The sequence below is a fragment of the Cervus canadensis genome, chromosome X, assembly GCF_019320065.1.
Source record: "Cervus canadensis isolate Bull #8, Minnesota chromosome X, ASM1932006v1, whole genome shotgun sequence".
Taxonomy (NCBI): Eukaryota; Metazoa; Chordata; class Mammalia; order Artiodactyla; family Cervidae; genus Cervus; species Cervus canadensis.
In genome coordinates this window covers 94,588,699-94,732,877 of record NC_057419.1, presented here as the reverse complement: position 1 = coordinate 94,732,877, position 144,179 = coordinate 94,588,699, and the positions used below count along the sequence as shown (strand labels likewise).

The window sequence follows — 144,179 nt, the reverse complement described above, 5'->3', positions numbered from 1 at the left end:
GAAAAGAAGAAGTAAAACTCACCGTTTGCAGATGACATGATACTATACATAGAAAACACAAAAGAGACTATCAGAAAATTACTAGAGCTAATCAGTGAATATAGCAAAGTCATGGGATACAAGGTTAATACACAGAAATCACTTGCACTCCTATATACTAACAATGAAAACTCAGAGAAATTAAGGAATCAATCCCATTCACCATTGCAACAAAAAGAATTAAATATCTAGGAATAAATCTACCTAAGGAGATAAAAGACCTGTATATGGAAAACTATAAGACACCAATCAAAGAAATAAAAAACGACATAAACAGATGGAGAGATACTCCATGTTCCTGGGTAGGAAGAAACAATATTGTGAAAATGACTAAACTACCAAATGCAATCTGCAAATTCAATGTGAATCCTATCAAATTACCAATGGCATTTTTAACAGAACTAGAACAAAAAATTTCACAATTCATATGGAAACACAAAAGACACCGAATAGCCAAAGCAGTCTTGAGAAAGAAGAATGGAGCTGGACTTCAGGTTATACCACAAGGCTACAGTCATCAAGACAGTATGGTACTGGCACAAAAACAGAAATACATACCAATGGAACAAGATAGAGAACCCAGAGATAAACCCACACACCTATGGGTACCTGATTTTTGACAAAGGAGGTAAGAATATACAATGTGGCAAAGACAGCCTCTTCAATAAGTGGTGCTGGGAAAACTGTACAGCCACGTGCAAAAGAATGAAATTAGATCACTACCTAACACCATACACAAAGATAAATTCAAAATGGATTAAAGACCTAAATGTAAGACCAGAAACTATTAAAACTCTTACAGGAGAATATAGGCAGAACACTCAATGACAGAAATCAAAGCAAGATCTTCTATGACCTGCCTCCTAGAGTAATGGGAATAAAAACAAAAATAAACAAGTGGGACCTAATTAAACTTAAAAGCTTTTGCATAGCAAAGGAAACTACAAACAAGGTGAAAAGACAACCCTTAGAATGGGAGAAAATAATAGCAAATGAAACAACTGACAAAGGATTCATTTCCAAAATATACAAGCAGCTCATACAACTCAATGCCAGAAAAGCAAGCAACCCAATCAAAAAGTGGGAAAGGAACATGAAAAGACATTTCTCCCAAGAAGACAGACAGATGGCTAACAAGCACATGAAAAGATGCTCAACATCACTCATTATTAGAGAAATGCAAATCAAAACTACCATGAGATACCACCTCACATCAGTCAGAATGGCCACCATCAAAAAGTCTACAAACAATAAATGCTGGAGAGGGTGTGGAGAAAAGGGAACACTCTTGCATTGCTGGTAGGAATGTAAATTGATACAGCCACTATGGAAGACAGTATGGAGATTCCTTAAAAAGTTAGGAATAAAACCACCATATGACCCAGCAATCCCACTCTGAGGCATATAACCTGAGGAAACCAAAATTGAAAAAGACACATGTATCCCAATGTTCACTACAGCACTATTTACAATAGCTAGAACATGGAAACAACCTAGATGTCCATCAACAGATGAATGGATAAAGAAGCAGTGGTACATATATACAATGGAATAATACTCAGCCATAAAAAGGAATGCATTTGAACCAGTTCCAATGAGGTGGAGGAACCTAGAGCCTTTTATACAGAGTGAAGTAAGTCAGAAAGAGAAATATAAATACTGTATACTGACACATATATATGGAATCTAAAGCAATAGCACTAGTGAATTTATTCTCAGGGCAGCAATGGAGGAACAGACATAGAGAACAGATCTATGGACATGGGGGGAAGAGAGGAGGAAGAAGGGGAGATGTATGGAGAAAGTAACATAGAAATTTACAGTACCATATGTAAAATGCTTCTTGGGGTGTAAAATGTTTCTTCAGGTGTTTCTTGGGACTCCCTTCCAGACGAGTTGCTCTTAGGAATCTTTTCCTGTCTGTGTCTCCCTGAACTCCTGAAAGTTTCCAGTGTTTGTAAGAGATGGTATCATCTAGCATTTGATGAGTCTCTCTGGCAGACTGTAGACCTCGCAGGCAGAAACCTCTACCCAGACGTGGCTGGTCAGCTCTTGTCCCGAGGGGTGGTTGCCTTCTGCTGTCATTTATGGTCATTTATGGACCAACCGTTAATTGAACATTTCAGCCCTTTTCATCTACAGCACCTGAACCTGTCGAACTCTGTGATCGCTGTGTCTACCCTGCACAGTCTTCTGTCTCACTGCTCCAAGTTGCAGAATCTCAGCCTGGAAGGCCTCCAACTTTCAGATCCCATTGTCGATAATCTTGCTCTGAACACAAATTTACTGCAACTAAACCTTTCTGGGTGTTCTGGATTCTCTGAATCTGCCCTGAAGACTTTGCTGAGCAGCTGTTCCAGATTGGATGAACTGAACCTTTCTTGGTGCTATGATTTCACTGAAAAGCATGTACAGGTGGCTGTTGCACATGTGTCAGAGACCATCACCCAGCTAAATCTCAGAGGGTTCCAAAAGAATCTGCAGAAATCAGATGTCTCTACCTTAGCTGGAAGATGTCCCAATCTTGTCCACCTAGACTTAAGTGATAGTGTCATGCTGAAAAATGACTGCTTTCCAGAATTTTACCAACTCAACTACCTCCAACACCTATCACTCAGTTGGTGCTATGATGTAATACCTGAAACTTTACTTGAACTTGGAGAAATTACCACATCAAAAACACTACAAGTCTTTGGAATGGTGCCAGACTGTACCCTTCAACTGTTAAAGGAAGCCCTCCCTCATCTACAGATTAATTGCTCCCATTTCACCACCATCGCCAGGCCGACGATTGGCAACAAGAAGAACCAAGAGATATGGGGCATCAAATGACGACTGTCACTGGAGAAGCCCAGTTGTCTATGAAGCCTCTATCGCAAGATGGTGTCTCCTCTTTTCTTTGAACGGGGAAAGTAAGCAGGAAGCCCAACTGTGGAGAGCTCCGCTATTTTTATTCTTGGTTTTCTGCTGCCTTCCTTCTACAGATATATTAGAGAACCACTGGAGAGAGAAAACTATGAAGTGTTGCTTTCTAGAAATGACTATGAAAGCTTTTATCACTGCTATACCCTTAAGAGCCTAAGCTCTATGCTTCTTGAAATTTTAGGAAGAGTGAGCCTATAATTTCAAGATACCTTAAATAGCAAAATTTGAACCACATCTTCCAAGTGCCATTCTTCATAAATCTATTTAGAATCAAGCTTAAAAATCACCACCAGCAAATCATTTTCGTAGCCTATATGGCAACTGAACTTTCTTCTATTTAATTTTTCAGCACTGCTTTATTATAAGCACAGGTTGCAAAAAATAATAAGCTATTTGTATTGTAAGCTGAAAAGAATGAGAATCATAGAGTAGCTTTGCAGCAATCTCTTCTAAGGATAGCAAGAAAAACAGACATTTCAACTGTGCCTTTAGATTCACAATCAGGTTGATGGAAACAAACAGCCCCAGGTCATTCACCTTTAAACCTAAATAAAGAAACAAGCAATCGGCCAACCAGAGGCGTAGGATTGGTATAGAATTTAAAGACTCAAGAGACAGATTTCTATAACAGGTTAAGCTGGGGTATCCTCTAGTGCACATCAATGAAGTCTCCTTTCTGTACAGTTGGGAAGGTCCCCTGGAGGAGGAAACAGCAACCCACTCCAGTATTTTTGCCTAGAGAATCCCATGGACAGAGGAGCCTGGTGGGCTACAGTCCATGGGGTCGCAAAAACACTTAATACTTAAGTACTTAATACTTAAGGCAAGAACACTTAATACTAATATTATGTAAAATAGATAGCCAATGGGAATTTGCTGTATGACTCAGGGAACTCAAATAGGGGCTTTAACAGGCTGAAGGGTAGGATAGGGAGGGAGATGGGAGGGAGGCCTTGGAGGGAGGGAACATGGGTGTACCTATGGCTGATTCTTGTTGATGTATGACAGAAAACCACAAAATTCTGTAAAGCAATTACACTTCAATTAAAAATTTAAAAAAATTGTTGGGCACACATCCAAGAACAACTCCAGAGTTGAAGAAATCATGACTAGAGAATGTTAGAGAAATATCCAGTTTGTTATACTATATACTGGATCATTAGGGGGTTCTGGAACTTTCTGCCTCCATACTACACAGCACAATTATAGGTATTCAGTTTCTTCTTTGAAGTTCTCCTTTCCCATAGGGTCTTTACTACAATCACCTCTCCTTCCACAGGTGAGAGGTAATTGGGAGTACTGCTCTTAAGGGTAACCACACTTTTAAAGGCTGTTCTAGCCTAGAAAACCCAAAGGAATGAAGCTCTACTGAGATCACACAGCCACTCTGCAATCACTTCATAGCTTACTCTGCTTTTTGAAAAAGCTAGACTTGTTTCTGGAGAAGGCAATGGCACCCTACTCCAGTACTCTTGCCTGGAAAATCCCATGGACGGAGGAGCCTGGTAGGCTGCAGTCCATGGGGTCGAGAAGAGTCAGACACGACTGAGCAACTTCACTTTCACTTTTCACTTTCATGCATTGGAGAAGGAAATGGCAACCCACTCCAGTGTTCTTGCCTGGAGAATCCCAGGGACAGAGGAGCCTGGTGGGCTGCCATCTCTGGGGTTGCACAGCGTCGGACACGACTGACGCGACTTAGCAGCAGCAGCAGACTTGTTTCTAATTCTAATCCACGGCTACCTCATGAATGCAGAACACATTTAGTAAAATCTCTGGGCAAATACAAATACCCAAGTCAATGTGAAATTATGACCACATACAGAGAAAAGCTCAATTGTCACCCCAGAACCAGATGGAGGAGACAGGCTATAAACTAGGATCAAGGGAGCCGTGACAAGCTGACAGCAAAAGGAAGGAATAGTTCAGATCCACAGCCAAAGAATGGTCACAACCAGGCAAATATGCATGACAGCCAGTGAACCTGAAAACTAAGGTTATAAATCTGCCTTGGGAAGGAGGCCCACTTATTCTTCCTGCTCAAGATCCAAAGATTGGTTTCCTCAGTAATATTTTCAGGGTCTGTGATGTCACAATATGGCAAACCTGGAAGTTACTGACACTTCAGCCTTAACAAAGAGCCGACAGGCTTGTAAGAGGCTGCTTATGGAGTGAAGAGAAGCTCCAGTTCACAGTGCAGGGTGTGGGGGAACAGATCCACAGGCACAGCTTGTCTCAGGATGAAAGTCTTGCCGAGGAGCTTCTTAGTGGAGTTTGGAGGACAGCACAACCTGTAGAAAACAATCCTAGTATCAGTTTAATAAACCAAGGAGAAACTACAGGAATCTAATTCCTTATAATTTAAGCCCTTTCTCTGTGTTCCCACAGCCCCGTGTTTCTCTGTATAATAGCACTTATCATATTTAATGTAACTACCTGTTTGTTTTTTTTTTTAAACCATCTTCCTCACGGGAGTATATAATCTTTTTAAGGGTAGAAATGAGGCCAAAACTGCTTATTATTCATCTCTGTGTTCTTGGTGTGTGACACAAAGTAGGGGTTCAATGGTAAATGGAGCATCACATATTTTTGTATAATCTGCAAACACTAGGTAATTAATATATATTAGTGACTTACTCTATTGAAAATTTAGAACAAAAATTCACCTATAAGCTCATCATTCAGTGAAGAATAACTGCTGCTAACTTTTTAGGATATATCTTCCCAAGTATGTACATTTAAATTGGTGTCTTAAAGTGGAGTCACACTGTACATATTATACATATTGCTTTACCACAATTTCTTCAAGTAATAATGTATCATGAGCATATCTCCACTATATTATATGTAGTTACCTCTTATTTATTGGCTATATGGTATTTCATTAAATAAATGTAATGTAGCTTATTTATCTAATTCTTTGCCACTGGAAATATAAGTTGTTTCTAACCTTTTGCTATTTCAAAAAGTCTCTTCATCAACACTCTGACAGTAAAATTTTTGCATACATTTTTAGTTATGTAGTAGAACTGCTCAGTTGAAGAGTCTGTATGTTTTTAAGGCCCTAAGACATGTATGACTAAACAGTTGTTTAAAAATGTTGTATTAGACTTCCCTGGTGGTCCAGTGGTTAAGAATCTGCCTGTCAATGCAGGAGACATGGATTCTATCCCTGGTCTGGGAAAATTTCACAGGCTCTGAAGCAACTAAGCCCACGTGCCACAACTACTGAGCCTGCACAATGCAACTACAGAAGCCTGCACCCTAGAGCCTTGTGCTCTGCAACAAGAGAAGCCATCACAATGAGAAGCCCACACACCACAACTAGAGAGTAGCCCCTACTCGCTGCAACTAGAGAAAGCCTGCACAGCAATGAAGACAGCACAGCCAAAATCAATCAATAAATAAAAATTGTAAATGTTGTACTAATTTACACTCGAACCAACAAAGAAGAAGAGTTCTCGTTTCCCTAACACTCAGTAGTTTCAAGCACTGCCCTATCAAAATAAGGAAAAAGACAAGATATGCACTATCATTCCTACACAGGAACATCTTCTATCCAATATAATAAGGGGGAAAAAAGTATTTGAAGGAAAGAGACAAAACTGTTTTTATAAGGTGATCATATGACCAGCTACCAAGAATATGCAAGAGAATCAACTGGAAAATGTATAAAGCAAAGAAAAGAATAGGTAGCTTGACCCAAAATCTCCAATAACCAGTCAGCAAATATCATGAAAAAGGTCCCTTTCATAACAGCAAGAAAAACTTTACAGTATATTAATCTTAAGAAAAAAGACCTAAATTGGAAAAAATTTCAAAAATCACATAAGCCTACAGTAATTTAAGAGACAGGTCACATATCTGAACAGAAAAAACACTGTAAAAATTTCAATTCTCCTTAAATGAATTAATCACTTCAGTGTACTTCCAATCACAAGCCCAAGAATATTTTTGATAAGTTGATTCTAGAGCTCTGTTAGAAAATACATGAAAATGTTAACAGTATATATCCTTTAACCCAGAAATTCCACATCAGGAATTTATCTCTAATATATATATATTAGAGATATATATTTATTGGCTATATGGTATTTCATTAAATAAATGTAATGTAGCTTATTTATCTAATTCCTTGCCACTGGAAATATAAATTGTTTCTAACCTTTTGCTATTTCAAAAAGTCTCTTCATCAACACTCTGACAGTAAAATTTTTGCATACATTTTTAGTTATGTAGTAGAACTGCTCAGTTGAAGAGTCTGTATGTTTTTAAGGCCCTAAGGCATGTATGACTAAACAGTTGTTTAAAAAAAAAAATATATATATATATATGGCTGAGTAATATTCCATGGTGTATATGTAAGAATTCATTTGAACCAGTCCTAATGAGATGGATGAAGCTGGAGCCCATTATACAGAGTGAAGTAAGCCAGAAAGATAAAGAACATTACAGCATACTAACACATATATATGGAATTTAGAAAGGTGATAACGATAACCCTATATGCAAAACAGAAAAAGAGACACAGAAATACAGAACAGACTTTTGAACTCTGTGGGAGAAGGTGAGGGTGGGATATTTCAAAAGAACAGCATGTATACTATCTATGGTGAAACAGATCACCAGCCCAGGTGGGATGCATGAGACAAGTGCTCCGGCCTGGTGCACTGGGAAGACCCAGAGGAATCGGGTGGAGAGGGAGGTGGGAGGGGGGATCGGGATTGGGAATACATGTAAATCCATGGCTGATTCATATCAACGTATGACAAACCCACTGGAAAAAAAAATAATAATAATAAAAATAAAAAAATATATATATATATATCTCAAATATATATATATATATATCAAATATATATATATATATATATATCATCACATACACTTATTCATAACATATATACAGTCATTACACAAATACACAAAGATATATGTACAAGGACATTCACTAACATTATAATAATAAAGTAGAAACAACCTTAAAATTAATTAGCAACAGACAAGTTAAATGACATATTTATGGAAGTTAAAACTATATAGCCTATGCTAAAAAATCAAGTAGACCTATAAGTACTGATATAGATTCTACATCATTGTAGAACAATCTCCAAAGTCTCTTGTTAAGTGGCAAGCATGGTGCAGAACAGTGTTTTTCTAAAAAAATTTTAATTGAAATATAGCTAATTTACAATATTGTGTTAGTTTCAGGTGTACAGCAAAGTGATTCAGTTATACATATATATAATATATATAGATATATATATATTCTTTTTAAATTCTTTTCCATTATAGGCTATTACAAGATAATGAATATAGTTCCCTGTGCTATACAGTAGGTCATTGCTACTTACCTATTTTATATATGTGCATGCTGTGTGCTAAGTTGCTTCAGTTGCATCTGACTCTTTGGGACCGCATGGACTGTAGCCTGCCAGGCTCCTCTGTCCATGGGATTCTCCAGACAAGAATACTGGAGGGTATTGCCATTCCCTCCTCCAGGGGATCTTCTCAACCCAGGGATCGAACCCGCATCTCTTCATCTCCTGCATTGGCAAGCAGGATCCTTACCACTAGTGCCACTTGGGAAGACCCATTTTATATATAGTAGTGTATATATGTTAATTCCAAATTCCTAATTTATCTCCCCAAAGAGTTGACTCATTAGAAAAGACCCTGATGCTGGGAGGGATTGGGGGCAGGAGAAGAAGGGGACGACAGAGGATGAGATGGCTGGATGGCATCACCGATTCCATGGACATGAGTTTGAGTAAACTCCAGGAGTTGGTGATGGACAGGGAGGCCTGGCGTGCTGCGATTCATGGGGTCACAAAGAGTCGGACATGACTGAGAGACTGAACTGAACTGAACTGAACCACTGCTGACCCTTTTGGTAACCATAATTTTGTTTTCTATGTCTGTGAGTCTATTTCTGTTTTGCAAATAAGTTTGTTTACATCACCTTTTTAGATTCTGCATATAAGTGATTTCGTTGGATCATAGAAAAAGCAAGAGAATTCCAGAAAAACATCTACTTCTGCTTCATTGATTTATGCCAAAACTTTTGACTGTGTGAGTGTGAAAGTCGCTCAGTCATGCCTGACTCTTTGCAACCCCATGAACTAAACAGTCCATGGAATTCTCTAAGCCAGAATACTGGAGTGGGTAGCCTTTCCCTTTTCCAGCAGATCTTCCCAACCCAGGGATCAAACCCAGGTCTTCCACATTACAGACAGATTCTATACAAGCTGAGCCACAAGGAAAGCCCCCGAGTTTGACTGTGTAGATCACAACAAACTATGAAAATTCTTCAAGAGATGAGAATACCAGACCACCTGACCTGCCTCCTGAGAAACCTGTAAGCAGGTCAAGAAGCAACAGTTAAAACCAGACATGGAACAATTAACTGGTTCCAAATTGGGAAAAGGGAGTATGTCAAGGCTGTGTATTGTCACCCCGCTTATTTAACTTATATGCAGAGTACATCATGTGAAATGCTGGGCTGGATGAAGCACAAGCTGGAATCAGGATTGCTGGGAGAAATACCAACAACCTCAGATATGCAGATGACACCACCCTTATGGCAGAAAGCAAAGAACTAAAGAGACTCTTGATGAAAGTGAAAGAGGAGAGTGAAAAAGCTGGCTTAAAACTCAACATTCAGAAAACTAAGATCATGGCATCTGGTCCCATCATTTCATGGCAAATAGATGGAGAAACAATGGAAACAGTGACAGATTTTATTTTCTTGGGCTCCAAAATCACTGCAGATGGTGATTGCAGCCATGAAATTAAAAGACATTTGCTCCTTGGAAGAAAAGCCATGACCAACCTAAACAGCATATTAAAAAGCAGAGACATTACCTTGCCAACAAAGGTCTGACTAGTCAAAGCTATGGTTTTTCCAGTAGTCATGTATGGATGTGAGAGTTGGACTATAAAGAAAGCTGAGCAATGAAGATGCTTTTGAACTGTGGTGATGGAGAAGACTCTTGAGAGTCCCTTGGACTGCAAAGAGATCAAACCAGTCACTCCTAAAGGAAATCAATCCTGAATATTCATTGGAAGGACTGATGCTGAAGCTGAAATTCCAATACTTTGGCCACATGATGCGAAGAACTGACTCATTTGAAAAGACCCTGATGCTGGGAAAGACTGAAGGCAGAAGGAGAAGGGGACAACAGAGGATGAAATGGCTGGATGGCATCACCAACTCGATAGATATGAGTTACAGCAAGCTCCGGGAGTTGATGATGGACAGGAAAGCCTGGTGTGCTACAGTCCATAGGGTTGCAAAGAGTTGGACACAACTAAGCAGCTGAACTGACTGAAGTAAGGGATATCATATGGTATTTGTCCTTCTCTGCATGACTTACTTCACTTAATATGATAATCTCTAGGTCCTTTAGAACAGTGTTTATAGTCTGTTTCTACTTGTTTAAAAAAGAGATAAAGAAGGATGTGTACACACACACACACACACACACACACACACACATACACAGAATATCTCTGGTAGGCTACACAAGAAACTAGTAAGAGTAGTGACATCTGAAGCACTAGAAGCCAGGAATAAAAAAGACTCATTAACTGCATGCACAAGCATTTTTTTATACTATTTGAATTTTTCTACCACATGCATATACCATCTTTTCAAAATAATTTTTTTTGCCTTTTTGACACCATGTTGCTTGTTTTACGCAGTCTGACCATTAGCAGAATCCTAGCTTACTCTAAATCATTGCATTTTTAAAATGTTTTGCAAAATATTTTCATTCTATTCAAAAGTGAAACAACATGTAAAGATATATAGTGAAGTTTCTCCCCACCTCTGACTCCCATCCCTGTAGTTTTCCTCCACAGTAAGTAACTACTATTATCAGTTTCTTTTTGCTGCCCCACTCCAGCCATGTGACATGACATTTGGAATCTTAGTCCTCTGACCAGGACCAGGGATCAAAACTGTGCCTCTTGCTGTGGAAAGGCAGACCTCTTAACCACTAGAATGCCAGGGAAGTCCTTTTCATTTTAATTTTTTTTCAATTATCAGTTTCTTATAAAACTTATCAATTTCTCTATGCATATACAGCAAATACAAATCAATATTCTGTTCATCTTTTGCCCTTTTTTACAAAGATATTATGAATACCTTGCTATTTCCACTTAGTAACATATCTTATAACCAAAATCAGAAGCCACAAAAGAAAAAACATACTGGACATCATCATAATTAAATAATCGTGTGCTTCAAAGGATAATGTCAAGAAAGTGAACAGACAACCCACACAATAGTAGAGAATTTTTGCAAATCATGTATCTGATAAGGAACCTGTATCTATAATTTTAAAATAATTATTAAAACTCAATAATAAAAAGATGACCCAACTGAAAAATGGGCGGAGCATCTAAATAAACAGATCTCCAAAGAATATATACAAATGGCCAACAAACAGGAAAAAATGCTCAACACCATTAACCACAGGGAAATGCATGGTTAACATCATTAACCATGGGGAAATGCAACCAAAACCACAAGGAAATATCACTTCTCATCCACTGGGATGTATATAATAAAAAAGACAGACAGTAGAGTTGACAAGGATGTACAGAAAGTGAAACATTCACATACTGCTGGTGGGAATATAAGATGGGCTAGCTGCTTTGGAAATAGTCTGGCAGTTCCACAAAAGGTTAAAATAGGTATCATATGACCCAGCAATTCTACTACTAGGTATCTTCCCAAGAGAAATGAAAACATATGTCCTCACAAAAATTTGCACATGAATAGTCATGGCAATACTACTCATAATAGCCAAATGAGGAAACAACCTAAGTGCCCATCAACTCACGAGTGAATAAATAAAATGTGGTATATCTATAGAATGGAATATTATTCAGCCACAAAAAGGAACGAAGTACTGCTACATGCTACAACACAGATGAACCTTACAAATATCACACTAAGAGAAAGAAGTCAGATACAAAGGACTACATTTGCAAAGAACTTCACTTGTATGAACTGTGCAGGATAGGCAAATCCATAGAGACAAAGTAGATTAGTGATTACCTAGGGCCAGGAAGTTAGGAAAAAATGGGGTGACAGGTGAGAGCTGCAGATTTCTTTTGGAGTGATGAAAATGTTTGCAATTAGACAGTAGTGATGACTGTATAAGTCTGATAATGTACCAAACATCTTTGAATTGTATGTTTTAATTAAGGATGAATTTTGTGCTATGTGAATTATATGTCAATAAAGTTGTTAACAAAAAATAATATACCTTACAGATCTTTCCGTATCAGTAAACAGAAAACATCTTCATTCTTTTTTATAGCAGCATGGTATTCCATTGTATGGGATGTAGCATATTTAATTTAACTTAGTTCCTCACTGATGGGGCTTTTAGGCTATTTTATCCTTTGTTGTTACAATATTGCAATCAATCAATCAATGTATGTCAGTATATTTGTAGGACAAAGCCTCAGGAATGGAATTACTGTGTCAAAGGGTATACATACATTTATAATCTTAATCCATATTGCTAAATTTCCCTCCATAGAGATAGTGCTAATTTACACTCTGATTGGTAAATTTTTAGGATTTGTGTTTCCCCACAATATTGCCAACAGTGCATTATCAAATTTATGAAATTGCCAATCTAAGATATAAAAAAGGTATCTCAGGGTAGTTTTAACTTGCAATGCCATAAACACATTTGTTTTCTTTTTATATCATGCATTCATTTTCCTTTTAGGCTATTGTGTTTTTTATCTATTTCCAGGAGTTCATCATAAATTAAGGAAAAAAGCCTTTGTGATATGAACTGCAAATTTTTTCCAGTTTGTATGTTTTCTCCTCTCTTTGCTTTTGATGCTTTTTATCAAGCAAGTTATTGATTTTTTTAAACTGTTTTACTGCAATATAATTCAGATACCATAAAGCACAATCCTTTACTCAGTTCAGTTTTTAGTATATTCACAGGGTTATGCATCTATCACAAAAATAAATTTTGAAACATTTTCATTAACTCCGTAGCAGTCACTCCCCATTTCTCCTCAAACCCCCGATCCTCTGCCTTTGTTGTTCAGTCACTAAGTCGTGTCTGACTCTTTGTGACCCCATGAACTGTAGCCTACCAGGCTCCTCTCTCCACGGGATTTCCCAGGCAAGAATACTGGAGTGGGTTGCCATTTCCTTCTCTAGGGGATCTTCCTAACCAAGGGATCGAACCCAAGTCTCCTGCATTAGCAGACAGATTCTTTACTGCTAAGCCACCAGGGAAGCCCCACTCTAAGGCCTAGGCAACAACAAATCTACTTTCTGTCTCTAGAGATCTGCCTAGTCTGGACATTTCCTATAAATGAAATCATATACCATGTGACCTTCTGTGCCTGGCTTCTGGATACCAGTCCCTTATCAGGTAAATGATTTTTCAAATATTTTCTCCTATTCCGTTATTCTGTGGGTTCTTTTCACTTTCCTGATGGTACCATTTGTAGCACAAAAAGTTGTGTTTTTTTTTTTTTACCTTTGATGATGTTCAATTACACACACACACACACACACACACACACACACATTCTTGTAGCTGTTCCTTGGGTCTTTGATGTTATTTCTAAGAAGGCTTTGCCTAACCCAAGGTCAAAGAGATGTACTCCCATGTTTCAGGCTCTTACATTTAGTTCTTTAAATCCATTTTGAAATCATTTTTGTGTATTGTGTAACAAAGGAAATTATGTTTTATGTAGCCACACTTAACAACTTTTTATTTTACATGGCTTCTGAATTTTCATAGTTAGAGTTTCTACACTTCAAGATTATTTTTAAAAATTCCCTGATTTCCTAGGGTATATTTATGATTTCCTCCTTTTACACTTAAATCTTTAACTCTTCCATAATTTATCCTGGTCTGCAGCATGAGATATGGATCTAATCATTTTTTTTTTGCCTTGGCTCCACAGTTGTCAACCACCATCTAATCTATTAAGTAGTTCATTTGTTCCTCAGTGATTTGAGGTCCCATCTTCATAAACATATAGATAAACATTTTTAAACTGTATAATGAAAATAAAGGACAAGTGGAAGAGTATTCGAGAAAAGAGAAGGAAATAAGAGTGTGAAAATATATGGCTTCATGACTTTATTTTGGGTAGAAGAAGCTCTTTAACTATTTTCTTAATTTTTTCTTGTGGGTGATGGTATGTTAAAGTTTACTATAGCTTCTAGAATTAATATTAGCCATTTGCATTCTTCTCGAAAATCTTCCATTTCACCTAGGTTTTTCAAAGTATTAGGAGGGAGTTATACAAAGTACTTCTTTAAATTTTTAAAAATGTCTTCATACCTATAGTTATACTCTTTTTTTCTCATTTAAGACTATATTCCTGATTAGGTTTACTTATCTATTTCATTTTCTTCTTCCAATAATACCTTCTGGCTTATTTGTTGAAGTCTATAGGTTTTTTGTTTTGTAGTTCATTAATTTCTAGAATTTTAAAACGTTATTTATTTCTTCCTTTAGTTATTTTTAGCATCACTGTTCTTTTTCTAGCTCACTAACTTGAAAGCTCAATTTATTTCCTTTTAATTCGCACTTTCATCTAGGTATATCAGCTTTAATTTATCTATCTGTCCACTTATCTATTTATGCCACATCATACTTGTGTGGCATAAATGGGATCTTAGTTCCCCAACCAGGGACTGAAGCTGGGCCCTTGACAGTGAGAGCACACAGTCCTAATCACTGGACTGCCAAGGAATTCCCTCATTTGTACTTTATGCCTACCTATATTGTTTGAATATTACAAAGAAGTTATGTTACTTATGTAAAAAGAGAGAGAGAGATAGATTACAAGAAAAGAACATTTCAAAGATCAAAATAATTTACCAGGGTCAGAACTGGGAATAAAGCAGGAGGCATTCACTGTGGGTGCAAAATGTAAAAGGGTGCCCCAAACTCAGTAATCAAGACATATGATATCTTCATGCAATAATCTGGAAAATCAAATTGTAAAACTATGACCTGCAGACTGGCTGCCTGCTTTTATAAATAAAGTTTTATTGGAAGTACAGCCAGGACTAGAGTAAGACGAGTGAGGCACGGTTTAGCAAGTACAGGAATGTACTTAGTACTTCCTAAGTACTTAGTTAAAAAACTTAGTATTTTGTTCACAGATATTTTGGACTAATTTTAATTTTTTAAAATATTGCATTAAAAATGTTCTTGAGGATTTCCTGGTGGTCCAGTGGTTAAGAATCTGTCTGCCAATGAGGGAGACAAAAGTTCGATCCCTTGTCTGGGAAAATTCCACACACCTCGAGGCAGCTGGGCCTATGTGCCACAATTGCTGAGCCCTCATACCTAGAGCCCATGCTATGAGTTAAGAGAAGGCCCCTCCACAGCAACAAAGACCCAGTGCAGCCAAAAATAAATAAATACATAAATAATTTTTTAAATGTGTCTTGATTACTAAGCTTTGGGGTATCCTCTTAAATTTTATACCCAATGTGGGTTGCTTTACTTGCCTCATCCAAGATCCAAGCCCCATAACTAACGCTTGATGATAGTATAATGACTTTTTTATTTCTTTTCACTTCTCTATGCTTTCCAAATTCTGCACAATAAACATAACAATAAGGATTACTTTGATCATCAGGAAAAGATAATCTGAAAATGAAGTCAAGACTCACTCAATGATGTTCCTTGTGGTTTCACCATGGGGCTTGCAGGAAACAAAAACTAGAGTGTGGATGGCCCCACAGTTGCAAATGGCTTGAACCACCTAGTAGTCTGAAGGAGGAAACACGTTGCTATTAATATAATCAAACTATCATGGTCCAGGTTATCACAAACTCCCAACTGGTGAGCACATAGGACTGGTTAGGAATAAAGAGGAGAAGCAGGTTCAGAACCAGCCCACTGAGAGCAGCCTTAACAAGGTGTAGAAATGAGGAACCAAAGCTGGTGGACATCATGGAAACACCTAACTTGCTCTGTAGCAGGAAAGCTAGTCATCCTTACACAGTCCCACCCGGGCTGGGTTCACCACAGCAACAATCAACTGCCCATCTTCCTTTGACTTTAGTAGCTGTGGCAAAATCTTCTCTGCTTGACCAGGGTGGAATTCACAGTTGGTGGTGCCTGCAAAAGAGAGGCCCGCGTGCCATAACCAGGGCTTGTTAACAACCTAGAGGGGTGGGACAGGGAGGGAGGTGAGAGGGATGTTCAAGTGGGGGGGGGACATGGGCAAACCTATGGCTGATTCATGCTGATGTTTGGTAGAAACCAACACAATACTGTAAGGCAATTATCCTTCAAATAAAAATAAATAAATGAAAAAAAAGAACAAGCCCAGCAGTTGGGGGTGGGGAGCTTCAGCTTTATGGAAACGTGCAGAAGCCAGTGATCTTCCCTTTGGATCTAGCATATTTCTGCCTAACAATGAAAGAAATGCTTTGGACCTGCTTCATTTTTTCCAATGTACTTCCCTTGCAGTATCTCAGTGAGACTTTCACCTTGAGAGACTAGATGTATTATTTTACAACTCAGCAACTCACACAGTACTTAAGGACCTATACCAAGAAGAGAACCTTGACTATAACTCAAGTGCTCCTTCTGCTATATTGGAGGCTTTCACACAGAGCCTCAGGAACTGTCTGGAGGTTGAGGTAGAGGGGGAGAGAAAATCTTTTTTCTATGTTGCATTTGGCAGAAGATTTTGTTCAAAGAAAAGATCCTATTGCTAAAAATAGTTTGAAACCGAATGTATTATGTTATGATGCCTCCTAAGTCTAATGTCAAGAAGGCTCTTTTATATTAAAGCTTTGCCAAGTTCCCTTTCTATCAGCTAGGCTTATTCCTTTCTTTAGGCTTTTTCTGGATAGAAAAAAAGAATTATTCGGGATAATTAGGAGTTTGGGATAAATTCAGGTGGGATAAATTAACAGATACATACTACTATATGTAAAATAGGTAACCAACAAGGACCTATTGTTTAGGACAGGGAACTACACTTAATATTTTGTAACAACTTATAAGGGAAAATAATCTGAAAAAGAATATATCTTTATATATATATATATATACATATATATATATATACACATGAATAATTTTGCTGTACACCTGAAATTAACACAACACTATAAATCAACTATTAGGGAAGGAAATGGTACACCTGAAATTAACACAACACTATAAATCAACTATTAGGGAAGGAAATGGCAACCCACTCCAGTATTCTTGCCTGGAGAATTCCATGGACAGAGGAACCTGGCAGGCTGCAGCCCATTGGGTCGCAAAGAGTCGGACACGACTGAGCGACTTTCACTCACCTGACATAAATCAACTATACTTCAATTTAAAAAAGGGGGGGGAGATTAGTTATGGGGACCTCTTTTGGAAAACCATCAGGATCCAACTCTGACCACTCCAGAATACTTTCCCTTCCTCCCCACAGTTGTGGATACAGTGCATGCTCTTTCCCACACAACCTTTCCCATGGCAGAGGAACAACTCCCCAGAAGGTAAGCAGTGTACCTTTGAAGGCTGCTGTCCACCAGGCATCCTCTACCGCCTGCTCCACCAACTCAATCCCAAGGACCTAGTAGGTATACTGGGCCAGAGAGAGGCTGATCACACCTGAAGAAGTAGGAGAGAATAAGAGGAGGGTATTTTAGGGTATGAGACCCTAAAATGAGGGTTATGCCAATACCACTACCTACCTAAAATGAGGTTATGCCAATACCACTACCACAACCTCCCAGTCTACAAGGGCCCTGGGTGCAGGGTGGATGGTGTTAGGGAGATAAGCTGCATGCAGATTCTGCCCTGGGCTGCCACTTGTCGGTTCCACAGCAGATGTCAAGGAGGATGGTATTAGAGTTCACTCCACTCAGCTCGCCCACAGTTCAGTACAGCATCTCTGCACCAGCAGTGTTGACCTGGAAAAAGACATCCGGAGACATGCAGATCTTCAAGCCTAGGAGATCTTCAAAGATGCAGGGGTCCCCAAAGAGGAGCTGGTAGGGGGACTGCTGATGGCTGCAATGGGTCATTGTGCTACAAAAGAATAAAAGAAGACAGCCCTTTGGAATGGCAGGCCAACCTATCTCTGTGGTTGGCTGGAGGAGAAGCCCCCAGCATCTCAGCTAGGAGACAAAGCCTCCATGGCATGGCCCTGTGAGCTCTGCTGGTGTTCCCCTCTCAGGGGATGGAGTACATGCAGTCACTCAGCCATCAGTAGTTCTGCCTCACTAATCCACAACCCAGGATATAGCAAGCCATCAGCCTATGGCTTGCTGTGGGGCTGTCCCAGGTTTATCTATCCTGGAAGTAAAGTGATGTTAAGTCACAGACTGCTCCTGGCCCTTTGGTGAAAAACTCCTTTACAGCTTCCTTCTGAACACAGAGCTCCTCATGCCCAGAGCACAAAATCAGGAGTCAAGCAAAAACTCATCTCTCACAATGTTCTCTCCAAGCTCTATGGTAATCAGCCCTGCAGCAGTCAGACAAGAAGGTACATTTCTCAAATCCTATTATAAATAACACTTAACATAAAGCAATGATCTGTAGAACCAAAAAAATATTATTTTCACATTTCAGCAAAGCATTGCTTTGCTTATTAGGTTTTGACAAATCCTAAAGTGGCATAGACATGGCACTTTCTCTGGTTTGATCATCTTTAATAAGTCTCTAAAGAAACTGTGACACTTATTCTTGTTGTAACCAAGGAGCTAAACTAAGCTTTTGTTCCATCACAAAGCAACAATGACCTTTCAATTCGCTTCATACTTCTCTGCTTCAAATATCCCACCCACCCATCCAAATACCACCTCAGAAGACATGCATCCTAGGAGAAAGGAAAGAAAGGGCATGGAAGAGAATGACCATAATAACTAAATCCTTTCTTTGAGTCCCAAATATTTTAAAATTCTTGTATCACTACAGAGAGCCCTATCCATTAGCTTGACACAAGGACATATAACAATAAACAATGTTGGAGCTATAGAGTTAAAAGGCCAGGAATCAATGATGTAGGTTCAAGCCTTAGCCTTGCTATTCTGTTGTTGTTGTTAATCTCTTAAGTTGTGTCTGACTCTTTGCAACCCCATGGTCTGCAGCATGCCAGTCTTCCCTGTTCTTCACCATCTCCCAGAGCTTGCTCTAACTCATGTCCATTGATTTGATGATGCTATCCAACCATCTCATCCTCTGTCACCCCCTTCTCTTCCTGCCCTCAATCTTTCCCAGCATCAGGGTCTTTTCCAATGAGTCGGCTCTTGGCATTTATTTACTGGCCCTGTAACCTTGGGTACCTCTATGCCACCCTCTCCTTCTCTAGTCTACTTCACAAATTACTTGACATGATCACGTAAGTACAAGAATATTTTAATGTTGGAATGTTTGAAAGTTCTAAGTGTATTACAAATGTAAAAGTATTATGTGGATTATGAAATTCTGACCACATTCTGAAAAAAGAAAGTGAAAGTATTAGTCTCTCAGTCACATCTGACTCTTTATGACCCCATGGACTGTAGCCCTCCAGGCTCCTCTGTCCATGGAATTCTCCAGGCAAGAATATTGGAGTGCGTTGCCATTTCCTTCTCCAGGGGAGTTTCTAGACTTAGGGATCAAACCCAGGTCTCCTGCATTGCAGGTGGCTTCTTTACCATCTGAGCCACTGGAGAAGCTCTATATTCTAGTCTCTATTAAATTGCCTTTTTGAAGTTGGTAGAGCACCTAATAACTTCCGTGGGCAAAGTTCTTGTGAAAAACCTTAGGGAGTCCTTCTGTGATAACTAACTTGGTAATGGAGCCTGTCCCTTTAGTTTGATTATGCCAGCAGCATGGTTAAGAGAATCCTGGCCATCTCGTTCTCCTCATCATCCCTAACCCTTCTTTCTAATACATACAAACGTCCCATGGATGCTTTGTATCTGCTATTTACTCTGAAACCTCTCAACACCAACTACAGCATACTGATAGTAAGGATTACTATAGAAGCTGCCCCTTGTCATTCCTTGAGTCTCTGCGTTAATTCCTGGGAATGAAAAATGATGATGGCCATTGTGTGCCCTTGGCTGTTGGTGCGGACTATGAGCTCATGCCAGTACCCACCTTCATGAAACAGAAGGCAGGGCTCCAATGGGGACTGTCAAAGGAATACTTCATAGTACTGGAAGAAAACAGTATTATTAACACAGGCAAAACTAACAAAGTTTGACAGCTGATTACTCACGCTGAGTGACTGTTATGGGATAAAATACATTCCCCCCCACCCTTAATTCAAATGTTGAACCCTCAATACCTCAGAATGTGACTAGATTTGAAGATAAGGTCTTTAAAGAGGTGATTAAGTTAAAATGAGGCCATTAGGGTGGTTTCAGTAGGCAAGGCTGCCACCTGAGTGGGCCCACCACACCAGTGGGCCTGGAGGACAGTATTAACCCAAAGAGGATTATTCTTGAGCTTTAAAATCAAATGGAATTTTCCTGCTAGATTTCAAATTTGCTTGGGACCTGTGACCCCTTTCTTATTTCCAATTTGTTCCTTTTGGAATGGGAATGACTATCCTCTGTTTCCCATACTTGGGAAGCAGTTAACTTGTTCCATTTCACAGGTTCACAGCTAAAGAGAAATTCTGTCTTAGGATGAATTATGTGTGTATGCACTCACTCAGTCATGTCTAACTCTTTTCGACCACATGGACTGCCGCCTGCCAGGCTCCTCTGTCCATGGAATTTTCCAGGCAAGAAAACTGGACAGGGTTGCTATTTCTTACTCCAGGGGATCTTCCCGACCCAGGGATCAAATCCCCATCTCCTGCATTGCAGGCAGATTCTTTACCACTACGCCAGCTGGGAAGCCCAATGTGAGTGAGGGCTTCCTGGGCTGCACACGCATGCTCAGTTGCTCAGTTGTGTCTGACTCTTTGTGACCCCATGGACTATACTATAGCCTGCCAGGCTACTCTGTCTAGCCACCTGGGAAGCCCAGGATGACTTATACCTTGATTGGTATCTCTCATCCATACTTCATTTAGATAAGATTTAAGACTTAAGAATTGATGCTGGAATGGGTTAAGAATTTTGGGCTGCTGGGATGGGCATGATTGTATTTGCATATGAGAAGAACATGAATTTTGAGGGTCCAGAGGATAGAGTATTATGAGCTAAACTGTCTCCCTAGGATTCATACATTGAAGTCCTAACGCCGAGTACATCAGAATGTGACTATGTTTGGAAATAGGGCCTTTAAAGACGTAATTAAATTAAAATGAGGCAATTAGGGTGGGCCCTAATCCAATCTGACTGTTCTCTCAAGGAAATTTGGATACACAGAGACATTGGGGATGCACATGTGCACAGAGGAAAGACCACATAACACAGCAAAAGGCAGCCATCTGAAAGCCAAGGAAAGAGGCCTCCAAAGAAACCAAACCTGCTGACACACTGATCTTGGGACTTCCAGCCTCCAGAACTTTGAAAAAACAAGTTTATGTTGTTTAGGCCACCCAGTCTGTGCAGTATTTTGTTATGGCACCCCTAGCAAACTAATGCAGTGATATAAGAAATATGATTCCTAAAAAAAAAAAAAAAAAGAAATATGATTCCTGCCTATGACCTTACAGAGGGATCCTACCCATTGTAGCTCAAACTGTATGCTCCATGAAGACACAGAATTGTACCCTGAGTCTAGCATACAACGGGTGCTCAATAATTATTATTGAGAGAAGGTATGAAAGAACAGGAAAGGTATTTATATGTAGAATCTCAGCTTATTGTATGCATAATGTGGCATACAATAATATTCCATTTCTGTGAATTCCTCCTGGCAGCAATTCCTAATATACTAAGCTGCTATAATTCCATTTTTATTATAACCTCCTAATGTAAGCCCATTGTTTCTATATTTCTTCATGTAACCAGGTGCCAACTATACCATAGCTTAGTCAGATCCTTCATCTTGTCCTGGTAAACACAGGTCAAGAGCAATCCTGATTGAGTTGTTGAGATATCAAAAATCCTTAAAGCCAACCTTCAAACAAAAGCCAGTTGCTAAGACAACAGGACACATTATCTGATTTACTAGGTCCTCTTGTTTTCATAATACATGTGTTCAGGGTCCATCCTATTTTCAAACAAACCCAAAATTGTGCATGGAAGGGAGAGTTATACCAAAAGCCAGTACTGCCTGAAAGGGTAAAAATCAATTAAGGGTGCACTTGATCACTTTTGCTATAATTTCATATAAATGCAGCATAAGATGCTTAATTATACTGAACATATTTTCCCAAATTTTGAAGTTGGTGATTTAAAGAAAGACTGGTTCAGGGACTTCCCTGGTAGCCTCATGCACCTTTCAATTAAGGGGACATGGGTTCGATCCCTGGTCGGGGAACTAGTGTCCCACATGCCACATGGCAACTAAGCCCAAGCGCCACAACTACTGAGCCTGCATGATGCAATGAAGAGCCCACGAATTGCAACTAAGATCCAATGCAGTCAAAAAATATTTTTTTAAATTGTTAAAAAAATTAAAAGACTGGTTCAACTGTTGTTTACTTGCTGGTTGGAAATTAATGTTTTCTGGAGGCAAAATTCAAATGTCACTGAGGTCCTAGAAGGATGGAAACTGAAAAACTCAATCTGACCTAGAAGATAATGGGTAAGTAAATATGAAATACAGCTTCTCCACTGTATGAGCCAAGGCCTTGGTTTATTTATTTACAAAATAGAGGCTGAAACTCCTATTCTTACATGGGAATGCCAAGTTTCATATTACAATATACAGCTGACCCTTGAACAACATGGGTTTGAACTATGTGAGTCCACTTACATGTAGATTTTTTTCAATAAAGAAGTACTACACTATCTGTGGTTATTTTAATCTGGGGTTAGTTGAACTCGAGAAATAGAACCACAGATATGGGAAAACCAAGGCTATGGAGGGCTGACTATAAAGTTATAGGTGGATTTTCAACTGCAGAATGTCAGTGCCCAATCCCTGTATTGTTCAAGGATCAACTGCATAAATGCATCAAATCAACACACTGTACACCCTAAACTTAGGCAATGCTGCATGTCAATTATACCTCAATAATTTTTTTGAGAGTGAAAGGGCCTTCTGGTTAAAATAACAGACTATTCCTCTTAAAAATCCCACTAAAATGAAATAGAAAAATAAAAAACATAAACTTATTTAAACTCATTGCTCCACCAATTCTCCCTTCTTTCTCTCCTGCATCATTTTCATCCCTCACTACTGGATCATTCCCATCAATATATAAGCATGCCTTTCTTACTCTCCTACCTTTAAAAAGAAAAGTAACCTTTTCGACCCCACTTTCCCCGCCAGCCACTGTTCCATCTCTCTGCTCCTCTTTGTATCAAAACTCTCAAAAGAATTGTCTATACTCACTGCCTCCCATTCCTCACTTCCTGTTCACCCACCTGAATCAGGTCCCCACTATTCCACCAAAACAGCTTCTGTTGCAGTCACCAATGACCCCTATGGTATGCAGTTCAATTGTTAATTCGCAGTCCTCATCTTGACCCACCAGCAGCACTGACATGGCTGATGAGCCTCTCCTCCTCAGTTCACAGTCTTCAAGTGGCTTCTAGCATACCATACTCTCCTGGTTTCCTCCGACCTCACTGCCTGCTGCTTCTCAGTCACCTTTACTGGTTCATCTTCTCCTCTCAGGTATCTTAAAATGGGAGTGCCCCTGGGCTCAGTCCCTGTTCTTACTTCTACCTACACTCCCTTGAGGATGTCTTCCAGTCTCATGATTTTCAATAGCATCTACATGTTAACAACTCCAAGATTTCCAATTTTTGAACCTCATCCTAACAGATCCAACTACCTATTTAATATATCCACTCAGATGCCTAATAGGTATCTCAGTGCATTATATCCAAAATTGAACTACTAACCTCCCCCTGCTCAAATCTGCTCTGCCACAGCCTTTTCCAACTCAGTTGATAGTAACTCCATTGTTCCATTTTGTCCTCCCAAAAACCTAGAGCCATCTCTCACTCCTCTCTTTCTCTTATATCTTTCATTCAATCCATCAAGAAATCCTGAAGTTCTATCTTCAAGATATACCCACCTCCACTGCTGCTCCCACTGGTCTACATCTCTCTCAATGGATTACCACAGGGCCTCCAAACCTGCTTCTACCTTTCCCCACAATAATTCATACACAATACCACAGCCAGAGTGCTCCTGTTTAAAATCTAAATCAGGAAATTCCTCCTCCTCCAATCAAAACTTCAAATAGCTCAGAATAAAAGCCAAAGTCCCCACAATGACCTCTAAGGTACTACATGTTCTGGCCCATATTAATCATCTTACCTCATCTCCTGTTCCTCTTCTGGGTGTACTTTCAGTTCCTCCAGAAAGCATGCCACACTCCTACCCTAGGGCTTTTGCCATGGCTGTTCTCTTTGCCTAGAATGGTCTTCCCTCAGACCTCCACATGGCAGATAGCCTCATTTCCTTTAAGTCTTAATTCCAAAGCTTCCCAACCTTGGCATTATTGTCAATTCCTTGCATTGCAGGATGTTTTAACAGCATCCTTGGCCTCTACTAACTAGACAGATACCAGCAGCACTGTCCAACCTCCCCCCAGTGGTGACAGCCAAAAATTTCTCTAACAGTGCTAAATGTCTCCTGTGGAAAAAATAAAAGATGGTAAAGAATCTTCCTGCAACTTGGGAGACCCAGATTTGATCCCTCGGTCGGGAAGGTCCCCTGGAGAAGGAAAGGGCTACCCATTTTAGGCAACTAGCACACCCAGTTGAGAACTGCTTTATTCAAGTATCAGTATATATGTCAAGTATTCAGGCTTCTCAATGAAGCCTGCCTTGATCCCATTTAAAATTACAACCCACATTTCCCCCAAACCTATGAATTCTCATCCTCCTTATCCTGCTGTAGGTTTCCCACGGCATTTATCTTAGTCTGTCTGGACTGCTAAAACAAAATCACCATAAACTAAGTGACTTATAAAGAAAAAAAATTCTCAGTTCTGGAGACTGGGAAATCCAAACTCAAGATACTGGCAGATTAAGTGTCTGGTGACAGTTTCCTCACTGATGGCTGTCTTTTCACTATAACCTCACACGGCAGACGGGACAACCTAGTTCTGTGGGGCCTCTTTTATAAGGGCACAATTTCTTTCATGAGAGCTCCATTTTCATGATCTAAGTACCCCACAAAGGCCCCAACCTCCTAATACTATTACCCTGAGGGTTAGGATTCCAACATATAAAATTTGGAGGGACATAAACATTCAGACCACAGCTACACTTATCATTTTCTAATATACTATATAATTTACTTTATTATTTTTTAAAATATGTCTCCCCCTACTAAAATGTAAGTTTCACAAGGGAAGGGATATTTTCTTCATTATTATATCCTAAGCACACAAAATAGTGCCTGGCACTTAGTACTCAATGTACTTGTTGAATGAATAAATGAAAGAAAGAACAGAGATAATGGGAGAGAAGACAACAAGAGCAAACTAAATAAAGTTTTAAAAGAAGCAAAGCAGACTGTAGTGGCAACTGACTTAGCAAGATGAAGGAAGCTACATCTGGACTACCTACAAAGGGGGATCTGATGAAATATAAACCTTATCTGCTCCACACAAGCTGGAAAGGCTCAAACTTGAAGTTCAAGGTATTACAGGAGGCAGAGGTAGAATAAGGCATAGAGCTAAAAACAGGATTTAGTTGAAAGTCTGGACATAAAACTGGTAAATAACCTCATCCTACCAAAAACCTCTATCCTTCTATAGCAGGAGACTGGGGATTCTTTTTTCCTCAGGAGAAAATGAACACATAAAAGCTCTGAATTTGGAAATACCAGGCAGAGTGGTGGCAGAGCAATGGACACTGGAAAATTCAATACAAATTTTCTCAAGAAACTGAAAAGTCTCAGAGTAATGATCTCCCATAAGCACCAGCAGTGAAGCCAAGAATCAACAAACCCATTCAAGATGAATTGCCAATCAATTTTTAAGGCCTCATTTTTAAATATGAAGTCAGGCAAGTACCAACCAGCTATTTGATTAAAGCCTCCATTGCAAAAGACAGTGCCCCCCCCAAAAAAAAACAAGAAAAAATATTCCTAAAGGAAGCAGATAATTCAATGAACAGGGAAAAAAAGCAAAATACATATATTTATATATATGTGTATATATGGACATGAACTTGGGCAAACTCCAAGAGGTGGTGAGGGGCAGGGAAGCCTGGCATTCTTCCATGGAGTCACAAAGAGTCAGACATGACTTGGCAACTGAACAACAACAACAACTATATATATATATATATATATATATATATATATATATATATATATATACATGTATATACATATACATACATACATGTATATACATATATATACATACATACACACACATATATTACTAAAAAAAGAGAAGATGCTATACAAAATGAACAATGAGAGAACAAGAAAAGCTTTTTAAAATTAAAAGGTAGTAGAAAAAAATCAATAAAAATGTTGGCATTTATGTCAAGAAAATTTCATAAAAAGAACAAAAGGGGAAAGAGATGGCAAATAGAAGAGGAGTGAGTAGCAGACTACAGAATTAATTGGTGAAGTCCAAAGTCTAAACACAGGCAGTATAGAGAGAACATATAAAATGAGAGAAAGGAGATAATTTAAAAAATAATATATCACACCAGTCAGAATGCCCGTCATCAAAAAATCTACAAATAGTAAATGCTGGATAGAGTGTAGAGAAAAGGAAACCCTCCTACACCATTGGTAAGAACGTAAATTGGTGCAACCACTATGGAAAACAGTATGGAGATTCCTTAAAAAACTAAAAATAGAGTTTCTATATGATTCAGCAACCCTAATCTTGGGCACATATCTTGATAAAACTATAATTTGAAAATATACATGCACTCCAATGGGCATAGCAGCATTATTTACAATAGACAAGACATGGAAGCAATCTAAATGTTCATCAATAGATGAGTGGATAAAGATATAGTATATACATGTATACAATGTAATGCTACTCAGTCATTAAAAAAGAAGAATGAAATAATGCCATTTGCAGCAACAGGGATAAGCCTAGTTCAGTTCAGTCACTCAGTCACGTGTGACTCTTTGTGACCCCATGAACCACAGCACGCCAGGCCACCCTGTCCATCACCAACTCCCGGAGTTCACCCAAACCCATGTCCATTGAGCCAGTGATGCCATTCAACCATCTCATCCTCTGTCATCCTCTTCTCCTCCTGCCCTCAATCTTTTCCAGCATCAGGGTCTTTTCAAATGAATCAGCTCTTCGCATGAGGTGGCCCAAGTATTGGAGTGTCAGCTTCAACATCAGTCCTTCAAATGAACACCCAGGACTGATCTCCATTAGGATGGACTGGCTGGATCTCCTTGCAGTCCAAGGGACTCTCAAGAGTCTTCTCCAACACCACAGTTCAAAAGCATCAATTCTTCTGTGCTCAGCTTTCTTTATAGTCCAACTCTCACATCCATACATGACCACTGGAAAAACCATAGCCTTGAGCAGATGGACCTTTCTTGCCAAAGTGATGTCTCTGCTTTTTAATATGCTGTCTAGGTTGCTCATAACTTTCCTTCCAAAGAGTAAGCATCTTTTAATTTCATGGTTGCAATCACCATCTGCAGTGATTTTGGAGCCCCGAAAATAAAGTCAGCCACTGTTTCCCCATCTATTTGCCATGAAGTGATGGGACCGGATGCCATGATCTTAGTTTTCTGAATGTTGAGCTTTAAGCCAACTTTTTCACTCTCCTCTTTCACTTTCATCAAGAGGCCCTTTAGTTCTTCTTCGCGTTCTGCCATAAGGGTGGTGTCATCTGCATATCTGAGGTTATTGATATTTCTCCCGGCAATCTTGATTCCAGCCTGTGCTTCCTCCAGCCCAGCGTTTCTCATGATGTACTCTGCATATAAGTTAAATAAGCAGGGTGACAATATACAGCCTTGACATACTCCTTTTCCTATTTAGAACCAGTCTGTTGTTACACGTCCAGTTCTAACTATTGCTTCCTGACCTGCACACAGGTTTCTCAGGAGGCAGGTCAGGTGGTCTGGTATTCCTACCTCTTTCAGAATTTTCCACAGTTTATTGTGATCCACACAGTCGCAGGCTTTGGCATAGTCAATAAAGCAGAAATAGATGTTTTTCTGGAACTCTCATGCTTTTTCGATGATCTATCGGATGCTGGCAATTTGATCTCTGGTTCCTCTGCCTTTTCTAAAACCAGCGTGAACATCTGGAATTTCACGGTTCACGTATTGCTGAAGCCTGGCTTGGAGAATTTTAAGCATTCCTATACTAGCGTGTGAGATGAGTGCAATTGTGCGGTAGTTTGAGCATTCTTTGGCACTGCCTTTCTTTGAGATTGGAATGAAAACTGACCTTTTCCAGTCCTGTGGCCACTGCTGACTTTTCCAAACTTGCTGGCATATTGAGTACAGCATTTTCACAGCATCATTTTCCAGGATTTGAAATAGCTCAACTAGAATTCCATCACCTCCACTAGCTTTGTTCATAGTGATGCTTCCTAAGGCCTATTTGACTTCACATTCCAGGATAAGCCTAGAGATTACCATATTAAGTCAGACAGGAAAAAGATAAATATCATATGCTATCACTTATATGCAGAATCTCAAAAAATAACACAAACTAACTTATTTACAAAATAGAAAGACTCACAGATATAAAAACAAACTTATCTAAGGGGAAGCGTTCGGGGAGGGATAAATTAGGAGTTTGGAATTAACATATACACACTACTATATATAAAATAGATAAGTAACAAGGATCTGCTATACAGTACAGGGAACTATATTCAACATCTTATAATAATCTATAAAGGAAAAGAATATGATAAAGAATATACATGTATAACTGAATCAGTTAGCTGTATACCTGAAACTAACACAACACTGTAAATCAACTATACTTCAAAAAATAAAATAAAAATAGAGAATTCCCTGGCAGTCCAGTGGTTAGGACTTGGCGGTTTCACTGCAAAGGCCAGGGTTCAATCCCTGGTCAGGGAATTAAGATCCCATGAGCTGAGTGGCATGGACAAAAAATAAAAATAAAAAATATTTAAAGAAATAACACAGGAAAATTCCCTACATCTGAAAGTATTAGCTTCTAGGTTAACAAAGGCTACAAAGTGCCCACCACCATGGGTGAAAGAAGAGCCACATGGTCATGAAGTTTCAGGGATAAAGAGATTTCCTAAAAGCTTCTAGACAGAAAAAGAGGGGAGAGATTATCTACAAAGAAATATAACTTCAAGTAGCATTTAGATTTACACCACACTAGCAGTCAGATGCGGAGAAGGCAATGGCCTCCCACTCCAGTACTCTTGCCTGGAAAATCCCAGGGACGGGGGAGCCTGGCGGGCTGCTGTCTATGGGGTTGTACAGAGTCGGACACGACTGAAGCGACTTAGCAGCAGAAGCAGCAGCAGCAGCAGTCAGATGACAGTGAAACCAAGTCTTCAAATTTATAAAGGAAAATGATTCAAATCTAGAATTTAATATCTAGAAAAACTCTCAATCAAATGTCAGGAAAGAATGAAGACATTTATAGACATGCAAAGACTCTTATTCCTAGGCATCCTTCCTCAGGAAGCTAATGGAGGTTGTATTCCAGCCAAATGAGGATGTAAACCAGAAAAAGAGGATCTCAGAAACAGAGGGAAGGACAGGAGGAGAACAGCAAAAGGAGTCCCAAGGTAACAGTCAAGCAGAAGCCCTCAGGAGCCTAGCATGGATTCTCCAGAAAAAAGCTCTTCAGGGAAAAAAAACTAAACTCAAGTTTTTGACCATATGGATAATATTGATGAATGTTCAACAGAGCTCTTAGAGCACTCAGAAAAGATAAAAAGCAAAAGGTTCATAGAAAACTAAGCCAATGAGAAAATGATGTAATTAATCAAGTCAATGGAACCAAAAGTTTTAAAATTCATCACATTACATAAAACTAAGCAGCTATTAAAAAAAAAAATGAAGTACATTATTAAATGGAAAAAAACTGGGCATACACACTGAGGAAACCAGAACTGAAAGAGACACGTGTACCCCAATGTTCATCACAGCGCTGTTTACAATAGCTAGGACATGGAAGCAACCTAGATGTCCATCAGCAGATGAATGGATAAGAAAGCTGTGGTACATATACACAATGGAATATTACAATATTATACAATGGAATCAGCTACTAAAAAGAACGCATTTAAATCAGTTCTAATGAGGTGGATGAAACTGGAGCCTACTATACAGAGTGAAGTAAGTCAGGAAGAAAAACACCAATACAGTATACTAATGCATATATATGGAATTTAGGAAGATGGTAATGATGACCGTATATGTGAGACAGCAAAAGAGACACAGATGTAAAGAACAGACTTTTGGACTCTGTGGGAGAAGGCCAGGGTGGAATGATTTGAGAGAACAGCATTGAAACATGTATATTACCATATGTGAAATAGATCGCCACTCCAGGTTCAATGCATGAGACAGGGCGCTCAGGGCTGGTGCACTGGGATGACCCTGAGGGATGGGATGGGGAGGGAGGTGGGAGGGGGGTTCAGGATGGGGAACACATGTACACCCATGGCTGATTCATGTTAATGTGTGGCAAAAACCACTACAATATTGTAAAGTAATTAGCCTCCAATTAAAATAAATTAATTAATTTTTTAAAAAGATACAGAACCATGTTCACATTAAGCTACCTTTTAGCTAAGAAAGGGGGAGATACAAATATGTTTCCATTTTTCACAAATAAATAAAAGTGAATAATAATGTTACCCGTAGATGAAGGAAGGGAACTGAGTAGACGGGGCAGAGGTAAAAGCTAGAACTCTCTAAATACACTTTCATTTTGTAGATTTGACTTTGAAACCATGTAAATATCTTATAAAATTATTTTAAGAATTCAATCTAAAGGAAAAAGTAAAAAAAAAAAATCCATCCCTAAAATTTGAAAGCAAGCAGAATGAGGGGGAATAAAAAAAAAACATGTATCAAGTGTCAAGTTGGTGATGTAACTACAAAGAGATGAATTCCTTCACAGTCACAATAATTTGACAAAAAGAACTGGACAGAGATCTCGAACTCTTTTCAGTAACCATTTGTTAGTAATATTAGTACAACTGTTCTGAAATTGTGCATAAAGACTCATATAGAATAAACAGGTACAGCTGACCCTTGAACAATATGGGCTTGAACTGCATAGGTCCACTCATAGGAGGATTTTTTTCACTAAACCTGTACTACAGAACTATATGATGCGTGGCTGGTTGAATCCACAGATGAAGAATCACAGATAAGAGGTGGATTTTCAACTGTACTGCGGTTGGCACCCCTAACTGTGGCCTTGTTCAAGGGTCAATTATGCTAATGCTAATTATGCTGTAATTATGCTAATGTTGTCAGGACTAAAGTTTTTACTGTAAGAGATAGGAGATAAAAATATAATATCAAAGGATTTAAGTAAAAACTCTGTAATTTTTAATTTGATTTGGGTATATAGCTATAAATTCATGATATATTTTCTTTTAAAAAATATTTCCTAGCACTGTCCACCTAAAGAGGCTTTGAAATATGACCAACTTAGTATAAATATGCACCCACCTAGCACCCTGCCATTTCCCATTAAAAGAGACAAGGATCCCTTGAAGAAATGGCTGATTTCAGCTCCTAAACAGAAAATGGACTAGATGTGCTAGAAACATCCTATCATTCTAGAACTATCAGGGCCATCTAGGGTTCATAAGCAACCTAAAGAGGTTTCAATTGGCCAAAAATGGAATATTCTGAGTACCAAGAAAACTCTAGTAGCTGTAGTAGATTGAAATATATCAAGTATGCTAAAAAAATTTATGATTCATAATGGTACCAAAATAAACACATTTAACTGATCACCTTTTGAGGAAGGACAAAGAAACAAGGATTTATCCTGCCTTTCTTGTAAGAGTACCTTAGAGTAATCAAAGGATTGGTAGGGAAAAGTTATTTCTATAAGGATTTTCACTAATAAATGATAGATTTAGAATATCACTACACTGCAACCCCTTTCTAAAATAATGGATCTAGGCAATGATCACCAAAGACAGCTAAACCATTAGGTGAAAAGCTGACAGGGAACTTTTCAATGAGCGGATGAGACTGATGATACCTGAATCAACTGTTCAATCTTAACATCACCAAAAGACAGCCCATTAGACATTATGTATAAAAACATCCTTGCCAAAAATCAAACGTGATTCTGATAAACACTCTACATCTACCAGCTCATAGTAAATACAGGGGATAGAGGAAGAACACTCAATGATATCAAGAAGATTCAATCAGCAAAATCTAGAAAGTGAGAATCTCCACAGGAAAACCAACCAGTTTCTTCAAAAAGTAAACTGCAGGGACAAAGAAATTAATAGGGAAGGGTACTTATAAATTAAGAGGCTAAAGAGACATGTTAATCAAATGCAATGTGTATACCTTGTTTGAATCTTGGTTTGAACAAACCAACTGTAACAATCAAGCTTTTTGAGATAAGAAAGAAAGTGAAGTCACTCAGTCATGTCCAACTCTTTGCGACCCCATAGACTATAGCCTCCAGGCTCCTCCATCCATGGGATTTTCTAGGCAAGAATACTGGAGTGGGTTGCCATCTCCTTATCCAGGGGATCTTCCCGACCCAGGGATCAAACCCAGGTCTCCTGCACTGCAGGCGGACTCTTTACCATCTGAGCCACCAGGGAAGCCCCTTTTTTGAGATAAAATAGTGCCAAATCTGAACGTTTACTAGGTATTTGATGACATTAAGGGATAAATGCTTATTTTCAGGTGTGATAGGAGTATGAAATTATGTTTAAAAATTTAAGTCCTTTATGTTAAAACTCAAGCTGCAGTATTTGCATATTATATAATATAATGCCTAGAATTTGCCTCAAACAAATCCAAAGGGGTTAGTGGAAAGTGGGTGAGAGTACAGCGAAAACAAGTTGGGCCACGTGTTGGTAGTTACTGAAGCTTGGTAATGGGTATATGTGGTTTGTTATACCATTCTATACTTTAATATGTTTGTAATTTTCCATAATACAAAATGAAAGAAAAATATAGTACAATAAAGGAAACAAAATCTTACTATACCTACTTAGCTCAGGAGTGAATATTTATAGAGTCATAAGAATATAGGGGCTTCCCAGCTGGCTCAGTGGGTAAAGAATCTACAATGCAGGAGACAGAGCTTCAATCCCCAGATGGGGAAGATCTCCCAGAGGAGGGCATGGCAACCCACTCCAGTACTCTTTCATGGAGAATCCCATGGACAGAGGAGCCTGGTGGGCTACAGTCCATAGGTCGCAAAGAGTCAAACAAGAATGGAATGACTGAGAACACACACATGCATAACAAACAGACCCTAAATAATAGTGAGACCAATTTGGAGGCTATTGCAGCAGTCTGAGAGAAGATGGAAGCTTGGACTGGAGTGGCAATGATTATGATAGTGATAATGGTGATGGAAATAGAAAAAAGAGGGTGGAGTCAAGATATTTTTACAAAGAAAAACTGAACCCAATAAATAAATAACAAAACCAAACAACCCCCACCCCTGCCCCACAGCACCAAAAAAAAAAAAAAGGAAAGGAAAACTGAAAGGACTTGGAGATAATTAGATGCGGCTGAGGAGGAAGAGGTGGGATTAAGACAGAGGAATCTAGAGGAATACCCTACTTGCCTAGTGGTTAGGGCTCTGCACTTCCACTGCAGTGGAGCATGGGTTCGATCCTTAGCTGGGGAACTAAGATCCTGGAAGCTGCATGGCCCAGCCATAAAAAAGAGAAGTCAAAGATGATATATGTTTCTAGTACATGTTGCTACCATTTACTAAGGTGAGAAAAAAAGGGCACACTTGGAAAGGGAAGAGGATAAATTTAGTTTAGGGCAATGTTTCTCAACCAGAGGTGATTGTACTGCACAAAAGATATCTGGAGACATTTTTGGTTGTCACAACTGATTGATGGTCCCTAAGGGCAGAGGCCAGGGATGCTGCTAAACATCCTACAGTGCACCTAACAGCCCAAAACAATAAATAATTATTCAATTCAAAATGTCAATAGTGCAGAGGTTGAGAAATCTTGATGTGGGCCAATGCTGACTTGAAGAGCTCTGCAGGACAATGCTCAAGAGGGAGCTGGAATGAAAATATAAGTTTAGGAGTTGTCAATTTATAGGTGGTCATTCCAATTATCTATCCGTCTAGTCAAAGCTATGGTTTTTCCAGTAGTCATGTATGGATGTGAGAGTTGGACTATAAAGAAAGCTGAGCACCAAAGAATTGCTGCTTTTGAACTGTGGTGTTAGAGAAGACTCTTGAGGGTCCCTTGGACTGCAAGGAGATCCAACCAGTCCATCCTAAAGGAAATCAGTCCTGAATGTTCATTGGAAGGACTGATGCTGAAGCTGAAACTCCAATACTTTGGCCACCTGATGTGAAGAACGGACTCATTTGAAAAGACCCCAATGCTGGGAAAGATTGAAGGCAGGAGGAGAAGGGAATGAGAGGATGAGATGGTTGGATGGCATCACCGACTCAATGGACATGAGTTTGAGTAAAACCCAGGAGTTGGTGATGGACAGGGAAGCCTGTTGTGCTGCAGTCCATGGGGCTGCAAAGAGTCAGACACGACAGAGCAACTGAACTGACTGACTGATCCCAATCATCAGCTATAGGGGTGTGCAATCTCCCATGATTATATTCAAAAAGAAGGCCAAGGGCAGAGTCCTGGAGGACACCAACACTTATCATGGGAAAGAAAATGAGAAAAAGATCCCATGAGAAAGACTAAGAGATTTTGGCCAGTGAAACAGGAGGAAAACCATCAGAGAATGGTATCACAGAAACCAAACAAAAACAGTGTTCCCAAGGAGGAAAATAAGAATAAGAAGTGGTGCCAAAGGCAAAGAAAAGTTGAATAAGTTAGGGGCAGAAAGTTCCCATTAAACTTGGCAAAACAGAGGTCACTGATAACTTTGGAAAGATTGATTTCTAGGGATTATTGGGGGCAGAAGCAAGAACCATCAGATTTTTTTTAAAGAGATGAAATATACTGAGCATGCTTATGAACTGAAAGAAAACAGCTGACAGAGGTGGGGAAAAGGGGTAAATAAATAGGTAAAAGAGGGAATGTAATGAAGGAGCAAGGATCCTGGGGAGAGAGGAGATGAGTCCAAGATGGTGTTTCAAGAAGAACAGCCTTGGACAGGGAGAACGGACAGTATTTCAATGAGATAGGAGGAAAAAGGAGGGTAAGGTTTCAGCAAAATTGGTAGATGGTAGGGGAAGTAGCTAAGAGAGTTCTCATCTGGTGGTCTTAATTTTCCAGTGAAGAACCAGGCACAGCCATCTGTCAAAAGCAAAGGTAAACGTGATGGGATAGGAAATTCGAGGAGAGGTAAGAATTTAGAATAGTCACTGAATACAATGGGAGAAGATGCTGATAAGGGTCATGTAGGAAGATTTTTGGAGAATGATGCTATGATGAGAGCTATGTCCTGGCCAGGAAATCTTTGAGGTCAAGATGTATCCTATCAGAAGGAACCACCAAGTGTCAGAAAGCTGATGGATACTGGTAAGTATAAATAGGGAACAAGTATGTCAGTTGGGAGTCTTGTTTAGTCCTTGTAAGTAAGGCTTTTGCCTTTTTAAGTTCCAGGAGGGCAGGTACCATGTTTGAGTCATCCCTGGATCCCCAGCACCTACCACAGTACCTGACCCATAGTAGGTACTCAGTAAATAATGGGTACATGAAACAGAAGGATGTAAAAATGTCATGATGTAGATGTCTTATGCCCACTCCCATATCTCTCATTATATTTTTCAACCTTGTTCTGCTGAAAACACTAGCCTTCCCACTATTTCAGACATATGCTACCTGCTATCCTGTCCTCATCAGTACCTCTATGTTCTAAATTTTCCCCCTATTAAATTCCTTGGACATTTGACATTTGCAATAATGGATGCAGTTCTCTCTCCTCCTCTCCATCCTCTCTGAAATGAAACACTAGCAATGTTCTCTCTGACGTTAAGAGGTACACTTTCAGAACAGAACCCCTCCTCCCCTGCAGCACTAGAAGCGGCTCTATTATTAAAATGTCAGGGTTGCTGTAGTTAGACTGCAATGCCCTGGGTCATCTTCAACCAGCCTTTCTTTGTTCCTTATTACCTGTGCCACTTGATTGTGTTTCTCGGGGATGTTTTTCAGATAGTTAGACCATACACAGACTACGTCCCTGTCTATGGAAAGAAAAAAAAATTTGATTTACATGGTTTTCTTCCTAAAAGATAATGTAGAAGAATGTCTGGCAACTCAAATCCTCTCCTCCAAAGAGGCATATGCAGATGTGAAGAAGCAAAGTACCTAATTCATGCTCAAGGACATTTTTCAAAGGAAAAACCTGCTTCCTGGTCTGGCCATTAAAACACCTATTCTTAACAGAGCTAGTTCTCAATATTTTCTCTCCTGCCACAAATGCATGATATGACAATGTATGCTTTCTGTTCAGATTTTAAGAGGGAAATAAAATGTAATGGGTTTTGTTTTTCTGTTAGTGAATAACAGAACACTGACGTCATATACTCATTTAATTCAGTACACAGGGGGGAAAAAAGAAACCCAAGTGCCTGCCCTAATGAACTGTAGTTTAAGGCATATGGATATTAAACAGTGTGACTAATATAAAAAGATGTTTTTTTCAAGTGCATTTATTGAAAATGGGAAAATGGAAAGTTCAGGAATGGAATCTGGGAATGGATACTGGAATTAAGTCTCAGAAATATGACAGTGTGATTTCCCTCACAGAACTCACCTTCCCTACCAATTCTTTTAAGGTAGATTTATCACAGAAAGCTCTAATTTTCAGGGACTTAGGGATGTAAAATAGAAAGGGCATCTCTCTAATAAGCAGGAGACCGCTGTCAGTACAGAAAGTAACATAAAACGAAGACAATAATGATGACAATGATGACAACAGTGATGATAATGAGAGAGCAACAGTACCAGCATTAACATTGATGAAGTGCTTACTAGGTCTCAGGCATATGGTTTTTAGAGGAAGAAAGCTGGGGGCAGAGGTTGATTGCTAGCACTATAGTAGAATAATTATTCACCAAAAAGTATCCCCAATTAACCTTGTTTTTTTATGTCTTTTTTATTGAAGTATAGTTGATTTATAATTTTGTGTTATTTTCACATGTACAGCACAGTGATTCAGATATATACACATATACACACATACATATATATGTTCTTTTTCAGATTCTTTTCCTTTACAGGTTATTACAGAATATTCAGTATAGTCTAATATATAGCACAAGGACCTGTGCTATACAGTAGGTCCTTGTTAGTTATCTGTTTTATATATAGTAATGTGGTGTCTATGTTAATCCCAAACTCCTAATTTATCCTTTCCCCTCACTTTCCCCTTTGGTAACTGCAAATTTGTTTTGTGTTTGTGGATCTATTCCCGGTCTGCAAATAAGTTCATTTGTATTATTTTTTTTAGATTCCACATATAAGCAATATAATATTTTTCTTTATCTGTCTAGTTTACATCACTTAATACGATAACCTCTAGGTCCATCCATGTTGCTGCAAATGGGATTATTTCATTATTTTGTGGCTGAATAATATTCCATTGTGTATATATACACACCACATCTCCAATTAACCTTGTGATCGTGCTCTGAATTAGAGGCTTCCAATTCAACCTTCTCCTTTGGGCTTCCCTGGTAGCTCAGATGGTAAAGAATCCGCCTGCAATGCAGGAGACCCAGGTTCGATCCCTGGGTTGGGAAGATCCCTGGAGAAGGGAATGGCAATCCACTCCAGTATTCTTGCCTGGAGAATTCCATGGACAGAGGAACCTGGTGGGGCTACAGTCCATGGGGCATCAAAGGCTTCAAATTCAACCTTCTCCTTTAAATCCACCATATTTCCCACTCCTCTCCACTCCCACAGACACTGTTCTCTGCAACCTCCCCTTTCCTCTTAGTGTTTGGTTTGTTATTTCTACTAGGTACATGCTTCAGCTGACCTCTCCAAGTTCCCAGGTAGTACCCCACAGTTTTTGGATTGTCACAGAGAAGATAGACTTATTTCAGTAGCCATCAATGACAGGCTGGAGAAGGCAGAAGGACAGGATAGGGACAACAGGTCAATTAAAACCAAGCAGGACAACAATACAAAGAATGAAAGAGTATTCTCTGGATGAGAAAAAAATAAAAGATGCTTGATTGGGAGGTATGACTACATGAAAGTCCATGGCTGAGAAGATAAAAGCACTCCATAGACACTTTATAGAAGAAAAAGAGTCCCAATCTTTCCATAAAGCAGGAGGTGAAAAACTTTTTCCATAAAGGAAGTGTGCATGTGTGCTTAGTTTTGTCTAACTCTTTGTGACCCCTGGCCGTAGCCCACCAGGCTTCTTTGCCCATGGAATTTTTCAGGCAAAAAATACTGGAGTGGTTTGCCATTCCCTTCTCCAGGGGATTTTCCCAACCCAGGGATCAAACCCATGGCTCTGGCGTCTCCTGCAGTGGAAGACAGATTCTTCACCACTGAGCCATCTGGGAAACCCAATAAAGGGCCAGATAGTAAATAATTTTAGGCTTTGCAGGCCGTATGGTCCCTATCACAACTATTTAACTCTGCCATAGCAGTGCAAAGTAGCCACAGATAATCCATAAACGAGTGAGCTCAGCTGTGTTCCAATAAAACTTTATTTACAAAATCAATCAGCAGAGCAGATGTGGCTTTTGGGCCATAGTTTGTCAACCTCTGCCACAAATTAAATTCTGCCTCTCTGAAGCCTCATTATAAGTTTTCCAAAGTCTGAGATCTTTTTAAGGATGTAGCAATGTGTACTGGTTGAAAAAGTGGCTTTGCATCAGATCCACCTAAGTATAAACCTTAGATCTGGCACTTTCTAGATGTGTGTCCTTCAGCAAATCATTTAATCTCTTGGGTTTCCCTGGTGGTGCAGTGGTTAAGAATCTGCCTGCCAATGCAGGGAACATGGGTTTGATCCCTGGTCCAGGAAGATTCCACATGACATGGAGCAACTAAGCCCATGTGCCACAACTACTGAACCTTGCATGCCCTAATGCCCGTGCTCTGCCAACAAGAGAAGCCACCACAATGAGAAACCCACACAACACAACTAAAGAATAGACCCCTGCTTGTTACAACCAGAGAAAGCCTGTGTGCAGCAACAAAAACTCAGTGCAGCCAAAAATTAAAAATTTAAAATAGACAAAAGTAATAAAATCACTGAGACTCAAGTATTCATCTGTAAAATGATAGTGTCTACCCCTCAGTGTGACTGGAAATAGTAAAACAAGACAATGATGCATGTTATTCACTTAGCATAGAGCCTCGTCCCCAGCAAGTGCCCAGGTAAGTATTGGCTGATATTATTAGCTATTGAGGAGAGTTAGTAGATAAAGGATAGGCAAGTATGGACTTACAGAAGGTGTAATAGGATGCAGAAAACAACAGAGCCCCTTGGATCTGGGTCCAGTTGTTGTCATATTGACTCCATTAAGCCCTTGAAGATAAAATTATCTAGTCTCTGAAAAATTTTCTTCTGAGCTTCAAATTTCACCTGCAAAAGAACATAAGCAATGAAACAAACAACTTCAGCAGTATCAACTCAAAGAATAGAAAACAAACAGGATGAGAGAAAGTAGTCCCATGAATCCTTGGGTCATGGTCTCAGCAGATAAGGAACTCAGAATGATGGGACAGCCACAGATCTAACATGGTATTGGGAAAAGGTTAAGTGAGCTCTTGTGTAAACTCATCATTCTATCTGACCTTTCAGACTGAACATTCCAGCTATATGTTAGTGCTGTCCAGTAGACCTGCTGTGATAATGGAAATGTTCTCTATTGGTGTTATGTTCTCTATAATACGGCAGCCTACACTAGCTACAGGTGGCTACTGAGCCCTTGAAAAGTGACTCATGCAACTGAGGAACCAAATTTTTCATCTTATTTTATTTTAATAGCAGTTGGCTCTGCTATCATGTATGACAAGCATTCTTACTCCATACTATGCACAATACTCCAAACAAATCACAGGGCTCATGGGAAAATGGGGTTGCGCACTCACATTCCAAACTTTTATCAGTTACATTCACAGAAAATGTAGGAAACTAATAAAAACAACAGTTTTCTGCATGTTAAATGGTTAAGCAATGTATAAATGGGATGGCACGTTACCACAAAGACCTGAAACTTGCTTGTGGAAGTGGCTATCCACTTGTGAGTTACCATGAGATGGTGAAAAGAGGGTTATGTGGGTGGAACAGAAAGTTCTCACAAAAAAAAAAAAAAAAGAAAGAAAGTTCTCACAGCAGATGTGAATGGCTGTGGCTCATAACACACTCAGTGAACTGAGGGAGCCGGGAGATGTATGATATGTGTACATGTGTTCATTTTATGAATTTGTACCCAGCTCAGTTCAGCTGGGTATGGATACCCTTTTATCTTGTGTTTCTTATGGATGAAGTCATTCCTAAGCAAACATGAAATCTGCATTATGTTCAAATTGTTCCCTAATACCTCAATCTGTTGGAACAAATTTTCATTTTCAAAACAAGCTTTAGAGCAGAATTGACTGTATTTAAATTTAAATAGCCACATGTAGCTAGTGGCTACCATATTGGAAAGTGCAGCTATATATGAAGCAAGAACAGTTGCTACACACATACACACAGCTGTAAGTATCACACACAAAAAAGAAATCAAGGAAGAAAGGAAACAGGCATTTGGATATAAGGCTCTAGTGTTTGGAAGACATAACTGGCCTAAAGTGAAAATTTCAGATTCATTAGCATATTGCTTTTCTAAGGACCTGTTGGGGCATCCGGGTAGAGCTTTCCAGCTAAGCTTCCTACAAGTCCAGTACCTGATGGGATGGAGTAGTGAAGACTTGAGCTGGGTCCCTAACTTGAGCTGTTCTTCATAGCTCAGCCTCCAGAGTGGTGTCACAACATCAGCCAGCCTTGAATAAAATAAACCAGGTACCTAATTCAATATCTATAAATATGTACTGAGCCTCTTACTCCACAAAAGTACTTCCTGCCGCCAACTGCTCAGGCATTTTACTCGTCATTCAGAAGACCTAACTCTTAGACCCCCGGGGAGATAAGAGTCTGGGAGAAGAGCCCATTTTGGTGCTATCTGCTTAACAAAGCTGAACAGATGGGCAAACCTAATATAAGAAAAGTCCAGATTTATCAGGAGGTAATTAATCATATTACAAAAAGGCTTCACTGTTGGGTTCCTTTAAATAGCTCACCTCCCTAACGCTTTTAAAATATAATTTGATTTAGAAAACACAGTTGTTGCATAAAATGAGGTGTATTTGTATTTGCATGACTGCAATGGGACTATTCATTTCTAATCCATCTCATCTCCAAGTCCCTTGTTTTCAGCAGACCTATCCTGGACCTTTTTAGACACAGGATCACAGTTTAATATCCCCTTTCTGCCAAAAACACACGTAAAGGCAAGAATATTTTCTGCAGTCCCAGAGCATTTCCGCCAGCATTCCTTAGATGTTTTCAGTTTGTCCTGGGTATCCTACCTGAGGTGCCCTCTGAATCCTTGCAACACCACATTGCACATCAAGCCTACAGAATTTCAACAGGCCCAGAGATTCAGACTTGTTAAAGGGAAGGGCCTTACCTTTCCTGCCAGAAATCATCTAGTGGTCCAAGATGTCTTGGTTTCTTCTGACTTTCCTGTCCTCTTTGACGTTTCTTGGCCATCACCTGGGTGAAGTTTTCTTTACATGGTGAGCCCAGAAAGAGCTGTGACCAACCTGGAGGTTTTCTGGCATACCAGGGGAGCAGCCCTGGTTTGGAGAAGAGACCCATTCTGGAGAGGAAGCATCTTAGGCTGTGCACTGGGACTCTTAATACCTGAAAACCACAGAAACACTGAAATTCACCAGCAGGAAAGGTGGACAAACAGAAGTAGGGAAACAGAAGAACAACTTCAAAAGTCCTTCATTCATTTAGAAACCTTACCCAGCACCTAGCACAGTGCCTGGCACAGAGTCACTGCTTGGCTGAACTCAATTACTGCGCTCCAAGCACTGGCTATGGCTCCCAATATAAAAAGATGAGGAAAAGATAGTATCTGTCCTCCAGAAAAGGGTTCAACTCTCTGGACACACTTTTGTGGCCAGTCCCTCTCCATTCTACCCTCCTACTAAACAACCCATCAACCAACTAATATTTAGTAAGTACTGACTATGTGCCAGGCACTGTGCCACACTAGATACCAGAGGGGTTACAAAGGTCATAATCTATTGAGTAATTTAGGAGACCAAGCATGGACACAGGAAAAGACGAAATAATCCCCTATGCCTGGTTCCTGATGAGTGCTCAGGAAAGGTTTCTCACAGTAAGCAGAACATGCACTGGGTCTTAAAAGATGGCAGGGAGGTGAATCAGATATTTGAAGGACAGTGGCTCGATCAACCTGGCTAAAATGATAGTTCATTTTAGGGAACAGGGGAAATCAGGTTGAAAAGTTCCACCAAAGGGTTATTTGGAAGAACTTTAATGCCTGAGTAAAATGTGGACTTTATTGTGAAGGCGATTGTAACCTGATGGAGGCTTTACATAGAAAAATTAAGATGAAACACAGAGGTTAATAAAAAGCAAAGTCATGTTTGAGGCATGTGTTTGAAATGGTAAGGAAACATCCAAGTGGAAACATCTAACAAGTAAGTAGAGAAGCAGTACAATTCAGGAGAGAAGTCAGGGTGAGAGACTTGGTCAAGTGTCTACAAAGGAGCTAAAAAAGCTCCTTAAAAAGGAGCTTTTAGCAAAGATAAGAGCAAAATGACAAAACCTGGGAGAAAGGCACTATTTGGAAAGCAAGATGAGAGGCTGGTAACCCAGCTGAATCAGGGGATTACAGAGCTTGGTGGCCAAGGGAGATGACTTTTGGCAAGAGCATTGACCCATTCAGTAAGTCTGAGTCCAAAGAAAAACAGGAAATAAGGCAATGGGAAATGGTGCAGCAGGGACAAAATAGAGTTTGAGACCTTAGGAGTGCAGACCCTAGAGTCAGGAAGACCTGGGCAGTTCCCTGGCTCCACCACCTACTAGCTAAGTGGCCTTTGGCAGGTTAATCATTCTTTCTGATCTTCCTCTTTTTCATCTGCAAAATGCAAATAATAGTAGCACCTACCTTATAGAGTAGCTGCAAGAGTTAACAAAGGATAATTAATAAAAAGCACTTAGCAAAACATTAGAGATGATGTTTGTAAAATTCAGAACGCAGTGTCCAGTGCCTGGGAAAAACTCAGTACATGTTAATTACAACTGTCATGATGTTTAAACACAGTATGGGACTGAGTGGGGGTGGCAATATTAAAGGAAGGGAGCAGAGGAGGAAAGAATAGTGGGAATAACTATGAGTCAAAAACTGGAAGTGTTAGAACAGGTGAATGACCTCACTTTGAAAAGAGGTAGTAATCCCTTTTTCCCAACACAAGACTTGGTGTTGTTGCCTATTTATCTAATGGTGCGTGATCATTGATGTATAACTTTTTTGAACACCCAGGACACGTGAATGGACTCAGACACCTCACTGATCTGTCATGAAATAACTTTTTTGCCCTTGCCCTCTACCTTGGATTTCATGTTAAGTCATACTTCAATTTAGAATGAAATATATTTAAAGTTTAATTATGGAATAGGTTTATTAACAAAGATTCTTCCATGGCTCTATTACCACAAAATTAGTATGCATGATCACTAAGTAATTTAAAGGAAGCTGACATGAGTGCTATAATATTTAACCATATAACATTTTGTATGTTTACAAAGTACTAAAGAAAGTAACTGTCATAACATGGAAGCATTCTGGTGGGGGGGTGGTTAAATTTCTAACAGGATAAATGTAAGTTGGCCCAGAGTTCAGGTGTTAACATCAGTTCAGTTCAGTCCCTCAGCCGTGTCCAACTCTTTGTGACCTCATGGACTGCAGCACACCAGGCCTCCCTATCCATCACCAACTCCCTGAGTTTACTCAAACTCATGCCCATTGAGTCAGAGATGCCATCCAACCATCTCATCGCCTGTCATCCCCTTCTCTTCCCATCTTCAATCTTTCCCAGTATCAGGATCTTTTCCAATGAGTCAGTTCTTTGCATCAGGTGGCCTAAGTATTAGAGTTTCAGCTTCAACATCAGTCCTTCCAATGAACATTCAGGACTGATTTCCTTTAGGATGCACTGGTTGGATCTCCTTGCAGTCCAAGGGAATCTCAAGAGTCTTCTCTAACACCACAGTTCAAAAGCATCAATTCTTCAGCACTCAGTTTTCTTTATAGTCCAACTCTCACATCCATACATGACTACTAGGAATACCATAGCTTTGGGACAGACCTTTGTTGGCAAACTAATGTCTCTGCATTTTAATATGCTGTCTAGTTTGCTCATAACCTTTCTTCCAAGGAGCAAGTGTCTTTTTTTTTTTTTTTTTGCAAGTGTCTTTTAATTTCATGGCTGCAGCCACCATCTGGAATAATTTTGGAGCCCCCAAAATTAAAGTCTGTCACTGTTTCCATTCTCCCCCCATCTATTTGCCATGAAGTGACGGGACCAGATGCCATGATCTTAGTTTCCTGAATGTTGAGTTTTAAGCCAGCTTTTTCACTCTCCTCTTTCACTTCCATCAAGAGGCTCTTTAGTTCTTCATTTTCTGCCATAAGGGTGGTGTCATCTGCATATCTGAGGTTACTGACATTTCTCCCAGCAATCTTGATTCCAGCTTGTGTTCATCCCGCCCAGTGTTTCTCATGATGTACTCTGCAAAGAAGTTAAATAAGCATGGTGACAATATACAGCCTTGACATACTCCTTTCCCTACTTGGAACCAGTCTGTTGTTCCATGTCTAGTTCTAACTGTTGCTTCCTGATCTGCATACAGATTTCTCAAGAGGCAGGTAAGGTGCTCTGATATTCCCATCACTTGAAGAATGTTCCACAGTTTGTTCTGATCTACACAGTCAAAGGCTTTGGTGTAATCAATAAAGCAGAAGTAGATGTTTTTCTGGAACTCTCTTGCTTTTTTGATGATCCAGCAGATGTTGGCAATTTGATCTCTGGTTCCTCTGCCTTTTCTAAAACCACCTTGAACATCTGGAGGTTCACAGTTCACGTACTGTTGAAGCCTGGCTTGGAGAATTTTGAGCATTACTTTACTAGCGTGTGAGATGAGTGCAATTGTACAGTAGTTTGAGCATTCTTTAGCATTGCCTTTCTTTGGGATTGGAATGAAAAGTGACCTTTTCCAGTCCTGTGGCCACTGTTGACTTTTCCAAATTTGCTGGCATATTGAGTGCAGCACTTTCACAGCATCATCTTTTAGGATCTGAAATAGCCCAACTGGAATCCCATCACCTCCACTCGCTTTGTTCGTAGTGATGCTTCCTAAGGCACACTTGACTTCTCATTCCAGGATGTCTGGCTCTAGGTGAGTGATCACACCCTCGTGATTATCTGGGTCATTAAGACCTTTTTTGTGCAGTTCTTTTGTTTATTCTAGCCACCTCTTCTTAATATCTTCTGCTTCTCTTAGGTCCATACCATTTCTGTCCTTTATTGTGCTCAGTTTTGCATAGAATATTTATTATCTTGGTATCTCTAGTTTTCTTGAAGAGATCGCTAGCCTTTCCCATTCTGTTGTTTTCCTCTATTTCTTTGCACTGATCACTGAGGAAGGCTTTCTTATTTCTCCTTGCTATTCTTTGGAACTCTGCATTCAAATGGGTATCTCTTTCCTTTTCTCCACTGCCTTTCACTTCTCGTCTTTTCACAGCTATTTGTAAAGCCTCCTCAGACAGCCATTTTGCCTTCTTGCATTTTTTTTTCTTGGGGATGGTGTTGATCCCTGCCTCCTGTACAATGTCTTGAACCTCTGTCCATAGTTCTTCAGGCACTCTATCAGATCTAATCCCTTGAATCTATTTCTCACTTCCACTATATAATCATAAGAGATTTGATTTAGGTCATACCTGAATGGTCTAGTGGTTTTCCCTACTTTCTTTAATTTAAGAAAGAAATTTAAGTCTGAATTTGGCAATAAGGAGTTCACAATCTGAGCCACAGTCAACTCCTGTTCTTGTTTTTCCTGACTATATAGAGCTTCTCCATCTTTAGCTGCAAAGAATATAATCAATGTGATTTTGGTATTGACCATCTGGTGATAGCCATGTGTAGTCTTCTCTCATGTTGTTGGAAGAGGGTGTTTGCTATGACCAGTACGTTCTCTTGGCAAAACTCTATTAGCCTTTGCCCTGCTTCATTCTGTACTCCAAGCCCAAATTTGCCTGTTACCCCAGGTATTTCTTGACTTTCTACTTTTGCATTCCAGTCCCCTATAATGAAAAGGACATCTTTTATGGGTGTTCATTCTAGAAGGTCTTGTAGGTCTTCATAGAACCATTCAACTTCAGCTTCTTCAGCATTACTGGTCAAGGCATAGACTTGGATTACTGTGATATTGAATGGCTTGCCTTGGAAATGAACATACTCCAACCAATTCCAGGAAAAGGGCATGTGATTAAGAATATGGGCTTTTGGGTCATGTTCGGGACCCCAGCTCTGCGTCTCACTAGCTCTATGACTTTGGGTAAGTTACTTAAGTGCTATGAATCTCAGGGTCCCCATCTATAGAAAGAGAACTGGTAACACCTACCTTTCAGGGTTGTGGTAAGAATTAAATGACCTCATATATGGAAAGCACTCAGGACTGGGCCTAACACAGCAGGTGTTCAACATGTATCACCGTCCTGCCTCAGGCTCTGATTCAAAGTGTGTCACTTGACTTCTTTGTGCCTCAATGTGTCCAACCTGCAAACCTGGCAAGATGTAACAATGCATGTGAGTGCTGTGAGGGTAAAAACTATTATTGTTGTTGTTTAGTCGCTAAGTCGGGTCCAACTTTTTCCGACCCCATGAACTGTAGCCCGCCAGGCTCCTCTGTCCAAGGGATTTCCCAAGCAAGAATACTGGACTGGGTAGTCATTCCCTTCTCCAGGGAGCTTCCCAACGCAGGGATCAAATGTGGGTCTCCTGCATTGCAGGCAGATTCTTTACTGACTGAGTCACCTGGAAAGCTCAAAAACAATTATGTGGAAACTTAAAAAACAGCACACAGGGACTTCCCTGGTGGTTTAGGGCTTAAGAATCAGCCTTCCACTGTAGGGTACATGGGTTCAATCCCTGGTCAGGGAATTGAGATCCCACATGCCTCTGAGCAACTAAGCTGGCATGGAACAACTATAGAGCCTGCGTGTTCCAACTACTAAAACCCGTGCGCTCTGGAGCCTGCACACCTCAACTATTTGAGCCCGTGTGCCACAACTAGAGAATTGGTGCATTGCAACGAAAGATCCCACATGCCACAACTAAGACCTGATATAGCCTAATTAATTAATTAAAACACACACACACACAAACCTTCCTAACCTCAGTGCTTGCTGCAGTGTGATGAAACTTAAGGCTCACTCTGCACCACCTGTTAATATTATTAAATGTGTGACCTGTGAAAGACCTTTTTCCAAGGTGAGACACATGTGTGTACTTAATATAAGGAAAAGCAAAAGCCAGAGAGAGGAACTGAGTGAAGGTGCAGGAGACAAAGAATAAAGAATGCTTTGGAGGGGGCACTGAGGAGGCCCCACTACAGAGAAAGGGAGCGGTGCTCATCCAGGAAAGGGGCACTGTCCCTCCAGCTGGCAAGGAAGGAAGGAAGTCGCATGCCTTAGTGGGGTTGGCAGGGGAGCTGAGGTATTTGAAGAAAGCTATCTCTACCCCATAACATCTAGACTTTTGGGGAAAGTGTGGCCCCTTTCCCTCCTGACTGCCACAATGACTGTGCTCCATTTGCCTCGTACCCCTTGTCTTTCTAGATTTCCTTCTCCAAATGATCAGATATAGTCTGCAGTAGACCTCTACTATTTCAAGGTGCCAACCAGACATCTCTCCTGGTAAAGAACCTCTCATCATACTCAGTAATTTCTGTAGTGAAATACATGTTCAGATGCAGTACAGTAATACCAAAGTGAGTTATATCTGTTTCTTGATGACAGAGGGGGCATTTGTTCACAGAAAAGACTATTTTGTTTTTATAGTGTTTCCTGTTTTAAGTAAATGCTTGGGTTCAAAAAAAAAAAAAAAAAAGACTGTGACAATCTCTCTACTTCTGCCTCAGGAATTGATCAGAAAGGGCACCCAGGGTCCAAAGTTGCCAGGCATGAAGGTAAACTAAGTCTCCAGGACTGAATAGCGAACCAGCCTGAAATGCTCAGAGAGGTTCAAAGCAGAGACTGTGTGGTAGGTCTGATCCTCACACAGCCATGGATCTCCTCGGAGCAAATGTTCACTCGCGGAAAAAGATCCTGCTTACATTCTCCATTCACCTTTCTTTCAGTTGACCTGGTCCCAGACATACTTCCTGGCTAAACCAGATGGACAGACGGGTTTACTGCCGCATCCGTGACTGCAGCCCTCGTGCCGTCAGGCCCTTCCTTCCCCCACCAGACCCCCATTCAACAGCCCCACCATCCCTTTCCTCTTTGGGTAAGTTCTGCCCACCGAGTCTGTAAGAAGCCTAACAAGAAGAGACACTAGGAAAGGCTACTACTGAACTTTGGCCGGCTGCAGGGTCTGGGGAGCCGGGAACCCGGAGGTCAGAGGACAGACAGACGGACGCAGGGCAGGACGCGCCCAAGTGCAGCCAGCATGGGGTCGTCCCCTCCCACCCCGCCTACCTTCCCCCCTCCCCGCCCGGCGGGCAGTTTGGCGCAGTTTTCTGTACCGTAGGGAATATTCAAGTCGGGTTTTCGGACACTTCACGCACCCCTCTTACCTTCTGTAACCAATACAACCCGGAGGCGGTCAACGAAAAGACTAAGCTAAGGGCCCGGATCGCAGCCGCCGGGGAGAGTCACTTCCTGGTGCGCACGGCGCCGCGAGTTCCCGAAAGCAGGCGCGGCAGGTCGCGGAGTTTCTGCCCAGAACTAGCGGCCCAGCCCCGGGCAACCGGTCTCAGGACCCAGTCCCACGACTTTGCCCGGGGCACTTCCTCTGGAGACGTTCCGCCAAAGCACTACTAGCCCTACAGCCCGGCGCCTCCGCGCCCAAGTTCCCCCAACCCCGCCCCTCTGCGTGACCCTGCCCACTGCCTGCTCTCCTCACCCTCCCATTGGTGGACCTGAATAAACTTCCAAAATCGCTTAGGAATCCCCCTGTGGTGTAAACAGCCCTAAGCCTGTCCTGGGTGCTTGCCGTTTAACTCTTTCAACTGAAAGGACAGTTTTCTAGTGGTAGAGTCACAGGCATCAGATCCTTAATGGAATGGAAGACTGGGAGATGTAGAGTTTCCTCAAATCACAATGTTGATGGATGCACACGTGTGTGCTGTAAAAAAGTTACTTTAACAGAATAAAATTTACAACAAAGCGAATCTCATTTTATGACACTTGATTTGTATGCTTAATTGGGCTTAAATGAAAGCACTTTATAGTCAGCAGTTATTTATTTATTCAAAGCAAAATATGCCTATTATGTGTGAGGCAACATATTACCCTAGTGAGTACAGCAGTTAAACATGGACCAGCAACTCACGTAACAGCCATGCGACCCCCATGAACTGTAGCCCACCAGGCTCCTCTGTGCATGGAATTCTCCAGGCAAGAATACTGGACTGGGTAGCCCATTCCCTTCTCCAGGGGATGTTCCCGACCCAGGGATGGAACCCAAGTGTCCTGCATTGCAGGCGGATTCTTTACAGGCTGAGCCACCAGGGAAGTACACTGTCCACCAGACCAAGGTTCAAAGCACAGATCTGCCATTTATAAGCTGTGTGAATTTGAGCCAATTACATAATTGCTGAGTGCCTCAGTTTTCTCATCTGAAAAAAATGTCCATAATAATTGCACCTATCTCACTGGGTTGTGAGAAAGATTAACAAAGTTAATACATGCAAGATGCTAAGAACAGAGTAAGCACACACTCAATAAATGTTAGCTATTATCATTCAAAAATAATTGTATATACTGTGTGTGTATACACACACGTGCACACATGTGAATATATACCTTTTTTAAAAAGAGATCTTTATATGATGTACAAAATAAATAAGTTACAAGGATGTATTGGACAGCACAGGGAATTTTATATTTTTAATATATAAAAAATTTGAGTCTCTATGTTGTACACCTGAAACTAAGAGTATTGTAAATCAACTATACCCCAATGAAAAAAAATTTAATCCACTAAAAAAGAAAAGAAAAAAAGAGAGACTTTTGCTTTCCATTTCTAAAGACTTGAGCAGGTACTCACCTTGACTCAAATTGTGGCCTTCCTAACTGCTCTAATAGCTCTTGAGCAAAATGGGAGCTCAAACTGTTGCTTCAGGTTTCTAATTCTATGCTGAGCTAGTAAGTGAGACCAGGCCAGAGACTGCACCTTCAGGTCTCTTCTCTCTCCTTTTAATTCTCTCTTATTCAGAAAGTCAGCCCTACTCTTTTCCTCACCTCTTCTTCCCATTTCTTCTTCTGATGCACTCTGATCCTTTATCATTCCTCATCTTGGCATCCTTTGTTGTGCCTATCCCAGAGCCAGGTGCCCAATAGGAGCTCAATAAATATTTGATGAATTGAATTGAATCCCACCTCCTCTACTGAAAGGAAAAGTGCATCTTTGGTCACCCCCACCCCCACCTCCTCTGAGCATCCAAGCAAACTCATTTAAAGCAGGTCTGCTATTTGAGAAAGGAAAACCCTGAGGTGTGCAGAGAGAAAAGAGATTAAGGAAGCTATAATGTAATTATTTATCCATTAACACTTTTATATATGTTTAATATGATAAACCATGGTCTACTCTACAAGAGAAATCATTACATATGTAAGAGGGGAAAGAAATATCCCATATTATGGAAAAGGTTAGACTCTTCAACTGGCAAGTCAATAAATGAACATGTCATAGATGATAACACATATTGTTAAATTAAATAAGAGCTGAAACCAAAATAACCTTTGCTTAACTTTGTTATCAGCAAACCAAATCACTACAAAGTGAAGTCTCTAGAAAACTGTCAAATATTCTCATTTTGGACAAGGAAAGAATTTCTGAGGCTACGGAATTAGCTCTCAGAAATAACATGCATTAAAATCACTTGAAAAAAATAAAATCATTTGGCAGTGAGGTCTGGTTTGGTTCCATTAACCACGTTCTTTAGGTGTGCTTTCCTGGCCTCTTGGCCTGTGTTAGAGGCCACAAGGGATAGACACAGACTGCACCCTTGAGAGTATGTGACCTGATGGAAAGATAAGACGCACAAAGTCAGAATATACAACCATGGGTTTTGGTAATTCCAGGAAAGCAGCAGATCTTCTTTGTAGTCAAGGAAGGAAGAGAATGAGATGCATAGAACTTTAATCACTTGAGAGGAGGTGGGGGCTGCAGCATGAAAACAGGAATGAGCAATATGTATATTGTCCATATGTGTCCAAGGTCCAAGGCCCAGGAGGAGGCAGGCCGAGTTGGAAAAGATTATGGTGCCTTTTTTCCGTGCATCTTGCTGGATCTTAGATCCATTGGACTGCCAGGGAATTCCTCCTACTGTATTTTTATACATTTTGGCAAATCAAATATTTTTATTAAATAGAATAAAAAAAGAAGGGCCTGAAGTTGGAGTGCTGGGATGCAGGGTTTGATCTAGTTCCCTTAACAACAGGCAACTGGTGAAGAGTTTTTCATGAGATGTTCCTGGAAGGGAATTCTAGAAGCTGTGTCATCAAGATGGGAGGTGCTGAGTCTTTGTACCAAGGCAGGCTACACTGTATTCTGTAAGAGTGTTTTAACATGTGCACAGAAGCCCATGAGCAACTTATGCAGGGGATGATTGTAACACACGTAGGTTTCTGAGCCCTACTCCACACCTACAGAATCGAAATCCCAGGGTGGGTAGGGCTCAGGCCTATTGGGCTTTTAATAAGCACTCCAGTGATACCCATGAAAATTTGAGCCCACTACCAGGCAACAACTCAAAATTCCAGATGAATGAACTGAAGGTAAAAAAAAAAAAAATCAAATCATAAAAGCCCTAAAATATAGATGATTATACCTCTAAAATTTGGACATAGGAAAACTTTAGCAGTGCGAGAAACCACCATGTAGGTAGATTTTATGACACAAATCTGAAAAACTTATATATGACAAAAATTTAATTAACGAATTCAGTCATAAACAGAAAAATATATATGACTATGGCAAAAGAGCATTATTTTATTGCATAAAGAGCTACATAAACTGATAAGAAAAACCCAATGACCCCAACAGAGACCTTGGCAAAGGCACAGAGAGATAATTCACAGGGAAAGAAACATAAGTGGTCAAAAATTACTTTGTTCTACCTCTCTAATAATGACAGAACATGCCAACTACATCATGTAGATAATATTATTTTATCTATAAAATTAATGAAAAAAAAAGAACCAATGTTACTGAAAGTAGTCCATGGACAGTGAGGCAGATGCTCTCACACATTGCTGGTGGAATTGTAAATTGATACAAATTTCCTGGAAAGCAATTAGAATCCAGAGCTTTTAAAATTTTCATACTATTTGCCCCAGAAATTCCACCTCTAGACATCTATTTTAAGCAAGTAGAGATATGAACAAAGATACATGACCAGAGGGTCTCAAGGTTAAAAATAAAAAAACCATCTTCAAGGTCCAACATTAGAAGAATAGGGAATGGTTACATAAAATATGGTCTGTCCATAGACAATTACAGAGACACTAAAAATTATTCTTGTGGCATGGTGTTAGAAATCAGGATGCCCTTTAGGGTGCAGGGAGTGGCTGCCAGGGGGCATAAAGAGGCTTCTGAGGTGCAGATAGTATTTTATTTCTTCATCTGGGTGCTGGTTATAAAGATGTATTCACTTTGTGAAAATTCATTGTGATACTCTTGATATGTGTGCTTTTCTGTATGCATGTTATATGTCAAGAAAAAAATTACTTAAATTGTGTCTTTGAAAAGTCTATAATGGCATGAAAGTGTGTGTAGAAGGCAATCTTAAGTGAAAAGGGCAGGATAAAGACTCGTGCACACAGTATAATTTTAAATTTGTAAAGAAAAAAATGCATTGGAAGACAATGGTTGCTTCTAAAGAGTGGACTTGGGGTGACCATTTACAAAATTTTTTTCCATTTTTCCTTTTCTGTACTTTCCAATGTTTTCTACAATGAACAGTCATTACATTGATAATTAGGGGAGAAAACACCTAAAATATCAGAGAAAAAGTGAATTGATGAATCTTAGTGAAACTCCCATAGTATGTGAAACTGATTACTAGATTTCATCAGTTCACAGGGAAGTGGTTTAGACTCTGAGGGACTAACTTACACTAAGCAGATTTATAGGAGACATAGTGCCAGTGAGGAATATAGTTTCTAGAGACTAAAACATTCCTATCTCCTATATAAGGTTATACCTACCAGCCATGAATGTATCTGAGAAATCAAACTAACAATCATTTGTAGTTTGAATATATGGAGCTAAATGGTTTTGATGGAGCTCTTTGACTGGGTTATATGTAACACATTTATCAGATCAGTGTTTCTGTTACTTGATCAAAGATGGATAAACACTGACTCTCCAATGGTCTTTTCCCACCATCTCTAACTCGTTACCAGAATCTTCTGTCATTACATTATTAACTGCCTCCTAGCCTCATTACATGTCACAGTTGCCAAGGTAACAGCTCATCTTACATGAATTATATTCTAGGTTGGTAGCTCCCAAGTGAGATATTGGGAAGCATCTTAATCTCATTGACAGTATATCTGCAAATTATATTCACAAGAAGTTGCTTCAAGGAAGAGTCACAGATGGCTAGTTTCATCCACTGTGAGCTTTTTAAATTTTTTCAATTGAAGAGTCTATCGCTTTCTGATATATGTGTCTAATTTTTTCTAAACTCTACCTCTTAGGTTTGGAGATACACATTACCTTGGGGGCCCTTCAATTACCTGATAAACATCAAGCATTTTGGATGATAGTACTTAGGAGAATGGCACTTACAAAAACAGGGAAGTCAAAAAGGGAAGCTTTTGGGAGAAAGAGATGATAGCGGAACATCAAGTGAAGGTCCAGTGGGCATGTAGAAAAAAAAAGTTAACATAATAGAAAAGCTGTTATGTTGGAGGTGGGAGGAATTACCCTGGAAACTGTCACCAAACTACCTAGCGACTTTTATGTTCTGGTTTCTAGGGTAACACAGATATTCACTACCTCACATTTACATGGGTGGTGCTAAAGTTCATTTTCTCACTTAATAAGGTCTCAACCCTTTGCTTTTATATAGCATTGAAATTTCCAATTCAATGTCAATAGCATTCCAGCATTGACAGATCCATCTCTTAGAGCTAGATGTAGAGAAATAACATGAGGACACCTATTCCATGTCCTGCTCTACATTGGAATGCTATCAGTACATGAGCCTTGGCTTCATGCCTGGGACTCAGCACCAAGGGCACAAATTCTACAACTACCTAGAGGCTAAAATTTCAATCCTTTCCAAACTGTCATCCTCAGTAAGCCCTCAATTGCCGGGGTCCAGCCCCAGCAGGATCCAGGGGAACCCTCAGGATGCACGGCGTCGGCGAGAGAGAGACACGTAGGACCGGCCTTAATGGGGCCAAGTCTGCTAGAGGAGAGAGAGAGAGAGAGAGAGAGAGACCAGACCAGGATATGCGGCAGAGTCTGGCAGTTGCTTTATTTTTCACCATCGCCTTTATACCCTAAGTTGGTACATTTCTAAGGGGCAGATAAGGATACAGACTTAGTCTAACATTATATCAGTTTGTCATTCACGAAACCAGGTGTGCTCTGTATATTTTTTGTTTATGAGAGTCTTTTCCCATAGATTTTTTGTACATTATCTTCTGGCCTTGAGGTTAGCAGAAAACAGAAAATTGGCAGTTTCATGGTATAGCAAGTCGCAACATAATAGAAATACAATCCTGTTAACATAAAAGTCAGTCTTTTTGCAGAAATTCTCAGCTAAATTTATCTAAAAAGTTTAACACACAAAGACTCTGCGGCTCTGGTGAGGCAGCCCCTGTTTAGCACTCTTGGTTAAAATTAACAATTATCTTATTGTTTTTACACTAGGGCTAAACTCTTATTTTACTATATCTTTAGCTATATTAACAATAGTTTCTGCTGCACAACCTCAGCACATTAACATCAATCAACCATTGATCTAATAACCACTTTTAAAACAATATTTTTTTGTATTTTCTAATAGGGCTTCCTCACCCCTCCAAAGGGCTCTGTGCCTATTAGGGCCTTTTTAATGGTTAATCTCTATGTATAATATCTTTTGGCTTTCAGGCCTGTTGGCAACTTATGGCTTGCACCTGGTGCAACTTTAAGCAACTTCAGTAGCCGGCCCTGTCTTTTTTGTGGTTACTCTATTTTCTTTCTATTAGGTGTCATCTCCATGGGAACTAGATAGGATTACATTTTTACAGAACAGAAATGCAAAGGATTGCAAAAACAGCAGATATGGCACAAAACAGGCTCTTAGTCTAAAAGTTAATTACCTGCAAGAAGTCACCAGCTAATCTCTATCTAAACTATTTTCTATTAGGCACATTTGTGGCTATAATATTTGTGGAGCTTTTCTCACCCCGTGAAGGGGCCTATGCTTAATAGTTTCTTTTGTTAGCGTACTGTGCTTAGGATGTTTAGAACAATTATGAGCATTTTGTGCAATGAGAGCACACATTTATCAAACAAGCCAGAATGCCAGCAAAAGGGTTTGAGTTGAAGCATTTCCTTCATCCCTGGCCCCTTCATAGGGTACCAGCGTCCAGGAGATTTATTAATTAGGGTTTTACGTTGGTCCTCATTCAGTGAAAGAGGAGCAGGAGAGCTCTCGGCAGGCAACACAAGAATCCGCAGCAGGGCAAACAAGAACAACAGCAGAAAAGGGGGGAGGATACAGGGTGGGGTAGAGGCCGAGGCCAACCTGGAGGGTCCCTTATCCTAGACGGCCTTGCCTGCCCGGTGTTTTCTTCATGACCTCGTCACGGGCGGGATGTCCCATAATGGCTCCTGACACTCAATAACACAAACACTCATCTCTACCTTCTTTCCTGATGCTGTGTGCCTGGATTTTTTTTAAGAGCCATTATTAGATTGAATGGAATGGTAGAACTAGATTGCTTCTGAGTCATGCCCCCACTTTTATGTTCCATGAATCGCTGAAGAAACTGGTAGATGAAATACTTTTTGCCCCATCCCCACTGAGTAGTTTGGGTTTCCCTTGTGGCTCAGCTGGTAAAGAATTTGCCTGCAATGGGGAAGACCTGGGTTTGATTCCTGGGTTGGGAAGATCTCCTGGAGAAGGAAAGGCTACCCACTCCAGTATTCTGGCCTGGAGAATTCCATGGACTGTATAGTCCATGGGGTCACAAAGAGTTGGGCACGACTGAGCAACTTTCATTCACTTCACTGAGTTAAGATACACTACTAGGTTTATGATCTTATAATCAGGATCTTTTCCAAGGGAACCCAATCATATTGGAAATGAAAGGTGATTACAGTAAGGTGATTACATTGTGCCCTACACACAAATGAGTTTCATTCTGAAAGCATGTTCATAAGTCCAGTCTGTTTGTAAGTCCAACAAATTTAGCCTAGGTATCCAACTAACATGATCAGCTATATAGTACTATACTGTAATAGGTTTATAATAATTTTCACACAAATAATACATAAAACAAACACAAAAAATAAATAAAACATTTTAATCTTACAGTACAATATCCTTAAAAGTACAGTAGTACCAGCTACATCACCACTGTTTTTATGCTTGCTTCTAGACATCTGGAGCTTGAATTAGAGATACTGTACTACAGTACTTTAGACATTACTGTACAGTAAAGTGCACAAAAGCACAACCACTTAGTAACGGATGAACGCATATGACAATGTATGCCAGACATGTGAACTAACTTGTGGATTTGGACATGCAAACTTATGTTTGCATCTTTAAAAGTTCTCAATGTGAAGGTTCCTATGTAAAGACTTACTGCATCCAGAACAGCCCATATAATAATGAGTGTGTGTGTGTTTAGTCACTCAGTGTGTCCAACTCTTTGCAACTCTCTGAACTGTAGCCCACCTGGGGTCCCCTGTTCTTAGGATTTTTTCAGGCAAGAATACTAGAGTAGGTTGCCATCTCCTCCTCCAAGGGAATCTTCCTGACACAGGGATCAAACCCAAGTCTCCTGTGTCTCCTGAATTGCAGGTGTATTCTTTACTCACTGAGCCAAAGTATCCAACATTTATTGAATTCTTACTTTGTGCCTCATACTGTGCTCTGTGTTCTATGCACATCATTCTGTATAAGTACCTATTTTACAGAGAAGAAAATTAGCAGCTCTATTTTATAGATGTGATAACTGAGGCTTAGAGAAGGATCAATAACCTGCCCAAGGTCACACTGTAAGTGATGGAACCAGAACTTGAATTCAACAGTCTGATGCCACATCTCCACTTTTAATCTTTTAACTTTTGGCCAGTGGCTCTCAAATTTTAGCATGCATCAAAATGCCCTAGAGGGCTTCTCAAAACACAGATTGCTGGGTTCCATCTTCCAGAGACTCTGATTCAGTAGGTCTGGGGGCAAGGCCTGAGAATGTGCATTTGTAAGACATCCCCAAGTGATGCTGGTGTTGCTGGAGCAGAGGAATTGCACTCTGTACTCTACTGCCTCTGGTCAAGAACAGAAGAGCTTACAGCTGAAAAGAAGCTCAGGTGGTTTGTGCTTGCCTCATGGCTCAGTGCTCAGGGATCCTGGGGATGTTGTGATCTGCAGGTTTCAGTTGCCTCTCCAGGAAGACCAGACAACTGGCTAGAGACACCACCCAGGGTGAGAAAACAGTGCATTGGCTGTCCTCACAAAATACAATATTTCTGGAAACAGCTAGACATATCCTGAGTTAGGCTCAGTTTCTTAGTCCTAACAATTATGGAAGCCTGATGCATGTACCATGTGATCTTGGTTCTCCTTTGGAAGTAACCTGAAGAGTTAAAGAGGAAGTTCAGTATTTGCCCAGTATATCTACCTGTCAGTTGGGATTTTGATATAAGTCACACATTCAGTTCAAGGCTGTCAGGCGAGTGTATGCTCCTCAGTTTTTGTCTCGTCACAACAAAGATTTGGAGTGATGGACATTAAAGCCCCCTCAGCATGTCACACTCTCGGGTCTTGGACAGACTGTGTTGCAGCTCTCAAGTCTTGAGCAGACCGTGTTATAGCTCTTAGACAAATCAGTGTTACAGCTCTATTTTATTTAGATAATAGCAGGAAAATCCATCTTCGAGGTGTGAGGGCATGTCGACCCAAAGACGACAAGAGAAGAGCGCCCCAGAGCGCGGGAGAGAGAGAGAAGAGAGCTTTGGCTCCTCTTTTTATATATTTTTCTCTCCCTGGGCCTGTCCTTTGTAAACTGGGCCAGCCAGGAGTGCTGTTTGTTTTACCTGAGGTTCTCACTCTGGTCCTCGGACCTTCCTTTGTTCTATTTTCGCGGGCTTTTCCCTTCCAGGTCTTTTAGCCACCGCCATTCTGGACTCCTTTTCCCTATTCTAACTACCTAACATTCCCCCCTCAAGAGATGGGAGGCACAATTCTTTGGGAATAAGGGCGTCGAGGTCTCTCTGGCTACTTCCTGCTGAACTGGGACGGCGAGGGACATTGGGCCTTTCCTCTTGCTAGTCTCAGGCCTCTGAGTCCTTATAGTGGTGTCCATCTAAGGGTGAGTGATATTTTCCATGGTCGGCTGCAGTTTTATATCTTTGTTGAACTGGCACTGCATGTTGCAGTCTTACCTGGGCAGAGACAAGACAGGTTAGACAATTGACAATACATAGAACAATCATAAGCAGCATCAACATGGCATAACAAGGACTTGTAGGGACATTAGCCAGTTTCAAATTTACATCACCAGGATGGCTCAAGTCCCTCTTTGTTTAGGGATTAGAAAATCTATCTCCTGTCTGTTTTGGAGTACTATCCCTGTCAAGCTGTGTTGGCTCTTTAGAGCTGTCCTAAGAAATCTTATCCCCAGAGACCAGATTTTGGCATTGTTCATTAGAATGGCACTCATTTGTAGTTCTCAATAGGTATCTGAGATCTCCCAGGGGCTCACAGGTGTATTGAGTGTCCTCTTCTGTTTTCATCCATGGCTTGACTCATGAGTAGTGAATCCAGGAGTCATGTCCTGGTACCTTAACTGCTGTGGGGGTAGAAAGTATTACAGGGTAAGGGCCCTTCCATGTGGGCTGGAGTTGAGCCTTTTCAGACTTTAATTAGGACTGGAGTCCCTGGAGCATATAGTGGTGACTCCTTAGAATCTTTTGGGTCCTGGTTCATACCCAACAAGCGTATGTCCTGTTGGAATTGCCCAATGGCCATGGTATAAGACTGAAGGGTCTGAGCCTCTGGATCTAGGAAGAGGTCATTGACATAAACAAAAGGTCTCCCATATAGCATCTCATAAGGACTAAAACCAACCTGTTCTTTAGGGGCAATACGGGTACGGAGGAGAACTATTGGTAAAGCCTCCTTCCATTCCAGGAAGGCCTCCTAGGTTATCTTTTTTATCACTGATTTTAAGAATTGGTTGGTTTTTTCTACTTTTCCTGAAGACTGAGACCTCCAGGCACAGTGGAGATACTAAGTAATGCCCAATGCTTTAGAGACCCCTTGGGTGACCTTAGAAGTAAATGATGTCCCATTGTCACTTTGTAATGACCTGGGCAGACCAAATCTCAGAATGATTTCATGGAGCAGTTTTTTTTACCACCTCCTCAGCCTTCTCAGTCCAGGAGGGAAAGCCTTCAATCCATCCTGTGAAGGTATCTATCATGACGAATAGGTATTTATACCCTTGAGAAACTGGCATCTGGGTGAAGTCCACCTGCCAGTCCTCTCCTGGATAGGCCCCACGTCGTTGGACGGGCTGGGCCAGCTGGGGCCTTCGAGATCCTTGGGGGTTGCTTAATCGGCAAGTGGGACAAGAGGAGACCACTTGCCTTATAGTTGTTTGGAAACCTGTTCCTCTGAAGGACCTTTCTAGTAATCATTGGAGGGCCTTTTTCCCTAAATGAGTGGTGGCATGTAAGGAGTTAACCGACTTCCACTGGAGGTTCCCGGGCAGAAAAAGCCCCTCCTTTTGGAACCACCTCATATGATCTTCTTGAAAGCCCTCACTCTTAGCTTTAAGAGTCTCATCTTCAGTATATGAAGGAGTTTCTGGCAAATTAGTCTGTGGAACTAGGGTGACAATCCCTATTAGGTCATGGTTCTGTAATGCTGCTCTCTTAGCTGCCCGATCAGCTGCTTGGTTCCCTCGTGCCACTTCTGTGCTCCCTTTTTGGTGTCCTTTAGAGTGGGAGACTGAAACCTCAGTGGGCAGATGGACTGCCTCCAAGAGTCTAAGAATTCGATCACCATATTTGATTGGGAATCCTCGGGTGGTCAAGTGGCCCCTTTCTTTCCGAATACAGCATGTTCATGTAGCACCAGAAAGGCATACTTGGAGTCAGTGTAAATGGCTATTCTTTTTCCTTTTCCCAGCTCTAAAGCTCAAGTCAGGGCTATGAGCTCAGATAATTGGGCTGAAGTACCTGGTGGCAGAGGCTTAGCCTCTATGGTCTCAAAATAGGAGACTACTGCATACCCTGCTCTTCTTTTTCCATCTAAGACAAAGCTGCTTCCATCGGTGTGCCAGATTTCCTCAGGGTTGATCAGAGGATCTTCCAACAATCCCTCTCGGGGGTTTGTCCAATGGTCCAAGGTTTCTAGACAGGAGTGAAAGGGGAGAGAGCCCTCGGGGGTAGGCAGGAGGGTGGCTGGGTTAAGAACCTCACAAGGGGATATAGTGAGGCCTGGATTTTCTATCAGTATTACTTGATATCTGAGAATTCTTTGATCAGACATCCATAAGTGGCCTTTCCCATTTAGGAGTTGTTTCACTTGGTGGCTGGTAAAAAAAATAGTTAATTTGCCCCCAAAGGAGAGTTTTAAAGCATCTTCTATCAGGATTGCAATAGCTGCAAGATTTCGAAGGCAGGGAGGCCAGCCTCAGGTGGTTGGATCGAGTCTCTTGGATAAGTAAGCTGCAGGCTGGGGCTCAGATCCCAACCTTTGAGTTAACATTCCCAAGGCTATTCCCTCTCTTTCATGGACATAAAGTTGGAATGCTTTTTCTGGGTCTGGCAACCTCAAGGCAGGTGCCTGAGTTAAGGCCTGTTTTAGTGTAGCTTCTGCCTTCTTTTGAGGAGTTCCCCACATCAGTGGGATTGAATCATCTCGTCCCTTTAAGCTTTCATATAAGGGCTGGGCAATTAGACCATACGTGGGTATCCAGATTCTACAATACCCAGTTAGCCCCAGGAAAGCTCTCAATTGTTTTCGAGTCATGGGGGAGGGCAACTGGAGGATTCCTTGTACCCGATCAGAGGATAGCCTCCTGGACCCGTGTGTAATCTGAACTCCCAGGTAAGTGACCTTTGTCTCGACCATCTGTGCCTTAGCATGGGAGACTTTATATCCCCTTCTGCCAAAAAGTTTAGAACCTGAATTGCATGTTGTTGGGCACTTTTCTCATCTGGAGAGCATATTAGTAGGTCATCTATGTATTGTAGTATTTTCCCATTAGGTCCCAGGTCCAGATCTAGGAGATCCCGGCTAAGGGCCTGTCCAAACAAGTGGGGGCTATCTCTGAACCCCTGAGGTAATACTGTCCAAGTCATCTGTTGGTGTTTTTCTCCTGGGGCCTCCCACTCAAAGGCAAAAAGATATTTTAGCCAGTGGTATGAAAAAAAAAATGCATCTTTGAGATCCAAGACTGTAAACCACTTGGCACTGGGTGGGTACCAGAGATTACATAGGGATTGGGTACTGTGGGATGGAGGGGGACTACAGCTTCATTTATGATCCAGAGATCTTGAGCCATTTGCCAGGTTCCGTCCTTTTTCTTTACTGAGAGGATTGGGGTGTTACATGGTGAACTGGTGGGGACCAATAGCCCACAAGCAAGGAATTTATTTATTAAAGGCTGTAGTCCCTCTCGAGCCTCTATTTTGGGAGGATATTGTTTCTGGTTAGGAAACCGAGTGGGATCTTGGAGGACAATGATGACCAGTTCAGCTTGGTGGGCTCGTCCAGGAATTCCCTGGTCCCACACCTGGGGGTTAATTTTGTCCTCCCATAGTTTTTGGTCCCTCTCTATTGGAGAAGCTGTAATGGGTTCTTCAGTAGTAACCAGGAGCTGTAAAGCTCTAGGGGCTGAAAAGCTTCCCATCACAAGGGTGGTCCCCAGTTTAGTGAGCATGTCTCTTCCCATTAAGGGAGTAGGACACCCAGGAACCACCAGAAACTGGTGGGAAAATATTTGTCCTTCCCAGCAACAAAGTGCTTGGGTGAATCTTCTAGTAGTTGCTTTTCCTGTAGCACCCAAAATGGTACAGGTTTGGGAGGAGAAGGCTCCGGAGTAGGAGATCAAGACAGAGTAGGTAGCCCCTGTGTCAACCAAGAAATTCTCGGACCTACTTGCCACATCCAGTTGCACCCTCGGCACCAACCCCGTGATGGTTATCTGTGACAGGCGGGCTGGCTGGAGTGGGCCCGCTTCAGTCCTCTTGAACCATTGTGAGGGAAGGCTTGGCGCTTGACCTTGAGGCTCTTGGGTCCTGAGGGCAGAGTACCGCCCAATGTCCCAGTTGATGGCATTTGTGGCAAGCCGTTCTAGGAGACTTGTCACCATAAGGACACTCTTTGGCCCAATGCCCCGCCTGTCTAGACGCGAAGAGAAGAGCGCCCCAGCAGGCGGGAGAGAGAGAAGAGAGCTTTGGCTCCTCTTTTTGTTTTTCTCTCCCTGGGCCTGTCCTATGTAAACTGAGCCAGCCAGGAGTGCTGTTTGTTTTACCTGAGGTTCTCGGACTTTCCTTTGTTCTATTTTCGCAGGCTTTTCCCTTCCAGGTCTTTTAGCCACCGCCATTCTGGACTCCTTTTCCCTATTCTAACTACCTAAGAAGGCTGTGGAGGGTCTTGATTAGCACCACTTGTGAAGCTGAGGAAAGAGCCATTAGTGTGCAAGCTCTCCTCAGAGCTGGTTGTTCACACCTACCTTATAAAGAATGTCTGTTGCCTACAGTAGACACACAGAGGCACACATTGAACATAACACTCACCCCACCATGACCTTATTTCTCTGTTCACTTTTTCCACCAAGTGCCTCGTATTTTCCTGAGATAAAGCTGAGGCCGCTGAGTTTTAAGACAGCAGAATGCAGTGTTCATTAGTGTAGATGCATATTAGAAGCACTTGAACAGCTTTGTAAAAATACCACTGCTGGAGACCGCACCCCAGACAAATTAAATCAATCTCTGTCGATGGGTCCCACTGCTGCTGGTGCTCAGGGGCTCAGTAGTGTCCAACTCTTTGCAGCCCCATGAACTGTAGCCTGCCAGGTTCCTCTGCCAGAGGACTCTTTCAGGCAAGAATACCTGCATGGAGTGCCATTCTGTTCTCCAAGGGATCTTCCCAACCCAGGAATCAAACCCACGTCTCTTATGTCTCCCAAATTGGCAGGCAGATTCTTTACCACTAGCGCCACTGGGGAAGCCTCTGTTGTTGTTATTCTTCAGTTGCTCAGTCATGTCTGACTCTTTGCAACCCCATGGACTGCAGCACTCCAGGCTTTCCTATCCTTCACCATCTCCTGGAGCTTGCTCAAATTCATGTCCATTGAGTCGATGATGCCATCCAACCATCTCATCCCCTTTTCCTCTTGCCCTCAATCTTTTCCAGCATCAGGGTCTTTTCCAATGAGTCAGCTCTTCGCATCATGTGGCCAAAGTATTGGAGTTTCAGCTTCAGCATCAGTCCCTCCAGTGAATATTCAGGGAGGGACTGAATATCAGGACCTCTGAGCTCCACTAACATGCATTAAAAACCCATTTCCTGGTGATTTTAATGCTAGTCAAGGTTAAGGATCAATAATGATCCAAAAATATAGGTTCTGCTGTGGCTCAGACTCCATTTCTAACTGTGCCACTTAGGAAAAGATGATCTTGGGCAAATGACCTAAACTCTCTGAGCCTCAATTTCCCCCATCTGTAAAAATCGGCATAATAACTGAATTCACTGGGCTTGTTCCACAGGACTATTTGGAGGATTGAATGGGCTGGCATATGTAATTCACTGTAATGATACAGTGCCTAGCACAGAATGATTGCTATCAAGATGGTTGTTGTTCAGTCACTAAGTTGTGTCCCACTCTTTGTGACCCCCATGAACTGCAGCACACCAGGCTGGTAGCCAGTGATAAAATTAAGGCATCCCACTTCAGTCTACAGGGCAAGTCATCATGTTGTGACCCTACGGGAGGTGTGGGTGTTGCACATATGCTGCTGTGACTCTCAGTCTTCCAATCAGGACCACTATTACAAGGCAAATGACTCAGCAGGACATCTACTGTACATCACAGTAAACCTTTCCCATAACAAATAGGGGAAATGACACTTCTTTGGATAAGACACATGTAAAAGCAAACCAGAAACAAAATAATATTAATCCTCTAAGAGATCAGCCCACAAAATACCTCAAGGAAATAATGGACCACTTGAGGTTCTCAAACTACTCTCTGAGAACCACCAAAAGAATGTGAGTGATCTTTGCTATAATTGGTGCCCTCATTAGCAGTCAGCCCTGAATTTCCAGAGCATTCAGGAGTCACAATACAAAAACTTAGTATCTGCTGCCTAATGTCTCACCAATTAACACATTTATGTTAACTCTTCACTGTCTGCATGCTTGTGAGTTTGCAATGCCTTGGGCAGTCACCATTCAGAGACCTCTACAGTTGGAGCAAAAACCTACCAATATTTAAGTGCTAGGATGTAAGGAATGAGATGGATCAAGAAAAGAATTTCTCAGGCCCTCAGAAAAAACAAAGACGTCCACCTCTTTGAAGGAACAAGGTATAAGATCTCAGCTCAGTTTCAAGTTCAAGACGAAAAATCTAGTATTCTATTTCACATCCAGAGCCAAATAAAGATAAAGAATATCCATCTCAAACCAACAGCCAACATCACGACAAATGATAAAATAGAAGTTAGCAAAACAGTAGTTGTTAACAAAATGAACTTTTGGCTTCACACCTACCTGGGTTTCAAATGCCGGCTCAGGGACATACAGGCATGTGACTTTGAGCAAATTACATAATCAGTCAAAGCCTAACAATGATAGTTGCTACTTTTTAGGGTTGCCATAAGGAATGAATTAGATTACATGTGCAAAGCACTTAGAATGGCATTTGACACATGCTGAGTTCTCAATAAATGATAGCTCTTTACTAACTTGAAATAAAGGGCAAATGCATCCAAAAGCCATGATGTGAGTTATGCTGCCACTGATGTCAGACACTGTTTGGGTATAGGGAAAATTTGAGTAGCAGAAGTGCTTAGTAAGAGAAAAGACAAATTAACTTGTCAAGTCCTTCCTCTCTCAATAGCAATAGATTCCTTCATAACAATGATTGTTTCCCAGTAGTAACAAGCATTGGCTTTCATGCTTCTTTTTGTGTTCCAATTCATGGTTCCTTGACATGCAATAAGTGGGCCTCCATTTGTACTCTTGCCCCAGGCCAGGCAAATGTAAGAAGCTGGTCTGTAGCTAAAGCAGTAAGATGTGAAAAAGAAACAAGGCATAAGTATTGGAAGGGGGACAAAAATCATCATTATTTGCAGCTGATCTGGTTGTCTGTCCAGAGAACACCCAAGGGAATCAATTGAAACCCATAGATTTAACAAGAGTTCAGAAGAGTTCAGCAGAGTGGCTGAATACCAATCAATAGTTTTCCTGTAAGTCAGCAACAACTAGTTAGAAGTATAATGGAGAAAAAAATCCATTTGTGATGACAGAAAAGCATAAAATCCATAGGAATAACTTTTTAAAAATGTATAGGCCCTACACAAAGAAAACAAGGATGTTTGTACATCTCTCAGCAACTAGGATTTGAATAAATGGAAATCAATACCACATTTCTGGATGGGAAAGCTAAGTTTTGTAAGATATCAAGGTTTAAAATTAATTACATATTTAATTCAATCCAGTCAAAATTCAAAGTTATTTTACCTTGATAAAGTGATTCTAAAGTTTACATAAAATAATAAAGAGGGGAGAATGGCAAAGAAATTTTAGAAAAAGAATAATAGTGATGGGAGACTTGGCTTATAAGATATTAAAATGTATACATAAGTTATAATATTTAAAATACAGTACTGTCACAAGAGGGCTTCCCAGGTGGTCCTAGTGGTAAAGAACCCTCCTGCCAATGCAGGAGACAATGGTTTGCTCTCAGGGTCAGCAAGATGCCCTGGAGGAGGGCCTGGCAATGCACTCTAGTATTCTTCCCTGGAGAATCCCACGGACAGAGGAGCCTGGCAGGCTACAGTCCATGGGGGTCACAAAGAGTCGGAGACAACTGAAATGACTTAGCACACAGGCATGCACATACTGTCACAAGAATCAGCAAACAAAATCAGTAGGATTGAACAGAAAGCCTTGAGACTGACCTAAAACAAAACAAGAACCTGATGATACACAATAATTTATGGCTGATTTGCAATGTTGTATGGCAGAATCCAACACCACATTCTAAAGCAATTTTCTTCCAATTCCAAAAGAAGCATCACAGACCAAGGAGCACAGATTTTGTCAACAATATTAAATATAAAAAAGGTGAAAAACTAGAACTGCTTTAAGAAAATATAGACAAATGTTTAATCTTGAGATTGGGAAGAATTTTCTAAGCAAAAGTCAATGAATAAAATCACAAAAGGATTCCTAGATTTGACTCTACCAAATTTATTGACAAAGAAGAGCTCTTATCAGTCAAAACCCACTAACACTCAAAATAGAAATGGAAGAGGACATAAACTGAAGACATGCATACAACTAATAAATATATGAAAATGTTCTAACACACTAATAATCCATGAAATACAAAATTCTACACAATGAAATTGGTGAAGATGAAAACCACACTGATACTTGGTGCAGATCTGATGTGGTGATGTGTATATATTTCTATGTTGCTGATCAGAGGGTAAAAATTTTTTTCTGGAAAGCACTTTATTAATATGTACCAAGAGTCTTTTAAATATTCATATCTTCTAAATGAATTAAAGGAATGTGCACACCAAGTAGCTTCAGTCGTGTCTGACTCTTTGTGAACTCACGGACTATAGCCTGTCAGGCTCCTCGGTCCCTGGAATTTCCCAGGCAAGAATACTGGAGTGGTTAGCCCTTCCCTTCTCCAGGGTATCTTCCTGATCAGGGATCGAATCCAGATCTCCTGTATAAGCAGCAGGCAGGTTCTTTACCACTAGCCCCACCCAGAACACCCAATCAAAGAAGCAGCAGCAACAAACTGAGGAACAATACAGGCCTGAGTATCCTAACAGGCGGAAGCCCTGCTCTAGACTTGAGGAGATGTTTCCCTCCTGGCTCAGTTTCCTCATTCACAAAATGGAGAAAATTAATAGTACTAATCTCACAGTACTTGCAAGTCATTTAGCATAGTGCCTGGTATCCTCTAAGTGATAAGTAAGTGTAAGCTCTTATTACATTTGTATATATATGAAAACTTCATAATTTTGACCTATCATCTTCTAAGAATTTACCCTAAGAAAAAGTTCAGGAATTCAGACAAAGACTGATATATAAGGATATGCACAGGGAAAAAACATGGAAACATCAACCATCAACATCTAGCAATAGGAGAATAGTTAAATGAATTGCAGTACATTCAAAAGATGCTAAAGTACTATGTGATCATTTTTTAAAGATGTGTCTAATGATACAGAAAAAATGCTAACAAGTTAAAAACAAAGCAGGGCATATAGCTGACTCTATAGTAGGATCAAATTTTGAAAAACTAATTTATAAATATTTTGTACATAGAGAGGTATTTAAGAAAAATGTCAGTGAAAATATCAACCCATCAAAATATTAAGAATATTTATCTCTGCACACTGGAATCATGAGTAACATTTTCCTTATTCAGGATTTTATTTATTATTCAGTATTTTATGCATTTTTATAATTAATAGTGTTATTCCCAATATCATGTAATTTGAAAGGAAAATAGCATATATATACATATATATTTTTTTAAATCAGTTACTCAACTACACGAATGGACTTCCTTAGGTACTCATTTTACTGCCATGTTCAATGTAGGACATTTGGAAAACAAATTATCAAGACAAACATTTCATTTTGGTTTATTCTTTCCAGCTTTTTACGTATGAAGAAATTTTCTCCTCTCTAACAAATTCTACTCTCCACTATGCAACGAGCCGATTGGGAGCAGGATCTATGCCTCATATATTTGTGTGTTCCTACAGTGCCTAATTAACTTGTATGTACGTTGCAGTCACTCACTAATTTATAGGTTGAATCATAATCAGAAAAGAGTCTAAAATGCTTCCACCATAAGATATAAATGATGGCTAAAGCTTAAAGTGTTACTACTCCCCAGAATGGGCTGTGCTGTGCTTAGTCGCTCAGTTGTGTCCGACTCTGTGACCCCATGGACTGCAGCCCACCAGGCTCCTCTGTCCATGGGGATTCTCCAGGCAAGAACACTAGAGTGGGTTGCTATGCCTTCCTCCAGGGGATCTTCCCAACCCAGGGATCCAACCCAGGTCTCCCACATTGCAGGTGGATTCCTTACTGTCTGAGCCACCAGGGAAGCCCACTCCCCAGAATAGTTGCATTTAAATTCATCAAATTTTTCCCAGTCAAGAAATATAAGGCTCTGGTGCACAACAGCGGTTGTTCTAGGTATTGTGGGAGATATGCAGAAGTTGTTCCTACCTTTTAAAAAATTATTTATTAGGTATTTTTGGCTGTGCTGGATCTTTGTTTCTGCATGTGAGCTTTCTCTAGTTGAGGCGAGTGAGGGCTACTCTCTAGTTGCAGGTACGGGCTTCTCATTGCTATGGCTTCTCTTGTTTCAGAGCACTTGCTCTAGGGCATGCAGGCTTAGTTGCCCCGCAGCATGCGGAATTTTCTCAGACCAGGAATAGAACCTGTGTCCCCTGCATTAGCAGGAGGATTCTTTTTTTTTTTTTAATTAATTAATTAATTTATTTTTTCAGTGGGTTTTATCATACATTGATATGAATCAGCAATAGATTTACACGTATTTCCCCATCCCGATCCCCCCTCCCACCTCCCTCTCCACCCGATTCCTCTGGGGCTTCCCAGTGCACCAGGCCCGAGCACTTGTCTCATGCATCCCACCTGGGCTGGTGACCTGTTTCACCATAGATAATATACATGCTGTTCTTTTGCAACATCCCACCCTCACCTTCTCCCACAGAGTTCAAAAGTCTGTTCTGTACTTCTGTGTCTCTTTTTCTGTTTTTCATATAGGGTTGTTGTTACCATCTTTCTAAATTCCATATATATGTGTTAGTATGCTGTAATGTTCTTTATCTTTCTGGCTTACTTCACTCTGTATAATGGGCTCCAGTTTCATCCATCTCATTAGAACTGGTTCAAATGACTTCTTTTTAACGGCTGAGTAATATTCCATGGTGTATATGTACCACCGCTTCCTTATCCATTCGTCTGCTGATGGGCATCTAGGTTGCTTCCATGTCCTGGCTATTATAAACAGTGCTGCGATGAACATTGGGGTGCACATGTCTCTTTCAGATCTGGTTTCCTCAGTGTGTATGCCCAGAAGTGGGATTGCTGGTCATATGGCAGTTCTATTTCCAGTTTTTTTAAGAAATCTCCACACTGTTCTCCATAGTGGCTGTACTAGTTTGCATTCCCACCAACAGTGTAAGAGGGTTCCCTTTTCTCCACACCCTCTCCAGCATTTATTGCTTGTAGACTTTTGGATAGCAGCCATCCTGACTGCGTGTAATGGTACCTCATTGTGGTTTTGATTTGCATTTCTCTGATAATGAGTGATGTTGAGCATCTTTTCATGTGTTTGTTAGCCATCTGTATGTCTTCTTTGGAGAAATGTCTGTTTAGTTCTTGGCCCATTTTTTGATTGGGTCATTTATTTTTCTGGAATTGAGCTGCAGGAGTTGCTTGTATATTTTTGAGATTAATCCTTTGTCTGTTTCTTCATTTGCTATTATTTTCTCCCAATCTGAGGGCTGTCTTTTCACCTTACTTATAGTTTCCTTTGTAGTGCAAAAGCTTTTAAGTTTCATTAGGTCCCATTTGTTTAGTTTTGCTTTTATTTCCAATATTCTGGGAGGTGGGTCATAGAGGATCTTGCTGTGATTTATGTCGGAGAGTGTTTTGCCTATGTTCTCCTCTAGGAGTTTTATAGTTTCTGGTCTTACATTTAGATCTTTAATCCATTTTGAGTTTATTTTTGTGTATGGTGTTAGAAAGTGTTCTAGTTTCATTCTTTTACAAGTGGTTGACCAGTTTTCCCAGCACCACTTGTTAAAGAGGTTGTCTTTTTTCTATTGTATATCCTTGCCTCCTTTGTCAAAGATAAGGTGTCCATAAGTTCATGGATTTATCTCTGGGCTTTCTATTCTGTTCCATTGATCTATATTTCTGTCTTTGTGCCAGTACCATACTGTCTTAATGACTGTGGCTTTGTAGTATAGTCTGAAGTCAGGCAGGTTGATTCCTCCAGTTCCATTCTTCTTTCTCAAGATTACTTTGGCTATTCGAGGTTTTTTGTATTTCCATACAAATTGTGAAATTATTTGTTCTAGTTCTGTGAAAAATACCGATGGTAGCTTGATAGGGATTGCATTGAATCTATAGATTGCTTTGGGTAGCAGGAGGATTCTTAACCGCTGGACCACCAGGTAAGTCCTACTCCTACCATCTAAATGCTTACAATCATAGCTAGTTGTGGTGTGGATTAGGAAAGCAGAACAAGCAAGAATAGAACCACATCCATTGAGCTCTTGTTGTGTTAAACACTGTGCTAAGCAATTTATGAACATAAAATTCTTACAACAAACTTTTGAGGTAGAATTTTCATTCACATTTTATAAATGTGGAAATGGAGGCTCAGATAAGTGACTTATCCAAGTTTACAGTTAGTGGTAGAGCTGGGATTGAAACCCTGGACCTTCTGGGTCTGACTCCAGACTGTTCTCTCTCTCTTAATGAACACTGCCTCTCAAAAAATTGCATCTGTGTGTGTAATTACAATGTTCAGCAGTACCAGGTAAGTGCCATATTTATGATGCAAAATATTATATAGAGAGGCAGTAGATGAATGGTTGAGAACCTGGGCTCTGAAAATGACTGCCCAGGTTTGAATTCTGTCTCTCCACTTATTAGCATATACTCTAGGGCAAGTTACTTAATTAACTTCCCTGTGCCTCAATGTCCCATCCATAAAATGGGAACTCATATCTAGCTCAATGATGTTGTTAAGATGAAATTAGTTAATACAAGTCAAGGGCAGTGTCTAGCACTTAGTTAACAACCAATAAATATTGGTTACTAGAACAGGAAGTCAGAGGGAGAGATCATATCCAGCTGGGAGTGCATCAGGGAAGTCTTTATGGAGGAGGTGACATTGAAGAAAAGGCTGATTGCTAATGAAGAGTGTCGGAGCAGGGAAAGCGAATGTAGGGGAGGCAGGACATCTCAGGTTGGATGGGACCATGAGTAGGAAGGAGACGGAGTGGCAGCGGGGGTTATTGGAAGATAAACCTCCAAAGGGGCTTCCCAGGTGGCTCATTGGTAAAGTATCTGTCTGTCAAGCAGGAGACGGGGGTTTGATCCCTGGGTCGGGAAGATCCCCTGGAGAAGGGAATGGCAACCCACTCCAGTTTTCTTGCCTGGGAAATTCCATGGACAGAGAAGCCTGGTGGGCTACAGTCCATGGGGTTACAAAGAATTGGACAAGACTGAACACACACAAACCTCCAAAGAGAGGCAGAGGTCCAAATGTGGAGGGCCTTAAATGTCAAATTTAAAACTCTGAAATTAACCACTGAGCAATAGGAGCCATGAAAAAACTTGGAGGAAGAGGAAGATAAAGCTTTCTTTGGCAACAATCAAGCCTGAGAACTTTGCAGATTCATTCTCGAGTGTTACCAACTGCAGAAACTAGCAACTCCAAGGACTCAGGTTTTGGTGAGGGAAAGGAAAGGGGGAGAGAAGGAGAGAAAGGAAAAAGGGAGAGGAGAGAGGCTGAAAAGGGAGTGTGAATAATTAAAGAACTAGAGAGATGGAAAGCGCTCCTGGGGGGAAGTGATAGAATAATCTTCCTTCATTCCTCATTTCAGAGGCAGCTCGGGGACTGAATTCGCAACATAACCTACCTATTTCCCCATTTAAGACTTGAAGTTTCTACCTCAGTTTGGGACTTCGTTTAATTTCGAGACTGTGCTTTCCGGCCAGTGAGGAGCAAGCGTAGGGCATTAGGACCCAGCGATTGTGGTAGTGAGAGAGGCTGAATCTCGATCTCTCAATTTTTCCCTCGAGCTCCCTCCTCTCCCTTTGTCATTCTAGCTGCCTGCTGCCTCCGCAGTGTCCCTCTAGCTCCCTCTGCGCTAAGTGCCTGCGCCTTAGACCAGAGGGTGCGCAAAGCAGAACGATTAGTCCGGACCTGCCTTGGTGACCCCATGGCATCCCCTAGAACCGTAACCGTCGTGGCCCTCTCAGTGGCCCTGGGACTCTTCTTTGTTTTCATGGGGACTATCAAGTTGACCCCCAGGCTCAGCAAGGATGCCTACAGTGAGATGGTAAGTGAAGCAAACGGGTGATGAGGAGCGCCTTCCAAAGAGATGGAGAGTACCTCTCCCCTTCTTTCCTCCCTGGTCCAAGGTCCCAGCCTTTTCACCCCTACCCCCACCCCGGACCCTCCCTTCTCCCCAACAACTTTGCAGCTGGGAAGGAGCAGCTGGATGAGAGCGAGATCATTGTGGGCTAGCCGGGAACAACTGTTCGGGAGCCACTGAATGCCGGTTGGGGGAGGGGTTGCCCAAATAAACCCTCCACCCCCAAGCAAACCCAAGGGCTGAGACCTGCCTGTCACCGGCAGGAGCCCTTTCCTCCTTCCAGCACACCCAAAGTCCAGGCAACCAGCCTACAAGTCTGATTGCTTCCCTTGGAGCTAAGAGTTTAGCAAGCTGGAGAGTTTATTTATCTTGGGGAAGAACAAAAGGGAAGGAGGAAAGAGCTGAGGGCGAATGGGCTACTAAAACAAGCAATTTTTAGGGGCAAAGATGGTATCCCTCATCCCAGATGGGGAGCGGATGGTGTTCCCCTAGCCACCTGGGCGTGTGTCTATATCCTCGAGACAAAAGCAGACTTGGCCCAAATAAAGGTCACTGAAACCCTGCTTCTTCTCTCAAGGGAAAGCTGGATGTTTTGTTTTATTTTGTGTTGTTTCTGGGCTAATCTGCAAAGTCTGCTTTTTCCCTCCCGCAAAATAGTCCATAATCCCCATCTTGGCTCCTGCGGATGCTGAAGGCCAGGCCCTTTGCAGGGTTTCCCCTCTGCAGAGTTCAAATCACCTGGAGGTGACTGGCCAAAACGTCTCCTCTGCAACCTGGGGGCTGGGCTGCACTCCCTAGCTGGGCGTGAAGAGGACTTGTTCCCAGGCTGTGTAGTACGGAGGAGATGACAGGGGATGTTTCCAGCACTTTCTTGCTTGCTCGCTTCTCCCCCAGTCACTCTGCCTCTTCATTACCCCACCCCAGCTGAAGAGAATCTGCTTCTCACTGCTTCTGCCAGACTGCCAGTCCTGGGAGGGAACCCATTACTGGGCTCTCAAGGTCAAGAAGGAAAGGAGCTTAGGGGAGGAAAAGGAGGAGAGAAGAGGCAAGAGGGACTCCCCATTAGGGCTAAGGCAAGGAGGAATAGCCCCACACGCTGACAGTTGACAGGAATAAATAGCTCTCCTGGAGCTCACTGCGGAGCCTTCCAGAGTCCCTCATCCATGAGCTGCAAATGGATGGAGTCTGGCAAATCAAGGCTACTCGGAAATGTTTGCAAGAAGCTCTGGCTTCAGTCTCAGGGTTTAAGCTGGTGTTTCCCATGTCTCTCTCATCACAGGATCACCTTGGGGTCAGGGAGGGCGGCTGACACTCAAGGGCCAAGGACTAGCCCCAGTGGCAAATCCTAATGTGTTTCTCCTTCCTACTTTCCCTCCTCCCACAACATTTGACCAGATGGAAATGAAATCAGGTCAAAATGAGTATCCAAGACAGCCTGCATTGGGGAGAGGAGGGGAGGAGAAAGGAGGTGAGGTAGCAGAAGCCACCAAAGGCAGAGGGAAAGGGTGGAGGGGAATTGCCACTGTATTTTTATCTTGGCAGTAGTAGTTTGGCATTAGGTTATAAATAAATGCATATGCTCTTGATTTTCTTTCCTTTTCATATATACATACATTTATATGTTTGTGTATGTGCGTGTATTTAAGCTTTCCCTTTCTGTAGGGACATAATACCCTTCCTCAGTATACTCCCTGTCTCCCTAGACCCTGTTCAGCTGCTTTAGAGGCCATCCAAGCTGCACCCTAAGTACAGTGTTAGGTTCTGCAGGCAATCCAACTAAGATGGAGTCACCGGGAAGCTTCTGATCAGCTTGGCAGGCGTTCACGAGGAGGATCAGCCACAAATGGGTTTACAGTAGGTTTCTTCCCAGGGAGTGGAGCTGTCTGTTACAGTCTAGTGAAAGGCAGAAGAATATATGAAGATTCTATATCATACAAAGGAAGATATTTAAATAGGTGTAATCTAATACAGCAGTACAGAATGACTGTGAGTGTGTGTGTGTGTGTGTGTGTGTCTGACTCTTTGCAACCCCATGGACTGCAGCCCGCCAGGCTCCTCTGTCCATGGGGATTCTCCGGGCAAGAATAATGGAGTGGGTTGCCATGCCCTCCTCCAGGGGATCTTCCCAATCCAGGGATTGAACCCAGGTCTCCTGCATTGCAGGCGGATTCTTTACCAGCTGAGCTACCTGGGAAGCCTGTGTGTGTGTGTGTGTGTGCACGCGTGCATGTGTGCACAATTCTGTGCTTAAGGGCATCTGGAGGAAATGGAAGAACTATAGCTGGGAGGTAAACGTCACAGTACTATGAAGCTTGAGGAGAATTTTCAGACTGCCCTTGTCCAGAGTTCTCTCCTGCAATGAGTATTAGGCCCCAGGCTAGAGATGGCTTTCTGGCAGAGGGCCCACTGCATTGTGCCTGGGCCAGCCCAGCTTTATTGTTGAACCCATAGGAAGTGGGGACAATTCAGTTCTGGTAGAAAGAAGGTGCTCAGTTTATATTCGTTGAATGGCTGGGTGAATGAATGAGTCATTGTAGCATTGTCTTGCCTGGTCACCAGCCTTCAGATTTCTCTGGTTGGCTCTTGATGATGCAGTTCAAAAGTCATTTCTTGCCTCTTAGAAGCAGGTTACAGCCCCTCAGGACTCCAACCAGAGATCAGCTGGGATGATGATCTGGGATTTTCTGTTTTCCATTGAGGAGTGATTCCTCTGCATTGATGGAGTTAGTCATGTATTGACTGCAGTGGCTTTTTATATAAAATCTCAAGGTGTTGTTGTTCTTATTGTTTATGATTGTTCTTTAAAACATCTCAGTGAGGTAGATTCATTTTTCAAAGTTATTTTATTTATTTATTTATTTTAAATTTTATTGATGGATAAATTATTTTATTGATGGATAAACCAAAACAGAGCAAGTTTAATGACTTATCCAAGATGCTAGGCTAAGCTGCTGCTTGAGCAGAGGTTAGAAACCAAACCTGTGACTCAACATTCCCAGTAGAGAAATCATTAATGGTTACAACTGCTTTTTTGGATATCAGAATTTACAACCGATTCTTGAAAATATGTGGCACATACTTTCTCCTTTTTTGGTACCAGTCCAACTGTCCCAATCCCATATTTTGGGGTTTCGTTTTACTTGGAAACCAATTTTTTTAAATTTGGATTTTTTTTGTTCTTCTGTCAACTATTTTTGTTGTTGTTGTTCTAAAGCCATTAGTGTTATGTTTAGGTGTTATCTCTTCCATGGAGAATCACTGCTAAAAAATAGACAGACAAATGAATATGAACTTCTTTCCTGTCTCTACTGGGGAAGCCAGGAAATGTTAGTGGAAAGAGTACAGACCTTGAGTCATATTGGTTTGGGTTCAAGACCTGACACTTTTGAAGTGTCTGCCTCAGATTCCTCATCTATAAAATGAGGATAATACCTACCACAGGAGGTTGTTGTAAATATTAACTGAGGTTGCATATGGAAGAATCTAGTACAGTATATGAATATGGTAGGTGTTCAAGAAATGCTCTGGGTTCAGGTGATGATATAATTGACACTATGTTATGCAGTGATTTCCTGACTAATTTGAAGGACCAGTTTAAGGGATTGAAATCAGGCATTTAAAAGAGCAGGTTGCTATTTTTACATGCGTTGGTGAATGGACTTCTATGCAATCAGCTAATAGAGAAAACCCTACACTTGCTGCTGGGTAATGCATAGTGGATCTTGTGCAGAATTTCTGGATGCCTCTCTTGAATAGCCCGTTTGGTATGTGTCACTCCATACCTCCTCCCAATTTAGCAAGTGTCACTATAGAGTACTCTAAATCCCACGTGAATGCAACACGACTGACCACTCTCTTGACTAAGTGCCTTCATTAATTCATTTGGAATTGGGAGACAGTACACAAATGCTGCTAGGCAGTTTAACATATGAATGGTTGACGTGCTCTCTATTTGGTATTCAGCTCTTTGTAGCAGAGGTTCACTAGCAGTGGTTCTATCCTGCACGCACAAAGGGCCACAAATGGAACAGTAAAAAAACACCAAAAATCCTGTCACATTGAAGCCAAAGGATTTTTGACCCTGAAGAAGACAGGGCAAGTCTTTGCGCTTTTTTGCAGCCCCTCATAGGGAAGGTTTGTTGTTGATTTGAATGATTTGCTTATTTGTAGTTAAATGCCCTCCAGTATTTCCCCAGGGTTTTATTTAATGTCCACAGGTGATCTTTTATGCTTCCAATCACACTATTAATTTTATTCCAACTACATAATAAGATAGTAATTTACCAATGCTTAGACTGTTCTTTGAGGTGGTACAATACATTTATTCCCTCAGAGAGGCGACTGACCCTGAGATGTGAAGTGTCTTTCCTTAGTTTACACAGCTAGCTAGCCTAAGCTAAACTACATTGGAATTTATGCCAGGGAACTTGTAGCCTCCAATGGCCAACAGCTGTGCTTGTTTTAGAGCAACTTGTGACTGAGAGTGGAAATCAGACCCTTCTCCCCTTAGATCCACTCTGGTTAGTAGGGTCAGGCTTGCAGCTTCCTTTTTAGGTGGGCATTATATGATAGTCGAAGAAGGCAATGGCACCCCACTCCAGTACTCTTGCCTGGAAAATCCCATGGATGGAGGAGCCTGGTAGGCTGCAGTCCATGGGGTCACGAAGAGTCGGACATGGCTGAGCGACTTCACTTTCACTTTTCACTTTTATGCATTGGAGAAGGAAATGGCAACCACTCCAGTGTTCTTGCCTGGAGAATCCCAGGGGTGGGGTCGCACAGAGTCGGATATGACTGAAGTGACTTAGCAGTAGCAGTATGTGATAGTGGAAAGTAGAACTGCTTAAAAGGTGCTTTTACTCATATGATATTTGGAAATTAAGCATGTGATGGCTTTTTATTGCATTTAAGAGATGATCTATGATTCACATATGGCTTTTTTTTTCCTACAGAGATTCAGGAAAATCATACTTGAGTCAGTAAATTTTTCAGCACTTATGTAGCCTTTATGATCTAGTATAGCAACCAGACTGAAGTTTTTAGCCAAAATATATTTTTGTCAGTGCCCTCTTCTGCTTGCATATAGTTTTCCCCTATAAATTATATTGAAGTATAACATACATACTGAAATGTACACCTAACTGTACAGCTCTAGGAATTTTAAGAATCCTGTGTAACCTAGATCAAGAAATAGAACATGACCAGCATCCCAGAAACTTCCCTCATGGCCTCTTCCCATTAGTACTTACCCCCACCCCCTGCATAAATCCCGACTTCCAACAATATAAGTTAGTTTTACTGTTTTTACTTTGGCTGCCTCATGCAAAGAATTGACTCATTGGAAAAGACCCTGATGCTGGGAAGGATTGAAGGCAGGAGGAGAAGGGGACAACAGAGGATGAGATGGTTGGATGGCATCACCGATTCAACGGACATGAGTTTGAGCAAACTCTGGGAGATAGCGAAGGACAGGGAAGCCTGTCGTGCTGAAGTCTGTGGGGTTGCAAATAATCAAACATGACTGAGCAACTGAACAACAACAAATAAATGGAATTATACAGTATAGTAGGCAAATTATTTTTTTTCATTTACCTAACTGGTGTAAGTGAACTAAAGTGGACCAAATCATTTGCCTTCTCTTCCCATTTTGTCCTGTTAGCTGGCTTGGATGGCTAATTAACTGTAATCGAAGATGAGTATTATTAGACAGTTGTAAGCTGTTCAAGTTTAATGTAATTAATATGAGATCATGAACCCTGGAGTGTTGTGAAGACTAAATGATAAAAAGAAAAAAGATATGACTAAAGAAAGGTTCCATATGTGTTTGACTCATGTCTGAATCATACCATCTCATACTATACAAATGAACCAGCTTGAGTCATTGCTATTATCATTAATTACCGTGGCTTGCAAATATATGGATTTCTTTTTTTTTAATATATGGATTTCTAATTGTGTGCTCCAGTAATGATAAAATATGTGTATGTGGCCCTTGGTTGATGATATGATGTTATGATTCTTTGACCAAATCTCCAAAATGCTCATTTAATTTCAAAAGGGAGAAAACTGAGGTAATACAATACTTAACTAATTTTCTCCAAGCAATTTAGGGGCAAAACTAGAATTGGAATTTGGCTAATCTTAGCCCAAGGATATTTCTGGATGATGATCTTTGATTAAAGGTATTTGAAAAAGTTGACTAAACCTTTCTCTCTCCTATTACTATAAGGAAACTATGGTTACAGGGTCTGGGTCATGGCAATGAAAAAGAAACAGACCTATACAAAGTCTGTGAGAAAGAAACAGACCTAACAAAGTGAACTGTGAGAGCCTTTTGAGAGAGTGACTCAGTTAACTCTTTATTCTTACTGTCACAACAATTAAAGTCTTCAGAGATCTAATTACTATAGACTTAAGACATGTGACCCTTCTATTAGAATTGAGGTGACATGGCCCAAGTCTTGTGGGGACTGGCAATAGTAGGATACTTTTGATGTCTCTATCCTTCTCCACAGGAGAAAGAATAAAAGGCTTCCTATACTGTCAAGACCCTCTCCAAGCTGAGTCCCATCTCTAACAAGTTAAACATTCACTGTCTGCAGTCCTGGAGAAGAGATGCTATCTGTACCTACTCAGCTTTGAACTAAAGATGTGATGAAATGGCTTATCCACATGCAGTTTCCTCTTGAGAAAAGGAGGAAAGAAAGCGGCAACTGCTGTATATAAATATCCACAGTTTCAGTTGCAGAGGTTAGATAAACTGAAAAAGTAATATGGAGTTATAACAAATGGAGAGAAAAGTGTTCACCGAGGTCATAGGAACTTGATTTAAAGACCTGGAATTTGGCCTACAGATTCTACTGTAGTATAGATAAAAATCTACTCTTCAATGATGGGTGGTTAGCCCTAGGCAGAACAAAGGAATGTTTCTAGAAGCCACTCAGTCAGAGTCTAGAAATCTTTGCTCTGAACTGATTGTAAGAAACTCATCCTGCTTCCTGTGTTTATTATGTTAGAAGGTTACACTTAGGATTTAGGATCTGCCTCTTGGGGAGTTTTGTGTTGCTAATTAGAAAAAGTCCTACCTTCAGAGTGATAAGAAAAACTCTTGGGCCTAGATTTCTTTCCCTCATGTCCCCCTGCTACCATCACCAGAGTGTAGAGGGACAGAGAGTGAGCAGGTGGCATCTAGGCTAATAGTGAGAGGAAACCACCAGATGCCCCATCCCTTGACTCAACTCTGATCCACATCAGCTCAGTTAAGCCCAGGGTTTGACTCGTCCTACTGGTCAACCTCTCCTAATTTCTCTCTGAAAATCCCTGATTTAACCTAAAATGAGAAGGAGGAGGAAGGACTGATACTTTCAGTTTTCTTATATGCTCAGTAACAGGGTAAGGACGAGAGGTGAATGAAGTGAAAGTTGCTCAGTCCAGTCCAACTCTTTGCGACCGCATGGACTGTAGCTTGCCAGGCTCCTCTGTCCATGGGATTCTCTAGGCAAGAATACTGGAGTGGGTGGCCATTCCTTTCTCCAGGGGATCTTCCTGACCCAGGGATCAAACCTGGGTCTCCTACATTGCAGGCAGATTCTTTACCGTCTGAGCTACCAAGGAACCCAAATTATTTGGAAGCTTCAAGATTCGAGGATACACCAAAATGAGAGTGCTGTGAGCAAGGAGATCAAACCAGTCAGAGGTGAATAAAGGTAAATAAAGACAACTAAGACAGGACCTGACAGGGCCAGGGTTAGGAAGAGGTGTGAGGCAGGGTCATACAAGTGCAAAATTGGATCCTGCCTCTGTTTAAAGTTGTGATTTGTGTGTGTGTGTGTGGATATTATTTACTTTAATCAATGAATGTTTTGGTGCCTTCTTAAATTTTGTACTTAGGGGACATAGCCTGACTCATTTCATCTTAGTCCCAGCCTTGCTCAGGAAAATGAGACACAGAGAGGCAAGTAATTTGCCCAGGGGGCACCCAACTAGAAAGTAACAGAGATAGGATTTGAAGCCAAGCCTGTTTGAATCCAAACCCATGCTTTTTTTTTTTTAACTAAACCATGGATCTTAAAATAGTACTCATAAAGGATTATCTTGTGCCACTCATGATAATTCAGTTCAGTTCAGTCACTCGGTCGTGTCTGACTCTTTGCGACCCCATGAATCGCAGCACGCCAGGCCTCCCTGTCCATCACCAATTCCCAAAGTTTATTCAAACTCATGTCCATCGAGTCGGTGATGCCATGATAATTAGTCCACAAAATAAAGGTGCATTCACTAGAGAAATGACTTAACATTTGTTCCAAATTAGAGTGTGTGAACATTATTCTAAGCACCAGATGCTCCCGACAGGTCAAGTTGGCTTTCTCCCTGATTCTTATAATATTTGTCTTGCATCTGCTGCTTTTGACTATTCTCTTCTTAAAATTCTTGGCCCTTATGACCCCATCTCTCCTGGGTTGCCTCCTACTTTTCTAACCACACTTGCCTCTGTCTGTGTTGTGGATTCTCTCCTTCCTCCCCTTATTAAAATGTCTGTCACACAAATTTTCCCACTGTATACATTCTACCTGGGAATACTGATGACTATCAATTCTGTATCTTTACCCCACACCTCTATTACTGAGTTGTCTATGAGACAGCTCCACTTAGAGATGTCTTAGAGATACTTCAACTAAAAAACTCCAAACTGAGTTCCTCATTCCTTCTTGCCTCTTCCCCCTCTTCTTCCATATGCAGTCTTGACTTCTCCCTTTCCCTCTGTGGCCACATCTGATAAAACATCAATTCCTGTTGACTTTGCATTCAAAGTATCCTTGACTCCATCCCTTCCCTCTATCCTTATTGTCATTACTCTAGTCCAGGTCTCTCACCTGATCTCCTTACTTCCAGGCATACCTCTCCCAATCCATCCTCGATGCTACTTCCAGAGGGCTCTTCCTTAAAAGCAAATTATGTTGTTCTCTTGGCTTATTGGATAAAGTCCAGCTCCACAAATATCTGTCGTCTCTGTCTCATGTCTCCCCCTTATCTCTCCCTCCCCCAACCTATGCTGAGCTGGGGCAGTGTTTGAAATGCACCAGTCTATTATGTCCTTCAGGGCCTTTACTCATCCAGCTTCCTCTGCCTGCACTGCCCTTCCCTTATTGATCCTGCAAACACCTGCTCTTCTTTAAGATTCCATTCTAGCTTTTCTCAGTCCCCATCTAGGGAAATTTGACCACTCCAGTGCATCTCCACTGTACCTACTACCATAATGCTACATTGTGTTTATGTACTTCCATAACTTTTCTTCCTGTAAATGCAAACTTTAGGAAGGCAAGGATTTGAATGATTGATATCTGTATCCAGAGTACCAAGTACAATGCTTAGCACAAGGAGGCACTTAATAAATATTGAATGAATTAATGGATACTTCATGAAAAAAGTAGTGGGCAAAACCAGGAAAAAACAGATTTGATAAAATCTCATCAATTTACTACAAAATGAGGATTGGGTCCATCTGAATAGTGAAAAATATTATTAGCTATTACTCTAAGGTCAGTAAAATTCTATTACTTTGTAGTATAACCAGTGCCTCCCTTCTTTGTTCCATGATATCTGCCTTTGGGCTACAATTAGACCTTATACAGTACTCTATTATATACCACTAACCATGCTGCTTCCATAATGTTTTTATGCATGTTTCCCCCCACTAGAACGACAGCTTTTTGACCCTGTCATATTCATCTCTATATCTCCATCACATAATCCATAATAGGTATTCAACAAGTGTTTATTGAATTAAAATTAATCAGTGTCTTGTAAAAGCCAAGGGATTTATGTCGATGACCATAAGAATGATTTTCGGCTTACTGTATCTTAAAGATATATAAGGGCCTAATATTTGCATACATTTAAATTTTTCAATTTGCTTAGCACACTTTTAAAAAAAAATTTTACAGATTCTACAAATGTAAGCTCCAACTCAGATATTTTTTGAATTATCAAAAATTCCAAATTAAGGAAGTCCAAATTAGTGAGGCTTTATTGTCTTGTTTCATTTTTGTTTTTGCTCATATGCATCTGCATTTGGACAAAGTAGGCACTGGAAAATGTAGATATGGCTTATCTGTACCAGTTTTTATGGGCCCAATGAATTTTCTTTTAAATTCTTAATGTTGTTTATGATTTATAATCAGAAAAAAATTTTTTTCAAGGGTGCTTCCACTGCAGGGGGCCTGGGCTTGATCCCTGGTCTGGAACTAAGATCCCAAATCCCCAGTGCTGGTACTCGGTATGGCAGAAAAAAAAATGTTTTTAAACTATAAAGTCAAATTCTCTTACTTTTGATGGTGTTACTAAGGATTAAATCACAAGGATCTCAGAGGATTGCTTGCTTTTTTCCCTTTATTACAAGATTTTTATTTAGGTGACATGGTAAACAAAGAACAGGACACCCTTGACTGGTGTGGAAAGGGAATGGTGGGGAAGAAGGACCATGCTTGTGTGCTCTTCATTCTAATGGTAAAATAATGGTTAACGCATCAATTTCTTTATGGTATTCCATTCTAGAAACGTGCTTACAAGAGCTATGTGCGAGCCCTCCCTCTGCTGAAGAAAATGGGGATCAATTCCATTCTCCTCCGCAAAAGCATTGGTGCTCTTGAGGTGGCCTGTGGCATTGTCATGACTCTCGTGCCTGGGCGTCCCAAAGATGTAGCCAACTTTTTCCTCCTCTTGCTGGTGTTGGCGGTCCTCTTCTTCCACCAGTTAGTCGGTGATCCTCTCAAACGCTACGCCCATGCCCTGGTGTTTGGAATCCTGCTCACCTGCCGCCTGCTGATTGCCCGCAAGCCTGAAGACCGGTCTTCTGAGAAGAAATCCTCGCCGCCAGAGAATGCGGGGAGTGACAGCATTGTGGGGAATACCGAGGAGCAGCCGTCCTTATATGAGAAGGCCCCTCAGGGCAAAATGAAATTGTCGTAGGAGAGCAGAAGTGCAAAAAATGGACCTTCCAGGCAGTTGCCTCCATGACACCCAGGAAGATGTCAGTGTGTGTTTTTCATTTGATTTATTTATCTTGGGGGAAAGGGACACATATAACCTGCAAGTTGATGGTCCTATTGGCTTGTCTACACCTATACCCTAAAATGACCTCCCCACATAGACGTGTGTGCACCACCTTTAATCACTCTGGGGCAACTCTCACATCTTGCTGCATGTACATGTATATGGCTAACTATTGAAGTGTTTTTGTGAGATGGATTCCAGCAAGCATGTGACTGTGAGATTATGTGTGAGTAAACGTTACTTTGTGTGTGCGTGCGTGTGTGTGTGTGTGTGTGTGTGTGTATGTGTGTGTTCACTCGCATGTGCGAAGGAGAAGGCTCTGATCTTGAACTAATCCTGCATAGGTGTCCTTTCCTTTATAGACTGATTCTAGTGAAGGCAGAATAAAATAAATCTCCTATAAAGAGAATCCCACTTACTTCTTGGTATAAAACAAACTATGTATTCCCATGGGATAGGGGGATCCCTCACTAGATTAAGCTGAAAACTTAAACTTCCCACTTTAGGACAAAGTTCCTTCAATTTGAGACACTGAGTTACATGTAAAATGAATTAACCTCTACTTTAAAAGTTGGTTAAATTGTAAATACTCCATATTGAGTTTAATTAAAATAAGGGAAATATGCAGTCAGTAGATAGTCTAATTCTTCAAGTGATAAAATTGGAAGTTTCACCTTGCCTTTGCCAGAGCCCAGCCTACTAAGCTCCTTTACTCACAGTTGGAAACTGAAACAATAAACTTGTTATCAGACATCTGTTTTGGATTTTCTTAAGCCAAAAGCTGCCTCACTTCCACTATTCTCAGCAGCTAACCAGGATTTGGCAGCTGCTCCACTGTTGCGGTTGAGGGAGCAAAGATTAGTCCTGTTAGAAGTCTGTGAATCTCCAACTCTAGCTGTTCTCTTTAATCATCTGAAATTTGACAGAGGAGCTGTATCCAGTCTTTCCTGCCAAACAGATTCACTATTCTTTCTGAATTTTCACTGAACTTTGCTAATGTAAGCAGAGATCCAAGTTACCCCCATGGTTGTATCCTCCACTACACCTCTTTCAGTGGGTGGAGTTTAGCTGGGGGGAGGACATTTGATATGGGTTAGTCAGATTGAGCAGTATGAAAATTTGCTTTCTTCATTATATACTGCTGCTTCTCCTTGTTAGATGTGCTCTGATGGTTTAAATATCATTGTGCCAGGGATGGGGAAAGGGGTGGGGGTGTTGTGTGTGGGGAGTACGAATTAATGTATTTTCTTCAGTGTCATTGTTCTTGTTAATTGATACCTCTCTGTCTTATTTCTCTCATTCTTTCAAAATAAACATTTTTGAAGTTTGGAGGAAATAGTCTGGACAAATAATGAAAGTCTGGAAAGAAAGGGTCATATCATGGGATTCAGGCTGTTTTATTTTTGAGTGGATGTAGGAGGAAAATAAAGACAAGGGGGAGTACAATAATATACTAGTGAGATTACAAACTTTCTAATCTCATTTAAGTTCACTCATAATTTTGTGATGTCAGCACATGAAACAGAAAGCCACAAAATTAAGATCTCAGTACAATTCACAGGTTTGGTGATGCCAAGGGAAGGTTGAAGAATGATTTCACCAAAAAAAAATTGCAGATGAATAAAGAAAGATGAGCCAGTGTGTCTCACTATATATGTACCCACAAACTGGGACAAATTCCAGTGCCACAGACTTGTCACATTAGGCAAATTATTTTACCACTCAGGGCCCCAATTTCATTTACAAAAGCAAAGTGATTGAAGGCTTAAAATTCTTTCCAATCTACACATGAGTCTATGAAATAATTAAAACTATGAAAATGTGTCTCAAGAATTTTGAAGTTCTCCTGCCTGATTAAACATGAGTTCTTGAAAGTACTTTGAAAACCATGTTAAGATGTGGCAAATAAACATTTTTGCTGTAGTCTTTCCCAAATACATCAGCATAATCTGATTCTTTGTCTCTCCCTAAGATTGCAGAGTGTCCTCCCACAGTTTTGCCTACAGTTTATGGATTATGTTTTGGCCTCAAAAAAACCTGTGAGAGTCACTAAATTTTTATCTTTTCTCGTCACTCCCCACTCTAGTAAGATTAAACTAGGGACTAATCTCAGGTCTCAGACTGAGCCCTTGTTGCTGTTTTAGCCAGTGTCTGTAAAGTCCATCGATTCCTCAAAGTTAGGAATCTTTGCATTTTGATTGGCCACCTACATACAAGACACCGTTTCCAGCAAACCCTCGAAGGTATGCGTGCCAATTCTCGGTAAAAAGAAGGCAAATTCAGCTGTCCTTTCCTCTTACCTCCTAGAGACAGCTTCAGAGGTCTCAGGCTCTTGAACTTAACTCTCTTGACCAGCATGGGAGAACAGCCTTTATTGACAAGTTTGCAGTTTCACATTTTCCTACAAAGTCCCGACATTTGGGATCAGCCTGAGCAAAAGGATCACTATAATTGGTCTTGTTAAATTCAAGAACCGAGACACTAATCGTTTTGTTTTACGCACAATGACAAATGCGAACAATATTAGAACAAGGGGAACGTCAGCCAATCCGCTGATTTCACCAGCAACGGCCGACTTGCTGCGCGTCCCCTGGCCCGGGCGGGTGGGGCGCGCGGCTCTGAGGAATTGAGTTTGCGTCAGCGTCAGCGCGCGCACCGCCTCGCGCCAGTGAGCTGTGACTCAACCAATCAAGCTTCAGCAGAGTACGTGGCTCCGCCCTGCCGCCGCCCGCGTCCCCGCGGAAGCGCATGCGCGGGGTGGAGCCCATTTATTTGAATCCGAGAGGTGGTGTTTGGAACCGGGAGGAGTTGGGACCGCGGAGTGTAAGAGGTGAGATATCTTTAAACACACGGCAAAATGGGAGCCCAGGTACCGAAGAGAATCAATCTCCTGACTTCTGAGCAAGGCAGTCCTCCAAGGTGTCGGGTTTCCCCCAGACCAGGAATCTGCCCAGTGGGTCCGTGGTCGCGGCCAGGTTTGCTCCCTGTTGAGGCAGGCTGTGAGAGGGGAGTTCTTGGGGAGCGATGGGACAGTTCCATCAGAAGGGGCCAGAAGCTGGTTGCCCGCCCTTCTTACGTAGGACCCGAGGAAACAACTGGCAACCTGGAACCTCCTGATGGTCTAGACGTACATATTGCTCTCCTTCCTGCTCCGGCCTCATCTGTTCTAGGGAGATGGTGTTGAGTGTCATTATGACCATTCCTTTAGTTTTTCCCATTTGCAGCCCCAAACTTAGAAGTCATTCTGGCTTTCTCTCTTTTTCCCTACATCCAATTCTTTTGTTATGGCCTTGATCAATCTCCTTCCACGAATTTCACGAATACGATCATCTTCTGTCTCTCTTACTATTTACGCTTTAGGCCAGGTTCAGACCACAGTCACATCTCTTCTGGCCCTTTGCTAAACTTTTTAAATTGTCTGTTTCCACTCCTGGGCCCCTGACATTCTATTCTCTGCGCTGCAGCTAAAATGATCTTAAAACATAAATCATATGGTATCACTTCCTCTATGACACTCTTCCCTTCCCCTTAGAGTTAGTTGCCTATGACACTTAAAATCCAGACTCCTTGTTTTGGTTGACAAACCCCAATATAGCAGTCCCTGTCTGCCTTTCTGACTTTGTCTCCCACTTCTCTATACCTCTTTCATGCCACTACTCATCCTCACCTCTTACTGGTAGTGTTGCTGTTTCTTTAACACACAAAGACCTTGCTTCAAGATCTTAGTATGCCTTGCTCTTTCCTCTTCGTGAAATACTCTCTGACCAGATCTAACATAGTTGGTTCCTCCTGGCATTTGAATTTAGCTTAAAGGTTACATCAGAGAGGCTTTCTCTGAACACTTGTTCCGCAGTAGCTTGTCACTGTCACCTCACCCCCCTTTTTTATCACACCACTGTATATTATGTTCGCTATTAGTTATTTACTTATTTATTGACTCTCATATGCCTCCCCATCCCACCCCCCGTAAGTTTCGCTATAGCAGAGGCCTTGACTTTTATTATTTATCCCTGATAAGTAGAACTGTGCTTGGCATATAGATGATGCTTAGAAGTTATTTACTGATAAGTGAATTAGCGAGCCATGTTTCTGTTCTGAGAATTCTTAGTTTGGCAACCAGTTTGTCTTAAACTTAGTACTGACAAGGCAGGCAGCATTAAAGATTAAAAGCAAAATCAAGGCAAAGTGGAGAGAAATAGGAGTGGAGAAAGTAACATTGAGTTCATGAGATGAATTAGTATTAGACTTACTTATGTGATATAGCCATTTTAGGAGAATTTGTTATGTTCCCTGTACTGTTACCATCTTTTTCCCCCTTCCCACAGGGCCAGTTCAGCTGGTGAATGTTACCTTGGAGAGCTGTTTCTCTCTGTTCCTCTTTAGGTCAAAGGGCTTTTTGAGAAAGTTAACCTATATATTTTGTTGCCTGGATTGCTGTCATTTTTTATTGGGTACTTGTATGCTAGGTGCTCTGTACTAAATGTGGGGAGTACAGATAGGTGTGGTCCCTGTCTTTGGAGTAAAAAGGGAGGGACTGTTTGGCTGGTTAGTGACACCCTGATACTTGTTTCTATATAGAACATGTGCAGTAATGTCATCTCAAAAGAAAGTTAACTCTTGGGCACGAAAGAGGACTTCACAGGGTAGTAGTAGCTATCAGACTAGACTCTCAGCCTCGAGAGTAAAAGAGGACCTAAATGACTCAAAGAGCATCTCAAAACGTGGACAGAACAATACTGTGGAAGATTATGAAGGTGCTGATGATCAAGCAGAAGACGCTCTGCAGATAGCGTTGAGATACTTTGAGAAAGGTAAGAGATTGTTTTCCTTGTGTAAGGCCTGTTCCTGTGAAAAAATTCTAGACTCTTTTGGTAAGGATTTTTAAAGGAAAGCATATTTTTTTGCTCATTCATGATTTTTGTTTATTTAATGGACATTTATTGAGCACTTAACTACATACCAGTATGCTAGGTACTAGGGATACAACAACAAAGAATGTTCCCAGCAGAGTGGTTTTCAAACTGTTGCACATTGGGATTAAATTACCTCAGAATCTTTTTCTTTTAATATTGATTTATTTGACCACATCATGGATGCAGTTTTGTCATGGGAGGTGCTCGGGATCTTTGTTGTGTCATGTGGGGTCTTTCGTTTCACAGACTCTCTAGTTGTGGCATGAGGTCTCAGTAGTTCTGCAGCATGTGGGATCTTAGCTTCCTGACTGAAAATCAAACCTGAGACCCCTGCATTGCATAGCAGATTCTTAACCACTGGACCACCAGGGAAGTCCCCTACCCGAGAATCTTTAGAAACCACTGGTACCTGGCATCCACTCTTAGATTTTCTGATTTTATTAGTATGGGACACAACTTGGGCATTGGAATTTTTCAACAGCTCTCTAAGTGATTCAGATGTGCAAGAAAGCTTGTGAACCACTGTCTTAGTTACTGAAAACAGCTTAGTTTAAAGTTCAGTGCTTTTAGTTTAGAGCAAAGAAACCAGGGCAGGACTCAGTTTTCCTGCTGTCAAATATTCTGGAGTTTTAAGGGCTTTGAAGGGTTTTTAGGAAGACTTTTTTTTTTTTTTTTACATAAAGCTGTTCCTTAGAAGTAGTCTAATTGTAACTGTTGAGGCTGAGGAGTGAGAGAGTTTTAAAGTCCTCACTGTTTACAATTGTTCCTCTTTCAGGTCCCATTAAAACTTCACAGAGTAAAGAGAAACACTTGAAAACTGTGGAAAATGTGGCGTGGAAGAATGGGTTAGCTCCAGAAGGAATCGACATTCTATTAAGTGTGGCACTCAGTGGCAAATTTGGTATGTCACAGGGATAAATTTTTCAGCATTAGTTTTGCCTTTCAGAATTTGAATTACATTGTTGATTGGAATCAGATGCAGTTAAAGAGCTGTATATTTTTCCTATTCTTTTCATAAAACTAATCTAAGATTATACAAATGGACCTTTCTTATGTCCAAACTTTGCTTGTAGCTCAGCTGGTAAAGAATCTGCCTGCAGTGCAGGAGACCTGGGTTTGATCCCTGGGTTGGGAAGATCCCCTGGAGGAGGGAAAGGCTACCCACTCCAGTATTCTGGCCTGGAGAATTCCATGGACTATATATATATAGTCCATGGGGTTGCAAAGAGTCGGACACCACTGAGTGACTTTCACTTTCACTCACTATGTTGAAACTACCTTAATGCAAAGTTTCTTATGTGCATATGCTGAAAATGGCTAGTTATCACATTTTTATTTTTTTATTTTTTTAATTTTTTATTTTTTTTTACATTTTTATTTTTAAAATGAATTCTCGTTACCAAATGCATGGAAGCAATTTTTAGTATTTCTCTTAGGAAGGGTAGATAGTAGTTTAAGTAGTGTTGCTGGAAGGCATATTAAGAGATCACTGGTATACTTCATTGCCTTTAGGTTCACTTATCAGTGACAGCAAGTCGATGTTGATATTGTCTCAATTCCAGTGTCTGTGGCTTTAACCGTTAAGATGTTTCTTCTTTTGAGCAAATGCTTCCTTTTCTGTTCTAAGTTCATTTGTATGGGGGTGGAGGTGGGGAATCTTAGAAAGAAATAGTATCTGTCCATTATTCTTTTCACTTGAGAACCTTTTAACCTACCCTCATCCAAATTTAGACTTAGAGAATATTTTAGCCCTTGAACATTCTCATTTTAAATGTGAGGGAACTGAAGCCCAGAGTGGTTAAAGAGACTTGCTTAATCTCAGAGCTAGAACTGGGGAACTCTGGTCTCCTTACTCCCCTTCTAGTGTTTATAGTGCACCACACTGCTACCAGATTTTCTACTTTTTTTCTTTAAGACAACTATCACAATTGGATACTTATACCATTTTGCATATTGGGTTCCTTTGTGCATACCCTATCATGTTTGCAAGGGTGTTTGTTAGTCCCTCAGTTGTGTCCGACTCTTTGCGACCCCATGGACTATAGCCCGCCAGGCTCCTTTGTCCATGGGATTCTCCAGGCAAGAATACTGGAGTGGGTTGCCATTTGCAAGGGTATGTGTGTGTATTTTAAAGAAACAATGCATGACTAGCTGAATTCAGTATATGACTTCCAGGTATTTTAGTTCTCTATTTTTACCTGATTAGTGCTGTCTGTTTTCCTAGAAAGTTAACTTTTTAAACTTTGACCTAATAAAATAGGTCTTCTTATAAGTGGTTTCAGATTGTTTGCTTCTAACAAATATCCATGAATTCATATTTAACTGATTAGTGTTCATCGAGAACAATTCTATCTATTCCTTCTCCCCTTAAAACATGTATAGAATGTACAGATGTTTTCTACTTTGGAATTTCTCTTTTCTTTTATGATATCTCAGAAATGAGCGATTAGGTTTTCGTGGTGTTTGCTAGGCTTTGTAGCAAATGCATGTGTTTTTAAAAATGCATGCCTCGGGCTTTGAAACTTGTATATAACAATTTGAAAAATAATCTCTAGCTTTCTAGTCTAATTTCATTTTTCTATTAAGCTGGAATTTGGAGACATTAAATGTAGCCTCCTTAATTGCTTTTCTCCTTTTAGTTATTTCTATGATATCCCCCATCACTATTGGATCTTTGTATGTAACTCCTTTGCTAAGTTGAAATGCATGTTCAAGGGCAGGTATACTAGAAATGTCGTAATTAGGTACAAAGGGACTTTGTACTGTTTAGTAAGTAAAAAGTCACTGGGAAGTAAGAATAGAGTCAATATAGACTCTATTCAACAAAGAATTCTCCTCTTGAATTTGGTATGTGTATAGAGTATTAGTGGTCGGACTGTTGTAAACTTTACAAGAGTTGGGGGATGGGAATAGGGGAGAAGAGAGGTAAAAACAAGAAATCACTGAGTGGAAAACAATTTTTTATTCTTATGATTCATTACCTGCCATCACTGCTTCCTTTTTTCAACAAAAATGATGGGGTAGAAATTGATGAGACACATTGTTGTAGTTATGTGGGATAAGTAAATCCAGAGGACATGATGACTAAAGTTAGTAATATTGTATAGAATATTGGAAATTTGCAAGAGAATAGATTTTAGGTGCTCTTATCACAGAGAAGAAAATGGTAACTATGTAAGGAAATAAAATGTTGATCAGCTTGACTATAGTAGTCATTTTACTATAATAGGTATACAGTATCTGCCAAGTGTTTACATGTTACAACTATATAAATAGTTGTAAATACAATGTAAATACAATGTAAATGCAGTGTAAATAGTTGCCTGTGTAGGCCCAATTCAAGCTTTGCTTTTTGGAACTTTCTGTAATATTTTTTTAGGAACATTTTCTGTGTTTAGTTGAATTCACAGATGTGGAACTTGAGGATATGGAGGGCTGATTATATCATATCATCATGTTGTGCATCTTAAATATATACAATTTTTACTAAGGAAAAAAAAACAAGAGATCTGCACCTGTAGGAAAAGAAAAGACATGTATAAGATGTTTCTGAGAATGCTACTTATGGGTGAAGTTATGAACAGTGTTATCTTAGTGAATGGATGTGATCACCATGCTATAGTGCATGTAAGACAGTGTTTAAATACCTGTATGCTTCTGAGAATGCTACTCTCGGAGAAGTTGAGAACAGTGTTATACTGAATGGATGTGATTAACACACTGTAATGCCTTTAAAACATTGGTTAAAAACACATGTATCCAAGATACTATTGTGGCTTCTACTTGTATGAAAAGTTGAGAACACTAGTTTTTCAGTGAATGGTTCTGATTACCACAGTATAATGCAAATAAAACAATGTTTAAATACAAAAAGAAATTGATAATATATGTATATATAAAATTACTGAAGCCTTAATAAGCAGAAGCTGATATAGGGTGTATATTAAGACAAAGCTACTGGTCACATCACTTCTATTAGCAGATGGGATAATAGCATGGAAGCCAGAGAATGATGGAAAGATTGGACCAATATAGAATGACAGTACTACCAGCTAATAGGGTAGTTGTTTCATTCTGGTATCCTTTCCACTTTTGGGGCGTGGATGGAGAATACAAATGCATCTATCTGTCCTTAAATGTAGCAGCTGATGTAAGATGTCTTACAGTAGATTTAAATAAATCAGAATCTATTATGCCATTTTTAAAAGTCCATGAAATTTTCCTAGGAGTAAAACACTATTTTTGAGATGTAATTCACATACCATAAAATTCACCCTTTTGAAGCATATGGGGTTGGTTTTGTTCATTTTTTTTTTTAGCATATCCATGGAATTGGGTGGGCTTCCCAGGTCTGCCTACAATGCAATCTGTCTGCAATGCAGGAGACCCTGGTTCAATTCCTGGGTCAGGAAGATCCCCTGGAGATGGGATAGGCTACCCACTCCAGTATTCTTGGGTCTCCTTCATGGCTCAGAAGGTAAAGAATCTGCCTGCAATGTGGGAGACCTGGGTTTGATCCCTGGGTTGAGAAGATCCCCTAGAGAAGGGAATGGTTACTCACTCCAGTATTCTGGCCTGGAGAATTCCATGGGCTGTATAGTCCATGGGGTCGCAAAGAGTCAGACATGACTAAGTGACTAAGCACAGCACATAGAGTTGGGCAGTCATCACTACTATCTAATTTAGTCCAAACATTTTCATCCTTCCAAGAAGAGATCCTGTATTCATCCTCCATTGTTAGATAGAAATATTAGAGCCAGTCTAGGGGTCCCCAAGGAGAGAGGTCTGGAATATTCAAGGAGGAAGAAAGGACAAACTTTTTACTTTTTGTCCTCTACTTTCTTTAGGATTATATAACAATAATGTATCCTGCCTGAGGACAGTCTTTGGATTAAACCTTCTGGCTAATTCTGTTATTTTAAAACATAAATTATGGGAGTGGGTCTGGTCTTTACAAGGATGTATCCTGCCTGAGGACAGTCTTTGGATTAAGCCTTCTGGCCAACTCTGTTATCTTAAAATGTAAATTATGGGAGTAGGTCTGGTGAGGTCTTTACAACCTCCAGACGTTCTTTGGATTCATTGGAGAGTATATAACTCCATTGCTAACACTACCAAGGGAGTACTCTTTCTACCCCCTTCGATGTCTATGTCAGAAGCTTTCTCTATCTCCTTTATACTTTAATAAAACTTTAGTGTACACACAAAAAAAAGAAATACTAGAGCCAAAGAATTTGCTTTATAGTTTATATTAGAAGTTAAAAGTACATTTTTGTTTCAAGCTATGCTTTGTAATGATGATAAGAGTTATTGCTGCTGCTGCTGCTAAGTCCCTTCAGTCGTGTCTGACTCTGTGCAGCCCCATAGATGGCAGCCCACCAGGCTCCCCCGTCCCTGGGATTTTCCAGGCAAGAATGCTGGAGTGGGTTGCCATTTCCTTCTCCAATGCATGAAAGTGAAAAGTGAAAGTGAAGTCGCTCAGTCATGTCTGACTCTTTGCGACCCCATGGACTGCAGCCTACCAGGCTCCTCCGCCCATAGGATTTTCCAGGCAAGAGTACTGGAGTGGGTTGCCATTGCCTTCACTGTAAGAGTTATTGAATATTACTTTATTGCCTTCAATGTGAAGTGAAAGTTTTAGGACCAAGAGTTAATTACAGTGAAGGGACTATCAAGACCCTAAAATGTAGTTTAATTTGGACTTTGTCTACTTTCTAGGGAGTGCTGTAAACACGCGGATATTCAAGTGTATGATTCCAGTAACTCTAATATCAGAAGATTCTGTGGTTAAGGCGGTCTCCTGGCTTTGTGCTGGCAAGTGTTCTGGTAGCACCAAGGTAATTTTTTTAAACACTTTGATGAAAAGTCCTTCAGAGCCACTTAAGGGCTGGCAAGGAAGAGCCACTTATGAAGTAATGGCAGTGGCCTTTTGTGCAGAGCTTGTAGTTTTGGAACAATATAGCTTGATGCAAGAACTCTGTTCAAATAGAAATTTTTACTGAGAAATAAAGTCTATTATCCTTTGTGCTAGAAGCTTCTAAAACAGTCCTGAGGGGGGAATTAAGCTCTTTTGTGCCAGTTATATTTCTCTAAAGATAAGCATTTTGTTTCTCAATAGGTGCTTTTTTATCGTTGGCTGGTTGCAATGTTTGACTTCATTGATCACAAGGAGCAAATTAACTTGCTCTATGGCTTCTTTTTTGCTTCATTGCAAGATGATGCACTGGTAAGTAAAAATTGAATAGCATTATGCATTGATCAGTGGTATGTGCTTGTATATCGACACACCATATATGCTTCAAAGTACCAAACAACTTTCCTTTCTTATTTTCAAATGTATGAAACAGAAAAGTGTAATGAGTAGCATAACAAACACTGTTATGCCTGTCTCTGAGATTAACAAATGAAAATTTCCCCACATGTGCTTTTTATCTTCTTTTAAGGAAATAATTGTTACAGGTAGAATTGAGTTCACATTGGAGTCTCTTTGCTGATCTAGAGCAATGATTGCCATCTTTTCCCTTTTAAACCACTTCAACAGGGTCCTTTGGGTCACTTATTCTACAGTTTCTTGATTAACACTGAAAACCTCATCAGAATTAATGAGAAGAAGAGGATTACTTTTCATGAGATGCCAGTGGACTGTTTTTGATTAAATAGCATAATTATTCCCATTGAAAGCATTAATAACTCTAAGAAATCAATCTACTGTCCACCTGGAAGTCTTTCAAGGACCATCAGTAGTTCACAGACCATGTGAACCATTCATTTAACAGAACTTCTCTTGCTTTGGGGAGGGGCGGGAATTCATTTATTGATTTCATTTTAAAAAATTGACTATGTTTGTTGCATTATATGAGACAGTGTAGAAGATTCAAAGGTTAGCTGAGAGTTTCTATATTCCAGGGGTTTGTAATCTATTTGGGAGACTAAGGAAAGCATGTAAAGTTAAATGACAACATGTAAGTTCTATCATCAGACAGTGTGTGTTAATGTGAGGATAATAATTGCTGTGATATTTCCAGGAAGAAAAGAACACTAAACGAGAGTGATTAGAAAAAGCGTCATAAAGTATGTGGGCACTGAACTGGGCCATGAAGGTGGAGTAGGATTTGAGATTTAATGTTTGATATGACAGGAATATTACAAGCAAAGTTGTGAGCTGTGTAAATTGTGTTTAGGAAACCTTAAATAGATCAGACTGACTTAATTACAATTGATGTCAGGCAGTGGTGGGTGGTAAGGCTGAAAAAATTGGGTGTGGAAAAATTGTAGAGGTCTTTAAATATGATGGTAAGGAATTTGAACTTTATCCAGTGGGGAAATCACTGAAAAATTTAGGACAGAACATGTTGAAAGCAACATTGTAGGAAGTTGTATCTAATAATGCCAAACATTATGAATTAGGATGGAAGCTAGAATCAGGAAGACTAGTTAGGAGACTGACATGTTGATGATATCCTAAACTAGCAATTCTCAAATATGCTCTGTGGATCCTTTGATGCTTCCTGAGAAACTTTCAGGAGGTCTCAGAGGTTAAAATTATCTTTACAGCAATATCAAGATGTTAGTAGCTATTTTCACTGTGTTGACATTTGCACTGATGATGGATAAAACTGCTGACCCACTCAGGGCAGTGAGTCTGCACTGTAGTGGGGTTTGTTGTGTTCTTTACTGTAGTAAAAAACAAAAATGCTAGTTTTACTTAATAATGTCCCAAATGAAGCAATAAAATTAATTCATTAATTATATTAAACTTCAACCTGTGAGACATATCTTTAATATTCTGTCTGATGAAATGGGAAATATAAATAAATCCCTTCTGCATATTAAAGCACAACAGTTGTCGTGAGGAAAGAAACTTTGTGTGATTGAATTGTGAGCCAAACTAGCTACTTTTTTCCATGGAATACCATTTTTACTTCAAAGAATGACTGACATATAAACTGTGTTTATTCAGACTTGGTATTTGGCGGATGTTTTCTTAAAAATGAACAAAGTGAGCTGGTCATTTCATAGAAAACAACTGGCACTATTTGTTGCAAGTGGTAAAATTTGAGCTTTAAAGCAAAAATGACAAGTTTGAAAAATTTGTATTTGTCATTGTGAACTTGACAGCTTCCCAATACTTAAAAGACTTTGCTGATGAGAATGAAAATATTAATGACTGTGATTTTTAGTATTATATAATGATTGCAATTATAATTATATTAATAATTATATAATGAAATATGTCAACATTTGGGAGATCAGTATAACTAATTTCCAAATGATCTCGTTTGAAATTATGTATGGGTAAAAGCCATCCAAAATGCAAGATATATCAATGAATTTTAATAGAATAGAGTACAAAGAGTTCATTGATAAGATTTCGGAATCCACATTGCAGCTATTTCCTAAGAGACTACCACTTATTAGTTTTGGTGAAGTATCAAAGACTAATATCCACAATTTTTTGAAAAGGCTATTAAAATATTCTTTCTTTTCCAATTACATATGTGTATGAGGCTAACTTTTCTTCATGTACTTCAATCATAAGAATATATTGTTACATTTAATGCATAAGCAGAGTATCTATCTGTATTCTGTTAAGTCAGAAACATTAAAGAGATTGTAGAAATGTAAAACTATGTCACGCTAAGTCTTTTTTTGGGAAAATAGTTATTTTTCATAAAATATTTCATTTATGGTTAGAATGTAATGAGTTTATTTTTTAAATGCGTTACTAAACATTAAAAAATTTCCTAGTTTTAATTTCTAATATGGTGAATATCAACAGCTATAAACCAGATAAACAAAACCTTTTGGGGATCTTCTAATTTTTAAGAATGTAAAGAGTCTTGAGACCAAAAAGTCTGAGAGTCACTATCAGAGATTAAGGGGTATGAAAAATTGAAGGGACAAATCTTAAAGGAGACTGTAAAGGAAGAATTGACATAATCTAGTACCTAAACTGAATTAAGGGAAAGGTCAAGAAATAAAGATAGAGTTTGTAAGTCAGCATGATGCAGAATGATGGTACCTTTGACCATAAAAGGAAATTTGTGGAAAAGGAGGTAGTTTTAAAAGGAACATAATATGTTTGGCTTTAGATGTACAAAGTTTGAGGTTACATCCTGTAGAAATTCACTCAGTGAACATTTATTAACTAATGTGAGATTGATTGAGCTAGTATTGGAGATACAAATATGAGTTAAGAATAAGTTAACTATTGGTCTTCCCATATGGTGCTAGTGGTAAAGAACCCTCCTGCCAATGCAGGAGACATAAGATATCCGGGTTCAATGCTTGGGTTGGGAAGATCCCCTGGAGGAGGCCATGGCCACCCACTCCAGTATTCTTACCTGGAGAATCCCATGGACAGAAGAGCCTGGTGGACCGTGGTCCATAGGTTGCAAAGAGTCGGACATAACCAAATCGACTTAGCACATAAGTTAACTATAAGCCTCATATAGTTAACTTATATGAGCCTTATATACCATGCACCAAGTGCTTTTACACACTCTAAGATGCCATCAGTTTTAAGATGCATCATTATCTTTCAAACCATTACAATGGAATGTTGCCATTAAAATTGTCACCTGATACTGATTTTAGGATTAGTTTTGTTTTCAGAGATGTTGAGATGTAGAAAATGAAATGTCAGACTATGTATTTTTTCCTAGTTCTGAGGGTCTGAAAGTTCTTTTTATTGTTCACCTCATTTCAAAATAAATGTTTATTTAGCACCCACTATTTTCTATACTTGTGCTCTCCAGTATGGTATCCACTAACCTCATGCGACTAAATAAGCACTGGGAATGTGGCTAGACCAAACTGAAATGTGTTGTAAATGTAAAACACACACCAGATAAGAAGTGGTTTTAACTTATTTAAACCTCTTTACATCCTTGTGACATATACACTTTTATCCCCATTTTAGAGAGGAGGAGTTTGAGGCACAGAGAAGTCAAATAGTTATCCAGGGTCATGTGACTAGAGGCAGGATTTATGGGAAATGCTATTCCCATTTTAGAGATGAGACAACTGAGGCTTGGAAAAGTTATGTAACTTTGCTAAGGTAACTTACCTAGTAAGAGGCTGAGCCTTGAAGATCTTTAAATGTAGTAGGAGAGAGAAGTACAGTGTGATAAATCCTGTGATAATATCCACAGAGTTCCATGGGAATATAGAGGAGCGGTATCAGAATAAGACTAGGGATCAGGGTTAATGGAGAAGGAAATGGCAACCCACTCCAGTATTCTTCCCTGGAGAATTCTATGGACAGAAGAGCCTGTCCTCTGTAGCCTGTGGGCTACAATCCATAGGGGTTGCAAAAAGTCGGACATGACTGAGTGACTGTCACTTTCACTTTCAGGGTTAAAGTTATAGGGATTTCTTTTCAATAGGAAGAGAGATATGGGTGTTGATGTCCATAAATTTGTGAGTTAGTAAGGGATGTGACTGAGGGATTTCCTGCCCAGTGGTTTTAGTGATTTTTTTTTTTTCCTCAAATTTTCACTCAAGTAGGAGGCAAGGTCTTCTGCTGAAAATGAGGAGGAAAAGATAGAATGTTATGTTTGAGAGTATACATTTTGAAATAGCTCTTGGTGGAAATAGAAATAGATTAAGAGACACAGTTCTGAAGGCCCAGATAAGTTTAGGGAGCATGAATTTGTGATGTTAATAATGTCAAGGGTCGTAGTTCCTCCAGGGTGGGACACAAAGAGTGACTGAGCTAAGAGATCAGGAAGTCTAGAGAGAAAAGGGGGAAGAGAGCAGATTGGGAGCACAAACAGCTGAGTTTCAGGTTGCCTTGGTGACATTAAAGACATGTATTAGGATTAAAAATTGGAATGATAGAAGTTGTGGCATTGGAGTTTAAGATTGCAGGGGGGGACTGGGAACGTGTGATGACAGGATTTAGAGTGACAGTGCAGTGAGTTGTTGAAGACTAGAGTAAGGGAATGCAGGTTACTGGAATTGAAATTTTCCGTATCCTGTGGATTTGTTGTTGCCATCGCTGCTCATCTGTCAATTACCAAGTGAAGTATGTTGAAAATCTCCCACTCAGAAGGCAGACTTGTCAGTTTTTCCTTAAAAAGTTCTGTCAAATTTTGCTTTATATATTTTGAGTCTATTACTAGGTAAAGGCACAATTATAGTTTTCATATTGTCCTGCTGAGTCAAACCTGTATCATGGAGTAGCATTTTGTTAGAAATGCTTTTCGTTTTAGTCATTTTGTTTGATATTGACATTGTCAACTCAGGCTTTATTTTGGCTAGTATATTGCTTGGTATGGACATGAACTTGGGCAAACTCCGGGAGATAATGAGGGACAGGGAGGCCTCGTGTGCTGCAGTCCATAGGGTCACAAAGAGTCGGATACGACTTAGCGACTGAATAGCAACAACATTGCTTGGTGTGTTTCTATCTTTTGGTTTTTTGAAAAATCTTCCTTTGCCCTCATGTCTTAGACACTTCCTCGATCCAGCATTCTTGCCTGGAGAATCCCATGGACAAAGGAGCCTGGCTGGCTACAGTTCGTAGGGTTGCAAAGAGTTGGATATGACTGAAGCAACTTAGCATAGTACAGATTTTATTTTTAAATCCTGTTTAATGATTTTTCACTTTTGCCTGAAAAATTAGTTTATTTACCTTTGTAGTGATTACTGTTATCGTAGAAGTAAGTAGGACTACCTTATTTTTTAATTTTATTATTTTGGGCTCTGCTGGGTCTTTATTGCTGCAGTCTTTTCTAGAGTTGCAGGGAACAGGAGCTACTCTGTAATTGTGGTATGTGGGCTTCTCTTGTTGCGCAGCACAGACTCTAGGGTGCACAGGCTTCAGTAGTTGCAGCTCCCAGGCTCTAGAGCACAGGCTCAACAGTTGTGGTGCATGGGCTTAGTTGCTCCATGGCATGTGGAATCTTCCCAGATCAAGAGTGGAATTCCTGTATTGGCAGGTGGATTCTTTACCACTGAACCACCAGGGAAACCCTGAGATCTCTTATTTTGAACTTTTAAATGATCTGCTTTTTTTCTGATTCTTTTCCTCATCCCTCTTATTTTGGATTGATTGTGGTTTCCCCCCATTCGTGGTTGGAAATTACATACTCTGTGTGTGGTGGTGTTATTGTACCTATTTTAATATGCATATATAGTATAAAATGTAATATATAAAAAGTCATCCTTCTTACTATTTTTCTTTTGTTTGGAAGATATAGTTATTTTTCATAAAATATGTCATTTATCATGTAATGGATTTATTTTTTAATGAATTAATAACTATTTATAATTTTCTCAGTTGAAATCTTTAAGGCTTTTCTTAAAGTCTAGAGGTAACCAATATCTTTATCTTCATCTTGAAAGATACAGGGCCCTAGAATACTTTAACTCTGATCACATCCCTCCCAGATTGTACACTATTATCTGATTTTAGTTCTGACTCTTCACCATCCTCCTCCACATACAGACATAGTAGACATTATTATTTTCTTCACAATTAATGTTTCGATTTGCCCACATATTTGCCAGGTTTTTTGCTCATCATTTGTTTTTACATCTCAGACCTTTAATCGAGATTATTTTCCTCTGTCTGAAAATATTTTCTTTAGGTTTTTTTCTTCTTTATTTCGCTGCACCACCAGCATATAGAACTTCCCCAACAGGGGATTAAACCTGTGCCCACTGCAGTGGAAGTGCAGCATCTTAACCTCTAGACCACTGGGGAAATCCCTAGAATATTCTTTCAGTAGAATCTTTTTATTTTTAATTTTTTTTAATTTTTAATTGAAGGATAATACAATAGTGTGTTGATTTCTGCCATACATCAACATGGATCGTAGATATACATATGTCCCCTCTCTCTTGAGCCTTCTTCCCACCTCCACTCCATGCCACCCCCCTGGGTTGTCATAGTGCCCCAGTTTGAGAGTAGAATCTTTGATGGTAAACTCTGTCTTTGCCTAAAAATGTCTTTACTATGCCCGTGTTCTTAAAAATTAGTTCTGCCTAATCAGGAAAAGAATTTGAAAAAGAACAGATACATGTATATGTAGGAAAAAAAAGAAATTTGGTTCTGCTGTGTGTAGAACACTAGGGTGACAGTTAAATTCTCTCAGGACATTGACAGTATTATTCCACTGGCACCTCCTTTCCATTGTTGTTGAATCAGTCTAACTGTAATATGTTGTTTCTTTTCTCTCGGAATACTTTTTAACAGCATCTTTGTGAGATATAACTTATATACCACAGTCCACTCAAAGTAAAATCTACTGGGTTTTAGTATGTTCATAGATATGTGCAACCATGAGCAGAGTCAGTTGTAGACCATTTTCATCACTTCAAAAATCTCATACCCCTTGGGAAACCAACGTATTCATGTGGCTTGCTTTATTGTGACCTTCTTACACTTTAAAAAAAAACTCATACATCTTAGCTATCACCTCTATCTTTCTATTTAGAGGTTCTTAAGCAACTCCTGGGGCTTTTGAGGTGGCACTAGTGGTAAAGAACCTGCCTGTCAATGCAGGAGACATAAGAGATGTGGGTTCAATCCCTGGGTTGGGAAGATTCCCTGAAGGCGATATGGCAACCCACTCCAGTATTCTTGCCTGGAGAACCCCCATAGTCAGAGGAGCCTGGCAGGCTATGTCGATGGGGTTGCAAAGAGTTGGACAAGACTGAAATGACTTGGCGTGAATGCATGCAAGCGACTCCTAATATATTTTGTGTTTTTAGAGATTTGCCTATTATGGACATTTCACATAAATGGAATCATGTAGGGTGGGGTCATTTTTGACTGGCTTCTTTTAACTTACTTTACTTTTTACTTGAAAGCATAATGCTTTGCCTATTCTAGGTACCTTAAATAAGTGGAATAATCCAGTATTTGTTCTTTTGTGTCTGGCTTCTTTCACTTAACATGTCTTCAAGGTTCATTCATGTTATAGCATATATCAGAACTTTGTTTTTATGACTGAATGATATTCTACTGTATGTATATACCATTATCTGTTGATGAACTTTTGGATTGTTTCTACCTTTTGGTTAACATGAATAATGTTGCAGTGAACATTGGCATCAAAGTGTCTGTTCAAGTCCCTGCTTAGAATTCTTTTGGATACGTACTTAGGAGTTCTTTCAGGCAGGGACTGAGCCTTTTATAACCAAAATATCTAGTATTGTAAACTTCATAAGGGCAGGTCTTTTTGTCTGTTTTATCTACTGCTTAATAAATACTTCTTTCATGAATGAATGAATAGGTTCTATTCATAAATGTTTGTCAAATAATTTCAGTATGCTTGAGTAGTTTTCATGATGCTGACTAAAGATTTTCTTGCTCAGCATGGCAGGTGAGAAGGGGGCTTCCTTTTTTTCCTTTTTCTTCTCTTTAAAAATATTTATTGAAGTATCCCAGGTGGGACCAGTGGTAAAGAGCCTGCCTGCCAATGTAGGAGTCAAAAGAGACGTGGGCTCGATCCCTGGGTTGGGAAGATCTCCTGGAGGATGGCATGGCAACCTACTCCAGTATTTTTGCCTGGAGAATCCCATGGACACAGGAGCCTGGAGGGCTACAGTACATAGGGTCATAAAGAGTTGGACATGACTGAAGTGACTTAGCACACATACATACACCAAATTACTTCTATTATATGTAATCAGTTCAATCAATTTTTATAAACTGAACACATTTGTATAAGTATCACCCAGAAGAAATAAGGATCCTAGCTATAAAAAGCATTAAAAAAAAGTTACAACTTGGGAGTTCCCTCGTGGTCCACTGGTTAAGACTCCACTGCAAGGTGTGTGGGTTCAATCGTTGATCAAGAATTAGGATCCCATATGTCATGTGGTGCAGCCAAAAAGTAAAAACAAAAAGTCACAACTTGATGGGCGCCTGACTGTAGCGACTGAGATGCGGTGGCTAACTATTTGTCAGCACAGCAATTGTAAAGTCTCAGATGCACATGAATTTTTCCTTTCTAGATGTGATTAAAGGACAGTGTCAGATAGAATACTGGAGCTTAGGGTGACACTCATTTTATACCCAACATGATAAATAGTATTGCTAAGGTTCACAGCATTCCCTGTGTCGCTCAGGTGGTAAAGAATCTCTGCAATGCAGAAGGTCTGGGTTCCATCCCTGGGTTGGGGAGATCCCCTGGAGAAGGAAATGGCAACCCACTCCAGTATTCTTGCCTGGAGAATCCCAAGGACAGAGGAGCCTGGTGGGCTACAGTCCATAAGATTGCAAAGAGTCGGACATGACTGAGTGACTAACACTTTCAATGGTTCATTTCAGCTTTCAATGGTTCAGGGATGTGAGGCAGTGAATTTTTTTTTACAGAAAGTTACTATATTTTGTGTAGAATATGGCAGATTTGGTCATAATATGTATTCTTCCCTTAAATAAAAAAGAAGATCCTATATCTAAATTCACACTTCTTACAAGTATGTTCAGTCTTTATCAACTCATTTCTAAGTAGAGGAGTGGCAATATGAAATTCTGTACTTTAAAGTTTAGAGTCATAACTACCAAAATATAACTTTGTTTAAAAAAATCTTGGGTTTTGCTACTTCTCTAGTCCCATTTAATAATTTGTTATTGTTGTTCAGTCACTAAGTCGTGTCTGACTCTTTGTGATCCCAATGACTGCAGTGCGCAAGACTTCCCTGTCCTTCACTATCTCCCAGAGTTTGCTCAAACTCATGTCCATTGAGTCAGTGATGCTATCCAATCATCTTATCCTCTGTCACCCCTTTAATTTTTCAATTTTACTTTTACTTTTTCAATTTCCTATATTCTAAAGCAGGTATTGGCAATTTTCTTCTTAAAGGGCCAAGTAGTAAATATTTAGGTTTGATCGTCATACTGTCTTTGTCACAAGTACTCACTCTGCTGGTGCAGTGCAAACTCAGCTACAAACAAACAAATGGCTGTGTTCCACTAAAACTATTCACGGTGACAAGCAGTGGGCTGAATTTGATCTACAGGTTGTTTACCCATCGCTGCAATAGAATATTGTTTTCTTGTCTGATAAACAGATATTCTTAATTTCATGAACTCTGATTTATTGGGGGTTTTTCTTTTATGTTTTATTTTATGATTATCATTTTTTTAATGGAAAAAATGAACTGCTACTCTCTGGTCATGAAGATACTCTCCTCTGTTTTCTTCTACAACAAGTAACAGCAAATTTCCTATAAAGAAAAGGAAGTAAATATTTTAGGCTTTGCAGGCCACTCAGTTTGTGTCACAACTGCTCAACTCTGCTGTTGTAGCAGGAAAACAACCATGGCCAATACATAAATGAGTTAGTGCAGTTGTGTTCCAGTAAAACTTGATTTGAAAATAAGTGAACTATAGTTTGCTGACCTCTAATCTAGAATAAAACTTCAACAAGTGGTCACTCAAAATGATGTGGTATAAGGAACCAATCCTTCAGTACTTCAAGTTCAAATTTATTGAGTGTGTGCTGTTTTGCCAGACTGAAGGCTAAATGGCTAATTAAATTCTGGTATATTCACTAGAATATTAAGATCATTGAAAATGATCATTATGATCATTTTGATGACCAAGTAACATGTGAAAATACTTTTAAGTGGGAAATCAGGATAAAATTTTAAGTTTGTATCTTAATAGCTGTGGACTACTAGAAGGAATTGGCAATCCACTCCAATATTCTTGCCTGGAGAATCCCATGGACAGAGGAGCCTGGCAGGCTACAGTCCAGAGGGTCACAAAGAGTCAGGCATGACTAAGGTGACTTAGCATGTACACATGCACTAGAAGGAATACATGAATTTTTGTTAGGCAGAAGAATCTGTTTCTGGTTTTCAAGTTGTCTGCATTGTTGTATTCCAAAAATAACTTTAAAAATAGAGTGAGTGAGTAAGTGAAAGTCGCTCAGTCATGTCCAGCTCTTTATGACCCCATGAACTATACAGTCCATGGAATTCTCCAGGCCAGAATACTGGAGTGGGTAGCCTTTCCCTTCTCCATGGGATCTTCCCAACCCAGGGTTCGAACCCAGGTCTCCCGCCTTGTAGGTGGATTGTTTACCAGCTGAGCTACTAGGGAAACCCCAAAATAGCATAAAGACATGCTAATTAAAACTATTGTTTAATCAAGTCCTGAAGCCTTTTTTCTTAATCAGTGTAGATTGACATTTAAGGAAAATGCATTGTTGCTCTCTTCAAGGTATATTGTCATTTTTTCTTTTAATTTTTATATTTTGACAGTGCCCTTATGTCTGCCATTTGTTATATTTACTTACCAAAAAAGAGAATGGTGAGTATTTTCATTCCAATTGTATTACATTCACTCTGTGGAATTAGCATTTGTATTGGCCTTTATAAAGTTTTAATTATTAACATTAGGTTTCGTGGGAATGGTTTTTTAGTACTTTTACCTAAGAGCATCTGCTGAATGGTTTAACTGAGCAGGGTAATTATATTCTTAATGTGTTGTAAGGAGAAGCTACATGGACAATGTTTCTTTTTATTCTGAACCACAAACTTAGTACTTCTTTTCTTTACCTTCACTAGTCAAACCATTTCGTGTGAGAAAACTGCTTGATCTTCAGGCCAAAATGGTGAGTACTGAAAAGACCTAAAACTGGCTAGTGTACTCTGTGCTAGGTATGGAGCTAGGCTTTGGGGATGTAAAACTGAATGCATCATTATCTTCAAGAAACTTATTGCCTGGGAAGCTGAGTCAACAAAATAAAAATCAGAATTAGACTGGGGTCAAGGGAGGAATGATGACGATGAGTAGAATTTAACTAGGCCAGGAAGGAAAAGAAGGGCACTCATGGCAGGGAACAGCATGAGCAAAAGCTGGGTAGATATCAAATAGCAGCAACTGTTTATGGAATTGGGTTGGTATGGCTGGAAACTAAGTGTTAGGGAGTAATAAAAAATGACTATTTTATTAAAGTGACTAGCTTATTTATTCTGTGGCTGTGATCTAGGAAAGCATTCTTCTCTGGATGCTTAAACTTCAGTATATTTCCTGACTATTATCTCTTGTCCTTACAGCCCTCTTGCCTTGTTATTTCCACTATACCTGCCAGGTAACAGAAGCTTTGGGTATAAAACCGTAGGAAGTTGTGGTGCCTATGCCTAATTATCGAAGCCTGCATGACCTACATAGAGGCATTCAGTTTTCATGAAAAACACAAACACATGTGCACATTTGTGCTTCTCCAGTATGAGGTTTCCTGTTGGTATTTACAATTCAGTGATTGTTTTTGTTTTATTAGGGGCTCCCCTGGTAGGTCACATGGTAAAGAATCTACCTGCAATGCAGACCTGGGTTTGATCCCTGGGTTGGGAAGATCCCCCAGAGAAGGGAATGGCAACCCACTCTAATATTCTTGCCTGGGAAATCCCATGGACAGAGGAGCCTGGTGGGCTATAGTCTGTGGGTTCACAAAGAGTCAGACAAGACTGGGCGACTACCACTTTCACTTTCTTGTTTTATAGCTTCCTGTTTCGGTTCTTTGAGTGCATGCAGTATTTTCTGGTAGCTCTCTGAGGATAGTAATAATAATGATTTTGTCTAAATTTAATTTTATTTTATGTTAATCAGTCAGAGAAGAGAGAAAATATAGGGAAGAAGTAAAATATGGGAAAAGATCATAAAAGAGAACATGGCAAGTCGGCGACGGTTGCTTTATGATAGTTGATTTAAATGTTTGAGTTTCTATTCCTAGATTCTCTATAGCATATTCCTATAGCTATATCACATAATAAAATTAGGATCTGAATATACATTTAATCTTTTTATTTTATTGTTACTTTTTTTTTTCTTATTGGCCACAGAATTTAAACTCTTTATTTTATTTCAGGGAATGCAGCCTCATCTCCAGGCTTTGTTGTCACTGTATAAATTCTTTGTTCCTACTTTGATTTCTGTATCTTTGCCTATGAGAAAGAAGGTAAGGGATTAAGGAGTGATAAGTCTTATTTGGATAGAAATATGTTATTTTGAGTAAGTTAATTTATAGATTTTGACTAAAATGTTTATAGCATACTGTTTAAGATCTAATATTGTAGTGTTGCTTCTGAGAAGTTTTTTAGGGATTAACACTTCATTTTGATTCTATTCAATGTTCTTAATAGATTCCTGATTAGGAAAAAAAACACTTTAAATGGACCTGCATGGGTGCAAAATATTTCATAATTAATTTACTTTCAGTTAACGAAGAGTTTCAGATTTTATGCCATTCCAACTTATGGATACCTCCTCTCATGTACTTTATATTCAAATTTACAGATCTATTTTAAGAATTCAGAGAATCTGTGGAAGACCGCTCTACTTGCTCTGAGGTCAAGGAATCAAGGATTTCCTTCAGAACCTCTAAAGTTGATGTTAGCTAATGTCCATCCTATAAAAAGAGTAAGTATTTAAAACCCCAAATAACTTCCACAGCCTTCTTTATTGTTAAATTCAAATCATAAGGTTTCAGATGTTGGAAGAGATTATAGATGTCTGAGTATATTTTAATTACTTTAATTAGGATTCTATGCAAACCACATTCAGACTCTATTCATTAGATCACCTTAATAAGTGCTTTTACATTTATAGTTTGTAATCTGTTTGATCCACTGATTGTTTCATTATCTTTCTTTTTTAGAATTGGAATTCTCACTCAATTATACCAGTGCTAAATTCCTGTAACTACAGTAAAGAAAGTAGAAAAAAAAGGATGAATCTTTCTGATTACTTCAGTAGCAATGGATCATTTCCACTGGAACAGCTTAAAAGCTTCCCTCAACTCTTACAGAACATTCATTGCTTAGAGGTATATAACTGGGCCACATGCTTATTTGCATAATCCATTTGATCTTCATGGCCTTTATTTTTGTTGTATATTTCTTATCTGATGATTTCCTTGTTGCTCTGATCTCCTTTTTATATTCTTACAGTTGACTGATTTTTCTGTCTTTGCAGCTGCCTTCTCAGATGGGCGCAGTGCTGAACAGCTCTCTGCTACTTCACTATATTAACTGTGTCAGAGATGAGTCAGTCTTACTGAGGCTCTATCACTGGTTGAGTCAAACATTACAAGAAGGTAAAAATTGATGCTTTTAAAGTGTTAGATGAATGAAGAAGGAGCAAGATGGTTTAGAAATAGGTTTCTTTTAAAAGAGTGACGATGTCTAGATAGGAGGAGCCTTCATAAGCTATAATAATTTTTTCTGATAATCATATATTCAGAGCCTGAATGCTGCCATTGTTCTAATTTCAAGGGAAAGTAAGAAAGGAGATATGTTGTTAAGGAAACACTACTGCATCATCACCAGAACTCACTGGGTGCCTCCACATTGATGACTGTCACAGTCCAAGGCTCTCTATCTTTTGTATGTTCAGAAACTTGCTGTTAAGCCTGCAGAATCACCAGATTAATACTAACCAAACTCTGAGACTATTGTGTAAGCCAGAATGTCAACTTATTATTTCTTGATAGAAGTAATTCCTTCTCGTGACCAAAATGTTCATGTTTGCTGACTAGAATAGCTCTTCTCTGCTATCAGTATATGTGGGAGCCACATTAGTCATCAGAAGGTTTCTTAATTATTGAACTGAAGGAAAGGGAAGTGAGAGAGTTTTTCATCCAGGCCATAGTAAAACCCAATCATTTCATTTCCTCTGAGGGGGTCCATCTCTCTAAAAATAGTATTGTGTTCACCAGATTCTTTCTTTCTTGGATAAGCAAATCCTGACTGATCGAGTGTTTAAGGTCAGTTTTAGTCAGTTCCAGGGTAACTCTCTTTTTCCTACTAAGAGTCTTTCTTTACATAGGGTATGATACAGTTAAATTTCCACTCACTAAAGTTCTACCACTCTTAGATTACCCCCAGTTCACCCTAATTTAAATTTAGGCATTCTCATGCTTTTAATTCATACACTTACTTTCTTTTGGATTACTGTGTGGCATAAAGCTAATCATATTCATTATATATGACTTTTACCACTTTATTTTTTTTACTATAAGCTTTCCCCCTGTATTACCAAGTTCTTGAGGAACATTGCACTGTCACCTCCATGTATATGTTACAGTCTCCAGTGTGAGCTGGCTGGGATGTATGAGATTGATAGCTTGTTTATATTTATTATTTGTCACTTTAGAGTTGTGGTGATGTTTTGTGTAGCTTTTATTGTTGTGCAACCAGAGCCTTATGCTTAATATTTCTGTTCCAGAGTGTATTTGGTACAAGGTGAATAATTATGATCATGGAAAAGAATTTGCCAACTTCCTGGACACTATCCTCAGGGCAGAATGCTTCTTACAAGTAAGGTTCTGCTTGTTTCCTACGCATTTCACCACTTCTTTTTTTTTTTTTTTTTTAGCTTTTTATGTTGTATTGGGGTATAACCAATTAACAATGTTGTGATAGTTTCAGGTGAACAGCAAAAGGACTCAGCCATACATACATATACATGTATCCATTCTCCCCTAAACTCCCTTTCCATCCAGGCTGCCACATAACATTGAGCAGAGTTCCATGACTTCATCACTTCTTAATTTATTTAGATATTCATTGAACACGTTTTCATTGGTGCTTAACATCTTTTGTAAACAATATTTGCTCAATTCAAAATTCATCATGAGTGCATGCTAAGCTGCTTCGGTTGTGTCCAACTCTTTGAGACCCCATGGACCGTAGCCTGCCAGGTTCCTCTGTCCATGGGATTTCCCAGGCAAGAATACTGGAGTGGGTTGCCATGCCCTTCTGCAGGGGATCTTCCTGACCCAGGGGTCAAACCTGTGTCTCTTGAATCTCCTGCATTGGCCAGCGAGTTCTTTACCACTAGTACCACCTGGGAAGCCCAAAATTCATTATAGATAGAGCCAATTGAACTGATGTTTATCTTTGTACTATTGGCTGTGAAGATAGAACTTGTTAAATTATCCAAATAAGAGAAAAAGATCTAGAGAATTCCCTGACTGTCCAGTGGCTAGGATGCTGTGCTGTCACTGCTGAACACCCGGGTTCAATCCATGGTCAGGGAACTAAAATCCCACAAGCCTCATGGCATGTGTCACCCCTGACACACACACAAAAACAGAGAAAGAAGTTTAAGGGAACAAACTGAAGATATAACTGAATGCATTAAATTAATTGAATTGGCCAGTAAGAAAAATCTCACAAGGTCACTGTTGTTGTTCAGTTGCTAAGTTGTGTCCGAACTATTTGCGACCCCATGGACTGCAGCACACCAGGCTTCCCTGTCCTTCACTATCTCCTGGAGTTTGCTCAAACTCCTGTCCATTGAGTCAGTGATGCCATCCAATCATTTCATCTTCTGTTGCCCCCTTCTCTTGCCCTCAAACTTTCCCAGCATCAGGGTCTTTTCTAATGAGTTGGCTTTTTGCATCAGGTGGTCAAAGTATTGGACCTTCAGCATCAGTCCTTCCAATGAGTATTCAGGGTTGATTTCCTTTAGGATTGACTGGTTTGATCTCCTTGAAGTTCATGGGACTCTCAAAAGTCTACTTCAGCACCACATTTGAAAGCATCAGTTCTTTCACAGTCAGCCTTATTTACAGTCCAGCTCTCACATCCATACATAACTACTGGAAAAACTATAGCTTTGATTATACCAACTTTTCCTGGCAAAGTGATGTCTCTGATTTTTAATGTGTTGTCTACGTTTGTCATAGCTTTTCTTCCAAGGAGCAAGTGTCTTTTAATTTCATGGCTGTAGTCACCATCCACAGTGGTTTTGGAGCCCAAGAAAATAAAATTTGTGACTGTTTCCACTTTTTCCCCATCTATTTGCCATGAAGTGATGGGACTGGATGCCAAAATCTTAAGTTTTTTGAATGTTGAATTTTAAGCCAGCCTTTTCACTCTCCCCTTTCTCCTTCATCTGTTTAGTTGAAGGCTGTTTAGTTCCTCTTCACTTTCTGCTATTAGGGTGGTATCATATACATATCTGAAGTTCCTGATATTTCTCCTGGCAATCTTGATTCCAGCTTGTGATTCCTCCAGCACAGCATTTCACATGATGTACTCTGCAAGTAAGTTAAATAAGCAGGGTGTTGATAAACAGCTTTGACATAATCCTTTCCCAATTCTGAACCAGTCCGTTGTTCCATGTCTGGTTCTAACTGTTGCTTCTTGACCGGCATACAGGTTTCTCAGGAGACAGGTAGGATGGTCTGGTAGTCCCATCTCTTTAGGAATTTCCCACAGTTTGTTGTGATCCACACAATGAAAGGTTTAGTGTAGTCAATGAAGCAGAAGTAGATGTTTTCCTGGAATTCCCTTGCTTTCTCTATGAACCAACAGATGTTGGCAATTTGATCTCTGGTTCCTCTGCCTTTTCTAAATCCAGGTTATACATCTGAAAATTTTTGGTTTACATACTGCTGAAGCCTAGCTTGAAGGATTTTGAGCATTACCTTGCTAGTGTGTGAAATGAGCGCAATTGTGTGGTAGTTTGAACATTCTTTGGAATTGCCCTTTTTTGGGATTGAAATGAAAAGTGACCTGTGTCCACTGCTAAGTTTCCCAATTTGCTGACATATTGAGTGCAGCACTTTAACAGCATCACCTTTCAGGATTTTAAATAGCTCAGTTGGAATTCCATTACCTCCACTAGCTTTGTTTGTAGTAATGCTTCCTAAGGTCCGTTTGACTTCACACTGTAGGATGTCTGGTTCTAAGTGAGTGACCACACCATCGTGGTTATCTGGGTTATTAAGGCCTTTTTTGTACAGTTCTGTGTATTCTTGCCACCTCTTCTTAATCTCTTTTGCTTCTGTTAGGTCCTTGCTGTTTCTGTCCTTTATTGTACCTATCCTTGCATGAAATGTTCCCTTGGTATCTCTAATTATATTGAAGAGATCTCTAATCTTTCCCATTCTATTGTTTTCCTCTGTTTCTTTGCATCATTCACTTAAGAAGGCTTTCTTATCTCTCCTTGTTATTCTCTGGAACTCTGCATTCAGTTGGGTATATCTTTCTGTTTCTCCTTTGCCTTTTACTTCTTTTCTTGAACTATTTATAAGGCCTCCTCAGATAACTACTTGGACTTCTTGCTTTTCTTTTTCTTTGGAATGGTTTTGGTCACCGCCTCCTGTCCAGTGTACAAACCTCCATCCACAGTTGTTCAGGCACTCTATCAGATCTAATCCCTTGAATCTATGTGTCACTTCCACACATGATTATGTATAATCATAAGGGATTTGATTCAGGTCATACCTGAATAGCTTAGTGATTTTCCCTACGTTCTTCAATTTATGCCTAAATTTTGCCATGAGGAGCTCATGATCTGGGCCACAGTCAGCTCCAGATCTTGTTTTTACTAACTGTATGGAACTTCTTCAACTGTAAAGAGTATAATCAGTCTGATTTCAGTATTGACCATCTGGTGATGTCCATATGTAGAGTTGTCTCTTGTGTTGTTGGAAGAGATTGTTTGCTATGACTAATGTGTTGTCTTGACAAAACTTTGTTAACCTTTGACCTACTTCATTTTGTACTCCAAGGCCAAACTTGCATGATACTCCAGGTATCTCTTGACTTCCTACTTTTGCATTCCAATCCCCTAAGATGAAAAGGACATCTTTTTTAGTGTTAGTTCTAGAAGGTCTTGTAAGTCATCATAGAACCGTTCAGCTTCAGCTTCTTCAGCATCAGTGGTTGGGGCATAGACTTGGATTACTGTGATATTGAATCGTTTGCCTTGGAAATGAACCAAGATCATTCTATCGTTTTTGAGATTGCACCCAAGTACTGCATTTTGGATGCTTTTGTTGAGTATGAGGGCTACTCCATTTCTTCTAAGGGATTCTTGCCCACAGTAGACATAATGGTCATCTGAATTAAATTTGCGCAGTTCCATCCATTTTAGTTCACTGATTCCTAAAATGTTGATGTTCACTCTTGCCATCTCCTGCTTGAGCACGTCCAATTTACCTTGATTCATGGAACTCACATTCCAGGTTCCTATGCAACATTGTTCTTTACAGCATCAGACTTGACTTTCACTACCAGGCACATCTACAACTGGGTGTCATTTCCACTTTGGCCAAAGCCTCTTCATTCTTTCTGGAGCTATTTCTCTGCTCTTCTTCAGTAGCATATTGGACACATACTGACCTGGGGGGCTCATCTTCTGGTGCCTATCTTTTTGCCTTTTCATACTATACATGGGTTCTCAAGGCAAGAATACTGAGTGGTTTGCCATTCCCTTCTCCAGTGAACCATGTTTTGTCAGAACTCTCCACCCCATGACCCATCTGTTTTGGGTGGCCCTACACGGCATGGCTCATAGCTTCATTGAGTCATGCAGCCCATTTGCCATGACAAGGCTGTGATCCATGTGATCATTTTAATTAGCTTTCTGTGGTTATGGTTTTCATTTTGAAGGCTGTGGGATTGTAGTTCTTGCTTCTTCTGTCTGCCCTCTGATGGGTGAGAATAAGAGATTTGTGCAGGCTTCCTGATGGGAGGGACTGGCTGTGGGGAAAACTGGGTCTTGCTCTGGTGGGCAGGACCATGCTCAGTAAATCTTTAATCCAATTTTCTGCTGATGGGTAGGGCTCTGTTTCCTCCCTGTTAGTCACAAGCAGTGACCCTATGTTCTTATAATCAACAGCATTTTTTTGATTGCTGAATATGTTAAGTCAGTTAATTATTTGACCTGGGTAACCCTGAGTTGTACTATTAAGCTGCTACTCAGGTATCAGCACCATCAAGAAGCCTTAGTCAGTCTGAGTTAGATGTTTTTTTCTTTGTGCTCCCTTGGCTCTTGTGTGTTTTCCTGTATCGTGGTATCTTGAAGCATCTGTTTTTCCACACATTATGGGTTCCAGACAGGTGGGAACCCTGTCTAACTTTTCTTCATGTATAGGTGTTCAACTTGGTACCTGGTGCAAAAGAGATTGTCAATAAATGTTTGTTGAATAAATCTTAAGGATTTTATATGAAACCATTGAATTAGAAGTTGGGTATGGATAATGGTGGTGAGTATAAAAGAATTAGGTTGACTTTTTAGATTTTCTTCTTGGAAAGATGATGATGAGAGTATAAGAAAAGCAGGCTAAGAAGGAAAGATATATTTGGTTTAAAAGATGCCTGTGGGATATCTAAGAGGTTCAATAGACAGTTAGATAATAAGTCTAGGGATCAGAATGAGATTTGGGCTGCAAATGCAGAAATTTAAGACTTCTCATGATATAGGTGATGGTTTTAGCTGTGTTATAAGATGTGATTGTTCAGAGAATTCATGTCTGAAAAGAAGGTGCAGAATAGAGTCTTGGTGCATGCCACTATTTAAGACTCAGGATGACAGAATTAAAAGGGAAAGCCCTGGATCCTCACTCACTTGTGAAAACACAAGCAGCTAGACACTCAACCCTCCCCAGATGGTGTTGCCCGGAGTTCAGGTTTGGTCTGTGGCTCCTGTTGAAATTCCAGACTTACTGTGCAACTTTATGGACTATTCAAGTGTCTGCATGTACTCCAAAATAATAGTTTCATTTATCTTGAAAAATATTTCATAATTTGATTTCTTACCTTCTTTTTAGTTGGTGAAGTTTTATGGTATTTGAAAACTATGTTGATAAAGATGTTAAAATATTCAAATATTAATCATCTGGTTCTTTTTAGGAGAAAGTCTGATACCTAACCCAAGGCTTTTAATTATGACAAAAAAAATAAGAGTAAAACAACTATTGCACAATGTAAATTGGTTGTTTTGAGTGTAGTTATGACTGAAGAGCTCCACATAAGGTTTTACCATCAACTTGTGTTATAGGAGGGGTTTTATTCCTGTGAAGCATTCCTGTATAAGAGCCTTCCTCTCTGGGATGGCCTCTGTTGTCGATCACAGTTCCTTCAACTTGTGAGCTGGATTCCTTTTAGTAGCTTCTCTGGTATGTATCATGAAAATTTGGAGCCATTTAATTCAGTGTAATGTTAATTAAAAGAATTGAATGATGTTTTTCTTTTCTGATTTTTAGAGGTGAAGCCACTTCTTTTTGACCATCTTTCACGGCTTTTCTTTACATCATCTATTTTTTTCAAGGTAAAAAACATTGTCTATGGCTGGTGGTACACAATTTCAAACCCACATTACAACAGTAGTTTTTTAATAGGATTCACTTGAACCTGGACTTGAGGTGCTACGTCACTCAAATCAAAGTTAATGTATAGAATTTTCTGTTTTTAAGGTTTTGTCACATATAATTTTCCTGAACTGTTTCCACTTGTGGCAGATAATGAAGTGAATGAACAGGTGGCAAATCAGTATTAAAAACAAACTAGGAAATAACTTAAGCATACTTAGTTTGATTGTTGTGTTTGATAGTTTTGTAGATATACTTTTTCGTTTCTCAGATATATATTGAGCACACACTATGTGTTATAATAGTCATTTTCTGTTAATAAAATTGTTCTAACCTTATATAATAAGATTAAAATATGTTACTATTTTGGAGTATTCTCCAAAAAAAAAAAAAACGCTGTGGTTTACAGGAGTTCTATCTAAATTTGAGAGCCACTTTCTTATAGAATGGTTATTCCTATTCTAAAAGAGTGACAATATAAGTAATGTTCCTTTGTAGTCTTTTCACCTTAAATCATTTATTGTTGGCCACATTTACAGAAAAAATATATTGTCCTGATTAGTGTTTATCCTAATCAAATGGTACTTTATTAATTGCCTATCCCAAACTTCTAATTCAGTTATTCTTTTTTTTCTAAAATGTTTATTTTTTGTTTATTTGGCTGTGCTGGGTCTTAGTTATGGCACGCAGGATTTTTAGTTGCAGCATGTGAACTCTTAATTGTGTCATGTGAGATCTAATTCCCTGACCAGGGAGTGAACCTGGGCCCCCTGCATTGGAAGTGGAGAGTCTTAACCACTGGACCACCAGGGAAGTCCCTCAGTTATTCTTTATTTCTTCTCTTATTTTACCAATCTAGAGTGCTGTTTATCTGTAAATATTAGATTAAACCATCTGAATAGATTTAACCTGATAGATCAAAGCTGTTTGACAGTTGGCAGTTTCATATGTTCCAGCCTAACAAGGATACATTTATACACACATGTATATATTCATATTTGAGAGTAGGAGGTGGAGAGAGGAAGGGAAACAGACAGTGGGCCAAAGACAGAAATCAAGGGAATACTTACTACTTAATTCTCACTGAAAAGGAGAGTCTATAAAGGAACATTTTCAAGAAGTATGAAAAGAACCAGGAGAATAGTAGTTCCAAACAGAGAGACACAGGCTATCAAGAAGGAGTGAAGGGATAATGTTGTCACGTATCCCAAGAGGGTCCAGAAAGATACAGACCAAAAAAGTTTCTTTTGGAATTGATAATACAGAGGTCTTGGCTACTTTTGTGAACAGGTTCAGTGGAGTGTGGGGTAAAAACCAAATTGTGGAGCTTGAGGAGTCAATGAGAAATGAAGACAAGACAATGAGTATTGACTGTTTCCAAAAGTTTGGCTAAGGGAGGGATAGAGAAAGAGAGCTACAGTGGGACTTTGAATCAAGGGAAGATTGTAACTTTTTTTGTCCCCAGAGTGAGAAAAACCTGGACATGTTTATAGATAGGATAGAAGGAGCCAGATAAGAAGAAAGAGAGGTTGAAAATGGGGGAAAGATGGGGGATAATTGACAGTGCAGGGTTTCAGAAAAAGCATGATAGTATTGGTTTAAGACTAGGTAGAGTGATTTGCCTGAATGGTGGTAAGGGGTTGGGAGGTACTACTCTTTTCTAAGATTGGGGACAAGGATGTAGAGATAGGTGGACATGGAGATATATTTGTACAGTTTGAACAAAGAACAAGAAATTGAAATACTTTCCTAAAAATGTTAAATTTCTCAAAATAAGAAGTGCATTGTAGAGGACAGAATTGAGTAGGGAGCTTCAAGAGGGTGTTATGTGAAGAGGACAGCCATTAAAAAAAATGGGAGAGAGAGACAGCTGATTGAAGAGAAGTATGGTAAAAGGATCACTGGGCTTCATTAAGGGCCCAGATGAAGTTGGAGACCATAACTTAGGAGTGGTGTAGAGCTGTGCTTCTCAATCTTTTTTTTTAAACCCATGCCCCCTTCTCATAAAGATAAAAACCTCATGCCTTCCATTAATATGAAGGCTGGATGGGATAGAGTAGGTGAGTGGAGATTTTCTGAATATGACATAGTAATATTGAATATCTTTGCAAATGTTAAATTAGCATCAAAATAGAAGATTATTTTAGGTGATTCCAAGTTTGATTTCAGCTCAAACATATTTATAATCTGAATGTGAGGTGTGTCAGTTTCTAAAAAAAATTAATTGAACTCTTCAATGAAGTAGCAGTGAGCACTGTATCACTGCAGATATTCAAATAGTATCTAGACCATTAATTATTAAGGATGTTTGAGAAAGATTTCCTGTATTAGGTTTTGGGATGGTGTGGATTGCTTTCAAATTTGTAGATATGACAATTTATCCTTATAAGTGTTCTAGTCACACTTGTTTCAAGACTATATTGTTTATATGTGAATAAGTTCCTGGGATATCAAGGCAAAGCCTAAGAAAGGAAAAACTATAGAATTGTTTTCCACAGTCACAGAAGATAAATTTTATGACCAACAATAAATTGCAGTTGTAGACCCAAGGTGAAAAGAGTAGGAAACACATATCTGAAGCAACTTAAGAGGATCTCTGAGGGGAGATAATAAGAGGTGGGTGATGCCATATTTGATGATGTAATATATTATGAATGAATATAATTTAGAAAAACAAGAGTCTATTCCTTGCTGATAAGCTGGGGGCCAGCTTGTAGAGAAAATGGCAAAATAAACTTGTACTTGCATTAATCTGTCTCTTGGGAGACCAGTCAGATTGGAGCAGCAGCTACAGGGTTCTGAATTGGATGTGGTTGTCTCCATAGTCCCTTCTATCTCTAAGCCTCTGGTTTAGTCTGTTAGTTCTCAACACTATGGTATAACTGAATGATTTTTTGTTTTGCCTCTGCAGTGTAGTGTTCTTCAGTGTCTGAAAGAACTACTGCAAAATTGGCTGCTGTGGCTTTCTATGGACATCCACGTGAAATCTGTGAGGAACAGTCCTCTGTGAGTTATCTTGTAACCCTCCACAAGAGTTGATCTGTGCAAAACTGCATATGGAGTTTAATGGTGTGACATGAAACCTAATTGCTCTATGTAAATACTGAATCGTACTTTTCTAAGGTTTTTTTTTTCTACTTTTCACCCTTCCCCACAATCCTGTGAGAAAGATTAATTCTTCAAGTTTTATTATATAAATCAGAAAGCAACCCCTAAGCCTCTAACGTTAGAACTTGCAACTTTGGCTTTCATTCAGTTTGTATTCTTGCTTATACGTGAAGTCAATTTTGATGATGGCTACGAAAATCTGTAATTTTGCTGTACAGATTTTTTTTTGTTTCCCTGATATATTTTGCTTGTATACATTAATAATTTAATTTCACTTTGTAATTTAAAAAGAGCCCTAAATTTCCATTATGTTCATTATTGTTAAATATAAAACCTCAAAGTGAAAGTCAAAGACTTAACTGAATTTCAAGGAACTGCCTAAACCAGGTTACTTTGATTCTTTCTACCTAGAGTCTTGGGTTCTCCTATATTCTTTTTTAACATTAATTTTTTAAACTTTATATTATAGAAAATTCCAAACAAATTCAAAAGTAGAGAAAATAGTACAATTATTACCCTTATGTACGCATCATCCAGCTTCAACAGTTACCAACCCATGGTTAACTTTTTCTCATCTTTAGCACCCTTCATGTCTCTCCTCCTTTGTACTAGATATTTTTTAAGCAAAACCCAGACATCATTTCAGCAGTTGAAAAATGATATCAGTATAACATATAAAAATTAATAGTTTATAATATGTTCAAATATCTAATCAGTGTTCAAATTCCCTATATTATCAGTCACATTCTTACTTTATAACATAAGGATCCCTTAGCTTCAATAGCAAATACTTGGTGGTTAGTTTGGTAAGATTAGTCTAGATCTATTTTTCTCTATGTTCTTTTCCCTATAGTTATCTCCAACTTTGTTATGAGAATGGAGAAAACAAGATTCTTGGAAGTTACCTGGAAAATTCTTATTTCTTCATATTTATTATTACAGTGCTTCCATATATCATGTATGTCTGATCACTTTTAGAAGAAAATGGAGCATTAGTGAGTAGTGAAAGTATCTTGTAAAGCAGTGCTTCTCAAAATGTGGTTTTTGGACCTGCAACATTAGCATAACCTGGGAACTTGTTGCTATTTAGTCGCCCAGTTGTGTCCAACTTTTTGTGACCCCATGGACTGCAGCATTCCAGGCTTCCCTGTCCTTCACCATCTCCCAGAGCTTGCTCAAATTCATGTCCATTGAGTCAGTGATGCCATCCAACCATCTCATCCTCTGCCACCTCCTTCTCCTCCTGCCTTTAGTCTTTCCCAGCATCAAGGTCTTTTATAGTGAGTCAGCTCGTCGCATCAGGTGGCCAAAGTATTGGAGCTTCAGTTTCAGCATCAATTCATCCAATGAATATTCAGGGTTGATTTCCTTTAGGATTGACTGGTTTGATTTCCTTACTGTCCAAGGGACTGTCAAGAGTTTTCTCCAATACCACAGTTCGAAAGCATCAATTCTTCAGTGCTCAGCCTTTGTTATGGTCCATCTCTCACATCCATACATGACTACTGGAGGTAGAGCCCAGAAATATGTGTTTTAACAAATGCCTCCAGAATTTTGGTACAAGCTAAAGTTTGGGAACCCCTATCATAAGAAATTGCATTTGAATGCTTAATCTTTTCAAATACCTCAATTCTATTAAGAATAGTATGTTTACATTTATGATGTTTAGCCAATTTGCAGTGTAAGTCTTAGGCACCTTAATACAGGTGGTTTACAATTTCTGTACTTTATTTCTAAAAATCCTAGGATCCTTTTTAATTAGTGTCATAAATTTTGAGAGGGCATTTAAAAAGGGGCTCTGCTTTCTAAAATTCTTAAAACAAATAAATGTACATAATTGTAGAGAACTATGCTTGTCTTAATACTACTTGGCATTATAAAATATAGCTCTTAAGTTCTCTATAATTCCTTCCATTTTGGAAACAGGAGTGTAATCCTATGTCTCCATCATGTGACCATGTACCATAGAGGGAGTAAACTGTAGTTGTAGATCACAAGGAGAGAAGGGTGGGAAACTGTTCTCAGCAGTGGTTCTCCAGGGGGCATTTTTGGTTGGCACAGTGACTGGAAAGAGGGTGCTAACATCTTTTAGTAGGTAGAAGCTAGAAGTGCTAAACGTGCTGTAGTCAGTAGGGAGTAGAAGGCAATCCTGAATGATGAGTTGTGTCATCTAAAATACCCCCTGTAGTGTCCTGTAGAGAAACATTTTTAAAGGATTATTTCAGACATATTTGTCAAGTGCTGCCAGAAATCATAAAGTACAGTTTTGCAAGTGACAGTCTGACTGTATGTATCCCCACCTATTTGAATGGTCTCTTAATCTTTTCCTGCTTGCTCTGCCACTGAATTATGTCATGGTGGTGGGTAATGGTAGAGTTGTCATCATTTCAAGCTCTCAGACTATGTATGATTCCTTTTTCCTTGTGCATAACCATTGTTGGCTACCTAGGTCTGAGGGTAAAGCTATGAAATCACATTTCCCAGTCTTTTCCTAATCCAGTCAACAGTGGATTGTAGGACAAGAGTGAATGGATGGATGGATTGAACCAGTTATACCCATGTGTCATTTAAAGAGATACAGTTCATTGATTTGGCTAGAGTATAAAATATCTGGATCTGGGTTTTACTAGAAGAATGAAAGATGCCAGAAATTTTACTCATTCAATTTAAAAATTGAATTCCAGTTAAAGTGAATATATTTTTAACAGCATTTTTAGTTCAGAAATTCAGGCAAAACTGGTTTTGGATTTGTGTACTTAGAAACTAATTTGCTGACTGCTGTGGTCCCTGGACATTGGTAATACTATCTAAAGTCTGGAGTTTAATCCTTTCTTTCTCTGTTATTTACTAATATTAGAGTGGTTGCTCAGGATATTCTATGAATTGGTCTTAATGGTTCCCTAGATAGCTGTATGGAGAAGGCAATGGCACCCCACTCCAGTACTCTTGCCTGGAAAATCCCATGGACGGAGGAGCCTGGTAGGCTGCAGTCCATGGGGTTGCGAAGAGTCGGACACGACTGAGCGACTTCACTTTCACTTTTCATTTTCATGCATTGGGGAAGGAAGTGGCAACCCACTCCAGTGTTCTTGCCTGGAGAATCCCACGGGTGGCGGAGCCTGGTGGGCTGCCGTCTATGGGGTTGCACGGAGTCGGACACGACTGAAGCGACTTAGCAGCAGCAGCAGCAGATGGCTGTATGTTGTGATCACTGTGGTTTTAAAGTGAGTTATACTTTGGAGTGCCGATCATTTTCTGAAATTCCCAACAACTTTTTGCTGTATATTTAATCCAGCTTTAGCTGGGAAATTGTGAGGACTTTTGCTAATATGGATCTGCATGTCATGGTTTCTTATTGCAGAGAGACAACTTTAGGTGGATCCATGAACTCTGTGTCCGAACTGATTCACTACGTAGGATGGCTGTCCACTACTGCAGTGCGCTTGGAAAGCAACCATACTTTCTTGCTGCACTTTATTTTGGATTTCTATGAGAAGGTAGTATACATCCCATTTCCCCTACTTAGATTTTTGTGATAGCTGTCCGCTTTACTACTCTGTTGTTTAAATTTTATGCACAACTATTACGTTGGGCTATGATCTTATTATCATAGTTAATTTTAGTTAATAAACTAAAGTTAAACATAGTTAATTTTGAAGTTAATGATTATATTCTGGCCTGAATAATTGACAAGGAGAAAAAGCAAATGCTTTTTTCTGAATTCCAGGTACCACTTTAATAGACATTCCCCTGAATAATGCTAACCCTAGACAGAAGTCTGTCTTTTTGCTCATCCATTATAGATCTCTAACCCCTGGTAAAAGAACAAAACTATGCTGTTTCCTTAGCTCTCTACCCCCAGCTTTCAGCTGCCTTATTTCTGCCAGTACCTATGATTCTGGTCCTCTTCTGTTGTTTTGTAATATTCAACCTAGACGGAACTATTATCTAGGAAGTACCCACTAATCTCAGTTTTCCTGGCTTCTTCCCTTCACTGATACCTAGTTGTATTATGTTTGCTTGGAAGATTGCTTGTTTGTTTTCCAGGTTGACAGCTAAATAATGTGATAAATCAGTATTTATGGGACTTAAGCCCACCTAGGGCTTCCCAGGTGGCACTAGTGGTAAAGAACCTGCCTGCCAATGCAGGAGACATACTAGGTGGCGGATTCAATCCCTGGGTTGGGAAGATCCCCTGGAGGAGGGCATAGCAACCCACTCCAGTTTTCTTGCCTGGAGAATATCATGGACAGAGGAAACTGGTGGGCTACACAGTCCATAGGGTCGCAAAGAGTTGGACATGACTGAAGTGACTTAGCATGCATAGGACCTAAGAAAGAAATGTTCTTTTCCCCTTTCTCCCTAACTCTAAGATTTCTCCCCAGAAAAAAAAAGAGATTTTAATAAAAACCTTCCAGAAATAATCCTCTATCATAAGGTTACTGTTTGGTGAGGTACATTTTTAAGCAAGTTGTGGCTACCTATTCTGTTTATGAATCAGGCAGGACCAACCCTAATGTTGTTGCTTCCTAATGTTGATGCTTCTTTGGGTGAAGTTGGTTGAGGGGTTCTGAGGAATAATTTATATACTGATATTATCATTCTTCCCAAAAGGTGTGTGACATATATATAAATTATAACCTTCCATTAGTGGTGGTGTTTCCTCCTGGGGTCTTCTATCCTGCACTCCTCAGCCTGGATTCCAGTATCCTGAATCAACTCTGTTACATTATGGACAGGTATGAAACCTTTTCCCCATTTTTATGTCATAATCCCATCCTCGTTTTCCAGCTATAAAATAAAGTATATAAATATACTACAGTAAGATTATATGGGCTTCCTGGGTGGCGCAGTGGTAAGGAACCCACCTGCAATGCAGGAGATGCAGATTCAGTCTCTGGGTGAGGAAGATCCCCTGGAGAAGGAAGTGGCAACCCACTCCAGTATACTTGCCTGGAGAATCCCATGGACAGAGAAGCCTGGCAGGCTACAGCCCATGGGGTCTCAAAGAGTCGGACACGACTGCATACACACATGCAAGCTTATTATATATAATGCAGTAAAATATTCAGAACAATCAGATTGTTATCTGTTTTCCGCCAGGGCCTTTGGAAATAGGAAACCTGGCTTTCTTTTGGGAATGACCTTTCAATGTGGAACTATTTTAACTGTGTTCTTAAAATGTCAGCATGAGGGACGTGTAATAAAAGAATTCATAGTTAAGGATCTTTTTGTGCAGTGGTACTGTTGCACTCAGCATTGTTAATTCTTGTTGCTGTGTTGCAAAGAAAAATTAGTCATTTACTGACAACTAACAACTGGTTTAAGTCTACATTGCTTCTTTGGTTAAAAGAACATTTTCTGGGAGATAAAGGGGAGCTATTACCAATTATATGAAACTGTAAGTATTAAATTTCTGATACCTTCTAATTTTTCCACTTATGGACTGAAATTGCTCTTTTTAGGCCATAAGTGTAGACCCTTTTGGCATAACTTGTAGGACTATGCTAAGGTTTAAATAGGACTGATGTTGAAGCTGAAACTTCAATACTTTGGCCACCTGATGCGAAGAGCTGACTCATTTGAAAAGGCCCTGATGCTGGGAAAGATTGAGGGCAGGAGGAGAAGGGGACGACAGAGGATGAGATGGTTGGATGGCATCACCGACTTGACAGACATGGGTTTGGGTGGACTCCGGGAGTTGGTGATGGACAGGGAGGCCTGGCGTGCTGCAGTTCATGGGGTCACAAAGTGTCGGACACAACTGAGCGACTGAACTGAACTGAACTGAAATGTTCAAAAGCTAATTTTCAGTCAAGAAAAAATTATACTTCTAAGTTTTCCCTTTAGCCTGTCTACTGCACCTTTTTTCCCACATTAAGAAAATGTTATGTATCAGAAGCTGCTTTTGAGACTCTTATTAATTTTTAATACTGAAACATTAAAAACATTGCCTTTCTTTTTTTTACTGAAATACAATTTACAGAGTCAAGTGCATATCCTAAGTGTACAATTCAATATTTGAGCCTCTGTTAATTTTTGTTCTTTGAGGAAAATGTACCACAAAAGGAAAAAAATATTTAACTAGACAGCTGGGTATTTGTGTATGTACATATATTTACATTTAAAATGTAAACTTTTGTTTATATTTACATAGGAAAGGCATTTAATGGTAAAAGTTTTATTCTGTTGTTCTGTCTTTTAGGTATCATAAAAATTTGACTGCTGCAAAGAAAAATGAGCTTGTACACAAGGTATGGATGATGAATCTCTGTGTTAAGTCACCATTGTAGAGATATAAGATCTGTTGGGAATAAGAAACGAAGGGAGAATAGGTGATAATGACAATTTTTTTCCTTTCCCAATAGACAAAATCAGAGTTCAGCTTCAGCAGCAAGACCTATCAAGAATTTAATCAGTATTTGACAGCCATGGTTGGTTGTCTGTGGACATCCAGACCCTTCCAGAAAGGATTATCTATTGACCCTGAAATCTTAGGAAATGCTTCAGTAGCAGAGTATAAAAAAAGTTTAAATTTAGTCCATCATCCTGCTTTTTTGAGTTATACTGTTTCATTTCTGCTACAGGTAAGAATATTTAAACAATTTTTAGATTTTCTGTGGGAATACCATGATGGCACAAATAGGAAATTTCATAAATTTAGTGTGTCTGAATTGCAAGACATGTGTTCAGTCATACTTTTTGAGTATCAGCTAACTTTTAGGTATTGTGCTAGGCTCTGGGGATTCAAAGTTAGTTTCTACCCACAAAGAGCTTTGGTTTGTGGCAGAGACAGATTTGTGAACATTACTGCAATATAGTTAGGTGAAATGAGAAGTACAATTGTGAGAAATAGGGGGAGGGAATATTAGTTCAATTCTATTTGGGTAGAGGTGGTGCCAGGTAAGAAAAGGGTACAGAAAAGTTGAAGCTTTGGTAAAATCCTTCTAGACAAGATGGAAAGTGTAAGCTAGACAATATTATCGTTAGAGTTGAAGTCTTAGCCAAAGACTGCTGATCTAATAGGTTGATATCAGTATGTAGGCAAAGGGGTCTTTTTAGGACTTTATCACCAGCCCTGTCATTTTCAACATTGTGAGTGACTTACCTCAAATGGTGTGCATATCATCTGTGTGTGGATGACACAGCAGGATGGAATTACAAATACACTGATAGACTCTGGATTCAGAATTCCCTGAACAGACTGGAGCATTAAGAAATCTAACAAAATGAAAAAAAAAATGTTTAGAATGAGAGAGATCGTCATTGAATAATTGTTTAATATATTCATGCAAGAACCAGGCACTGTGTTGAACAAGACACATCTAAGTACTGCCCTAATAGAGCTTAGAATCCAGTTGGGGAGGCAGTCATTAAACAGACATCTTACAATAAAGAATGATGAATAATATAGGGAAAGTACAGAGAACAATGAAAAAATACACAGATGTTTGACCCAACTCAGGTTTTACAGAAGTGATGCTGATTGGAGTTTTGAAGGATGAGCATGAGCTTGTCAAGACAGGAGTGATATTTGAGAAAAAGTGCAAAATAGAACAGGGGACAGTAAACTGTTGCTGTGGAGGACAGAACTGTAAATATTTCAGGCGTTGCAGGCCACATGGTCTCTGTCAAGATTACTCAACCTTGCTGTTACAACATGAAAGTGGCTATAGACAGTGAGTAAACAAATGGGCGTAATTGCGTTCCAATAAAAGTTTATTTGCAGAAACAGGTGTTGGACTCGATGTGGTTTGCCCTTTGTCACAGCATGCTCTATTTGAGGAATTTAAGCAAAATTGTAGGACTTGAGCAGGTATTCTAACCTGACTCAGCAGCAGAAGTACCCAGGGTACTTTTCCAAAGTATACATGCCTGATTGCTTGCACCCTGACATTTTGATTTACTAACTGATATCCAGAATCTACTTTTTTGATATAAATATTCTGATATACAACACGAGCTGAGAGTCACTGCTGTGCTTAGTCGAGACTCTTTGAGACCCTGTGGACTGCTGCCTGCCAGTCTCCTCTGTCCATGGGGATTGTCCAGACAAAAATACTGGAGTGGGGTGCCATGCTCTTCTCCAGGGAGTCTTCCCAACCCAGGGATCGAACCCAGGTCTCCTGCATTGCAGGCAGATTCTTTACTGTCTGAGCCACCAGGGAAGCCCAAGAATACTGAAGTGGGTAGCTTATCCCTTTTTCAGGGGATCTTCCCGACCCAGGAATTGAACCAGAATCTCCTGCATTGCAGATGGATTCTTTACCAGCTGAGATATCAGGGAAGCCCTCGAGAGTCACTAGAGTAAGCTATAGCATGGTAGGAGATGATGTTTTAAAATGTAGTCAAGGACCAGATGGTGAAAAAAGTAATATGTAGACCTTCAAAAACATACTGATTGATTTCAATAATTGAATCAAAATTACAGTTTTCAAGTACACAGAGGCAGTATAGTTTTGTGATTTTCTGATATTCTTTCCTTTTTCTCTTTTCCTTTCATAATAACTTGCCTGATTTATCATACAATACATAAAAGCTTGTTTCAAATTAATGATATATTACTATTAATAATGAGACTGGATGAAATTTGAAATATTTTTAGTTCTTGCTCCTGGACTAAATCCTATGAAAAATGTACATTGCATATACTGTGTTTTATATGCAATTAGGTACATTTGTTTCAGTTTGTTTTCATGTTTTAGAGATTGCTCTTTTCTTTTTATTTGATCATTAGAAATCTTTTTTATAGTATATATAAAGTATATATACTATATATAGTATATATAAATCAAGTATACATATAGTATATATACTATATATAAATCAAGTATAATTGATTTATAATGTCATGCTAATTTCTACTGTACAGCAAACTGACTCAGTTATCCACATACATACATTCTTTATATTTTTCATTATGGTTTATCCCAGGAGATTGAGTATAGTTCCTGTGCTATACAGTAGGAGCTTATTGTTTATCTGATTTGTTATTTAATTTGATTCTTAGAATATATAAAACATTTAAATGATTCCAAAGTCTTAACTATAGGAATTTCATCCTTTTTTCCTCCATCTTATCTTTGTCTTTAGGGAGCCTTTTTTTTTTTAGGTAGCCATTTTGTTGCTTCTTGATTTGTTCATTCAGTGTTTTGTTTCTTTAAACTTAGTTAGTAAGCAGTGTTTTTTTTATTCTTTTAATAATTTATTTATTTGTTTGTTTTTGGTTGCTCTGGGTCTTCATTACTGTGTACAGGCATTCTCTAGTTAAGGCGAGCTGGGGCTCCCCTCTAGCTGTGGTACATGGGCTTCTCATTATGGTGACTTCTTTTGTTGCAGAGCACAGGCTCTAGGCATGCAGGCGTTAGTAGTTGCAGCACACAGGCTCAGAAGTTGTGGCATTCAGGCTTTGTTTCTCAGGGCATGTTGGATCTTCCCAGAACAGGGATTGAACCTGCATTGGTAGGTGGATTCCTATCTACTGTACCACCAGGGAAGTCCAACATTGTTTTGTAATCTGTGTCCTATAATTCCAGTATCAGGAGTTTTGTGTGTCTGTCTCTGTTGCCTCCTTCTTTTACTGTTTCTTCCTCATGTTGCTTAATTTCTTTGTGTGTCCTATTTACTTTCAACTTTGTGATGGACACCTGAACTATTATTTGTAGAAAGAGTCAGAAAACTAGAATGATATCTTCCTGCAGAGAGAACTTTCATTTGCTTCTTGCATGTACCTAGTGATACTCTTGGAGAAGGGAATGGCAGCCCACTCCAGTATTCTTGCCTGGAGAATCTCATGGACAGAGGAGCCTGGTGGGCTACAGTCCATGGGGTCAGAAAGAGTCGGACATGACTGAGCGACTAAGCATACAAGCATAGGGATGCTCTTTGGCACTAACCTAGTGCAAATTCTGTGCTTGAGATCCTTTACACGATTGGTGGACAGACTGCAAGCCTGTGAGAAGGCTAATTTATTTCTGGTGAACTCTTAGCTTGAAGGGGTAGCCCTTTGAGTTTCTAGTTTAAAGTGAATGTTAGTTTATGAGAGTTGCCACTTTTGGCAAACCGTTTGCTTTGACTTTAGTCACCTTAGCCCTTGGAGGTTGTCGAAATGCAGCTCAGGTTTTTTTTTTTTTTCCCCCCACTGTGTATAACATGCTCTGATTTATTCCATTTCATTCTGTTCTAATTTTTTAAAAATGCTGGTTGAAGTCCATTGAGTTGATTTCATGACCCCTTAGTGGAGATGCAGCTCAGTTTTGTAGTTGACTCCTTTGGATTGGCAGATTCCCTTAGGCCAGGAGTGACTGAGTATTAGGTTTACCCCTCTGGGCTCTCATCTTCTAGATTTTGGCTTAACCTTACCATCGACTTTGGCATTCCCTTTATTAATGTTACCCCTGTATTACTTTTTTTAAACATAACTTTTTTATTTTGTAAATTGTATTTATTTATTTTATGTTTTGGCTGTACTGTGTGGCATATCAGCTTAGTTAGCTGATCAGGGAACTGTGCCCTATGCAGGGGAAGTGTGGAGTCTTAACCACTAGAGGGCCAGGGAAGTCCCATGTTTTGTAAATTTTAAAAATATAAAAGGAGAGAGAATGTATAGTATAATGAGCCCCTGTAGACCCAGCTCCGTCTTTATTCCCATCCAGTTTCATACTTTCCCCTGACCCAGTTAGTTTGAAGCAAATACCAAATGTTACACAATTTTACATAAATGTTTCATTCTATATCTCTAAAAGATATGGGCACTTAAATTTTTTTTCTGTTTCTTCTTATTTTTCACAACTTTATTAAGATATAATTCAAATACAGTACAATTCACCAATTTAAAGTATACACTTCAGTGGCTTTTAGTATATATTCACTGAGCTGTGCATCCGTTACCACAATCTGTTTTAGAATATTTTTATTATTCCCAAAAGAAACCCCTTGCCCCTTAGCTATCACACTCCAGTTTCCGCATTCCCCAGACCTAGGCAAACAGTCATCCACTTTATATCTATATAGATTTGCTTATTCTGGAAATTTATAAAGATGAACTCACGATAATATATGGGTTTTTGTGACTAGCTTCTTTCACTTAGCGTAATGTTTTCATGGTTCATCTATGGGTATGCAATGTGTAAGGATTCCATTTTATTCACACTTTCCTCAAGATTTGTTATTGTCTGGGTTTTTTTTTTTTATTCTAGCCATCCTAGAAGCTGTGAAGTAGTATTTCATTGGGGTTTTAATTTGCATTTCTCTGATAGCTATTGATGTGCTTTTTGCTAGCTATTGATGTGCATCTTTTCATGTGCTTATTGCCCATTTGTATATTTCCTTTGGAGAAATGTCTATTTATACCCTTGCCCGTTCTTAAATTAGGTTATTTGTATAAATGGCTTGTAAGACTGATTTCTATAGTCTAAATTCCAGTTGATTATCATATGATTTGCAAATCATATGTGTGTGTATATATATATAATCTGCAAAAGTTCTCTCCTATTCTGTGGGTTGTCTTTTCATTTTTTGGTATCTTTTGAAGGACAGAAGTTTTAAATTTTGATGAATTCTTAATTTGTTAATTTTTTAGTTTATCACGTGTACTTTTTTTTAATGCCTCCTCTTTTCCTTCTCCCTTCAGCCCCTGGCAATGACCAGTCTACTCTCTCTGCTTCTATGAGTTTGATTATTTGAGATTCGTAAGTGGTATCTTATAGTATTTGTCCTTCTGTGTTTGACTTATTTCACCTAGCATAATTTCCTTCAAGTTTGGTCTCCCAGTAAATTGTGGAGAATAGGGATATTGGTTTTTCCTCATGATGTCTTTGTCTGGTTTTGGTTTCAGGTTAATTCAGGCCTCAAAGAATAAGTTAGGATATTTTCTCTCTTCTAACTTTGGAAAAGTTTGTGAAGGATTGACATTAATTCTTCTTTAAATATTTGGCAAATTCTACCCATGAAGCCATCTGGTCATGGGCATTTTTATTCGGAAGGTTTTTTTAAATTAATTTATGTTTTAATTGGAGAATGATTACTTTACAACATTGTGGTGGTTTTTGCCATACATGGACATGAATCAGCCACGGGTGCATGTATGTGTCCCCTACTAGTCAACCTCTTTTCTTATCATAGGTCTATACAGACATTCTATTTTTTTGAGTCACTTTCAACATTTACTTTTCTAGAATTTGTCCATTTTATCATTTATCTAATTTATTGATAATAACTTTTATTTTTTTAATTAATACTTTCTTTTCTTTTTCATTTTGGCTTATTACAAGATATTGAATATAGTTTTCTGTGCTATACAATAGGATCTTGTTGTTTTGATAATACTTATTTCAATAAAGTTGGTAATGTTTTCCCCCTTTCATTCCTGATTTTAGTAATTTGAATCTTTTCTTTTATTTCCTTATTTAGTCTAGCCAGAAGTTTGTCAGTATTGTTGATCTTCTCAAAGAACAAACTTTTGGTGTCATTGATTTTTCTCTACTTAAAAAAACTAAAAGCTTTAAAAATTGTGGTTAAATACATGATATAAAACTTAACCATTTTTAAGTATATAGTTCACTGGCATTAAAACTCTTCATCTTGTAAAACTGTAACTATGTACTTATTAAACAATAACTCCCTATTCCCTTCGCCTTCCTCACATCAGCCTTTGTAACGTTCATTGTACTTTCAGTCTCTGTGAGTTTGACTGTTCCAGGTAGCTCATATAAGTGGAATCATATGTTTGCTTGCTTCACTTAGTATAATGTCCTCAAGGTTCACCCATGTTATAGCAGTGTTTTGAAATATCCTTTTTAAAGGCTGAATAATATTCCATTGTGTGTACACACCACATTTTGTTTGTCTGTTCATTCTTTGATGAACATTTATCTTGCTTCCAGTTTTGGCTGTTGTAAATAATGCTGCTATGAACATGCATGTAAAGTTCTCTCTTCAAGTTCTTATTTTCAATTCCTTTGAATATATATACAGAAGTGGAATTATTGAATCATATGATAATTGTTTTTTTACTTTGTTGAGGAAACCGCATTCTATTTTCATATGAATTTTACATTCATATCATCAGTGCAGAATAATTCCAATTTCTCCATATCCTCACCAGTACTTATTATTTCCTAGTTTTTTTCATAATAACCATCTTTTTAAAAATTTAAACTTATTTTCTATTGGGGTAACAATATTGTGATAGTTTCAGGTGAACAGTGAAGAGATTAAGCTATACATATACATGTATCCATTCTCCCCCAAACTCCCCTCCCATCCAGGCTGCCACATAATATTGAGCAGAGTTCCATGTGCTATAGTAGGTCCTTGTCAGTTATCCATTTTAAAAATAGCAATCATAATATCCCATCTTAATGTGTGTGAAGTGACATCTTATTGTGGTTTTGGTTCACATTTCCATAATGCAGAGCATCTCTTTATATGTTCATTGGTCATTTGTTTATCTTCTTTGGAGAAATATCTACAAGTCCTTTGCTGTTATTTTAATTGGGTTATTTGATTTTTTTTGTTTTTGAGTTGTAGGAATTCTTTATATAAGAAGTCTGGATATTAATTATTTACAGATATGTGATTTGCAAATATTTCCCCCCATTTTGTAGGTTGCCTTTTCATTTTGCTTGATAGCATCCTTTGATGCATAGAAGTTTTAAGCATGATATAATGCCATTTGGATATGTATATATGGATATAGATGTAGTCTGTTTTGGCTTATGCTTTTGGTGTCATACCTAAGAAATCATAAAATCCAGTGTCATAAATCTTTCCTGCTATGGATTTTTCTAATCCATAGAAAATTCTATGGATATAGGAATCCATATAGTTTTTAGTCTTATGTTTAGATGTTTAGTCCATTTTCTTCCCTTCTTTCAGTTAATTTTTGTATATGATGTAAAGGATCCAACTTCATTCTTTTGCGTGTTGAGATGCAGTTTTCCCAATACCATTTGTTAAAGAGACTGTTCTTTCCCCCAGTGAATGGCTATGACACCTTTGTCAAAGATCATTTGGCTATATCCATGATGGTTTATTTCTGAGCTCTCTGTTCATTTACACTGGTCTATATGTCTGTCTTCATGCCAGTAACACATTATTTTAATTTGAAACTTTGTATTAAGTTTTGAATCAGAAAGTGTGATATTCTCTCTCTCTATATACTTGTTATTTCTATTATTTCTGCTCTGATCTTTATTATTTCTTTCTTTCTTGCTCTGGATTTAGTTTGCTCTCCTGTTCCTGGTTTCTTGGCAATAAATTAGATTATCAATTTGAGATCTTCTTTTTTTTTTTTTTGAGATCTTCATTTTTAATGCAAATATTTACAGCCCTGATTCATCTGCCATGCTCACTAGGAAGGACCAATGGCTTACATTGCTGTTCTTATGGAATTTTAGTAGATCTTGTTGAATAAATATTTTTATATTTTTTGTATGTCATTAGGATAATTTCCAGAGACTTTAAATCCTGGGTTTATAAAAACAGTCTTTGCCAACTTTGCCTGTTTTGCTGGTGAGTAGTTCCACAGAATTCCTCGTGATCCCATCCTGAAAGTGGAACTCCATGTGGACACTTACCATAGAACAGCCACCTTCCGTTTCTTGAATATCTTTCCAGATGTGTATTGTTTATTTCTGTGTAAATGATCTTTTTCAACACTATACATTATACATACTTTTCTGTCTCTTGATTTTTTTTTTACTTAGTATCTTGGCTTTTGTTTTGCCTGTGTGTGTGTGTGCTCAGTTGCTCAGTTGTATCCAGTTCTGCAACCCCATAGACTGTAGCCTTCCAGGCTTCTCTGTCCATGGGATTCTCCAGGCAAGAATACTGGAGTGGGTTGCCATTCCCTTCTCCAGGGGATCTTTCCGACCCAGGGATTAAACCTGCATCTCCTGCTTTGGTAGGCAGATTCTTGACCACAGAGCCACAAAGGGAATCCCTTTTGTTTCATATTTGTACATAAAGGACTGCCTCATTCTTTTTGTTGTCTCTGTAGTATTTCATTGTATGGATGTAGTACAAGTTAAGCATATAACTTATCAATTGAGTTTTTTAGTTATTGCCAATCGTTATTAAATTATACTCTAATGAATATGTTTGAACTATATACATTATTTCATACATGTGCAAGTGTGTCTGTTGGATAAAATTGCTCCACATGGAATTGATTTCAAAGGGTATATCTTTGTAATTTTGTTAGGTATTGTCAAATTGCTTTCAGTAGAAGTTATACCAACTTACATTACTGCTAACAATGAATGGGAGTCCAGTTGCATCTAGTTCTTACTTGGAATACTACGTGATGAATCACAGAATAGAATTAATTTTCTTTAAGTTAGTTCTTTTTTCTTCCCAGACTGTGTGTGTGTATACATCTTAATTATAAGATTCAGTCTCTAAAATGATAAACGCTATCAACTTAGACATAGGTAAGCAAACTTATTTTGGAGTTTCAGGAATTAATATATTCCTTTAAATCAGAAGTGTTTTAAAAAATATTTTAGGAAGGTTGATTCTTTTTTTTTAATATTAGAATATAATTGCTTTACAGTGTTGTTAGTTTCTTCTGTACAACAAAGTGAAATCAGCTATGTGTATACATATATCCCCTCCCTCTTTAGCTCCCCCACGGCCATCCCCCAACCCCCATCCTGTTACCCTAGGTCATCACAGAGCACTGAGTTGAGCTCCCTGTGCTATACAGCAGGAAGGGTGATCCTTGAAAGTTTAATTCTAACAGCATTGTGCACATTTGGCAAAATGTGTAATTAACATTTTGTAATTAACGTTTCTGTATGATTCTGAAAATACTGGGATTTAATGTCAATCTTTCTCTTAAAAGAATACCTTTTGAGCCTTGTCACCAACTTACTTCTCATTATCTAATGATTGTACCTTTGAGGTGGTAAAAATAACCTCTGATACTATGTTGTTGCTGCTGCTGCTAAGTCGCTTCAGTCGTGTCTGAGTCTGTGCGACCCCATAGACAGCTGCCCACCAAGCTCCCCCGTCCCTGGGATTCTCCAGGCAAGAATACTGGAGTGGATTGCCATTTCCTTCTCCAGTGTGTGAAAGTGAAACGTGAAAGTGAAGTCGCTTAGCCGTGTCCGACTCTTAGCGACCCCACGGACCACAGCCTGCCAGGCTCAGCCTACCAGGCTCCTCCGTCCATGGGATTTTCCAGGCAAGAGTACTGGAGTAGGGTGCCATTGCCTTCTCCGTGATACTATGTTAGTGTGATTTAATTCTGACAGTTTTACTTTGCTGAATTATCACATTGTAAATATTTCGAATTGGCCATATTTTTAGAGATAATTTAGTAAACTTAATTTGGCCAATCAGTTCTCAGTATCAGAAGAACTCAAGTTACTCCATGAGTCTGGGCATTTGTCAAGCCTATGTTTCAGGAAATTCTGAAGCTCTTGGTTTTTTTTTTTCATCAGTTAGTTACTTTTGAATTAATAATTAGATATATCTTTGTTTATTCATTCAACAAATATTAGGTGTCCGCTATGCTTTTGACGGGCTTAATCTGCCTACAATGCAGGAGACCCCGGTTTGATGGGTCAGGAAGATCCCCTGGAGAAGGAATAGGCTACCCACTCCAGTATTCTTGGGCTTCCCTGGTGACTCAGATGGTAAAGAATCTGCCTGCAATGTGGGAGACCTGGGTTCAATCCCTGGGTTGGGAAGATCCCCTGGAGGAGGGCATGGCACCCCACTCTAGTATTCTTGCCTGGAGAATCACCACGGACAGAGGAGCCTGGCAGGCTACAGTCCATGGTGTCACAAAGCGACAGACAGGACTGAATGACTAAGCACAGCACAGAACAGCATGCTTTTGACACTAGGAATACAGTGCTTAAAAAGATAGCTACCATCTCTGTCCACATGGAGTTTATTCTAATGAGAACAAGCAATAAACAAGTAATGAAATAAGTAGATGTGATAATTTTAAACTTTGAGAAATGCCATGAAAGGCATAAACAGGGTTGTGTGAGAGTGTGTGACTGGAGTTGTCAGGGATGAGTGTTCAAAGAGGGCCTGTTTGAAGAGGTGGCAATTGATCTGAGATTTCTTCTAAAAGATGAGAATAAGCCAACCTAAAAATAGCTAGAAGAAGAGCATTGTAGGCAATGGGGACAGTACTTAAGGGATTCGAGGGGAAAAAGGAAGCCCAGTGTGACTTAGATTAAGGAACAAGAGGAAGCAACAGTTAGAACTGGACATGGAACAACAGACTGGTTCCAAATAGGAAAAGGAGTACTTCAAACCTGTATATTGTCACCCTGCTTATTTAACTTATATACAGAGTACATCATGAGAAACGCTGGGCTGGAGGAAACACAAGCTGGAATCAGGATTGCCAGGAGAAATATCAATAACCTCAGATATGCAGATGACACTGCCCTTATGGCAGAAAGTAAAGAAGAACTAAAGAGCCTCTTGATGAAAGTGAAAGAGGAGAGTGAACAAGTTGGCTTAAAGCTCAACATTCAGAAAACTAAGATCATGGCATCCGGTCCCATCACTTCATGGCAAATAGATGGGGAAACAGTGGCTGACTGTATTTTTGGGCTCCAAAATCACTGCAGATGGTGATTGCAGCCTTGAAATTAAAAGACGCTTACTCCTTGGAAGGAAAGTTTTCAGCAACCTAGATGGCATATTAAAAAGCAGAGACATTACTTTGTCAAAAAAGGTCCATCTAGTCAAGGCTGTGGTTTTTCCAGTAGTCATGTATGGATGTGAGAGTTGGACTATAAAGAAAGCTGAGTGGTGAAAAATTGATGCTTTTGAACTGTGGTGTTGGAGAAGACTCTTGAGAGTCCCTTGGACTGCAAGGAGATCCAGCTAGTCCATCCTAATGGAGATCAGTCCTGGGTGTTCGTTGGAAGGACTGATGTTGAAGCTGAAACTCCAATACTTTGGCCACCTGATGCGAAGAGCTGACTCATTTGAAAAGACCCTGATGCTGGGGAAGAATGAAGGCAGGAGGAGAAGGAAATGAGAGGATGAGATGGTTGGATGGCATCACTGACTCAATGGACATGGGTTTGGGTAGACTCTGGGTGTTGGTGATGGACAGGGAGGTCTGGCGTGCTGCAGTTCATGGGGTCGCAAAGAGTCAGACACAACTGAGCAACTGAACTGACTGACTGATAGAACAGGATAGGTTATTTTGTTTTTGCGGGGAGGGCAGGTTAAGAATCAAGAATCAGTCAGTTAAGTAGGACCTACTCAAGTTTGAGATGCCTGTTCAATATCCAAGAAGTGTAAGTAGGCACCTTGAAACAGGGACCTTTAGAGCTCAAGAGAGGTGTTGGAATGTGAGAAATAAGTATGAAATTCATCAGCATGGACTATACTTCATCAGTTCCAAAACTACATTTTTTTTTTCTTTTTAACTTTTCAGAGATCAGGGTGCATCTTGTGATTGATGTCAGCCAGGCAGCAATCATGATAGAGTTGTCATTTGCTGTTTTAAGTGTGTACTGGCAGATTGCCAGAATCAGACCTTGCAGATGAGATGTCAGCAGTGTGGTGGAGAATTGGAGATGATATTAGAGCACTGTTTTAAGCCCTTGAAATCAAATGACTCAGAGGAAGAAGGTAGGGAAGAGGTGAACCATACATGTTATGGAGATTTCCTTGAGGCAAGGGCCAAAAGTAGGTTGCTTTTTGCAGTTGAGACCCAAGCACCGTAGCTTTCTGTTCCTTTAAGAAATGCTGCATAATCCACACTCTGGCAGAGAATGATAGTGTGTGAAGAAAAACATAGATGTCTACAACCCTGAAGTAGAAAAGTAATTCAGAAGAGTTAAGACTTTGAATGTGAAGTTTTAGGAATAACTTTCACCACTGAATTTTTTTTGCATTTACCATTCCATCTTGATAAAAATGATGTATGTTCAAAATCTGCCTACATCTAAAACTCACTCATTGTAAAATATAAACTTCTAATTGTGTTATACATAGTTTGATCGGCAGAGTTTTTTCTCAGTGATTCATAAAAAAGCCATTGAATTGCTGGCTTTTCAATGAAGTACTGTAGGTGATAGTTAAAGCCAGGGAATAACTAGCTAGCTCACCTAGCTCTTGAGTTTACATAAAGAATTACAATTTCAGAAATCTACTGTGTACACAGACTGCCTCACCAGACTTCATCCTCATCCTTCAAATCTCAATTCAGATAATCATATTCCTCATAACCTTCTATAACACCTTCCATCTCCACCTGTGACTGAGTCCAGAATTTTTTAAAATGAGGCCATAGATTAAAAAAATGGTGCTCACTTTATCTACTGCAATTTTATCTTCTTTCTGTTTGTGCTTCTAGGGAAAAATATGAAAGGTTATAGTGGGTGTTTATTCAAAAGGATTCCAAGAATGTTGGTAGGAATAGAACATAGCAAATGAATCAGACAGTGAAGAGCCATCTTAATTTTCTGGTAATTTCTGCTAACCAAATATTTTCATCCCCATTTCTCTCCATTTCCTTTTTTGTTTGTTTTTTGTTTTTAAAGGAATGCCCAGAAGAAAGGAAAGTAAACATGAGCTCTATACGGGTAAGGAAATTTATTTTCATCATGTGCAGGGATAAAGCTTCATTTCATCAAAAGAATTTATACCTTTACTTTTCCCCAAATCCCAAGTCTGCTGCCTAGGCAAATTCAAAGTAAAGTATTTGCTTTCTGAATTAATTCTGGTGACTTTTATGTGACTTCATTGGCACATACTGTCTACATAGATAAAACTATTCATAGTTTGACTCTTGCTGTTGCATCTGTGCATTATCTTATTTTATAATACACTTGCATGTAGTCAAAGTGTGACTGTAACAAAACCAAACACAGTTGTCTCAGTATAGAAACTCTGCTGTGTACATATTTAATATAGACAGTAATGTAATAGTGTCTGTTCCTGTGCTGTGTACTTTAGATGTTAAATTCCTAGAGTGTAGGAATGATGACCCATTTCCATTTATTTCACAGTACGTGTTCAGCTGAACAGCTAAATTTTTTTGTCAATATAATAAAAGGAATATTTAGCCCTTAAACTTTGGGTATGCTCTAGTTTGAATGTGCTTTAGTGACTGAGTTTTAGTAAAGAACATGACTACTCGAGCTTACTCTTGGTATGCACATCCAGGATGCTGGGAACTTTTTCTAGGCAAAGAAGAGGAGGTAGAGAATAAGCAAACTAAATACCTGATAAGTAATTTTCCCTTTTTTGTGCCTGCAGGGGAAGAAATGGAACTGGTATTTGGACTATTTATTTTCAGAGGGGTTACACGGCTTGAAACACTTCATAAGAAGTAGTATTCATCATTCTTCTGTCCCCTGAGCAGAGAGCATAAACCACCTGATCAGCATTCTTTTTTTTTTTTATGTTTCATGTCACGGATGTTTTAGCATGATATTTTTAAAAGGTTGCTGTTAGCAATCATATAATGGAACAGACATGGGGTTGGGGTCAAGCCAACCTAGGTTTGAATCTCATATCTGCCACTCACTAGTTTTGGGACTGTGTTCTGAGTTTTTTTGTTGTGCCTTAAAATATTAGCAATCATTTATTATTAATATTTCTATTTCTAGGAGGCAGGAATTAGGGGAGAGCTTCAACTGGGTGGTTCTGCCTCAGGGTCTCTCCCAAACTTGTAGTCAGGTGGATGGGGGGCTAGAACTCTGGAGGCTGGCTGAGTTAATCTCCCCCTCTTCTTAGAGTCTCAAGGCTTCTTCATGTGGTCTTTCCATGTGGCTCACTTGGGCTTCCTTACAGCATGGCGGCCTCAGGACAACTGGATGCTTCTGTGGTGGCTTGGGGCTCCAGGCAGGCAGATGTCTTAGGGACAAAAAACATCACCTTTTCTGATGCAGCTTTGGAGGTCATGCACTCTTAGTTCCTTCATACTCTCTTGGTCACAAGCAAATCACACACTTCCCCAAGTTCAAGGGGAGGGGTATTAGACTCCACTTCATGATGGGAAATGGCAGAGTTCTTGAGTAGAGTTGGCAAATTATGACCCTTGGATGAAATCAGGCTCCTGGGCATTTATGTCTTGTAAATGGCTTTGCCATTATGTGAAAGCTGAGTGTTTGGGACAGGTACTGTGTGGTCTGCAAAGCCAAAAATATTTACTGTACAACTCTTTATAGAAAAGTTTCCTGACCCCTATTCTAGAAGACCATGTTGGATGAGTGATACTGTTTTAGCCACCTTTGTAATATGCCATTGGCTTCAGGCAGGTTGCAAGCCTCTGAATTTTACTGGGTCTCCAAACCTGGCACCGGATTAGATAACTGAGACATCTGGTTGCTGTGCAGATGGCATCATTGGACCACGTGTGTACAAGTATAGCTTCAGAGTTTCTCAGGCCTTTTGCACAGGAGCAGAGGTACACCCGGCTTACTAGCTGCTCATTCTTTGCTGTGGCTGCCATCAGCTTTTGTAAAACTGAAAACAGGGTAAATATAGACTTTGACTTTTCATGTAGCAAAACTGTTTGCAGGAGTTAAGTGCTTTACAAAGTTGGCAACCACTTTTAGAATCCCCAACTGCTAGTTCAGGAGGAGAGTGGGCATTGCTTATGCACTTCTTGTAAAAATGAAAATCCATTAACTTTTATGATTCATGTACGCTCTCTGACAGCATTGGGTCAAAGGGGCTTTTTTTCCTTCCTCCACCTGATCAACATTAAATGAATGTTGACAGAAGCAAACTGAGCATATGGGACTAAACTTCCTTGTTGCTGAAGAGATCAAGAGGCTCAACTTGAGTTTCCATACTCATTTCACCAACAGACTGCTACCTTCAGGGAGTGCTCAGACTGGCTTTCTACCCATGGCTCAGGAGAGCCTCAGTGTGGCTGACTTTATTTTCAGGATCTAGGTTCTTTAGCCCACCAGTGAAAAATGACTTCATCATCAGTCTCTGCCTTCCACCAAATTATGCATAAAGAGATATATCCATTATGTGGTGGGATTTTTCACATTTTTGTGAACTATGATTTGCATTTTTATGGAAAAGAGCAGATGATAATATACAATGGCATTTAAGCCAGACATATTTATGCAAAATACTCAGCTGCCTCTGAAACCTCTGTGAATGTTGCCCTTTTACTGATTTTGGACAACCATACCAACACCAAGTTAACAGGATATATGTCTAACTCTAAAAGCTGGCTTTAGGTAGTTGGTAGATTCTTGGGCCTTCACTGGTAGTAGCAATTTGATGAGAGAAGGAAAGGGAAAGAACTGTGGGATAATCCACATTCCTGGAGTTTTACCAGTTTGATTTCACGAGACTGCTCTATTTTGTGCATGTGCATGTATGCGTATGTATATATCTCATTTTTAAATGTTTAGGTTCAAATGAATTAACTGTAACTTATTTTCAGGAATAATTCTGAAGCGTTTTAAAATTTTTATAATAGCTATAATATCTTGCTGAAAATTTACCACAGAATTTTGCTTCAGTGCTACAGAAAAATTCTCCGCCTTTTAATAAAATTTGTATCATTTGAGAGAAATCAAGCTGAATTTACTTTTGTATTTAAGGGCACATTGCAGTTCTTTTTTTCCTGTAAAGCAAAGCAGAACCCTGAACTATATTATTGGAAGGTGTTCAGACTAGAATCCTATTTATTCATTTGTTTTTTATTTTAGACATATTTACTGAGCTTACCATGTGCTGTGAATTCTTCTGTGTGCTGGTTATGTAGTACCTGTTTTTGTGGAATTTACTTCTCTGTTGGAGAAGACAGGTAGTACAGGTTGTAAATAGATGTATAATATCAGATGATGTAAAGAAAAAGCAAAGAATAGGGACAGAAACAAACTGAGGGTATGGGACTAAATTCTTTCCTCATTGGTAGAGGCCCGGTGGCTCATTGAGTTTCCATATTTGCTTCAGCAACAGACTGCCATCTTCAGGGAGTACTTAAAATTGTCTTCTTTCCATGGCTCAGGAGAGCTTCAATGTGGCTAACTTTGATTTGCAGGATCTGGGTTCTTTAGCCCACAAGTGAAAAATGACTTCATCATCAGACTCTGCCTTCCACCAAATTATACATAAAGAGATATACATGTTTGAGAGGGTTGCAGTGTAAGATGCTTAAGGAGGGCCTGTTTGAAGAGGTGACATATGCAGAGGCCCTAATGAAATATGTGTATGAACCATGTGAATATTGGGGAAAAGAGCATTCTAGGAAGAGATAAAGGCAAGTAAAAAGGTTTGAAAATGTTAACTTACTTGGCATGTTTGAGGAATAGCAGAGGCTACTAGGGTTACAACCTAGTGATTAAAGGAATGATAAGAAATGAAACAGAAGAAAGCCAGAGAGTAGTTCATGACAATCCTTGTAGCCGGGTATGGATATGTAATGGGAAGCTATCAGAAGGATGGAGAGCCGAGGAGTGGCATAATTTGACATTGTGGATAACAAATTTACTGTGTGGATCACAGCAAACTGGAAAATTCTTCAAGAGATGGGAATACCAGACCACCTTACCTGCCTCCTGAGAATGCAGGTCAAGAAGAAGCAACAGTTAGAACTGGACATGGAACAGCAGACTAGTTCCAAATTGGGAAAGGAGTACATCAAGGCTGTATATTGTCACCCTGTTTATTTAACTTAAATGCAGAGTACATCATGCACAATGCCAGGCTGGATGAAGCACAAGCTAGAATCAAGATTTCTGGGAGAAATAGCAATAACCTCAGATATGCAGATGACACCACCCTTACGGCAGAGAGCTAAGAGGAACTAAAGAGCATCTTGAAAGTGAAAGAGGAGAGTGAAAAAGCTGGCTTAAAACTTGACATTCAGAAAACAAAGATCATGGCATCCAGTCCCATCACTTCATGGCAAATAGATGGGGAAACAATTGAAACAGTGACAGACTTTATTTTTTTAGGCTCTCGAATCACTGCAGATGGTGACTACAGCCATAAAATTCAAAGACACCTGCTCCTTGGAAGAAAAGCTACAACTAACCTAGACAGCATATTAAAAAGCAGAGACATTACTTTGCCAACAAAGGTCCATCTAGTCAAGGCTATGGTTTTTCCAGTAGTCATATATGGATGTGAGAGGTGGACTATAAAGAAAGCTGAGTGCCAAAGAATTGATGCTTTTGAACATCAATTCAAAAAGAGAGAAAAGTCTTGAGAGTCGCTTGGACTGCAAGGAGATCAAACCAGTCCATCCTAAAGGAAATCCATCCTGAATATTCATTGGAAGGACTGATGTTGAAGCTGAAGCTCCAATACTTTGGCCACCTGATTCGAAGAACTGACTCATTTGAGAAGACCCTGATGTTGGGAAAGATTGAAGGCAGGAGGAGAAGGGGACGACAGAGGATGAGATGGTTGGATGGCATCACCAACTCAATAGACGTGAGTTTGAGCAAGCTCCGGGAGTTGGTGATGGACACGGAAGCCTGGCATGCTGTGGTCCATGAAGTCACAAAGAGTGGGACATGACTGAGCGACTGAACTGAACTGAACTATAGAGCTGGAGTGTGGAGTTTATTTTTGTTGTTGTTGTTTTTTCATTTTATTTTATTTTATGTTTTTTGTTACAAGGGCTGGTTTTATTTTTTTTCCATTTATTTTTATTAGTTGGAGGCTAATTACTTTACAATATTGTAGTGGTTTTTGCCATAGATTGACATGAATCAGTCATGAATTTACATGTGTTCCCCATCCCGATCCCCCCTCCTGCCTCCCTCTCCATCCCATCCCTCTGGGTCTTCCCAGTGCACCAGCCCTGAGCACTTGTCTCATGCATCCAACCTGGGCTGGTGATCTGTTTCGCCCTTGATAGTATAGTTGTTTCAATGCTATTCTCTCAGAACATCCCACCCTCGCCTTCTCCCACAGAGTCTAAAAGTCTGTTCTGTACATCTGTGTCTCTTTTTCTGTCTTGCATATAGGGTTATCGTTACCATCTTTCTAAATTCCATATATATGCGTTAGTATACTGTATTGGTGTTTATCTTTCTGGCTTACTTCACTCTG

The 144,179-nt window shown here is 39.6% G+C and overlaps 2 protein-coding genes, 1 non-coding gene and 1 pseudogene across 5 annotated transcripts; 3 read left to right on the top strand and 1 right to left on the bottom strand.

The window, feature by feature from the left end:
- LOC122435655 overlaps positions 1–2,904 on the top strand; it is a 16,606-nt pseudogene extending 13,702 nt beyond the window's left edge.
- Positions 2,905–72,665: 69,761 nt separating this feature from the next.
- On the top strand, positions 72,666–85,391 carry TMEM35A (transmembrane protein 35A). The gene is made up of 2 exons (XM_043459888.1): positions 72,666–72,967; positions 83,558–85,391. Exons 1-2 carry the CDS (start codon positions 72,848–72,850, stop codon positions 83,969–83,971), a joined length of 534 nt encoding a protein of 177 aa, XP_043315823.1. The 5' UTR covers positions 72,666–72,847; the 3' UTR covers positions 83,972–85,391.
- Positions 85,392–86,821: 1,430 nt separating this feature from the next.
- Positions 86,822–141,687, top strand: CENPI (centromere protein I). Of its 3 annotated transcripts, XR_006267590.1 has the most exons (22): positions 86,822–86,885; positions 88,381–88,866; positions 89,744–89,869; positions 94,687–94,805; positions 95,087–95,194; positions 106,195–106,243; positions 106,501–106,547; positions 107,805–107,894; positions 108,233–108,355; positions 108,594–108,761; positions 108,911–109,031; positions 110,162–110,253; positions 115,733–115,850; positions 115,938–116,002; positions 118,954–119,048; positions 122,512–122,647; positions 123,765–123,889; positions 125,356–125,404; positions 125,519–125,737; positions 130,783–130,840; positions 138,683–138,724; positions 139,401–139,448. XR_006267590.1 is itself a non-coding variant. In XM_043459038.1 (21 exons), exons 2-21 carry the CDS (start codon positions 88,647–88,649, stop codon positions 139,500–139,502), a joined length of 2,214 nt encoding a protein of 737 aa, XP_043314973.1. In that variant the 5' UTR covers positions 86,822–86,885; positions 88,381–88,646; the 3' UTR covers positions 139,503–141,687. The 3 variants fall into 3 exon arrangements, 2 of the variants coding, with proteins under 2 accessions (XP_043314973.1, XP_043314972.1); XM_043459038.1 differs by lacking the exon at positions 130,783–130,840 and having other exon boundaries at positions 139,401–141,687; XM_043459037.1 differs by lacking the exon at positions 130,783–130,840 and having other exon boundaries at positions 86,825–86,885; positions 88,634–88,866; positions 139,401–141,687.
- Positions 116,783–116,855, bottom strand: TRNAG-UCC. Its single transcript has one exon. It is a non-coding gene; the product is annotated as a tRNA-Gly (tRNA).
- Positions 141,688–144,179: the final 2,492 nt, after the last annotated feature.

Coding starts and splice junctions, on each gene's coding strand:
- CENPI (XM_043459038.1), top strand. CDS start 88,647: ATGTCATCTCAAAAGAAAGTTAACTCTTGGGCACGAAAGAGGACTTCA. Junction 109,032..110,161: donor GAGTCAAACATTACAAGAAG/GTAAAAATTGAT, acceptor TTTCTGTTCCAG/AGTGTATTTGGTACAAGGTG. Junction 116,003..118,953: donor CATCATCTATTTTTTTCAAG/GTAAAAAACATT, acceptor TTGCCTCTGCAG/TGTAGTGTTCTTCAGTGTCT.
- TMEM35A (XM_043459888.1), top strand. CDS start 72,848: ATGGCATCCCCTAGAACCGTAACCGTCGTGGCCCTCTCAGTGGCCCTG. Junction 72,968..83,557: donor AGGATGCCTACAGTGAGATG/GTAAGTGAAGCA, acceptor ATTCCATTCTAG/AAACGTGCTTACAAGAGCTA.